The sequence below is a fragment of the Mastigoproctus giganteus genome, chromosome 10 (genome assembly GCF_048544385.1).
Source record: "Mastigoproctus giganteus isolate SK-2022 chromosome 10, ASM4854438v1, whole genome shotgun sequence".
Taxonomy (NCBI): Eukaryota; Metazoa; Arthropoda; class Arachnida; order Uropygi; family Thelyphonidae; genus Mastigoproctus; species Mastigoproctus giganteus.
In genome coordinates, this window is record NC_143584.1 from 36,314,462 (window position 1) to 36,443,525 (window position 129,064).

At 37.5% G+C, this 129,064-nt stretch overlaps 3 protein-coding genes across 4 annotated transcripts in view; 1 reads left to right on the forward strand and 2 right to left on the reverse strand.

Annotated features, from left to right (window-relative positions):
- The window catches only part of LOC150078979 (uncharacterized), a 14,187-nt gene extending 11,796 nt beyond the window's left edge, over positions 1-2,391 (forward strand). For both annotated transcript variants that reach the window (XM_090383997.1, XM_090383996.1), the window contains exon 6: positions 473-2,391. In XM_090383997.1, coding sequence (XP_090240123.1) covers positions 473-1,129 — 657 coding nt within the window. In that variant the 3' untranslated portion in view covers positions 1,130-2,391. The remainder of the gene's footprint in view (positions 1-472) is intronic.
- Positions 2,392-10,430: 8,039 nt separating this feature from the next.
- LOC150078980 (mpv17-like protein 2) lies at positions 10,431-39,025 on the reverse strand. Its single transcript, XM_090382269.1, has 4 exons — positions 38,740-39,025; positions 20,088-20,323; positions 17,583-17,711; positions 10,431-11,182 (listed from the first exon to the last, which is right to left on the reverse strand). Exons 1-4 carry the CDS (start codon positions 38,891-38,893, stop codon positions 11,054-11,056), a joined length of 648 nt encoding a protein of 215 aa, XP_090238395.1. The 5' UTR covers positions 38,894-39,025; the 3' UTR covers positions 10,431-11,053.
- A 39,593-nt stretch (positions 39,026-78,618) lies between these two features.
- On the reverse strand, positions 78,619-119,891 carry LOC150078981 (mpv17-like protein 2). Its single transcript, XM_090382750.1, has 4 exons — positions 119,429-119,891; positions 108,517-108,752; positions 87,652-87,780; positions 78,619-78,719 (listed from the first exon to the last, which is right to left on the reverse strand). The coding sequence occupies exons 1-4, from the start codon at positions 119,586-119,588 to the stop codon at positions 78,645-78,647; spliced, it is 600 nt and encodes a 199-aa protein (XP_090238876.1). The 5' UTR covers positions 119,589-119,891; the 3' UTR covers positions 78,619-78,644.
- Positions 119,892-129,064: the final 9,173 nt, after the last annotated feature.

Sequence of the window (129,064 nt, forward strand, 5' to 3'; positions counted from 1 at the left end):
ATTTAACATTAAAATTTTAGCAGAATCAGTATTAAAACGTGACATACTGTTACACTGCTTAAATTTCTATAAAACATACCAAATAACGGTTAATAATTATTAATTAATAATAAATTAATTAATAATTATTAATCGTAAATTAATTGAAGAGTAATAATTTAATAATTTCTTATTTATTGAAAATTATATGTATCTGTGCGTTCAGTTTCGTCTTAGCGGACGATTTGATCCTTTCAGTGGTCAAACACTGGCCAACCAGACTTCAGCCTATATTGATTTTTATTAATATTTTATTATCATTTAAGAATTCCTCAGACTTATTTTTTTATAAATTTTTATAATTTTTATTGGTTAATAAATATTTAATGTTGCTCCGAATTGATTTTAAGTTATCTACTTTAAATGAATTATTGTTATTTACTTTATTGTTAATGAATAATATAAACTTAAATATTTTATTTCATTTAATTAGCCAGTAGACTATGAAGGGCCTAACAATACTGCCAGATATTACCAAAGGTACTATCCTGATGGTTACGTAGCTGGTGATACATTTGTCGTCCCTCCCGAAGAATCTCAACGCCCTCGTCAAAAAGCTCCAGAACAACAATATAGGGCTCCTCCACCACAGTCCCAATACTCTGAGCCACCACAGCGTCCGGTGCAAAGACAACCAGTCCAACCGCAATACAACGAACCAGCACCACGTCCAGTTCCACGGCAACCCGTCCAGCCCCAATATACTGAACCGGCACCGCGTCCAGTATCAAGACAAGTTGCTCAGCCTGCCTCTTTTAATCCACCAGTGCAAGCCCCTGTATTTAACCAACCTGTTGTAGCAACACCAGCACCATCGAGAACTGCCAGGCCAGCCTCCAGACAAGTAAATCTCCCCTATCAAGGTGACGAACAATTACCACAGACTTACAGAACAGCTGCTGCAGCTGCAGTTGCTGGACCACAACAAACACCGCAAGTTCAACAAGTTTATCAAGGTCAGAACGTACCGCGCAGGTCCGCGGCACCTTCACGATCCTCATTCCGCTCTCCCGCAGCATCACCAGCACCAGCTGCTTATGGTGGATATGGAAATGAGGCAGCAGGTGTACAGTATGACGATGATTATTAAGTTTTCACCAATAAACGACGACGAGAATTTTATTCCCAAAGGACTGTATGTAACAACTCTTTAAAGTCACACCCGTGATCGATGATTCAAGATCACGGGTACATACAAATCTAGCACAACGTGAAGGTTAAGTTATAGTTGATCATCTGATGACTAAATCTTGAGTTTGGTTAACATAAATAGGTCGAAATTGTGTCAGATCTCAATAAAACGTTTAAAACAAAATAAGGGTTTATGGCCGTGTAAGGCTATCATAACAGAGCCAAACAGAGGAACAGTCGCTTGTAATCAAAATGGACTCATAGTACCCTCATGTAAAATTCATCCACTAAACACACCATAAGTTAAAGTTAAATATTACTTTCATAACGGCTTTTTGGACTAGCTTTTATTTATTGATTAAAGTGACTATCTCTCGCCATCAGTTCATAATACGCTCTGTCCTCTAAGGTACTGATGTGGATGAAATTAAACTGTGGATGAAATTAAACAAATATCCCAAAGGTTGTTACTGCAATAATTATTATGAAATTTTTCGCTTTCCGACTATTTTTCACTGAGAATACCATGTTATATATTCGCATCGACAAAACCCCTATTCTTTTGATAAACAACCTTAGTTATCCAAAATTAGATCGCATTAGAACTGAATTCTAATGTCAAATTATTTTCTAGTTAACTGGAGTTCATAATCTCAACAGAAGGAATTAAGAATTGCATTTTCAATGACGGTATCTGTTGCTGGTACTTGTTACTTTTAATATGGGGGACTAGCAAATTTAATATCACTAGAGTCAAATTAAAAATCGTTAAAAATCCTTATTTCACCATGTCACAAATAAACTCACTTGTCCGGAAACTCTCAAGTGATTCAATTCAGCATGTATAGGTGCAGATGTAGTTCGTAGAAGTGTTAAATGACCAAAAAGAGCAAAACTGGACTTTCTTTTTAATGTAATTTTGTGGCCATATTTTTAATTGAGCTGTATTTGAAAATGAAAATTATTTTCGTGTATTCAAATTAAATGTGCCGTGTTTGTTTTTCCCACGTAAAATATATTACTTGTCTCATGAACAATATGTAAATAAAGTAAACAGCTGAATTTCTAGCTCTAAATAAAGTTTAATGTTACATCTATTCTTTAAGGTTATGAAGTGAATAATGCTTACCACTGTATCCTTGCACCGAAAATCTGTAGTCATAAATGCTCATTGATGTAAAACACAGATTTTTATGTTCAATAAAACATTCACTGTATGAAGGTAATAGGAGAAAATTTTTAAGGGCAATTATGAACAGAATCAAAAGATAGTTTAAATCTGGAATGTGAAATCTGTAAATGTCCTGGTTAAATAATGCTAGTGGTCAAACTCAACTTCAGATACTATATAAACCACCAAAAGTTAAATTGGAATAAATTTTACCCATGGTTTTGCTGTTCCTTCAAAGAACCTTCAAGATTTCTTTCCACTGTTACAGTATGGCTCAGCGTTTTACCAACTATTTTCGCTTGGTTTGGATGGAGCTTTTAAAAAAACACAGGTAACCTGGCATTTCTATGATCCCCAATGAAAAAAATCCTACAGGTGGTTGACTACATTATGATAGCTTTCGAAGCTCAAAATATGGTTGAGCTGGAAAGGTTAGTTTTTTTAAAAAAAAGGAAGTATTTGACCAGTCAGATCGATCATACTGTTGAATGACGATTACCCAAAATATCGATTATCTGAACTGGTTAAGAAAGTGCCAAATAGTACCACTTAAAGGCCGCAATGGCTAGAAGCTAGTGAGACCAGTAACGTCTACTTTTTCTCAACGGGTATAAAAGTCTGAGTTCAATTCCTATAGCAGACTGAATTCGAGAAATACCTTCCGTCGGATAGGAGGAACTTTCATGAACTTCGCAGCAAAATCAGTCGATTTCGGGCAAGGGTTGCATGTTTTTTTTCCCCCATCCGATTTTTCATCAAATTTAAAACGACCAAATAATACAGAAATTTACAGACAAGTTACATTGACGCTCACATTCTAAACAACTCAATAGCCTTATTTTTAAGAACCCAAATTTGAAGTGTTTTATTCTTAGGAATATTTTTACTCTCTCTAAGACCAACGACATAACTGTTTCAGAAATCTGTTTGAAATTCGTGCAGAGGAGGAGAAATTTTCAACACTAAACTTGTCTTACAATAATGATTCAGTATCATGAATAAAAACACCTAGATTTAAATACTCATTCGATTCATTTCACATGACAGTTGTCTTCTTAAACGAGGAAAAGTAAAAATATATTTTAAGTGAAGTGACGTTAAGCGAGGCCTCCTTGTACAGTGCTCAGATATTTCTATTTGTAGCCAAATGAATTACATCGCCTCGCTAATTACAGTGTGTTGCATAACACGTGCTCTATAAATTTAACATCACTTAAAAACTGTTTTTTGGCGAAGAATATGGAATACAGAAATTAATAATTTGGGATATCCAAACAAAATGAAGAATCAAAATCGATTAACCGAACAAATCTATTGATGAAGTTTTCTAATTAATTAATCCCTGGTTAGTTCAACTAATCAAAGTCTCTGTATAATTTTCTTTCTCAACATACTGTGCAGTTCATCTTTCTATCTATTTATAGCTTATTAGTCCAATACCTGAGTTGTTTTAAATAAAATTTTTCATATGACAGAGTGGGGATAAAAAAGTACAATATCAATTGAGGCACGTTAAATTATTTATTATACTTATGAAAAAGAGGAGACTTGGTAGTGTCCCCTCTCCTGTTTTATGCATAAAGAGCAGTTTTTACATAGTGTGTTTGTCTTTAGATGAGTCATTTCTACATTTTACCTCATCTCTCTCTCTCTCTCTCTCTCTCTCTTTCACGATGTCTCCAGATAGCAGCTAAGTGAAGAAGAAACTGTTCCTATAAAACAGTGTTAAATCTTTACTTTGTGAATACAGGCTTGGGCAGATACAAAATGAGATGTTGAAAAGCAACCTAGATAACTGATGTTGCGGCTGGCCAGAGGCACTTCCGGCTTGTTTTAATGTACCAGACACCACACACAGAAAGTAGGTCTCTTTATTACTTTCTTTTACATTAAAATATAGCAGCGGGCTGTTTTCAGACCGGTTTAGCTCCTCTAAACACTTCAGGAAATTACCATGACATCACTTTATTTTTTTTAACCTTTTTTCTACTGTTCAACTTGCCGTAAAGAAAAAGAAACTGAATTCCTCTATCTTATGTTTATTTATTATACATTTTTACATTAACAATGTTTTAGTTTCAACTGACTTGTCAACATACTAGTAGTTAAGCCTCTAACTTATTTTTTCTCACACTAATTACATTACAGTGATTACAGTGGCTTAAATAAAAAACATTTATTTTATAATAATATTAATAAATTCAAAGTGCTTATCTCCAAAGATCGGAATTCGATTTATCGTAAATCTCCAGTTTTCGCATTTTTATGGTGAGTGCTATTTTAAAGACCATGAAAATTTTAACTTGGTAATTGCGACCAGCAGAGAAGCTCACAAAGTACTCATTTCTTCTCTCTCCACATCACCCATATCAATACTTAGTCCGCCCTCTGCATCATTTATCTGCCCTCGTGGGTAGAACAGGTGATATAATCACCGTCCTCCCCATACCGGGTGAATTTTTCATCCAGCAAACAGCAATCCACCATAGAACACATGCAATTTTCAGACATATTATATGGAATATATTTTCCCCTAAAACCAACCAGCCATCATTTATCTAACATTTATCTTTGCCCTTCTCGAAAAGAAACACACAATGGAACATAAATTTAAATTGAAAATGGATGGTTGCAGAATATATATGCGTAAATTCGTTTAGCCAAAGAGTAATCAATTGTTAGAATAAACTTCCACCTATAATATTGGTGAAGGTGGATAGTTGTAATAAATGTAAGGGATTTTTGGACAAATTATCGAAAGAAATGGAGAAATATATTTTTTTGGCTGATGCTGTATAACCTTTGCTTCCTTGCATTGCATTGCCAATACTAATACATTTCCTTCATTTTACGGTATGCCTTAAACTCAGAATGTTGTGAGCATCTTGCTTGGGCCCAAAGCTCATTTCATAAACGGTAAACGTTCCTAAGCTCCTTAAAATGGGGCCAGTTGTTAACATCAGGATTTAACCCAAATCATCATGCGTTTGGATTGGGATGAAAACGTGATATTATTAGCATAATATTAGAGAAACAGAAGTTGCAAATTATGAATTCGCGTATGTAGTCTTCAAATTTGAGTAAATGTTAGTGAGAAGCAAACCCTCCCCCCACCCTCAACTAAAATGAGGAAAAAATCTATTGGGGATTTAAGTTCATTCACAAGCTTCTTTGCGTTGAACTCACGCTACGACAACGCCCCTTCTCATCAACAAAATGTTAATCTAAGAACAACGATGCTTACTTTCAAACAGCCGATATCACCAATTATGTAGATGAAGAGTGCATGAAAGAGAGAGAAGAGTGGAGCTAGTGAATAACTTTTAATCATCTATAGATAGTAAGTACAACATATAACTGGACTCCTCTTAGACAGTGCAGCATTTGACTAATCATTAATTAGAAAATTCCATCAAAAACAGAGCTGAAAGAGAATTGGATATTCTTCATGAATGTTCTTTGATTCGCCGACCAAACTATTACAAAAATAAACTAAGATCGAAGTTAATATTAAAATTTTTAAAAAAAGATAAAAATACTGTGCAAAAATAAAAAATAATTTGCAATAAAAATATACTGGCAAAATCAGATAATACATAAATTCACAAAAAAAACACAAGATAGTGTTTTAAGTATCAAATAATTTTTGCCACAGTTTAATTGGCGAATCAAGGAACATTGGTGATGTATACTCCACACACACACAACTTCAGGTATTTCAGATATATATATATAGTTGTTTTTAAGAATTAGCGTCATATGTTTGCTTACCTTGTTACGATAAACAGGCATCAATAGCTATCATCAGCGCATGAGATTATATTAAAGAAATTTGAGAAATTCTTTGAATGAGAACAGTTTGTCACCAAAACAAGCGGTAGAACATAAACGAAACTGGATTGCACTGGATACCACACTGTCTGGCAATGCTGCCGTACTAGCCCAAGGGAAATGTAGTCCTCCCCTGGAAGTATCACATGCCACTGCGACTTAGCCTTCACAGTACCCCAACAAAGCACATTGGAAATAGATGCCAGCATGCACATTACACGCCAATGTACACAGATGGGGCCTAATGCAGACGGTCATAAAAATGTGGCTACAATTTTTTCCAACATCATCATCGCTAAGAAACTCCCAAATGAATTTAACGGCTATTCTGAGGAACTCTGTTCTATTCACACAACCCTAAACTTCGCATGCTCAATAACTGTACTACGCAGTACATACAGACTTAATTCGTACTGTTTAAGCTTTACAAAGAAAGACAAGGAATGATAACCCATTACTCAGACAGATCTGGAATATCCTGACGAAGTTAAAGAGAGAGAGAGAGAGAGAGAGAGAGTAGGGAACGAGTCTCTTTTTCTGGATCCTTCATGTCGGGATCTCTGGAAACGAGCCTGCCGACTTGGCCCCAAAAACTGCAATACATCGATCTGCTCATCAGTCTCAGATCATAAAGAAACAAAACTCTGTCAACAACAAGTTACTCCATGTAAAGAAGGGCTCTGTAAATCAAGTATCCACGAAAATAGGAACGAAGTCGTACCAGCTTGACTACGGATAGGCCACATCCACCTAATTCATCTGCCTCTGCTTACGGCCACTGAGTCACCACAGTATTCAAATTGACTGTTGCATACAAAATAAAGATCGACAGGCTATTTTTGCCTCATTTTTTACAACGCGACTCACACTCTCTCACCTCTTAGCTGATACATCAAATGTAGCCAACGTTTTTAACTTTCCGAAAGCGGATGCAACTCTATGATGCAGTGTAAAGCTCAATTGCCGGTCATACTGATGAAACTACATTATTCTTTACGACAGTTAGGCGCATTATGTCCTTGTGGACTTTGTGCCCTAAAGCCCATAAAACAAATAACGTTAATACACGATGATATAATTTCACTGCTGCTATTTTTTTTTAACTTCCACCCTCATACAAGCTTTGATTTCAATCGTGGTCATCGCAATATTCGTAATTCAAGATGCATATTTTATAAAGATGCGCTAACTATATTCAGATGCTGTAGGAAGACACATTTAAGGTCATAGCAATAGGGAAATATGGCAGGACCGATAATCGATTTACCCCTGAAGTAAAGGGTAAATGCATTCGCAGGCTTAGTGACAGGTTCATTTGTCACCAACAGTTCACCTGAAAGTTAAATGACGTCAGTTATTTAACTTGCTATTTTAACAGTTGGTAAACTTTATGCATGTGACCCTTAGTCGATTGTTTCTAAAACAGCCGACCCTCTATGACAATCTTTTATTTTTCTCTCCTTTCTTTATTAAATTTAATTCGTGATTGATTAATGTATTAAACATTTCTAACAATCATCCCTTTACATATCGTATAGTTAAATCCTTCCCCCCCTTCAGAAATTTCTACATACACCGCTGTGAATGGAAGCAATTAGGGACAGCTTGACTGCTTAATCTCATCGAAAAATATTAAGTAATCAACTGATTATTCGATAGCCCATTTAAGTTGATTCTGCCCATCACCACACAGAGGAATATGTGTACAGATTGCATCATTACTTCTAAATTACGTAATATTTATATTTCCATTATTTGCATGACATACGAGTATGTGAAAATAATTTGGTAATTTATACTACTTTTAGCAGAACGCTATCTTGTTATTAGTAAGATTTTTATAAAATTTAAATTAATCTACACTCACATTATTATTTTTGCACAAGTGCACACCAAAAGAACGCTATAAAATTACGAAACTAAATTATTTGATAATTTTAGAGATCACAGAAGCGCCACTTATGGTTTAAAAACTAATGATTATATTAGTTTCATAATATAATAAGTTGTAAATTATGTAACGCAAGAAGTAAAGAGAGAGGGAGGGAGGTCAGACAAAATTTTACGATGAATTAAAGTGGGCTAATCGAACAAATTTCTTTCAGACGATTGTTTTCTTAATAATAATGTGGTAATCCTATAGTATTACGTCCCAAATTGCTCATGGGACAGGAGAGTTGCTAGGACCACGGTCTTCCCCACATCGAGTGGAAAAGACTGGAGTTCGAGTCCCATTGATGATGTGAGGAATTATTATGGGCCTTTTTCGCAACACGACTGAGTTAGTTGATTTTAGGCGAGGGTAGTATGGTTTTCAGTCCCGAAAACTCGGGTTTTTCGTCCAGCAAACAGAAAATCGACCTCGGAACACAAGCAATTTACAAACAATATACAGACAAGGAGCAATATGGCCTTAGTCGCTGATGCTCCTAAAAGCTTATTACAACTTCCTAAATTCCAGCATTCCAAGCTCATCACAGAAGTGATGAGCTTGGAATGCTGGAATTTCAAGCTCATCACTTCTGTGACTGAAGTTCTAATTGCCCTGACCGATTCTCTGTGACAAAAATCTGATATTCGGAGCTGAGTGTTGCTTCTGAACTCACGCGGGAGAGACACAATTTTAGTTTCGCTTCTAAGTATAAACTATCTTTCTCTATTACGTGGGTCTTATACATTAATTTACAGAGATATAAGGTGGATTATGAAGGCATCTTCAGCACCGCCATAAACAAGAAATAGATTCTCTTTATCTTGTGAACTCCACTGACCTCTTTGGCAGTCCTGGAGTATAAAGAGAAAATTTATTTATTTATACATCCATGCATATGGATGTGTATGTATATATGTATTTCTTATTATTTAACTTTGTGCTGTGCGCATAGCAATAATTTTATCACTACTTTAAGTGAAGGAAATCAAAACAAAAACATTAACGAAAGTATAAAAAACTATTCTTTCGGAATTCCTGAAAATACAGCGAATCTCGTATGCCATAAGCACAGAGATTTGCTGACCATACCAGCCACCACTGATATGAGCTAAAAAATTGAACATAACACATCTTTCTTTCAAAGCTGAAATGCTATGATTTTGGCACGCTGTTCTATAGGATTACCTATAATGTGACGAAATAATTCATGATAATGGGGTTGGGGTAACAAAGCTCTAGTTACAAAGAGTTACGAAGGAGGGATGGGTGTTAAGAAGAATAAATTCAGATTAACTGATTTATAAATGACCATAACAGCGGATTCATTCGCTATGTTTTATTATTTTGGTTATGAGTGAATGCGCAATCATATCTTTTTTATATCAGATTTAGTAACATCCTCGGTTTGACAACAGGGAAACTGAAGAGTACATCCTTATAGCTTTATGATAGCCTACTTCGGAGATAACAGTACATCCAGCGATGAGTCTTTGTTTTCTTCTCATGCACTTAACACACCAGAAGCTATTTCTGTTTAGGAACAAACATCAACACTGTAATCTACTCTCATGGCACTATTTTTAGAAGATTATCGAGTTACCACAGTAGTTACACAGGTTATTTTAAAAATGCAATTTAATACTTTTTTGTAAAAATATAATATATTTAATTACATCGACCAAGATCTCATATACAAAACATCATTGTAAAAATGATCCATTTTACAAAAAAAAGGAATAAAAGTAAGGTTGATCAATTATATTTCTGATTTACAATATCAATCAAAAATATCCTCAACAAAAACAGAGCATATAATGTAAACGTGTGTATGTATATAACACACAAAATACTGTGACCAAAATAAGTCACAGAAAATAGAATTAAGTAGAACAGGTAAAAAGTATCATGCTTTAGCGAAAAGTCACCAAATACGTATTTTTAAATCCAAATATTCCCCAAAAGAATACGTGAATAAAATGTAGTTAATGATTATTATTACTTGCGATATCATTCAAAATTTCTTTAAGAATGAAAACATGGTTCGAGGACTAATATTTTTTAAACTTTTCTCAGCATCTTGGATCTCACTGGATTAATTCTGCTTTGAACATTACATGCAGTAACGCTCAACCAGAGGCGAATCTTTTTATTTTGAGAAAACTCATTAATCATTCAATTGCATAATGATTAAAGAGCAAATTTATTCTCCTCCCCAACGATCTCACAAACTCAATAATGACGTCTTTCCTAGACTTAATAATATTAAAAAAAAACAAAAAACATTTTATTGAATAATCATTTTCTTAAAAGTGGTGGCCATTTTTCTTTAAAAATGGCCACCAATCCTCTCAGATTGGATCATATCAAGCTAAATCCAGTGAATAGTCGTAATTATTTAGAAAAAATGTAGAGAAAAGCCATACACATTAAATTTACAGTGGGACTGCAGTTTTAGATTCCTTCATATAACATAATAATAAAATAGCTCACATTTGCAATATTTGGTACAATTTAACCTTATCACATTAACAACATCCATGCGGAATCTCTCAGGTTCGAAGTGTTACATCGATATTAAGAGATGCTATAAAATTTAAAGGATTATTTATTAAGAAAATAAATTTACTTCATTTATAAACATTAGTAAGACCTGTACTGAGGAATTCAGATCATTTTGACAACCCTTTTTTCGGGATCCTTCATCGTACACCCATATCATTTATACATAAGGGAAAGGGTTTAACTTCTTCACATAGTCCAAATCTTATTTACATTTCAACCCTTTTTAAATATCACCCGAATATAATTTCAGTCAGTTAGATTATATTAAATAATCTCTGTCGAGTTTCCCAAAGTGATTAAGAATAGACAGTCAGATTTGAGTGTTGTTATGATGCCTTTACCTTCTCTTTAAGAGGAGGTAAATTTAATCGCAGCATAGAGCCACGTTATTGAACTTCAGTTGAAGTTTGTATTCCACTGCCTTTAAGAACTTGACAGGTTGTCTGCTCTAAGATTCCACCCTTTTGTTGTTCTTCCCTTGTAGCACCATCTTTCAGAAGTTGTTTGTTTTCCTCCTAGTTCATAAAAATAATAACACTTTAGCATAAAGCAAGTCATATTTATTCTACAACACTTTAGGTTAAGATTATGTTAAGATTACCATAACAAGGTAACAGATTATATGTATAATTCCAAAAAAATATTCATATAAAACTATAAAGGGACGGGAGAATGGATCGGTGCATAAGCACTCCTTATATAATTTGCATTTCATCTTGGTTGGCCACAACCATGTGACTGATTTTGTGTCCGAGTTTCTGCAGCCAGTGTGAAAACGTCTAGGGTTCAAATTGCATCATGACTGGAAGAATTTTATGGGCTTTTTTTTTTTTTTTTTTTTTTCATATTCCGGCTGAATTAGTCGATTTTTTGGGGGAGCGCTGCACAGTTTTCTTCTAAGGTAACCCCTTGTTTTAAATTGAATCCAGAAAAAAGTAAGTGTATTGACGGCTCACAGGGTTAGTACTTTTGAAGAAAAAAAATCAGCTTAATACACATCTCGAATAAAAAAGTTTTTGGCTTTCCTCAAAAAATAATTCCAATTCCTTTACAACTGAATCACTGGACTCAGATGATGAATATATTCTCCTGAATGATATCCATAAAACTTCAAAGGCTTGATCTTGTATTTCTGTAAACGATACTTTTTAGCCTTTAGTGAGGCATTTGAAGACAACTGCATGCTCTGACGCTTCTTCTCTCAGACGTACTGAAACACCCATACTCATCTCCAGTGATTACAATCAGAGAAATTAGGATTGCCTTGACGAACCAGTAAAGCCTTCGCATGATGACGCTCTTCGTTGCTTCTGCTCATCCGTGAGGCTGTGCGCCACAAATTTTGCATACACCTTCCTTTTCCCTAAATCTTCAAGCAGAATTTGAGGAATCGTCTCTTTATTCATATCTAACTCATTATCCTGATAGGTATGTTGAGGGTCTGACGGATCCGGGGATTTCTCCCATCTCCGCCGTTACCGATCTCTTACCCCAATTTCCCGAAATTTTGCAACTGTATCCTCATTTCGAGAGATTGATGGACGCACACTTCTTGAGTCATCGCGAACATCCTCACGTTCGTCTTTGAACCGCTTATACCATTCAAACACACTGGTACGACTTAACGTTTCATCGTCATAAACAGTTTTTAACATTTCATATGTTTCTGCTGCAGGATTTCCTAGTTTAAAACAAAATTTGATATTCGTTCATTGCAAAATCGTGACATGAAACGTTAATACTACTACCGAAACTGGTTGTTACTTACAACCTGTCCGACTACTGTACAATGTCTGTATCACCATCTGCTGGAGGAAGTTTGAACTACAAAATACCACTTCTCTTTATTTTCAAACTCATCGGTGTGTTGGGAGGACGGTAATTATACCAACTGTGCTACCAACCTTCATTTTTATTAGGATACGTTTGTTTGTATTACTCGCAATACTAACAAATAGAGGTACTGTAATAATAATTTTCCTAATATCATATACATATACATATCGAAGGTGAGGTCGAGGATTTCCTGTGCGGACGTGCCTTTCTGCCGCTCTTGGAATAGAGAAGTTTTTTCTGATTTATTTTCTGCTTTATTAGTTTAAATTGACATATTAACTTATTTCTAGAGTAGCTTTATATTCCTATTTACGGTACTTAAAGTTAAAATAACTTAGATAGAGATTTTGTAGGTATTACTTAGTATCGGAAATGGTATCAAATCCACGTGTTTACCGTTCATAAACGGCCGCCATTGCTACGTGAAAATTAATCAGTAAAATCTATTAATCTTGTCGAACTTCATTGGCAATTAAATTGTAATTTTAACTATACATATAACCACTTAGGTTACGGAACATAAATAATTAGTAAAAATAAATAATTAATACATAACTTGATACAGAAGTTATATAAAGGGATTTCGTAGATAACACTCGTTACTGAAGCGCGATACAGCATATCCGGAATTCGATAGCATTAGCTTTGTATAGTATAGTGCATAATATAATATTGTCAATTAATCAGTACATCTATTAATCTTGTTAAACTTCATTGTCAATTAAATTGTACTTTTAACTATATATATATAACGACTTAGAGTACAAACGTAGCAAATAATTAATACATACTTGATACGGAAGTTATATAAAGGGAACTCGTAGATAACACTCGATACCGAAAAATAAATATAGCGTTATAACTGTGTTAAGATACAAGTTTAAGGTTTTAATTTTGTTCTGAAATTGTAATTTTATTGACATTTAAATCGAAATCATGACTCTGACCAGAGCAGCAAAGCAAAAGGCTCAAGCTAATGGGAGTGCTGTGACTCAGGGGAGAACTGAGGGGGGCGGTTGCCCCCTGAATCACGGCCTTTTAAGATGCACTGTTTGCTTGATGTTTGCGGAGCAATCGGGTACGGGACATGATACTGCCATGGGGGATGTCTTTGTGTGTGCACGATGCAAGGAGTGCAAGGAAATTAGGCGACAACTCGGCGTTGTTATGGGCCTATATGAGACCTTGAAGGACAGGGTGGATGCCCTCGAAGGAAATAAATTGAGGGGCCCATCAAGCTCTCAGCTGCCCACATCAACACCAGAGCTTGGACTTGGTCATCTTGCAACACAGAGGCAGCCCCCAAGGCAGAATGCACTGGTCCAACAGGAACTAGTAGTTGTTGGTGACTCAAATTGTCAGGGAAACGGGGAACATGCTTTGTAAAAAGGATAGGTGGAACAGGACCAGGGTATGTCTGCCAGGGGCAAAGGTTGATGACGTTGTAGAGCAGATATCATCTTTTAAGGGCACAAAAGGTGATATAGTTGTACACGTTGGCACTAATGATATTAAGAGTAGGAGACCAGCGGAATTACTTAACAAGTACAGGTCACTGTTGAAAAAAAGCCGTGAAGTAGGGTTGAATTTGAAAGTGTCTGCAATTCTGCCCAGACACGATAGGAGGGAGTATATGATGAGAGCCTTGTCGATCAATTCGGCCCTGGAAAGATTGTGCAAGGCTGAACGGGTAGAATTTTTTTTCAGCCTGGACTGTACTTGTTAACAGGAGAGATTGCTTCTACAGGGATGGGATACACTTAAACAGAAAGGGTGCAAGAATATTTGCTGATGCTATCGAGGCAGTGTTAGGTGGGTCGGAAAACTGCTAGCTTGGGGGGAGACAAAGACTAATGGATTAACAGTAGCCACGGGCAGAGGTGAAAGAGATTCTTGCACTGCTTCTATTGGAATGAGCAGAAGCCTGAAAAACAAGATGCAGGATATTTCAGAGACTGCTGGAAGTCATTGCGGTACAAGTAAACACATGGGTTGTGTTAGGGTAGCTAAGAATAGAAACAGGTGCATGTATACTTGCGTGTACACCAATGCTAGGAGTTTAGTAAATAAATTTGATGAATTTGAGGTATTACTCAAAACATCAAAGGCAGATATTGTTGGGATATCAGAGACGTGGTGTCACACAGATATAAGGAATGCAGAACTGGAATTTGGGGAGTACAACGTCTACAGAAAGGATAGACAGGATAGGAAGGGAGGAGGGGTTATGCTATTAGTTAAAAAACACATAAAATCCAAGGAAGTGAAGCCAGTTGACATCGCTGGACAGTGCAGTGTTGAGTCAGTTTGGTGTGACATAAGCATAGGTAAATCAAAATTGAGAGTAGGAGTGTGCTATAGGCCTAATGACTCTGATGAGTATAATAAGATACTGTACAGGGAAATAGAATGGGCCAGTAAATCAGAGAGTCTTATAATGGGGGATTTTAATTTCCCAGATATTGACTGGAATTTGTGGGTTGGTCACTCACACACTAGCAAGGCTTTTGTGGATTTATTGGATGATTGTTTTCTACACCAGCATGTTCGGGAGGCAACTAGAGGGAGTAATACTCTTGATCTGATTATCAGTAGTGATTCTTCATGCATTAGGAATCTGCAGATAAATGAACCACTGGGTGGCAGTGATCACAGTGTGCTGAAGTGGGATTTACTCAAGGAGGTAACTACCATCAGAGGTAAAGGGAAGGGTTTTTGCTTTCGTAAAGGAGACTATGCTGGTCTGAGACAGTATTTAAATTCTATACAGTGGGACCAACTGATGATGTTACCAACAGCAAATCCAAAATGGGAAGCATTCAAGGAACTAATCTTGGAAGCTACCAGGCTTTACATACCAACCAAGAAATATTGTTCAAGGTTCAGGCCTAAATGGTTGTCAGATGAACTAATGAGACATATGGCAGAGAAGAAAAATGCATGGGATACATACAAATTAATGGGTGACGTGGAAGCCTATGATAGATATAAGTTGGTCTGTAACCAAGTCACAAAGGAGATTAGGCAGGCAAAGGCAGATTATGAGAAATCCTTGGCAAAGGATGCAAAGAAAAACAGAAAAGAGTTCTTTACCTATTTAAACTCAAGAAGGAAAGGGATGAATCAGATTGGTCCACTGGATGTTGATGGTTCAACAGTTGAGGATCCAGCTCAGGTGGCTAACAATCTAAACGAGTATTTTGCATCTACATTCACACATGAGGAGTTATTCAGGAAGGGGAATGTCGTAGGTGAAGTAAACATTGGCAGTGAGCTAGATGATTTTCTAATAACTGAGAGGAAAGTGGAGGAGAAATTGTTGAGGATAAACATAAAAAAGGCACCCGGGGTGGATGGGATCTATCCAGTTATATTAAAGGAGGCAGCAAAGGAAGTAAGCAAACCCCTAGCCATAATTATGAGAGCTTCTTTGGACTCAGGGGAGGTACCCATGGACTGGAGATGTGCAAATGTAACCCCAATTCACAAAGGAGGATCAAAGGCTAACACAAGTAATTATAGACCTGTTAGTTTAACTTCGGTTCCAGGAAAATTAATGGAGGCACTGGTTAAAGAAGCACTGCAGGATCATCTGGACAAGAATTCAGTTATAGCTCAGACACAGCATGGGTTTGTTAAGGGCAGGTCTTGTCTGACCAATTTGATTGGATACTATGATGTAGTCACAAAAGAACTGGATGCAGGGAATAACTTTGATATTATATATTTGGATCTTAGAAAGGCTTTTGATACTGTTGCGCATGGAAGACTGCTGCACAAATTGGAGAAGTGTGGCATTCGAGGCAAATTGCTGCTATGGATAAAGGGATGGTTGAGTGGCAGAAGACAGAGAGTGGTAATCAATGGACACTGCTCAACGTGGACTAATGTTATTAGTGGAGTTCCTCAGGGTTCAGTGTTGGGTCCATTGTTGTTTTCTGTATTTATAAATGATATTGATGATGGTGTATCAGGCTTAATGTCCAAGTTTGCAGACGATACAAAGGTTGGCAGGGTTGTTAAGGACACTACTGATACTATGCTGCTGCAACAGGATCTGGAAACGTTGAGCAGATGGGCTGAGAGGTGGCAAATGAAGTTTAACATTGACAAATGTAAAGTACTACATATGGGAAACAGTAACCCCAGATCAACGTATCAACTCTGTGGTACTACGCTGACAGTGGTAGAGAATGAAAAGGACCTGGGGGTAATTGTGCAGGCAGATATGAAGTTCTCTGAGCAATGCAGACGAGCTGCAAGAGTAGCTCATGGTGTCTTGTCAATGATATACAGGAATTTTTCTAGCAGGGACAGGGATGTGATTATTCCCTTGTATAAGGCATTGGTCAGGCCACACCTTGAGTACTGTATACAGGTCTGGAGGCCTCATTTCAAGAAGGATGTAGAGCTGCTGGAACGAGTACAGAGAAGGGCAACAAGATTAGTGAATGGAACAAAGGGTTGCTCTTACGAAGAAAGGCTTAAGTTTTGCAAATTAAAAATTTGCAAAACTTAAGAGCCTGGAGACTAGGCATCGCCGAGGTGATCTGATAGAGGTGTACAAGGCTTTGAATGGCTTGAGCATTCTCAATGCCGATGGAATTCTTCCTCTTGCTCAGAATAATCACCTGAGAGGGCATAAATTCAAATTGAGGAAGGACGGATGTCGGATAGATGTGCGGAAATTCGCCTTTAGCCAGCGGGCAGTTGGTTTGTGGAATAGACTTCCATCGCTTGTTGTTGAAGTTGATAGCCTAAACAAATTTAAGGCTCAGCTGGACAGGTATTTCGAACGAATTGAGGGGTGAAATGGGAGTAGTGGTTGTTTTTTTTTTTTTTTTTGGCTGATGCTGAATAAGCTTGCTTTCTTGCATCATATGCCTCTACTAATGCTAATGCTATTCACTAAAGTATGAAGGAAGTCATAATTTAATTTCTTCACATGCGCTGAGGTTATCAAAATTATTCTTGTCTAAACTTATTCCAGAACAATATCAGAATTAGCAACAACGATATTTTATTTGTACTTTATGTACATAAAAGTTTAATTAACGTAATTAAAATAATGATACTCACCTTATATATGATGTAGGAAAGGAAGACATTGTAAAATAAACTGATAACACAGACATACAACACTCTGTAACGTGTTGGAAGAAAATAAAAGTTCAAGGATTGGAGAGGTGCATAAAAACCCCAGTCTACCTGAAACAAAATAACAATTAATGAGCTAATGTTAATTCTATGATATTGTGAATTATATATTTCACATCAATTTTCAACACTAATTATTTCCTTATCGTTTTTAGAAAATTTTGTATTAGGTTCCAGTTAACCAGGAAGATCAAATTCATATCTCCAGAGTAGCATTGACGATACTTAACAATACCTGGACTAACGTTATTGGTGGAGTTCCCCAGGGTTCGGTGTTGGTCCCATTTTGTCAATGATATTGATGGAGGCATATCAGGCTTAATGTCCAAGTTTGCAAATGATACAAATTTTGAGAGGGTGGTTAATGACAGTATGCTACTACAACAGGATGTAGAAAAGTCAAGCAGATGGACTGAAAAATAGCAATTGTGGTTTAACGTTCATAAATGCCAAAGTACTGTATGTGAGTAGCAATAACACCAAAGAAATGTACTGCCAACTGTGTGGAACTACACTCAGGGTAGGGGAAACTGACTGACGTAACTGTCCAGTCATATCTTACTGCACAATTGCCTGGGGGTAATTGTGCAGTCAGATATGAAGTTCTGTAAGCAATGCAGAAAGGCTGGCTCATGGGGTTTTGTGAATGATATACAGGAATTTTGCTAGCAGGGAGATGATTATCCCAATGTATAAAGCAATGGTCAGGCCCCATCCTGAGTACTGCATACAGGTCTGGAGCCCTCATTTTAGGAGGGATGTGGAGCTGCTGGAACGAGTATGGCGAAAGGGCAACGATCTTGGTTAACAGAACAAAAGGGTGCTCCCACCAAGAAAAGCTTCAGTTCTGCAAATTTCAGCATCTGGAGACTATGCACCTGCGAGGTGATCTACTTGCCACTATTAATGCTAATGCTAATTTGGCGTAAATAGAGTGGGTAAGTAATGCAGAGCTCTCTAAGCAATGCAGACAGGTTGGCTCATGAGGTTTTGTCAATGATATACTGTACAGGAATTTTGCTAGCAGGGAGATGATTATCCCAATGTATAAAGCAATGGTCAGGCCCCATCCTAAGTACTGCATACAGGTCTGGAGACCTCATTTAGGAGGGATGTGGAGTTGCTGGAACGAGTATAGCGAAGGGCAACGAGCTTGGTTAACAGAACAAAAGGGTGCTCCAAGAAAAGCTTCAGTTCTGCAAAATTCAGCATCTGGAGACTAGGCACCTGCGAGGTGATCTACTTGCCACTATTAATGCTAATGCTAGTCTGGCGTAAACAGAGTGGGTAAGTCATAACTTTTTTTTTGCCATTCCTAGTTCGTATTACGACTATACTCGCCTTACAGCTTTTGTCAATGCTCTTCTCAATGGGCAGCATTTGCAATATTCTCAGTGTGAAGTCTCTTGAACTGCTGAGAGGAAAAATAATGGAGTGGAGAGGCTCTCTAAAAATATTTCCAACTTAACAGTTTAATAAGAAGCAAGGTGTTCTTCTCTGTAATAATAATCGCAGATGACATGAATTTAAATATGAATGATAACTTATGAAAGAAAATTTTACTATTAAGTCTCCTGAACTGCTTGATGGTCCTATATTGCAAATTTTCTAAAAAATTGGTAGATGTTGTTTTCAACAATTCCTAAAAGTTGGGTCTTTGGCATTTACTCATTGGCTCATGTATTGCCGCTGCACCAGGCAATAATTCCTCTTGAACTCTAATCATAATATATATATATATATATTTTTTTTTTTTTTTTTTTTAATAAACTCATTCACTTACAACAGCTTCTAACATTATCGGAGTGAAAGTTGGTCATGGTTGCGAATGCCATCTGCTTGCGAATATCATATTTCTGCGGAATGTTTCCAGTTTCACTGTAAGCGTACCACTTATCGGGAAAAATCATTTCTACTTTTATAATATAACATTATTTCTTTTCTGCATAAACGGGCCATAAACGTCTTACAAGTATGTTGGCATCTGGACTACAAACATCCTATTGGTGTCCCAATCCGTCTAACTCCACTAGTTCTTGTGATAGTTTCCAGGAGAAAATATCCCGGAAGAAACTAATAATATTCAAATACAATACGATCAGTAATACCATGATGGCTAGTAGCAGTTACAACTATTCAAGCAGCCCATAAACAGATCAGTTAAAACTACTTTCTTAGATAGCATCTTAACAGCATAGCAACTTTAAGTAATTCAACATATTTAGCCATATATAAATGGTTCATAAAAACACATATAGCCTTATAAACATCTATAATTTCAAATTTTCTTAAAGAAAGTTTTTTTTTTTTAAATTTTGGGTTAATTTCTTAGCATATATCTTCGTCTAGATAACAACAAAATAATAAACAAACATAAAAAATCGACCATGTATTAAAAGTTAAAAATTAAAGTAAATTAATAGTTACCAGAAGCACAGCCCCGATGTTGTCTTTAAATTCCTTATAACTCTCTTTTGCCGCTTTACCTTCCAGATAACCAACAGTTACCATCACTGCTAATACCAAAGGAGGGCCTGTTGCCATTTCACAGGACAGTTTCTTTACCACAGTTAATGGCTTCCTACCTGGGAACCTGTGATCGAGCCACATGTACCAAGCATGCACAAGTGGCGCAAAAACCAGTCCCCCTGCCATCATATTTCCTAGAATTATAGTATGCAACTTGTATTATTAAATAAAGTAAATAATACAAATATAATAATAACATCAATGTAATAACAAAATACTCGTGTGCCTCTTCAAAAATTATCATCGGCTGGTGCTGGTACAAAGTATAACTATTAAATGCGGCTTAATATCGGGGAGGGGCATCAGATTACTATGAAATTCTTGATATAGAAAAGCTATTATGTGCTCACTAGAAGAGTTCATAATTTCTGGTTGACAAGTGTGGGGGGTGGAATTTTGTGGTACTTTCTTTATCTATTTATTTATAGTATTATTTCTTTTTTCTAGGTATTATATTTATTAATCCCCCTATTCACCCCTCCCACTTTAACACCTGACTTGTTTGATTCTCAGAAAATCCTAGACTCAAAGGGGGTCACAATATTATAAGTATTCCTCCTCTGGACTGGCTGATGTTCAGAATGACAGACAAACTCATATGTGTTGGATATAACAATATTTATTGGCATTTCTTACATAAAAAACTTGCAACAACATCTAACTGAGTACAATAATTAGTGGGAACTTGTTATACTGCTAGCGATTAACTGTGTTTATATCTTGTAATCAAAGTCAACCTTTTATCAAAACTACCAATTCTAATATATACATATATATCATTGTGTTTCTTCATGTTGTTCTACATAGGTTCCAGTAGGTCCAGGTATTTATTACCTCTCACAACACACAATCCGTCTCTTTACTCCTTAACAGTCCATGTAAGTCAATAAACAACTATCAGCCAATGAACAGACAAATATAATTCATTATGTGTCCCATTCCCAAAATTATTAGGAAATACATATACTCAATCAGAAACCTCTCCTTCGACCTCAGGTCAAACAGTCAACAATAATCAACCAAAATTAATTAGTTACCTTCCCGTTCAATTAATCCACAATTCCTTAATTAGTGCTAGACACTCATTTAATTGTCTACCTGTTTAATCAATTTCTACCCAAATGAGATATACTCACAATAAATCAAAATTCACAATGATTCAAAGTTCAACTTTTACTTCCACACTAGTTAGTAATCTATTACCCAATTGTTAACCATTCTTAGTTACTTATTTGATCATTTCTTTCAAATCTAATATTAAGACAGAACTTCACTTCCAACTACAGATTAACTTATACTTTAATTGCATTACTCTTATTCCCTCTACTAATTTGAATTATCTCTCTTTATGTATTACAATTGTACATACATATATATTTTTTTTTACTTTGGCATTCTCTCCTTAAATTTATAGCGTTCTTCTAGAGTCCTTTCCATTACTAAGTTAGGTTTTTTTTTTTTTTCATTTTTTTCAGTACTTATTCTAGCACTTACGCAATTGGCTGGGCATTTCTCCCTGCTCGGTCTCTCTTCCTATCTGCTCGCGGCGTGGACTGGAAGGCGAAAGGTTGCTCATCCGGGGAACACAGCAATCTATCCGCGGTTTTCCCTACCGTGGGTACTGCACTGCTGAAGTTAATACAGGATTCCATCTCCTTTCTTGGTCTGCGTTGCGTCCGTGGACTGAGATACCTTCCGGGTCGACCAGTCGCTCAACTGCTCAGTTGAGTAATTTGCCTCTAGGACTTTCTGTGGGCGTTTCTCCTTTCTTTCTCCATAGACTGCATTCTTCTTCAAGGGAACATTTCTTCCAATTCTAGAATTTCACCAAGTACTTATAACAAATTCTCCCATTACAGCTTCCATCTCTCCCAGGACTGCAGCCACCACCCAAACTTCACCACGACTCTCTCCCGAATACCCTCACAAACCTCTCTCTTGGTTCTCTTCAAAATTCTCTCCGCTTTTCCCTCTGGCCAATCGCTGACATCCACATCCCTTCCCTCGTGATTCCCATTCGTCTCCTCTCCTCTTCCGTGGGCGTGTCTTCCATCCTTTATGTGAGAACTTCCGTTTGTCCAGCAATTTCTGGAACTTTCTAGAAAGGTAAACGGAAGTTCCGGTCAGCTAAGAAGTTTCCAGATCTTCCTTGTGACCTCACACCCACACCCACTACTACGTCGCCCTACACCTGCCATTAGACGCACCATGAAATTTTTAAGAGTGCACTTCCGTACTCAGTGCCCTTTCTATTGAGTGTTTGCCCCTTTCCCTATAGGGATTAGTTTCGGTCCATTTCAATTAATGGCTCACTTAAGGAGTCTTTTTTTTCTTTCCAACAAGAGATACGTCTAAAGCTGGGGTGTCTGAAATAAACTCTCAAATTCCATATTCCCTAACACACGGTATTTGAACTGAAGGCTGACTGTTTAAACTACAATTAACTTCCTAATATAAAGAAACTTTATTAAATATTTGTAAGGATAGGTCCTTACACAAGATCTGTTAACATGTTTTATCTTTCTATGAACTAAAGTTGTTTAACTTGTGACCACAAAGAGGCTAAATGTAGTTTAAGAACTCACCTGCGAGCAAAGTAGAACTAAATGTGAAAAAAATATATATATCTATTTCTTGGAGCTATGCGAATTGCATCAAAAACAAGGAGGACCAACAGTCCTGGTCTAAGTTATATTTTATATCATGACTACTAGATGGCGTTACATATCAACATCCGGCTGCTGAAGTCAGTATGCAAATTAGTAAATAAACAAAGAAATCAATGACTATCTAGCTTTGGGATAGATGTTACCTTTCGGTAGAGAACAAACATTCTTCACAGTATATAATGCCAAGGGTTTTATGTTTATTAAGAGCTTGAGTACCGTCAGGATTTGAGAATTACTTGTAATATTTAAAACATATATTTTTATATCAATCTTAATATACATATTACAGACTGCTTATATAGCATTGCTGATATCTCCTGAGAATTATCTTCTCAATACGTATTAAAAATATAATCCATATGAACAATATTAATAGTGCTTCTTCATGAAGCCTGGTTTGGTGTTATGTGATCATTGATATCATAGCGGATTCATCATTGACAACATACACATCAAATGTTTTCATCCCATTCTATGAACCATGTTGTTCACTACATTACTGAACTTGCAACCTGTTATTTAATATATTTATTATTCCTACTTGCATCTGTTGCAATTTACACCAAACAATATTTCACGATTATTGAGATGTAACTCCACCAACCAGTTATAGTATCAAAATAAAATTACATCCATGCGAAATTAGTGGAAAATTTAGTCAAAGCAGTCCTTATGAAGAGGAGAATACGGCCTATGCAACGTACCAGGCCCCCAGATTGAGAAAGATCTCAAATCTAAACAAAGGGGACCGCTCAGTCTCAGCAAAGAAAGATGAATAACAGAATATTAATTAATGCACTCAGGCCCCGAATACAATCCCTGTTGGCAACAAATATGAGCTCACACGTTTCGTGTTTCAGGACATTTTCTTGTTTGCATTAAGGCGAATAAAATTCTTCACACAGGCCCGAGTACAAACATTTACTATACTACATATAGTAGTTAGAAAAATCACTGACCGATTTGCAGTATTCCCCCCCCCCCCAAGTCAGTGCATGCAGTTTGATGAAGATTTGTAGTGGGTATAGAATATGTATCTTTTTACAGTATTAAATATAAAAATACATTTCCCTTTCCCTTCATGTGGATAAGTGTTTTCCTTTTAAATTATATCATTCAAGTAATTGTACTTTGTGTAGTAAGTTAAAACCACTACGCTTATCTACAGTTTTACCACAACTAAAATTGAATGTATTACAACCTTAAAGAATATTAATTATACTACAAGTATAAAAAATCACCGGAACTAGATGGTTGGTTTTTTTTGAGAAAAATATTAATACTGGAACAAGAGAGTGGCTGACGGGGCACATCGCTAAATTTTTGCACCTAGGGCAAGAGCCCCATCTGCCATTGTCTTGTTCCGGTACCAAGTAAAAGTTAATATTAATTTCCACTTCTCATTCATATCAGTGTATGTCTAATGAACTGCAATTCACAGATGAAGACGTTTTATTGTTAAAACCATCACAATATTATTATTATTATTATTATTATTATGCTTTTCCAATTTTAAAAATATCCTAATATTGCAATCAAAACGGCGAAAATTGCTAAAACACAGCATTCAAATAGCAAAAGCCACTGCAATATTTATCACAAGCAGCTGCAAAAATAGTTTTTAAAAGAACAAGTGCTGCCATCTTTAGTCATAAATCGTAACCTTCTATTTACGTTTCGAAATTACTCATGCCTTGCATTTAAACAGGAAACAAATATTACCAACTACTGTATATTAATAATATAAATCGACTCTTTTTTAGTATAATTCAAAAATCTGAATTACAAAATTAAAGAAATTCAGCTGCTACCAGGAAACTTCTTGAAAATTTTTGAAATTCCGTGTAAATCGCAGAATCGACAGTTTGGGGTCAAACTTGAGAAAAAATTGTTCATTTGAGGTTAATAAACAAGGCCTTGGCGACTAGAGTATATTTCTCCTCATTAAGTGACAGTTATTATATCAAATCTATTACGTATTAGTATGACAAATACGAACTAACAATAGCTTTTTATTTAGGCGCATTTTATTTAGACTTAAACTATATTGAGCCGTATATGATATGTCTGTAAATTGCGGTTTGCTGGATGAAAAACCCGAGTTTCCAAGAGAGAAAAGGGGGGAACATGCTACCCATCCCTAAGACCTAACTCTTAGGGGAGGATAGCATGTCCCCCCCACCAAGACCTAACTCTGCCACGTTGCCAAAAAGCCCATAAAAATGTAACTGAGGGGATTCGAACTCAGGTCTTTTTTATGTAATGAGGAACGACGACATTCATATCAATTGACTCCCATCAAGGAAACAGCAGATGTATTAAACAATACAAAGTCATTTAATGGCAAGTCATAATTTAACAACATCGAAAGCAACTCAGGACAGCAACTTGAGGTCAGGTGAAGCGGAACCCCCGGCTAAATGAGCCTAGAAAGTGGTTCAAATATGAGCCAAGGATTTATATTTTTTTAAATATGTTTATTACTGTATTATTATCCAAGGTTTAGTCTTAGGCCAAGGTTGTGCTGGATAGCGCACTTTATTTTCTTAAAATTGACCAACCAACCAACCATAGTTCAGATGTACACTACATATCCAGCGGAGCAACTTGATAGTTGAGATGCTCACTAATAAATAGCAAACACTGGTATACAATAAATTAGAAGCGATCTACGTAAATCAATTTGGAACGTTACATATGCTGAGCAAAGTCGCACTGTTTCCCATAGACAAGTACTCGAGTAACTTAAGAAGTGAATTTCCAGCTCGGGATTATGATTTTCTTTGTATGTATCGTACTTGAACAAACCAGTCATATTTTGCATTAATCAAAATTAGTTTTGCGTTAATATAGAAGACTGTGGAAAAATAATGAACAAAGACCCAGATAACTGGAACGCGTCACTGAAAACATTTATTACCGCTGGTGTAAGACAAGGCCATCAATCTGCCGAAGCAAACCAATAAGGTTCTTTCTTAAATTTTTATAGAAGAAAACCTTATTAATTTTAACCTATAACAAAAAAAATGTTGACTTCTGTTTAGAAAAAAAAAATCTCTTTGGTATCTTGTACAGGGTGGAGCTTTTTTAGTTAATTATTTTTAAAAGATGAAATGTAAATTGAGAATCTTTATTTAAAGAAATAATAACATTAACAAATGCAGTTTAGTATTCGAATGTTATGTTTTAAAAATGGCATGTTCCAAATGACCTCTAGCGCAGTTTGCTGCAGTCTTCGTATAAAAGTGTGCATTACTCGCTGTAACAAATTTAAATTAATTCTTCCAATTTCTTCTGCAATTCGGTCCGTCTGCGCCGATATTACAGAAGAAAAGGCCCAGGTTCGAATCCCGTCGATGACGCGAGGAACTTTAATAAGCTTTTTTCACTCAGTGACTGAGTTAGTCAGTCTCAGGCGTAAATTTCCCCTTCAGAAACTGGGAGTTTTTCGACCAGCAAAACAGGCAAATCGACCAGTGAACACACCCAATTTACAGACACATTACATAAATAGCTATATAGAAGAAATTCTGGGTGACTCTAATAAAATAAATCGAATTGAATTGTAATCCGGTCCTTTAGTTCTTGAATCGAGCGTGGTCTTGTTTCGTAAATTTTCGCCTTTATAAATCCCCAAAGATAAAAATTGGTGGCGGTTACTTTGTCTTGAAGCGTGCAGTGTTGCGTCATCTTGTTGAAACCAGCCAACTATTTTGTCTGAACCTGCGTAGCTACTCAACCAAATATTTTTCCAATATCGTATTGTATCGATAAGCAATCACTATTACAGCCTGATTGTTCTCTTCGAAGAATTATGGCCCGATTACACCACATCAGACGGTTACCTCTTAACTATGTTAAGAGGGACCTTTGATGGAGCTCTATTGGGTTTGTTCCCAAACCAATAGCGAAAGTAGTTCTGCTTGTTAACAAATCCAGAAAAGTGAAAATGGGCCTCGTCCAACATAACCAAAACATTCAAAATATTTGCATAATTTTCCAAAATGTCCATAAATTGTCTATAGAATTGTACTCCTTCAATTTTATCTTGATTTGTTACCTTATGGGTGAGTTGAATTTTGTATGGGTGGAACTGAAGATCATTGTGCAAAATTCGTCCTAGACTTCTGTTCGACATTCCCAGAGAAATCGCTTGTCTCCTTGCTGATCGTGATGAACTTCGGGACACTGCATTTCTCACTCTCTCGACATTCTCATGCGTGCAAACTGTACGCTTAGTCCCGACACATCGATTGTTTACACTAATATAAGCGCGAAACGCTTGAACCCACCTTAATATTGTGTCCAAGAGGGAAAGGAAATTCCGTCATGTCTCGGTACATTAATCTGAAGAAAAAAAACCTTCTTTGTGTCTGCACAATAGATTTTGTTGTAAAATAAGTTTCTACTGCAAATGTGCGATGGTTCAGTAGCCAATTATCCATGATTACTGAACTGTATGAATACACAATTCTAGTTAAGTAGCTCTCATTTCCCAACTACCACAACGTTTTCTGAAAGCTGGTTTCTGGAAGTAGAGGGTTTTACCAGTGACTATCAGGAGGCAATCAAGTTTAAGACATTCTTTCCCCCGTTAAACATAAAATGCGACAGACAGAGTTACGTACCACTTTTCTGTTCTCACTTAACTATTATCTTCAGAAGAATGACTTCGGCCAGTTTGCCATGTGAAAAAGAAATGTTCTGCTATAAGCCAGGTTATTTAAATCAATTAATAGGGAAAAAAAAAAAGAATTACTCCACTTTGTTTTCAACCACCTCATTATTAAAAATAAAAATAAAAAACTGTCACAAAACAATCTCATCCACTCAATTGTATTATGTCCATGAATTGCATATGTGCTCTCTGATCAGTTTTTTGCCTGTTATGCTGAATGAAAAACCCAAGCTTCCGGTAGAAAAAAACCCTTCCCGTTCTCGCTTGAGACGACTAACTGAAAGAGTGAAGTGAAAAAAAGCCCCTAAAAATTCCATGCATCAATGACCAGGAAATCTACTACTCGCGGGGACCACCCCATTTAGCTCATTGTTGGTAATGAACCAATTCAACTCTGAAAATGAATTGACTCACTCTTTAATACTGGACATGTAAGGGATGACCAAAACGGTCACTTTTCCACCACAGTCACTTTTCCACCACAGTCACTTGTCCACCACATTTGATTTATCCACCTCAGTGAATTTTATACTGTTCAGTGAATACCTCAGATTGTAACCGGAGAAAAGGTTTCCGAAAAAAAAAAAAAAAAAAACTGTGCATATAAAAGCTGGGAAAAATAGATGAAAAAAAAAATTTTTGTGGATGGAAGTTAAAAAAAAAAGTTTCCGTTTTTTGTTTCCAACATTGGACTTCGTTTTCCTCCAGATTTCTAAACTGGTCGCTATAGGGATGGAGCGTTTGTTAATCAACAGAAATTCAATTTGTGAATATGAAGTTATTTTCACATCAAATACAAATGTTTCATCTGGACTTTTTTGAAGGACATGTAAGGTATTCCCGTCTGACTGGGAATCAAGAACATTAATTTCTTTGCGGAATTTTTTCATTGAGTTTGAATATGTAAAATATAATAAAGAGAGATAAGCAGTTCCTCAGTATAATGGCAAGCGAAGGCAGACTGAGAGAAATCTTGGGAAAAAGATGCAAAGAAAAAGAGCAAAGACATCTTTACTTGTGTAAACACTAGCAGAAAGGGCATGAATCAGATTGGTCTACTTGATAATGATGGTTAGAATTCGATGATCCTGCACAGGTTGCTGACAAACTCAATGAGTATTTCGCATCTACATTCACACATGAGGAATTCTTTGGGGAAGGGGTTGCCAGAAGTTTATTAAAGCTCTAACAGGGAGCTAAATGATTTTATAATAACTGGGAGAAAGGTGGAAAAGAAATTGTTGAAGTTATACATAAGAAAGGCACCTGGGGTGGATGGGATATATCCAGTTATATTAAAGGAGGCAGTGAAGGAAGTAAGCAAACCCTCAGCCATAATTATGAGAGCATCCTTGGATTCGGGGGGGGGGGGAATTCCCGCGTACTGGAAATGTGTGAATGTATCCCCAATTAACAAAGGGGAATCAAAGGGTGACACGGGCAATTACAGACCGGTTAATTTAACTTCTGTTACAGGAAAAGCAATAAAGTCACTGGTAAAAGAAGCAATGCAAGCTCACCTAGACACGCAATTATACTTGAAACACAGCATGGGTTTGTTAAGGGGAAATCTTGTTTGACCAATCTGATTGGTTGTTACGATGTGGTGACAAATGAACTGGATGCAAAAAAATAATTTTGATATCATATACTTGGATTTCAGGAAAGCTTTTGATACTGTTGCACATGAAAGAGTGTTGTACAAATTGGAGTAGTGTGGCATTAAGGGCAAGTTGCTGCTATGAATAAGTGGATGGTTGAGTGGGAGAAGACAGAGAGTGGTAATCAATGGATGCTGCTTTTTATGGACTAATGTTATTAGTGGAGTCCTACAGGGGTCGGTGTTGGGCCCATTGTTGGTTTCTATATTTATCAATGATAAATATAGAACTGCAGGCGGTGTCGATGACCGTCGATCAACATGGACATATGAACAAGGTGCCTACTCTGTAGACCTATCCGCAAGAACGTTTCCCTGGCGCCTCTCTTTTAGTTTATCGTTAAATGAAGATCGCCAGCCTTCTCTTGTCCCAAACAGCAAGAGCCGTCCACCTCGTAGGTTAACCAGTGGTGTAGGTTAATTCAGTCAGATTAATTCAGTCAGATCCTGTGTCACTCTTCAGAACATTCTAGCCACATCTTCACCTCGGTGGTCCACGAACTGGCAACAACGCTTGGGGTTACTGGGTTGCGGATTCTCGCCATTTTAAAGTCGCAAATCATTCCCCGGTCAAACTCCGTCAGGTTCTTCCCTTTCCCCATTGCACAGGCTTCGTACTTTAAGAACTGGCAGGCACTACCATGTCATGACATATATGTTGCTTTGGTCGGAACGTAACTCCTAGATGTTAGAGATGCGCCCACTCGTGGAGACAGGAGTGGTCATAATGTATTAGCTAATAAGCGTAGAACAGTACTAATCCCAGGAAATAAAAGATATGCACTAATGGAATTGAGGAGTTCCTTAAAATAATGAACGGTTCCGGAAGTATAGAATGGTTCATAAGAAGTGGATTATAGACTATATGTGCACTACTATTCACATCCATTTTTTCCCATCATTTTATCTTGTTTTGTGTTATTTATAGATACCCTCGCGGTAATACAGTACAGTGGTTATAATCACCGTCCTATCCACACCGGGTGTAAAAGACCACGATTCGAAACTCGTCAATGACTTTTATAGTGATTTTTCACTCCGTTGCTGAGTTAGTCAGTCTCAGGAGAGGAGAATAGCATGGTTTTTTTCACCGGAAACACGGTTTTCTCTGTGCTGGACGAAAACCCCGAGTTTCCGAAAGACATATGCTAGCCTCGCCTCCGACCGACTAACTCGGCCAAGTTGTGAAAAAAGATCCATAAAAATTCCTGGCGTCGTTGACAGAATTTGAACTCAAGTCTGTTCCACCGGGTGCGGGGAGAGAGGCTGTTTTAACAACTGTGCTACCGCGAGGACTGGAACTACAAGAACTGCTCTGGTTTCATGGGCAATGTACGGGCTGTATTAGGATTAGACATGGATAGAGGAGTTCATTCTCGAGTGGCCCTAAGATGATAGTTTTTGTTGTTGTTTTTTTTTTTTTAAGTCTTTCAATTATATTTATACTTTGTGACTGCATGATACGGAGGGATCATCTGCATATACGTCAATCGATGGAGGGGTAATTTTATTGGACTGGAAATTTTCTATAAGAGGAAAAGTTTTGTAAGAACCCTGGAAAATTACCCTAGAGGCCTCCTTCAAATAGTCCATATTTCCTAGTACAGTAGTATGAAATGCTTTCTTTACCTAGGTATACCGTACACGTTGCTTTTTGATTAAAGAATTTGTGATATTATTTTAATCTTTCGAGTGAAGATCCTAGGGATACAAACGTTTTCTGAATCCATATTGGTGGGACAGAAGTATATCTTATACTTCTATTTCACCAGTTGCTTTTAGTCTCATTACTTTTCTAGTAATCAGACTAAAAACTTTTAAAGGATTCTTAAAATCGCTTTTAAAAGCGATTTCAAGAATCTTACGTAGACAACCAGTCAAAAAGAACTGGAGCGATAATGCTTTGTGACTGACACGAGGTTGCATTAAATATTTCCCTTTTTTTTTTTTGGGAGGAAGAACTACTAGTACGACTGGAAGTCTCCATGAAGAGGGATATTGATTGCTGAGAAATGTATCCAGTGCTAAGGATATCCAGTAAGATATCCACAGCATTCGAGCAGATATGTTTAATCATTCTATAATAGATTCAGTCAGATCCTGCCGCACCTCTGGATGCATCATCAACGGAAGCAATCAATTTGGCTTTTAAAAAGAGTTGATTGAACGAGTAAGACGTATTCTTTAAAAATGTTACAATGCCGATTGATTACAGGGGCTTTTTTTTTAATTTTCTTTTTTGGACTAAGGTTTTATATTGTTGAAAATCCAGGGCACAGAAGGTAACTGGGCTCCGCGAAATATTTAACGAGACAGATTTTAATACAGGTTAAGAAAAATCATATATTCCAAACGGAACTGGGACTCTGCAAATGTGAGGGTTAATTTTTTATTTGTATATGTATATGTTGCTGTTTTTAATTGATCGATCATTATTAACGTGTTCAAAATATTAAGTTTCCATAGAAGACTCATCTGTAAAGGGTTCCGCAGCCAAAAAAAAGTTTGAAAAACCTTATTCTAGAATCTTCTTGTTACCATTCATCATCGGAAATGCATGCAAATCAGCAGGCGGATGAGTTGCTCCGAGATATACAAATGATTAAAATACGGAAGCAGTCGAACGGATAGAAAAGCGAACGTAGAGATTGTGTGGTTCAAAGCAATGCGTGTGTGATGCAGTTAACAGGCTTCTGTCTCGCAGGAACTGACTCAAGAGCGTAAGGAGATTGTGGAGAATGCCGAGACGTCACATTCGACACCGATATCAGCAACTTCGACAGAGGGCAGATTATCGGCCTTCGAGAGGCTAAATTGTTGTGTTGCGGAATGTGTAGGCTGTGACAAACCACAGTGCACAGATGTTGGCAACAGTGGCTGTGGGAAGATACGACTGCTCCTCACTACCGAATGGGTGGGTAGTGAAGCATGACGGCAAACTACAGAATGGGAGGAGGATCGTCTTTTTCCTCGACAGGTTCACGCAGCACCTATAGCCAAGCTAGCTATACGCATCTAACGAGCTGTGGCGTTGCTGGCTGTCACCCCATCACCCATCGAATCAATGCACACTAACTGGCAAAAAGGAGACCGCCGTGTATACTGACCAGTGCGATTACTCCTGACTGCCCATCATCAACAGCGTCTGGAACAGACCGCCTGTACAGAATGGCATCAAGTAGTCTTCAGCAATGAATTCCGCTTGTGCTTGGGACCCGATAATAGCCACACACATGTGGCGATGAAGTGGTAAGCGCAATGATCCTAGAGCCATTATTGAACGCCATAATGCACGCCCGCTGGTATTATGTTGCGGAAAGCGATCAGTTTTGATAGTCGTCGTTGGGGTTCGTAAATGGCAATCTGGCTGCTCGAGCCTGTGTCGCCGAGATTCTGGAACCCATCGCTCTCCAATTTCTTACTAAGGTACCTGAAGACATTTTTATTTCTCTCCATCGAGCACGTGTAGGCCATGATTGGGCGCTACCTACAGAGCCACTCGCAGCCAGCACAGACCACAGATGTTTTGCAGGACCAGGTGCAAGGGTAGGAAATACCACAGGAGGATAATCGATAATCGACACCTGTACAACTCAATGCGGAGACGCTTAGCTCAATATATCTGCAACCATGGTAGATTTACATCATATTGATCTGTCCATTGTAGGCATTATTTTGTGTCATTAAATGTGTTCACAATTTCAATGTCAGAGAGGGTATTTGTTCAAAATCTAGTCGTCAAGACCAAAAGTCAGGCAGCATCTGGGAAAGCGGGAGATGTTTTTTGAAGTAAGGTATGTTATTAAAGATTAAAATTTGTGTTAAAAGTAAACTTTACAGACACACAACTTTCGCCTAGGCCAGTCACAATGTTGGTTTAAAATGCGCAGACTTGTTTATCTAATGTCTAAAAGCTATAAACTACACATACGAGGTGTGATCAAAAACTTCGGGAACTGAACTAATATTTGAGAAATTAAGTTTATCAGTTATTCAAATAGACCAACCGTCTTAAAAGTAGTATCCTTGATACTGCACAGACAGACTCTAACGGTTCTGCAATTTCTAGAAGCCTTTCTGAGGTTTCTTTTGTCAATGCTAACAGTTCCTGTGTCGTTCTGAATAATTTTCTCAGTCATTATAAATCTGTGATATTCTAAAGATTTAGGAAGGTCACATATTTAATCTTGGGAAACAAAAAAAAATAAATAAAATTTAGAGGGCACTGAATCCGGTATGTATGGAGGATGGAGAACAATAGTGATGGAACCGCTTTCTATTATAAGAGAAACTGGTTCCATCTTTTTCTATTCAAGAATTTCTGCTTCGCAAGAAATTCTTGAACAGAAAATTTTATTCTTATAGAATAAAAATAATAAAAAATCTTATTTTAATATAAATAGAAAATTTTATTTCTTTATTCAAGAATTTCCTGCTTCGCAAGAAATTCTTGAAAAGCACTGAGTGAGCATGAGCACTGTCATGATACAAGCGCCAATTTCCTGAAGCCCACTTTTCCGTTCGTTTTTTCCAAAAAGCATCACGAAATTGCCATAGAAATGTTTTGTAGTATTCCTGGTTCGCTGTTTGACTTTGCAGGATAAATTCATAACGAACAATGCCCTGTGAGTCAGCACACACCTCTCGAATCTTCACATTTGATTGAGACTGTCTTGCTTTTTTTAGACCTTCCACTGAGAGAACTGAGCCTTTGTTTCCGGTCATAGTCATACCCACGATTCATCAGTGATGCACGAAATAACGTGTGGATCAGATGGTCAGCAACAGGTTGAAGAAGATTCTGACGTGCCCGCCGCTCTCTGTGATCATCAGTGAGGATGCAAGAGACAAACTTGACTGAAATGCACCGCATTCCTAAAACTTGTTAAAATTGACACTGCCTGAATGGAAGTGTGAATCAATTTTAGGCCATAAGAAATACCAATTTCACTAACAACTTGATGTACAGCAAAACGTCACTCACTCCCGGTCAGATCGCGAACAGAAGCGATTGAATACTGTTTTTTGAAGCTGAAGGGCAACTAGAGCAAGGATCTGAAAGTCTTCGAACGAAGACCTTCAGATCCTCGAAAGCATCCATAGCATCTTCTTCGAAAGCTATTTCTAGCATTTCGTACGCTTCTATTACACTTTTCCCTAATTAGAAACAAAATTTCACACAACAAATTCTCTGTTCAGTAAAAACCCACTCATTTTAACACATAAAACATCTTTCATTCAGGCTGGATATTTATCCAGGCTGAATGAAAGGCTGGATATTTATCCAGCCTGAATGAAATCACAGTTACTGTGGATACATAGGCGATTAATGCATTATTGTGTCTAGATGAATCACTAAACAAGTCGCAACAGGCTACGACGTCACAATTTCAAGATTAAAGTCAATCCTCGAACTTTTTAATCATATCTCGTAACGCCATGCTTGAAGGGATATATTTTTTAAACATATTCATAATGAAAATGTTAAAAAGTTAATAAAGCGAAAAATAAATACAACTCGTATCGAAACGTAGAAGGTAAACTACCATAAAGAGATAATTATCATAAAAAGAAGGAAGGAGAAATGGATTAATAACGCTCCTATTTCATAGATCTAGGCAATCGGTAATGGAAACCAGTTTTACTAAGAAAGACCAACCTAGATTGCACCACCCTGGATTACCTTGTTGCATTTTGATCGTTTGAAACAACCTTGACAGATGCAAGCGTAACCCAGAAACCACCTGCTTTTCTCTGTATTTCTTAGAATAATGAAAACGAAAAATAGACGAATAATAAATAGTTATGGCAGAAAATAGACAAAGAGCTCCAAAAATAATCAGTTTGTTTTAAATTTTAGTATCTAAGAAATTGAAAGCTTAAATACTAAATTACCAAACAAAGATTGGTACTTCGCCTCGTAATCTTAGGACAAAGTACCAATCTTTGTTTTTGGTTCAACTGAAAGAATCAGTTTTCTAAGTCACGACTGCTTACAGAAAAAAACGATTACAATGAAACACAAGACCAGTTTGAGTACTTCTCAATAATTTTCATAATCTCACCTGTCAACTTATGGGAAAACGGGTTTCCCCCTGTGTTTTACCAAGATGACCTTGTGCTTTAAATTCCCTTTGCGATGGATAAGAACACACGAATACAAGCTACTCTTGCATGAGCTTGCACTCTGCTCCAAATATTTTCCGGTCCCACCCATTTTACCACACAATTTGCTTTTTATTTTTATTACTGTGACCAAACATCGATATCGGAAAATCACTTGCACAAAAACATCTAATTCAATATCTAGATAATTTCCACAGTTTCCGAAATAAATTTTAAAAACATTTTTCGCTATTGAACAATGAAAGAAGTTTTTAAATACAACTTTTTATCCAGTTTTTCGATAACAAAAATTTATTTATTTCCCAGTGAATTTATAAAATACATAATGAACAGTGTGAACATACAGTACAAGGCCTTAGTTACACCTACCTTGGACACATGAATCTACCATGTAGTGACTGATGTTTTTTAACACGTGCTGCTCTACACAAATATATACTCTTAAAACTTTTTGTGCAGTTCCAAACATGTGTTTTACTTGAATAGGTATAGCGCTGCTTGAGAAATTAAAAAAAAAAATCTTTAAAAATAGTGCAGGTGGCGGATGGATCGGGTTAGATTGGGTTAGCCTAGCCACCGTTGTTCTTGAATGCGGAAAATCAAATTTCTATAAAAGCATCCCTGCATTACTATCCAGTACTGACCATATTTAATCGCAATTGAAAAAGGTTTCCATCTCCTTTGAAAATGCTCTTCCTGCAAGTCTTCACATGTCATGATGGGCTTCGAGGTGATTTGACCATGTTGGATTTTACTTAAATCGATGGTTCACGGAATGCGTTGTTCAAATATTCTCGAACGCGAGATCATAGTGTGATGGAAAATCATATTGCGTGGATTAAGTAGCAGACTTGAGTCTGCTGCCTAATCCACGCGTTTCTCTTCATATCCAACAGTCTGATTGCTGATATGATTCGTTCCATTCTTCTCTGTTCAGCTTCTTATCCATTCTTTTGGTGAGTGCCCAAGTTCCCCTCTAAGCCCAAGAGGACTTAGAAGGGAACAAGCATTCTGCGTGTTATGTTAATTCCAGTTGGCCTGCCTCCCTAAAATCCACTCATTCACACCATGTCGTGGCGTCACTTGGCAACATCGATCTGTAGAGTGGTTCTCTTCAAGACACTAGTCAGCGTGAAGAGGAAAAGACCCTGCACTTTATTAAATATGACAACACTATTTTTGGTGTACATTTTCTTAAATGTCAGTTACAAGTCCATTTACTTTTTTTTAAAATGTTTTAAGCGTTTTATTTTATAGAATTATTTATTTATTTAATTTTCTTCTTTCTGGTTAAATATGTATATACGTCACTGTAAAAAATATACACAAAAGAAAAATTAATGGATGTCGAAATACGTGTAAATGACTATGAGTTTGTTTGTTCTCCTCAGATTAGTCTAGAAAAATTCATAAATTGAAATAATTTCGTAAAATTGATAATTTCTTACTTATCTAAACTTTTTGTATATATAGGAAAAATAATACTGAATAGAAAAAAAAATGATTGCTTTGTATATACATGTATATAAAAACAAATACTTTTTTTTTTAAAAATGGGATGCTATAGCATTGTAACGGTTCTTTTAACAGTTAGAGTAGGTGTCTCATTTTAATACATACCACAACAGGTATTCTGTTAATACTTTAAGGGCCGGGCCTAGGCATTTTGTCACCTGTGGCGAGATATGAAGGTAGCATTCTCCATATGTATATAACGTGAGAAATTTTTATGGGATTTTTTTTCCATAATGTAGTTGAGTTAGTCGTTCTCAGGTGAGAGTTGCATTTTTTTCCCCCTCCCAGAAACTGGATTCTCATCCAGCAAGCCGACCGAATAATTCATGCAATTACAAGCCAATATACTGACGCTTCATAGCCTTAGTTTCTTAGCGCTTAACACACACACGCATATTCCTTTTAAATAGGAAATTATTCTGAATTGGAGTAGAGTAAGTAAGGGATAATATGATTCATTCGTGCATAATCTTTAACTTTAACTTCGCTGCATTGGCCTAATATTGAAATTACAAGTCGTACAACTGGTTGGCATGTCATGTAATAGCTGCTATAATAATAAACCTATGTGCGTACAATTAGCGAGTGAATGTAGAAGTCTTTATAGAATTACGTCATATTCGTAAAGCTTATTTCACATAATAAACAGGACACATTAATGTACAGAACTAAATACTAGTGCGTATCACACTGTATATGGATCACTAGGTAAGTTAAACACATACCTTATTAAAAGCTTGAGAAAAAACTAGATGAAGAGTTTCTAATTATTATCCTCCAACACTCAATTTTCTAATTTAATATTAGCATTAATATTAACATATTTTTGCAAATAGTGAATATAAAAAGAATAAAGTTATTGTCAAAAATTTGAATAATATTGTAAGTGTTAAGTGCACTTTTTTCCTCACTTCACCTACATATCCGCAGTTCGTGACTAGTTGAAAAAGGAAAATGTTTAAAATCGGTCAGCGGAACATGACATTATTACAGCTTTCGAAAATTTACAACACTGGCTTTTAAGAAAATGGCTTTCATCTCTCAGTAAGGCACTAACCAAATTACTGAGCGTATAACACTAACCAGCCCATTAAAACAAGATTTAAAAAAAAGAAAAGAAATGAAATGTAGGACAAGAGAATGTGGTGTTGAATGTTGGTAAATATTGCATAGCAATGGAACATAAGTCATGCTTTTAATATATTTCAAAATAAGGGATTGACTTAAATTATATATAAAATCAGAAGAATGTCATTTTTTGGTTAATATTTACAAGCTTCCGGTTGAGTTTCGAGGTGTGACGTCACTGCATATGTCTGACCAGCTATGGTTAATCTTAGGGTGTTTATCCCCCCCCCCACTTAACGCTGTTTTAAAATAGGGAACTCGTTTTCTGATTTTTAAAACAGTGGAAAGGGGGGGAGGGTTAAACATACTACCTAAGCCTAACCATAGCGCGTTAGGCGCTATGGTTAGGCTTAGGTAGGATGTTTACCTAATCAATCACTGCTACTCGCAACGATCAACCGGAAGGGTACCAGCTTGTGGATCTAGGTTAGTCAGTCTCGGAAAGGTTGATTTTAATCAACCTTTCCAAACCAACCAAAGTACTCTTCCATCTTCTGACAGAGAAATCCAAACTGAGTACAAAAATTCAACTGTAAAATTGATGTAAATATTACATCTATATTCACTGTTAATTAACGTAAACTCGTCAGGATTTATAACAGAAAATCCACAAATAAAAAAATAATAATAATATCTTAATAAATTGTTTTCAAAACCTAAAACTACTCTGCTACAAGTACCTACAGTCATACGCTAACATTTCAAATTGCTAAACATAATATTAGTGCTCCAGGCTTATTACAAAATATAAATAAGTGATACTTTGTTCCTTACCTGTTCTTCTCGAATCATACGGTTTATCCTTAATTAATTTTTTCTCAGCAAACTGTTGAACTACATCGCCAAGTCCAGCAAAGACGAATCCTATACAGGTATTAGTGGCAAGAAGATGACGAGAAAATAGTAGTCTTGCAGATGATAGTAACATTGGAAATAATAACACCTAAAACTTTAAGCTTCAAACACTGTTGACAGAAACTTTCTCTTCCTCCTTTCCCCGTTAACCACGACCTACACCTCTTAATCACCCCTGAGCAGTACACACTCCTTGGATAGCCATTGGACGTTGCTAAGAAATATGGACCCTGACGAAACATCAAAACGTGTTTATGTTTAGGGTAGTTACATGTGCTGCCATCTAGCGACATTAGTAAATTCTTGGAAATACAGTACTTTAACTGAAAGAAATTAGCGATCTGTATCAAACTGCAAGCGGAAGGAAAACGGTAATTTTATTAGGTTAAGGTGTTCAGATTTCTTAGAGTTGCTATTGCCATATAAAAAAAAAAAAATGTCATATGAATTTCTTCAGATTTCACAACACGCGGGTTATTTTTTCCTTCAAGTGTTGTACAAATATTCTTTCATAAAATTGTCTTTAATTAAATCAAACGGTTCTTTCTATTTGTATATATGTTCTGTACATTTATTATTATTATTATTACTTATATTATTTCTCCCTCATTGGGGGTTCCACCTCGTGACGGGTATTGCTACCAAGTACACAGGATCGTTCTTGTTATGTCTGGTGTTTCTGTTGGTCGAGCAACTCTCTGACTATCCTACAGGTGTTCAGGATTGTGACTTTTTGGAGTTCTTCAGAACTCCAAAAAGTCACAGTCGGTTCGCTGGGAGACCTATTGCTGCTAGGCTGTTATGTAGGGTCTTTGGCCACATGCTTGTGGTTGATACGATAATCGGGATGGTTGTTACTTGTTGCACATGCCACATCTCTTTGATCTCCTGCCTTAGGTTCGTGTACTTCCTGATTTTTTCCTCATAGGTTTTCTGCAGGTTGCCAGTGTTGGGTACCGCTATGTCAATCAGATAGGTAGCCTTTTTCTTCTTGTCCACAAGGGTTCGGCCTGTTGTGCGGGATTGTCCTATTCGTTATTATGGCGCGGTCCCAGTACAGGTTGCGGATTGGGGTCTCTAGTACTGCCTGGGGTTCGTACTTGTAGTACGGTACACTTTCTTCTATCAACTTGTATTTTCTTGCTAGCTTCTGTTGTATTATTCTGGCTACCTGGTCATGTCTATGAGTGTACTCAGTCTGGGTGATCTCCTTGCATCACGCGATGATGTGTTGAATCGTTCCTGAGGCCAGGTGGCATCGTCGACCTGTTTCATCGGACACACCGGGCTCCTTGGCGATGTCTTTTCTATAGTTTCTGGTGTTGATTACCTGGTCTTGGATGGCGAGCATGAATCCTTCAGTCTCTGGGAAGAGTGTCCCGCTCGTGAGCCATGCATTGGAAGCAATTTTATCTATATGATCTCGATAGAGATCATTGTAATGTCTGCCATGAAGTTTTTTCTCTGCCCATGTTTCTAGATTCGTTATTATTATTGTTAGTGCTCTTATATTATTTCTCCCTGATTGGGGGTTCCACCTCGTGACGGGTATTGCTACCAAGTACACCGGATGGTTGTTGTTATGTCTGGTTATTATTATTATTATTATTATATTTTTCCTTGATTGGGGGTCCCACCTTGTGACAGGTATCGCTACCAAGTATACAGGGTGGTTGTTGTTATGACTGGTGTTACTGTCGATCGAGGAACTCTCTGACTATCCAACAGGTGTTCAGGATTGCGACTTTCTGGAGTTCCTTGTAGGTGTTCTCTGGGAGACCTATTGCTGCCAGGATGTTATGTAGGGTCTTTGGCACCATACCGGTGGTTGACACGATTATCGGGCTGGTCGTTGCTTGTTACATATGCCACATCTCTTTAATCTCCTGTCTTAGGTTCGTGCACTTCCTGAAATTATTATTATTATTATATTTAGCCATATGGTGCAAGGAATCCTGAGGCTTTTGTTTTCTGAATTACAATGAGAGAGAGAGAGAGAGAGAGAGAGAGAGAGAGAGAGAGAGAGAGAGAGAGAGAGAGAGAGTAAAAGTAGAAGGGAATCACCAAGAAAGAGAAGAATAATGATATATCCAGGTTAGGACCCTAGGTGTGCCAAGCCCATACTCACCAGATTGTATGTATCTGCGTGCGTTCGTGTGTGTGTGAATTGAAATTAAAGGTGACTGAAAGGACACTAGTTTTTTCTTATTTTTTTTTTTTTGTTAAATGAATAAAAACATAAAGAAATTAAAAGTAAAGACAGAGAAGCATCAGTGGCTGCAAAGCATTACCAAACGTATGTTGCCAAAACATAAGTATGTAAGTTAAATTACGCATGCAAAATAATTTAATAGGTCAGCATAGTGAGAAAACTTTGCGGGATACGAATATAACAAAAACCAGTACAGATGTATAGAAAAAGAATGAAGAAATGGAGGGAAACTAAATTACAAATAAGGTTGTTGAAGAAATATCACGTACCTGATAATTTAGACTAAATTAATAAAAGGCCAAAGCGGCTAGTTGAACAGCCAGTTATAAATAAATTTAAACCGGCGCCCGTTGATAACGCCGAAACCAAATTACTTGAAATATCACTATACTCAAAGCCAACACAACACAACAACTTGTCCAATAGGAAACAAAAGTAAATTAAAACAGTCATCACAAAGTCCTACCTCGTCGGAATGCCATAAAACAAAGTGGTCGCAGAATCACTGCATTTCAAATGTTAAACAAATCAATGCATCAAAACCGCTTTTGCTGTTGTCATACAATAAGAATTTTTTAGAATTTTTAAAATTTATGGGTTCAGGAGGGTGAAAACACCTGAAACTTGAAACTTAAAGTTTCTGGTGTTTTACTGTACTGAAACAGTAACAGAAAAGTTACTGCTATAGTACAGTAAAACACCAGTCAACCTGCCTCAATGGGAAGAACCGTGTGGTGAGTGGGCAAAAGCCATTAGGAGGGCTTTCTGCGAATTTTTTGACCAGGAGAACAAAGGTATGGCTATATATATAATGTAAGTTAAATTAAAAATGCAAATTAATTTAGTAAATCCGAAGATTGGGTAAGCCATCTGAAATGGGATTACAACAAAAACTGTATATAGAAAAACAGTGAAGAGATGAGTGAATTAATCAAGAAGAAGAAGAAGGGTGTTGCATTTTCATTGCATAAGGGCAACCGTTAAATAAATCTATTGCACGCATCATTTGCGTTGCTAACAAAGTCAGTTGGTCCCAATGAAAAGAATTTAAACACTGTGTAAGACCATTGTAATCACTTTGCAAAAACGAAATCCCTTATGTTGGCAGTAGTAATATCTTTAAATAAATCCTACATCAATAACTATAGTCATTGTAGTAGTGCCTTTATAAATTTTCCTTTACTTAAAGATTTTTAATATGTGAAGAATATTTGCTGAACATGCTGGTGTAGAAAACAGTCATCCAGTAAACCACTGATGACTACTGAGTGAGGGGCCTCCGTAGCCAGGTGGGAAGGAGCAGCAGAGCGTAGCACACGCTTCTTGATTAGACTGGAGCCCGTCACCACCAAATACGGAGGATGCGGAAAGGTCAGGGAATGACCACCGCATATCCCGGAGCAATATGGCCTTAGTTGCTAATGCTCCTAAAAACCAAATACTGACTGACTGACTACTGAGTGCAAGAGCAAATCACAAGTTCCAGTAAATATCTGGAAAGTTAAAACCTACAACAATAAGGCAATCTGTTTTACTGTCACATCCAGATGTTATACTCCTGGAATTCGCAGTCTCTCAGAGTAGCAGTCACTTTACTTGTTTACAGGATCATTGTCATAAAGAAGCAAGACTTCTCATGTCAATTTCTCTCTTTCTTCGTTGCCCATCTTACAGGACGCTTCCAATGTTTTTTTTTTTTTTTTATGTAGCATGTAATCTATTAGCGCCTCCGTAGCCAGGTGGGCAGAAGCAGCAGTGCGTAGCACATGCTTCTTGATCAGGCCGGCGTTCGAACCCGTGAGCCACCAAATAGGAGGATGTGGAAAGGTCAGGGAATGACCACCGCATATCCTTGGAGCAATATGGCCTTAGTTGCTAATGCTCCTAAAAAAATAAATGTAATATATCAAATAAATTTCTTGTATTTGCTAAAAAAATGGTGGCCTTCATATTCCCGCCTGGGACATCAAGGAACCTGGAATCATTTTTGGGGAGGGCTGTGTCCTGCTTTTTTTGGGTGGTGGCGACCCATGGTGTTTACATTGCATGGAACCAAAACTTTATCCCTTGTCCCAGTGATTAATCCACGTTTCATCACAGGTTACAGTTCCTGAAAGAAATGCTTGTGGATCTGCATAACGCATTTTCATTAGACTTAGTCCTGCACTGCGTTTGAAGAGAAGTAAGTATTCTTGGCATTCAGCGATAACAGACCTTTGATATGGCTTAAGTGTTTGTTGAGGATGGATAGTACCGACTCCCTCTGAAATAGTACATTTTCTAGCGATCATAGACACATTAATAAGTCAATCCTTCTTTACCAGATATTTAAAATTTTGGAATATTTCTAGAGTTTTTACCTTCCTTGGTCGTCAAAAGCGCGAATTATTTTCTATGGATTCTCGAAATTTAGAAACACCAAAATTCTAACTGATATTCAAAAGAGGCAGCATTACCACATACAGTTTTCACGCATTCATGAGTACCTTTTGGTCCATTTCCTTCTTCTGTAAAAAAATTGACGATGGCCAGACACTTCAATTTCACGTCATCGGTATTACCTTTGCCCTCTTTAAATCTCTTCTGTTCTTCCATACTTCACTTGAGCTGGACTTGCACAAGTCCAGCTCAAGTGAAGTTGCTATACTCGTTTTTATGTACTGTATTTAGCATATTTATAGTCAAAGTTAATAATTTATTGAACACCCATTGTAATAAACAATAAAAACAAATATAAATGGAACTTATGGAACATGTAAAACTTATAAATAAACATTCTCTATTAATCTATGAATTGAGTTCGTCTGTTAACCTACGTAATTTTTAATAGTCAAGACCAGTTGCAGATACTGCCACTGGAACAAGGAAATGGCATACTTCTAAAAGAGTCTGGATGCAAATAAGAACCTCCATTCCTCTTAACCTACACGAAAAAGTTCCAGTAGCATTCATCGCCTCCCCTGAAAGCTGGCGCCCGGAATAAGTCATCTCCACGCTTCCATATTAACACGACTTACATTGGAATAAATGACAAAATCCTGAATAGTGAAATACTATATGATAAATAAACATTAAGAAATCATTTAAAAATTATGTAACATAAGAAGGGAAGGGAGAGCTGATTAAATTTATCATGTTTTACAGTGGAAGAGGGAAATTCATCGCACGAATGTTATACAGCGGGTTGTTTTCATAAGGCTGAGGTCATATTGCAAGAGATTTTAGGCGAATCCCAATCAAACCTTTTATTGCACTTTTATTCATTAAAATTTTCACAGCGAAAGTGAATTTATTCATCTGATCACCCATCACCACTAATCATTCAAACGATTTGTTTCTGATCGCGCCAACTGTGGATAGAGAAAAATTGATTAAACTTATCTGGAATGAACGAGCTTTGTAGGACAAAATAATGGCATGGGCTTCAGTTTAAAAACAAATGCCATTATCCATACTCTGAATAATTTGTCAATATCTTTTAAATTACATAAAATCACCTGAATAGGTGAATCTGCTACATATTTTAAAATCTGAGACATGTCCAGGACAGCTGTTCTGAAACTTGCTGGCTTCTCATCAGCATGCGATTTGTGTTTATTAGCAAATGTATATCGAACTGTGAATAATGTATTTTATCCACGTGAACAGCCAAGCAGTGACATTTCAACGCAGAAGTTCAAATGAAATCAAAATTCGTACTCCTTACTTGCATTCGATTTCGATCATTGACTTTCTTCTCTCACTGAAGACCCAGTTCCAAGTACTCGGCATTAAAGCTTGAGCTTATGAGCAACAACTTAGACACAAATGCCATTATCCATATGGTTCTGCCCAAGTTGCTGATATCTCTTTAAACTGTATAGTGTTGCCCCTGCAGTCCTATGGTTTTTGAAAGGTAGGAATTTAACTGCTAACTTCAATTAACCAAAGCAGTTCATATCAGAAAATTCTAGATAAATTCAGAAAAATCAGGATAAGTTCTTTGAGGATATCTAAATATAACGTCAAAGAACTTATTCTGATACATTAAGATTTCAAATATCTTTAGATATCCTCAAAGAACTATACTTATTTCAGAACCACAGTTTGTTTAAGAACTGTTAGAATTAGTTACAAACCTTTCAGAAAGAAAAGGGAATTTTTGAGTTTTGTTTAACTTTTGTATTACATTAATTTGGAGCGTGGATGTCTTGCATTGTTCTTTGAAGAGAAAGCAAAAGCATGTTTTGTATGGTAATTCTTAACGCCAAAGATCGTTAGAAATCTATAATACTCTAGTACCGCGGATGAGATGAGGGTGAAGAGAGGATCCTGCTGATATTGGACTTTAATTTCTGTAGGTTTTATTCTCAAGAAAAAGATGGAAGCAAGGAGGTTTTTTGTTGTTGTTTTATAAATTGGGGAAATCCTCTGACAAAAATAAAAAAGACATATCAATAGGCTCTTTCAATGTCATAATTAACATTAAAAGCAGGCAGGAAGTTTACTTCAGTGATTTCCTCACCTCTCTTGTTTTTCCCTTTCTTTCTTTTTACTATTTTTTAATTGACACACAATTAAGTTTACTTCGAAAACGCAAGAAACCCCAACCCATTTTCCCCCTGAACACAAGCTGTTACCCACATTTCCATTCTTGACCCAAATAGTTCGTTTTGCAATTCGCCATATTTAACGCAAGCTTTTTCTTCGCTTCGGTAGTAAGCTGTAACCCACTTTTCTCGAAATTGATATCAGGAATTAATCTTATTGTCCATCGTTCATGGCTACTACTTCTGAAGGAAAGTGGAAAGGTAAGGTGGAGGGGGAAAACTTTTATTTTCTCTAATCTATAAGCTTCGCTTTCCTTATCAGGATGTATACTTCAGATAACGTCAAACAGTGTCTGAAACAAGAAACAGATTGATATTTTCATAAACAAACTAGCCAATGGACAAGAAACCCAACTGTAGAGTCTGCCAAAATTGCCTGTAATATTTCAACCTCACAGAGTGGCAGATATGCAAGAAGCAGCAAGAGACTTGAAACTATTATTATGATTTATTAATTATACTTATAATTAACACATAAATTTGTAATTCGGCATAAGATTTTGAACTTTCAGCACTGAAACAAAGAAGGCACAAAATCTACTTCCAGTAGGGGGTTTAAAACTGTTTAACTGACCTTACAGTTTTGTTTTTGGGCAATTTGTGAAATTACTATGGAAAATAAACCACATTTGTCAATTAACCAAACTAATTGGAGTGTGTGTCGCGGTGGCTCCTAGGCATGAACCCATCTCCACCTTGTTTACCTGTGGTGGCACAGAAACTCTGTGAAACAGGCCTGAAAAAGTATAAATGTATGTGTGTTAGTATTGTGTTTATTGTGTATATTACGGCCACTCAAGCCCATGTGTATTATGTTCATAAATTGTGTGTAGGGGAGCGGGAAGAAATCTTGTTGTCCACGCCTGAGACCGATTAACTCGGCCACAGAGTGAAAAAAAAAGCCCATACAAGTTCCTCTTATCATTAACGAGGAACTGTAATGGGCTTTTAATTATAACCACTACGATTAAACCAGTTCTGAAGGTGAAAAATTTGACTGAAGGGGGTTACCTGCTAATCGAAAGAAACGGAAGGCTCACATCAATAAAACTTTACACTGGCATTATATCATCCGCCAATTTCTCGGACTTATACTACCTAAGGATTCAATTAGAATCTTTAAGATCAACACTAACGTTACACCCGATGATAGATCCGTTAAGACCTCTAATAGGTTTATACCAGCACAATTTCTTCCCGTAATTTCATTACATCGATTCCATTTTAATTGACATGGACAGATATGTGACTATTAAAAAAAATTCAAATTATTTTATGAGTACTCAGAATTTCTTCTATATAACCATTTATGTAAGATGGCTCTAAACTGCGCCTGTTCTCTGGTCGGTTTGCCTGTTTTGCTGGACGAAAAAAACCTCAGTTTCTTTGGGGGGGGGACATTGCTATCTACGCCTGAGATCGACTAACTCAGCCACGGAGAAAAAAGCCCATTAAAGTTCCTCGCGTATCACTACAAATGGGCCAAATGTGAATAATGTAGGTTTTTGTGTGTTCTGTTGTGTCAGGCCGCTTGGCTACCCAGAGGCATCAATCACCTAGAGAGATGATTCTGGGTACTCGTCCACGCCACGGAAAGGTGGGCCAGAGGACCCACTCCAGAGGAGGAGAGGAAAGAATAAGAGTTCCCGTGATGTTAAAAAAAAAAATAAATAAATAAAATAAAATAAAAATAAACCTATAATAAATAAAATAAATAAAAGATAAATATAAAAATATAATAAATAAGAAGAAAATTAAAAAGTAATAAATAAAAAAATAATTAAATAAAAAAAATCTTCTGCCAACTCCCACTTCAATACTATTTGTTAATCTCAGAATGTCAGCAAACCATCTGTCGTTTTCTTTTAAATACTTCCTTAGCAAATTCTTGCAATTTCTGAAAAGTTGCTCGGGTGGAGAGATTCTCTTCTCCCCCAGCATGGAAATTAGAAACGCAGCCCTACGTTTGCAGTCGTAAATCAACATAATACGGAGTCAACAATACATGCTTCGAGTTTTCTACAGCTCCAGATGCACATAAATCATGTATCATGTAGTTCCAGTTGGAATAATTTTCCATTGAGGGACCCATGTCCTGTTATTATATATGAAGTTTCCATTCCCATAGAAAACCCATGTTCTTGGCGACTTATTTAGTAGATATGTAACTTGTGGTATTAAAACTTATTGTTACGACTTCCACTGAGGAACTATCCCATCTGGTCTGCCATATATTAATCAGTTCATTCCAATTTTTTCTTCTCTATCTTTGGATTGGCTTCTAAATCGAGCTGTATATTTAGATATATAGTGGTACCTCCCTTTTAATTCTGTAGCATAATCCTCCGAAAATAACATATAAATCCAGTGGCATCATTCCACCTAATAATTGCAATGCTGCAGTTGATAGTTCTACACGCACGATTGTCAACAACTAATATTGAACTTTGTATCGTTTGTAACTCGTTTGCATATCTTACTATTCTAACTCTATAAAACCAGGTGCTGCTGTATATGTAACAATAGGTAAAAACACTGCTTTGTAATATAAAAGTAGCGTTTTTCTATAAAGACCCCAGCCTGCTCTTGAATTCTAATACCTGAGAACTTTTTAATTTTTCTGTGCAAGATATATCAAATGAGGATGAAAGCTTAACTTATTGTCCATCCGAATTCCAAGATATTTATTTTCTTTTACTAATGGTAGCTGTATTTGATCAATTTTAATTTGTGGTGGTCTTCTGTGATCTAGTTGAGTTTTAAAAAAACATCATTTTTGTTTTTCTAGGATTTATTATTAATTTGTTATTAATAGACGACTGGTAGAGATCATTAAGGATGTAGTTAGCAGTTTGCACTATGTGTGCCCTTGATCTACCGCGAACGATGTGAGGTCATCTGCGAAAGCTATACTTCTACAACAGTCAAAATCTCTTTCAAGCCATTCATTTAGTATTATGTTCCATAGTAACGGGCCCAATACCAAACCCTGAGGGCACTAGTACCATACAACTCCTTCCTTGGTTCGTCCCAGGAGTGACACAACCACCAGCACAGCTCAGATGTTGCCATTAGGCCTTCATAGCCACGCTCCCTTGCATGGTCCTTTGTCTCCACTCACCGGGCAGGAGGGGGAGGTGACTCCTGGTCCCCCTCGCCGCCCCTCTTTTCCCTCTGGTGGGCATGGGCCTGCTCCACTGATTTGGGGGTCATCTTCTCTATGACCCCTTACCTCTGTCTTTTCTCCCCAACCTCCAGTCTCCCCACCCCTCTCTCTAACTTACAACTATTAGTGTCCGAATCATCCCTAAATTGCTTGAGCCCTACACCCAAAAACTTAATAACATCAAATCGCATAACTAGTATTCCTTTTGACCGACCCCTATCTATAAATTTTTTTTTTAGGTCCTAGCCATTGAAATCTCAGGGAATTAGGTGGCAGGACCTACCAGAGTAAATAATTATAATACTGGTGTACCTGGTCTGCCTCCATGGGGCGTAATGTGGACAACGTTGGGTCCCATTAGGGGCCCAGCGGCTAAATGAGCAGAGGAACAACGGTACACGATACTACACATGTACAAAATCCATGCACTTTTAAACCTCTGGCATTGCCAGTGACAGTGTTCTGTTTCACACCCACAATGTATAATATGCGGAGATGGCGGAAACCCCTGGTGCCGTTTGACACTAAACACACTCTCCCCGAGGGCACCCGCGCATAACCTGTCTTTTTAGACTATGATGTTGTAACTTCACTATTATGTACCTGTCCGAGAAATAGTTCCTGATTGATATAATTGATAAGGGCAATCCAGTTTCCTTAGGCGGTCAAGGACTCCCTCCCACCAGAGGAATCAAAGGCCCCCTCAAAATCCACATATATTGCCAATTCATACTTGGCTCTAGAACTCTGAATACGTGAGACAAAATCAGCAAGACCATCCTCACATGATCTACCTGCAGTAAACCCATATTGTTTATCAGAAATCTTGTTTTATCTACTAATATTTGTATTGTTCGTAGGACCATTAAACGCTCTAATATTTTTTCCAGATAAGCCAGAAATGCTATTGGTCGGTATGACTTTGGATGCTGAGCCGGTTTGTTAGGTTTTCTAACCAGTTTTATCAAGGTTATTTTCCATTCTTTGGGAATATACCATCGCACAAACACTTATTATATAATGCTAATATAATCTGTGGAAAGAATTCAACGAACTTTAATGTAAAAATATTTTCAATTGTGTCTATTCCAGGACACTACACATGTACAAAACATGTGTAGTGTCCTGGACTAGAAACAAGTTCTGTAGAACTTGTTTCAATTCATCTATAGTAAAGGGTTCACATTGATTTTCGGTAGTATAATCAATGTTTGCTTCCCGTATGACATTGCAAATCATCTGCCAAATCTGTAGGAAACACCCTTTTTATTATCGCATCAACAGTATCTGTCCATGCTAAGGTTTCTTCTGTCGTATTAACAACTGAGCCAAATAGCTCAGCTGTATACAGTTTTTCTCTTGAAATTTTATATAATATCCCCCCCCCAGGGATAAGTGTTACTCGTCATTACAAATTGCTTTCACATGTCACGCTTCCTGTTTTGAATTCCTTTGGCATATCTATTTTTAATAGTCAATTATTAATGTTAAATGTTAAGCATGTGCTGTGAAAGATAGAGGGGAAAATTGTGTCATGATTTCTCTTTTTTTGAGATCACTTGTATCAAAGCAATATTAATTGATCAATACTGGATTAACTGACCATTCTGAACTACATAGACCTTAATGATAAATAACATATAGCTCCATAATTCGATTTGAATTCTATTGTCTGATGAATTCCACACCGCGGAAGTATTTGCCAAACATTTGTCAAGGATTGAGACTATTGATACGGAGCCTTTGGTTTCATTTCCTGGTTGAGATCTGTTGATCGATGAGGATGACCAAAACTCAGCATTGAAGAACATGAAAAATGACAATACAAAAGACCCAGATGACTCACTAACCGTATTTTGGAAAAAGTCTGTCATTACTCTTAATGCTATCATGCTTTATATTTGCAACTCATCTCTGAGACTGGCCATTTAACCAAAGCATTTCAATCAGGTTAACATACTTCTAGTATTCAGTATGAATCATTCAATTTGTTACCTGGTTACGAAATCTACAGTTGCTTATTGTAACATCGATGTTTGATTGTCCTGTGAGTTGTACAAATACTAGGTCTGTCGACTATAAATAAATTATGACCATCTATAAATTCTTGTAGCATTATCCCCCTAGAATCAGTCGTTGTACTATACCGGTAATTTGATTTTGCATTTACGTCTGAAGATATGATAACTTTACTACTTCCAAGGTTTCCAGGCTACATTTTAAAGATCGGTTACTCCTTTATCATAAGCTCCATCTAGTTCAATCCCGGATTCCGACTTGTTTAAAATCGCAGATGATAAAAAGTATAGACTGGATCTGCACGCGGTCTTCACAAGTACCAGTTGTGATGCAATAAATTAGTCACTCAGATCGTTACGGCTGGGCAAAAAACCCATATAAAACCGAACTCAAGAAAACTATCTTTTGTTATCGCAATTTGTATTATTTTAGTTATTTTTTGTATTAGTTTTTTTTTAAAAAAAAAGCTCGGGTTTTTCGTCTAGCAAACAGCAAATCAAGAACACACGCAATCAGACATATTACAAATACTGCGCAATATGGCCTAAGTTGCTGATGCAAATAAAAAAAAAAAAAACCTACAACTAACCGACCATCAATACCCACACCATGAGAAAAACCCTACAATGAATACACGAGACCTTCGCAGAAGTCGCTGATCTCAGACAGCAATCTGAGATCAGCGACTTCTCAGACAGCAATCAGAGTACAATACAAATGAAGTCGAATTATTATTCGAGATAAGGATAATGCCTCTAAGCTTCCATGGCATCTTCTACAAAAAGTGACTATATGAAGTGGTGCACCATCAGCAAATGAAGCAAAGACAGACTACTTATTTGGCTACGCTCATTCTTACCTACAGAGTAGAATATTTTGATGTTTTCTTTTCTTTTTCTGGTTATCTATAGTCTTATATCATTTATTTTCCCGAAAATTTCGTATGAAGGAAATTTCTAACGTCCCGTATTTATATCACCCAAGGTCTTAAAATGGGAAAAACCGGACTGAATCAACACCGGACCGAATTTTCCTTTTTACTGTATTAACTTGATACTATAAGCATGAAACCACAAAAATTTTTAAATCTATTTTCGATTACTATTATAATTTAATGTGAAATAATCAATACAGGCGTATTGATTATTTCACATTAACAATTATTAAAGAGCGTTAAGAATATTAGCGATGAAATACTCTTAATGCATGTTATAACCATCTACTTCGGGAAATGCAGGAAAACCAGTCATTTATATACCAATCGACATTCAAGACTATGAAACAGCTGATCATTCAGCTGTTACAGCTGCTGTTGCAAGAAAATAATTATGACCTCCTTTTAAACTGTCCGGTAACCTACCTCAAATCACTGTGCAAAATATTTGATTAAAAAATAAAATCCTTAAATTAAAATGCAGAACAGGTACGTACATAAACAGTAAATTCCATGAAACTATTACTTTACTTTCTCCTGTGTTATGCAATGTTTTGAAACAGATTTTCCCCACCTATTGCAGTATTACCAATTCATTGCAAATCCGATTTCAAAAAAGTCTTTTTATTTGATGCCAATCACTTTTATTATTATTATTATTATTTTTTTTTTTTTTTGTTCTCAGTAAAAGTATTTTAATAATAACCTAGGGGGTTGCGTTCGCTCCATTTGATAAAATGAAATACAAAAGCTTTCGACACTCTGTGTCTCTTCCCCAGCTATAAATACATAAATACGTAACATATGGAAACCAAGGATGGTACCGCATGGTCATGCTAGATAAACAAAGCGAGTGCACGAGGTGTATCTAGCATAACCACGTTTAAACAATAAAACGAGCTTCTGTTACGTATTTTAATATTTGTTACGTATTATCTCGCAACCCACATTCCTTTTCTCCCATTGGTTGAATAAATATCACTAGGAGGAAAATTATTTTAATGTATGGAAAGATAACAATCTAGTAGAAAGATGTCAGTGTATTTCTACATGCAGTGTGCGAATGACCATATTTTTGATATTTGAAACAGCGCAAGGGATTTGGGATATACCGTATTTCCCCATGTATAAGACGCACTTTTTTTCGAAAAATTTGGGGTATAACAACTGGGTGCGTCTTATACAGTGGTTGTAGATTTTTTTTTTTCATGCATTTCCCGCTTTTTCGCGCTTGTTGTCTTTGCACTCATTGTTTCGCACTTGTTACCGGTATATTAAGTTACGTTTTGCCACGTTCTGCCCAGAAATGGCCCAGAAAAGATTTTCGTACAGTGCTGAATTCAAGTTAAAAATGATCCAGTTTGCAAAAGTGAATGGAAATCGTGCTGCTGCTGAACGTAAGTTTGGTCCTCCTCCAACTGAGAAAACAATCCAAGTCTGGCTACGGGAAGAAGAAACCCTACTGAAAACGCCAGCAGAAGAAGGCCATTAGAGGCAAGTCAGAAAAATGGCCTAATTTAGAGAGTGAATTAGTATTAGTATTAGTATTAGTATTAGTAACGGCCGCATGGTGCAAGAAAGCCTATGGCTTATGCTGCACCAGCCAAAAAAATAAATAAATAAAATAAAAAATAAAAAAAAATAAATCCGAACAAAACAATGATAAAAACAAAAAAATAAAAATAAATAACTAAATAATAATAATTAATAAAATAAAAAATAAATAAAAAGGAAATTAAACCTATCATCCTATGTGCTTCCCTTACCCGAAAGTACTATCCAGATGACCTTTGAATTTCCCCAAACTGTCGGCCTCTACCACCCATGAAGGCAACTTATTCCAGTAATTTATAACTCGCTGGCTAAAATAGAACTTCCTGCAATCCAATCTAAACATTTCCCCCCGTAACTTGAATTTATGTCCCCTAGTTCTAGCATCATTTATAATCTTGAAAATTTCGTCCTCATTCATTTTACTGATGCCTCTCAGAGCCTTAAACACCTCAATCAAATCTCCTCTAAGGTGTCTAGTTTCCAAACTCTGCAACCCACATATTCGAAGTCTTTCTTCATAAGGACGCCCTTTTGCCGATCTCACCAGGCGAGTTACCCTTCTTTGCACCCTTTCAAGAAGCTCGAAGTCTTTCTTCAGGTGCGGTCTCCATACTTGAACACAGTATTCCAAGTGTGGTCTAACATAAGCCTTATATAATGGGATTATCACGTCCCTATCTCTACTTGCAAAAGTTCGATAGATCATTGATAGGACACCATGGGCCTTCCTTGCAACCTGTTTACAATGCTCAGAGAATTTCATGTCTGACCGTATCGTAACACCCAAGTCCCTTTCCTCCAGTACTGGCTTTAGTTGAACTCCACCAAGTGAATAAGTTTTTTTGGGATTACTGTTTCCCAGGTGTAATACCTTACACTTTGTTGGATTAAAGCACAGCTGCCATTTTTCTGACCATTCCTGAAGTCTATCTAGGTCTCTCTGAAGAAGCTCAGCTTGACAGTGATCATTAACTACTCTCCAAATTTTAACATCATCTGCAAATTTAGACATCACGCCCTCTATCCCTTCATCAATGTCGTTTATGAAAATTAAAAACAACAGTGGTCCTAATACTGATCCTTGGGGAACCCCACTTCTTACATCAACCCAATCTGAGGAATAGCCATTTATCACAACCCTCTGCCTCCTGCCCTGAAGCCATCCTTCTATCCATCTAAGGATTTTCCCAGTGATTCCAACCTGTTCCAGCTTATAAAGCAACCGCTCATGTGGGACTGAGTCAAAAGCTTTGCTGAAATCTAAATAAACAATGTCGAAATTATTCCCTAAATCCAGCTCGTGAGTGACCCTTTCGAAATAGCGAACCAGATTTGTTAAACATGATTTTCCCTTTACGAAACCATGCTGAGTATCCTTGAGAATTTCAATTCGATCCAAATGATCCTGAATTCCACCCTTGATCATTGCCTCCATGATTTTCCCTACTACTGAAGTCAGACTGACAGGTCGATAATTTCCAACTTCACTTTTAGAGCCACCCTTATGTATGGGAGATACATTTGCACTTTTCCAATCCAAGGGAATCTCCCCAGAGTCTAATGATGCTCGCATAATTAGCCTCAATGGTTCAATGCACTCACTTGCCGCCTCTCTTAAGATTATAGGGTATATTCCATCAACTCCAGGAGCCTTACTGCTCTGTAGGCTCGAAAGTTTTTTCATTAAATAATCTTGCGAAATTTCAATATCATTAATTACATATTTTTTAACTTCGCTCCCACAATTTCCCTTTGCCACAAAAGGCTTTTCATTTGTAAATATCGATGCAAAATAACTGTTGAGTTCATCTGCAACGGCAGCTGGTGTATTTATTACTATCCCCTTTCCCTTACATAAAGGTCCGATCTGGTTTGTCCTGCTCTTCTTGGCATTTATATATGTGAAGAATTCTTTATCCCCCCTCTTTGCTCTGTTTGCTAGTGATTTCTCATAAACTGCCTTTGCCTGTCGAACCTTTTCTGTGGCTCTATTACACATCACCTTGTAGCTGTTATAGGCTTCAGTACTTTTTATTGTTCTGTAACCTTTCCATGCCACCTTTTTCTGCTCAAGTAATGCGGCAACTTCACTAGTCATCCAACTTGGAACCCTCCTCGTGGAGTATTTTTTTAATGGTATATACGCATTCAAGGCATCTGTGATTAATGTTTTAAAAGCGTACCACAGTTCAATCGTATTCATTCTCTGCGCGATATCTACCCAGTTAATAGAGGCCATGTAGTACCTTAAGGCATCGTAATTTCCTTTTCTGAAATTAAAACCCATTCCTTTGCCTTTTACTTCTGCTACCTCTCTCGTCATCATCCACCGTAGAACTCCGTGATCACTTCCTGCTACTGGTTCCTCTACTGTCAGCCCTGTTATGTCATCTGATTCATGTGTGATGATGAGGTCTAGGATATTCTTTTCTCTAGTATTTTCCCTGACATGTTGATACAAATAACAGTCATCTAGTTGATTTAAAAATTTTGTTCCCCATGTCGAGTTTCCTTCCCATTTACTCCAATCAATTAGAGGCAGATTGAAATCACCCATAATAAGGCATTGACGCTTACTTGCCCATTCCATTTGGGCAGATAATTGAAGATATAGACTGAGGAGCAAAGGTCAATTGGAATTCCTGTGTCCACAAAGATGGTTCAGCATGAGGCAAGAAGAATTGCTGATGAAAAAGAAGTTACTGATTTCAAAGGAGGACACAATTGGTGTTTCAGGTTCATGAAACGGAATGGACTAAGCATGCGTACACGCACCAGACTTGCCCAAAAGATGCCTGAAAGCTATGAGCAGAAGATCCTTGGATTTCATCGTTTTGTCATTCAATGTCGGAAGACACATCAGTTTGAGTTAGGACAGATTGCAAATATGGACAAAGTTCCCCCCTTCAATTTGATGTCCCAAGTAACAGAACTGTTGATAAGAAGGGGGTGAAAACTGTAACTATGAAGACAAGTGGGCATGAAAAGAGCCATTATACAGTTGTTCTAGTTTGTTGTGCCGACGGAACCAAGCTGCCTCCTATGCTGATTTTCAAACACCAAACAATGCCAAAAGAAGACATTCCTCGAGGAGTGATTGTCCACGTTCATGACAAGGGTTGGATGGATCAGGATGGGATGAAGATCTGGTTTGAGAAAGTTTGAAGCAGGAGAACAGGTGGGCTCTTACGCAAACCTGCCCTATTGGTGCTTGATCAGTTCAGGGCACACATAACAAAAAATACAAAGAAGATTGCTGCAGAGCAAAAAACAAAACTTGCCGTCATACCTTGACATTCCAGCTCCAACCACTTGATGTCAGCATTAACAAACCCTTCAAAGCTGACATGAGAGACGAATGGAACCGAGGACGGTTCTGAGGGCGAGAACTGAGGACGAGGCAATATATGAAGACAGTGATTCGTCATCAGGCACAGATCAGGACAAGCTAATGGATGGGAGTTTTGACAGTGATGAGGAGTTGTATGAATTTTATGATGAATAAAACTTGAGTTCAACAACTTTATGTAATACATTTTTTTTTTCAAATTTCGGGCCCCAAAATTAAGGTGCGTCTTATACATGGGGAAATATGGTATGCTTTTACTTGGCAGTTCAAATATCCTGCTTTTACAGTAGATGGGATTTTTGGTGTTTTAAATGTCAGAATTAAGGTTTTCTAAGGTATTATATTTCCATCACTCCGAATAGAAATTCGTCACTTCTTGATTTTCGAGTTGGTTGCTGACTTCCTCTTCAGTAACGTGTAAAAGATCTCACTCGGAGTTTAGGGTGTTATGGGAGGTGACCACTATTGGTATACCTCCAAAGTTCGATATATTCAGTAACTTTTCTGAATGTATCGTATTGGATGTTTCAACTAATAAATCCCCAGATCGGAGTCGCTTGACCGTTTTTGGTGTTCCGCATAGTCCTTCAAAGAATTTTTGGATAAAAAATGGGGATTTCCTTCCTAATGTCTCTTCTCCAGTGGAGTGAATGATTAGGAATAAGGGCATTGGTGTTGGTTTTGAGCTATCTGTCCTTTGCCTGTTGGCAGTATTTTCAGGACCTTCAGCAGTTCGATTTAGTGGGATCTTCTCTGAAGTCCCTTAGGAAGTAGTGACTTTACTACTCGTGTTTTGCTCTTTTTAGCCCTGGGAGTGTATGTTCCAACTCCCAGATTTCCGGCCCCGCCACGAGGAGGCAAGAGCGGTGTCACCAAGTGACCAAGCGGCATTATAAATTAGTAGGGTTGGTGGTTAGTTTGAGAATAAGAAGAAAAAAAAGGAAGGTGACTTTCCTTTCTCATAGTTTGCTAGGTCCTTTTAGCAATACAGGAATACCTCACATAGCGCGGTTTCGAACAGTGCGGGTTTCGCTATAACGCGGTTTACAAATTGAAAAAAAATTAACGGCGTTATGCCACAATACAGTTGATATGTATGTACAGTATCTATTTATTAAGTACAGAAAATAAAGATATAAATGTAATAAATTAAATGTAATAAATGTAATATAATGGAGAAGCGCACTATAGAATCACTTGGATCACTTGGAAAACCTACACGTGCTGTGCTGTGTCTATAAAAATGATGTGCTGCCCTCATTGTAAGAAAATCATTACTGGTTAGTGACTGAAAACTAACATACAACAAACACTGTTGAACATCTCTGCTGTAGAAGTTAGAATAAAATTCTATTCAGGTGTCAATACAAAACACGTTTTTGTGTCGCGCACGATGGATAAAAGGACAAACGCCACAGCGAAATGGAACCGCCTATACGATTCAACTGTATTCTTAGAACGCGGAAAGATGCCTGGGCATATTCAAAGTGTCTCCCGGAAAGGTTAAAATCCACCTGTCTAGTGCCTCGCGTTTCCAATACAGATCTTCCTGAGGTACTGGCATAGTAGTTAATGACAGCAATGACCAGCATAATAGTTAATGACTAGCTCTACTTGCAACAATGCTACTGCAAGAAGAGTTAGTCATTACCAGCAGATCCTTTAACTCCTGCAAGATACGGATATACTGTGCAGATTAAGCATCATTAAATGACGATTAACATGTAGGAGGCGTCACTTAATCGTCATTAAATGACGATTAAAGTGCAAGTGGGACGATGTACTGTACATATTAGATGACGATTGATGCCCAATTTTATATATAGATATATGTCCAATTAGATGACGCCTCCTTCTAATCGTTAATCGTCATCTAATGAGTGTCATCTGCATAGTACCACGTCATCTAATAAGTGAAGCCTTCTTCTACATATTAATCGCCATCTAACAAGTGGAGGCTTCACTTGTTAAATGACGAGGTACTGTGCAGATGACACTCATTAGATGATGATTAACACATAGAAGGAGGCGTCACTTATTATTTGATGAGATACTATGCAGATGACACTCATTAGATGACGATTAATAATTAGGAGACGTCACTTATTAGATGACGAGGTACTATGCAGATGAAACTAATTAGATGACGATTAACAATTAGAAGGAGGTGTCACTTCTTAGATGATGAGATACTATTGTATCTCATCATCTGAGATGATGAGATACATTTAGATGATGAGATACTATTGTATCTCATCATCTAAGAAGTATCTCATCATCATCTTAGTAGTATCAATAGTATCTCATCATCTAAGAAGTTGGGTTGACAGTCTGCGAAAACTGCTGATGCTCCTACATGGTTCTCTGATTTTGATCAGACTGTATATATTGGTACGTGGTTGGAATATTGAGTTCTATTAAAGTTGATGTCTGACAGTATTTTTATTCCAGATTTGTGTGAAAAGTTCAAAAGCTGTTTACCCATGATGGTATTACGTGCTCTTCATAGTTTAAACATTATAAGAAACCTTGCCAAGCCACAGCCAGGAGGCCAGGCAAGGTTATGGAGTAATATAAAAACATGTACAGTATAACAAAAGGATAACCTAACATGAAGTTAACTTAAAAACGTGGCATTAAACCATGCTATAGATATATCCAGATATATAGCTATGAATACTGTATATACATAGTTCTGAGACAGACAGTATTTTTATTTTTATTTTTATTAATAACAAGATACACAACAGGTAACCATTAACTGTGCATCTGAATCAGAACAATGAACACAATAACAATAATAAGAGATCCAACAGGAAGATAAACATTGATATAGATTCAAACATTAAATTCATATGTACAAAAGAGGATTGCATTAAATTAAGTTGCCGGTAAAACAAGTAAAAATTAATCACTTAGAGAACAGAAAAATAATAAAACAAATAATAATAATAAACTAGAATAATTAGATCAGAGCTAGTCACATTGCAATTTAAGAGAAGAGGCAAACTTGTGGATGGAGTTCATCAGTGGTTGGGAGTTGTCAAAGAAGTCAATGAGAGAGTCATTCATTTGCTGATTCTGTTTAGTGGACTTACTTCATAAAGTCCATGATGGCAGAGTCAAGGCGAAACAGTGTAAGGATCCTGACTTGTCTACAAGGAGCATTGAAGTTGGTTTTACTAAGGATATCAGATGCTTCCTAAGTTCCAGTGATTACTTTGGCTAGAAGGGTGATGTCACCAATAACTATTCTAGTGCACAGAGGCCTCAGATGAAATTAATCACACAGCAGTTCATAATACACTGAGTGATAGAATAGAGATAACAGAGAAAATTTTTTTGGACAGCTTCAATTTTGTTAGTTAAAGTCTTTGTGTGAGGATCTGATGGGTGAACTGAATTCAAGGATTGGCAGAATAATAGTTTTATAAAGGATAACCACATATCTGTAGTTTTTAAACTTTTAAGTGTTCCGTTTGATGAATCCCAGTGTTTTGAATGCTTTGCTGGTGATTTTAAGGACATGGTCATCGAATTTAGCACTGCTGGAGAAGAGAATCCCCAAGTCGTTAACTTAGTCACACCTTTCGATGATCACGGTGTACTCCGTATTTATTAGTTGTGGAGATCTGCCGGATGAGAAAGAGATTACAATCTTCTTACTCTTCTCATTCAGGTTCGGTCGTGATGTCAATTTCAGTGGTGATGTCATCCGGTGATCTGTGTCTAAGTCAGTAGGAGTATAAATAGGAATGCAGCTGTGGCTGTCCTATACTGGATCTTCTCAGATTTGGTGGTGGTGTAGTCTCATTTGCTGGTAGGCCTCTGCATTGATTCCAAAAATATAGGTGGTTGTCTTCTCTTTGTTTAGATGATGATCCAGATAGTGACAATGACCATGGTAGGGTCTTCCGTCGTGCGAATAAATCCTGTGCATAGCGCGTAAAGGCGACATAGTCTTCTCTTTCGAGGATGTGCTGTTCTTGGTTTTTAGGAAGGTAATGTATCCTAGTCAGGAGGAGGCATGTCGTCTTCATATACAGTATTTCGCACTTGTACATCAGGTGGTCCCAAATTTCGAGGGAACCACAGAGGCATTGTGGGTTTTCGATGATCCCGAGTGCAGTCAGCTTTCCTCTGATAAATCCATGGTCAGTTAACAAAAAAGTGAAGAATAGGCCAGGGGAGAAGCATGTGGTAGATTTCGAGTATACTGTTGCTATTGTCAGAATGAATTTTCTGGTGACTTCTCCTTTTGTAAACTGTGTCCACCTAGACTGCCAGACCTGCTGAAAGTATGCAGTGAGGTGCTTCTTCTCGGCCTTCATGTTATTTGGGGGGTCGGTGGTAAAATCCAGACAGATGGCTTTACCTTTGGAAAACATAAAGAAAACTACATTTGACTATTTCTAGATCTGGAGGTAGCACGCCGGCCAATACTTGCCAGGCAAGCCAGGGTGGTGAGCAGGATGACATGCTGAATCGAGTCAAGCTTCCTATTGTTAACTGTTGTGGTGGCCTTTGAGAGCCAGATACCAGATGCATAGGTGATTATGGGGGTGAACATAGCCTTATAGAAGAGGGCGAGTGCGCATCACTTCAATACGATCCTGATGTGCGATCCTTGCCATAAATGCAGTATATTTTCAAATCTTGGTATGTAGATATTTCAGGTGTGGTTCAAAAGATAGATTCCTATCCAAGATATCTCATCTAGGTTATTAACCGAATAGTTCTCCCTTGGATTTTGCTTTGTAGTGGCCGCACTACATTCAGAGAACCTTTAAGTAGGATGGAATTTGTTTTTACTGGTGAGATTTCCAGGTGGTTGTGCCAGGCCGTCCTACAATGTGGCAAGTTCTCTAATTGCTGCAGCTTCCAGTTGGGATCTAGTATCTGCAGCAAGGGTAAAGACTGTCGTCTGCATATGCTTGAGACTGGAAATTCTGCAAGTCTATGTACAGGAATTCATCAAGAATGATGTTCCATAGTAGGGGGCCCTGGGTGCATCCTCTGTAGATTTGGCATGTAACTTTGCTATACAGTGTCCTGATGGTTATGCTCCGCTGTGATAGATAATTTTTTATGCATTGGTACAGGTTGCTAGGGAGATCTGCTGCGGAGTCTGCCAAGGATGCTTGGCCACCAGAGTGCATCAAAAGCCTCAGCAAAATCCAGAGATGGCTAAGAAATATTTTCTGTCGGTTCTCTTTGCACCCTCAATCATGTTCTCCAGGGCATTAACAATGGAACGACCCTTTCTGAATCCATATTGATTTTTTAGCATTAGCATTAGCATTAGTAGAGGCATTTGATGCAAGAAAGCAAGCTTATGCAGCATCAGCCAAAAAAAAAAAAAAAAAACACCCCACTTCCACTTCACCCCTCTGTTCGTTCAAAATACCTGTCCAGCTGAGCCTTAAACTTATTTAGGCTATCAACTTCCACGACAAGGGATGGAAATCTGTTCCACCAACCAACCACCCGCTGGCTAAAGGCAAATTTCCGCACGTCTATCCTACATCTGTCTTTCCTCAATTTGAATTTATGCCCTCTCAGGTGATTTTTCTGAGCTAGAGGAAGAATCCCATCAGCATTGAGCATTCTTAAACCATTCAAGGCTTTATACACCTCTATCAGATCACCTCGCTGGTGCCTAGTCTCCAGACACTGTAATTTGCAAAACTTAAGCCTTTCTTCGTAAGAGCACCCCTTTGTTCCATTCACTAATCTTGTTGCCCTTCTCTGTACTCGTTCCAGCAGCTCTACATCCTTCTTGAAATGAGGCCTCCAGACCTGTATACAGTACTCTAGGTGTGGCCTGACCATCGCCTTATACAATGGAATAATCACCTCCTTATCCCTGCTGGAAAAATTCCTGTATATCATTGACAATACTCCATGAGCTACTCTTGCAGCCCGTCTGCACTGCTCAGAGAACTTCATATCTGCCTGCACAACCACCCCCAAGTCCCTTTCATTCTCTACCACTGTCAGTGTTGTACCACAGAATTGATACGTTGCTCTGGGGTTGCTGTTTCCCATGTGTAGTACTTTACATTTGTCAATGTTAAACTTCATTTGCCACCTCTCAGCCCATCTGCTCAACCTTTCCAGATCCTGTTGCAGCAGCATAGTGTCAGTAGTGTCCTTGACAACCCTGCCAACCATTGTATCGTCTGCAAACTTGGACATTAAGCCCGATATACCATCATCAATATCATTTATAAATACAGAAAACAATAATGGACCCAACACTGAGCCCTGAGGGACTCCACTAATAACATCAGTCCACGATGAGCAGTGTCCATTGATTACCACTCTCTGTCTTCTCCCCCTCAACCACCCCTTTATCCATAGCAGCAATTTGCCTCCAATGTCACACTGCTCCAATTTGTGTAGCAGTCTTCCATGTGCAACAGTATCAAAAGCCTTTCTAAGATCCAAGTATATAATATCAAAGTTATTCCCTGCATCCAGTTCTTTTGTGACTGCATCATAGTATCCAATCAAGTTGGTCAGGCAAGACTTCCCCTTAACAAAACCATGCTGTGTCTGAGCTATAACTGAAGTCTTGTCTAAATGATCCTGCAGTGCTTCTTTAACCAGTGCCTCCATTAATTTTCCTGGAACAGAAGTTAAGCTCACAGGTCTATAATTACTTGTGTCAGCCTTTGATCCTCCTTTGTGAATTGGGGTCACATTTGCACATTTCCAGTCTATGGGTACCTCCCCTGAGTCCAAGGAAGCTCTCATAATTATGGCTAAGGGTTTGCTTACTTCCTTTGCTGCCTCCTTTAATATAACTGGATAGATCCCATCCACCCCGGGTGCCTTTCTTGTGTTTATCTTCAACAGTTTCTCCTCCACTTTACTCCCAGTTATTTCAAGATTCTGTAGCTTACTGCTAGAGTTGAATACACCTCTGGCATTCCCCTCGCTGAATACCTCCTCATGTGTGAATGTCGATGCAAAATATTCATTTAGTTTGTTAGCTACCTGAGCAGGATCATCAACACTTGACCCATCAATATCAAGTGGACCAATCTGATTCATCCCCTTCCTTCTAGAGTTTACATAAGTAAAGAACTCTTTGCTGTTTTTCTTTGCATCCCTTGCCAAGGATTTCTCGTAATCTGCCTTCGCCTGCCTAACCTCCTTTGTAACTTGGTTGCATATCAACTTGTATCTATCATAGGCTTCTGTGTCATGTGTTAATTTGTATGTATCCCATGCATTTTTCTTCTCTGCCATATGCCTCATTAGTTCATCTGACATCCATTTTGGCCTAAACCTTGAACAATATTTCTTAGTTGGTATGTAAAGCCTAGTAGCTTCCAAGATAAGTTCTTTGAATGCTTCCCATTTTGAATTTGCTGTTGGTAACATCATCAGTTGGTCCCACTGTATAGAATTTAAATACTGTCTCAGTCCATCGTAGTTGCCTATACGAAAACAAAAACCCTTCCCTTTACCCCTAATGGTAGTTACCTCTTTGAGTAAATCCCACTTCAGCACACTGTGATCACTGCCACCTAGTGGTTCATTTATCTGCAGATTCTTAATGCATGAAGAATCACTGCTGATAATCAAATCAAGAGTATTACTCCCTCTAGTTGCCTCCCGAACATGCTGATGTAGAAAACAATCATCCAATAAATCCACAAAAGCCCTGCTAGTGTGTGAGTAACCAGCCCCCAAATTCCAGTCAATATCTGGGAAATTAAAATCTCCCATTATAAGACACTCTGATTTACTGGCCCACTCTATTTCCCTGTACAGTTCCTTATTATACTCATCAGAGTCATTAGGCCTATAGCACACTCCTACTCTCAATTTTGATCTCCCAATGTTTACGTCACACCAAACTGACTCCACACTGCACTGTCCGGCGATGTCGACTGGCTTCACTTCCTTGGTTTTTATGTGTTTCTTAACTAATAGCATAACCCCTTCCCCCTTCCTATCCTGTATATCCTTTCTGTAGATGTTGTACTCCCCAAATTGCAGTTCTGCATCCCTTATATCTGTGTGACACCACGTCTCTGATATCCCAACAATATCTGCCTTCGATGTTTTGAGCAATACCTCAAATTCATCAAATTTATTTACTAAACTCCTAGCATTGGTGTACACGCAAGTATACCTGCACCTGTTTCTATTCATAGCTACCCTAACACAACCCATGTGTTTACTTGTACCGCAATGGCTCCCAGCAGTCTCTGAAATACCATGCATCTTGTTTTTCAGGCTTCTGCTCATTCTAATAGAAGCAGTGCAAGAATCTCTTTCACCTCTGCCAGTGGCTACTGTCAATCTATTGGTCTTTGTCTCCCCCCAAGCTAGCAGTTTTCCGACCCACCTAACACTGCCTCGATAGCATCAGCAAATATTCTTGCACCCTTTCTATTTAAGTGTATCCCATCCCTGTAGAAGCAATCTCTCCTGTTGGGAACAGTAAGTTTATATTCTTCGTTTTAGATGCTCAAACAAATTGCTTATTACTGGCAGGAGAGCAATGGGTCTATAGGAACCTGGGTGGTCATGTGGTTTGCTAGAATATTTCAAAATTAGCCTGATGTTCGTCATTTTACAGTCTGTTGGGAACCATCCACGCTGAAGACAACAGTTAAAGAGAAGCTCTGGATTGTACTCCGCCACCTTTTTCATAATTTCCTGTTCTAGTAAGTCTAGTCCCGGTGATTTTCTATCTCTCAGTCTTGATGCTGCGATACTGAGTTCTCCGGCTGTGAATGGAGGCTCCTGCTGTTGCGTGGTGTAACTTTTGTCTTCGCACAGTTGTATTTGCTGCAGAGTAGATGGGGCTGCTGGCTGTTTTACTTTTGGCAACTCTGATCCCAGGGATCAGAGTTGCCAAAAGTAAAAACAAGGTCTTCCAATGATTTTTGCTTCCATTTCCTAATTAATGCAGTGTAGATATTCCGAACTTCTCTGTACTGCTGCCTGAGGGCTTCTACCTCAGCTACTGGTCATGATCTGAGAATTCGCTGGAAAGTTTTTCGTTTGCAACGTACTTCATATCTTAAGGCTTCTAGCTCAGGGCCCCACCAAGGGACTGCACCCAGTTTGGGGTTCTTCCTTTTGATGGAGATGTTGCAGGCCAATGTGATCATGATTGTGACAGCACGTTAGTGTTGGTCTGGATTTAGTGCTTGGAAATTACTTACTTGAAGCCTGTGAGAGGAGTCGGCAAGCACCTGCTTGAAGAGGTCCACTTTGGCGAGAATGTATCTATACATTTTTCTGTCTGATTATTGGTGAGTGGGCAATGGACAGTTTCAGCTTGAACGTAATGGCCCGATGTTGGCCATGAGTCATGTACCGTCCAGTTCTAGAGATATAGTAGTAGTAGTAGTGGCATGTGATGCAAGAAAGCAAATGTATGAGCTTATGCAGCATCAGCCAAAAAAAAAAAAAAAAAAATCACACCATTCCCTCCAAATGCCTGTCCAGTTCCTCCTTAAATTTATTCAACCTATCAACTTCCACAACGACAGATGGAAGTTTGTTCTAGCAATTAACCACCCGCTGGCTAAAGGCAAATTTTCGCACATCTATTCTACATCTGTCCTTTCTTAATTTGAATTTATGCCCCCTTAGGTTCATAATCTGAACAAGTGGAAGAATCCCATCAGAATTCAGCGTGCTGAACCCATTCAAGGCCTTAAACACCTCAATCAGATCACCGCGCAGGTGCCTAGTCTCCAGCCACTGCAATTTGCAGAACTTAAGCCTCTCTTGATAAGAGGATCCCTTCATTCCCCTCACCAATCTTGTTGCCCTTCTCTGTACACGCTCAAGTAAATCTACATCCTTCCTAAAATGAGGCCTCCAGACCTGTATACAATACTCAAAGCGTGGCCTGACCATTGCCTTATACAGAGGGACAATCACCTCCTTTTCCCTACTAGCAAAATTCCTATATATCATTGACAAAACCCCATGACCTGCCCTGGCAGCCTGTCTGCATTGCTCAGAAAACTTCATATCTGACTGCACAATTACTCCCAGGTCTTTTTCATTTTCTACCACCTTAAGTGTAGTACCACACAGTTGGTACGTTTCTCTGGGGTTACTTCTACCCATTTGCAGTACTTTGCATTTGTCAAGGTTAAACTTCAGTTGCCACTTCTTAGCCCATCTGCCCAAATTATCTAGATCCTGTTGCAGTAGCACACTGCCATTACTGTCATTAACAACCCTGCTAACCTTTGTATCATCTGCAAACTTCGACACTAAGCCTGATATACCTTCATCAATATCATTGATAAATATACAAAACAACAGTCGACCCAACACCGAACCCTGTGGGACTCCACTAATAACATTAGTCTAAGAAGAGCAGCACCCATTGATTACAACCCTCTGTCTTCTCCCACTCAACCATCCTTTTATCCATTGTAGCAACTTACCCTTAATACCATTCTGCTCCAATTTGTACAATAGTCTTCCATGCGCAAGTGTCAAAAGCTTTCCTGAAATCCAAATATATGATATCAAAATTATTTTTTGCATCCAGTTCCTTTGTAACCACATCATAATATCCTATCAAATTTGTCAGACAAGACTTTCCCTTAACAAACCCATGCTGTGTCTGAATTATTGCTGCAGTCTTGTCTAGATGATCCTGCAATGCATCTTTAACCAGCGACTCCATTATTTTACCCGAAACAGAAGTTAAACTAACTGGTCTGTAATTACTCGTGTCATCCTTCGATCCCCCTTTGTGAATTGGGGATACATTTGCACATTTCCAGTCCGTGGGAACCTCCCCTGAGTCCAAGGATGCTCTCATAATTATGGCTAAGGGTTTGCTTAGTTGCTTTGCCGCCTCCTTTAATATAACTGGATAGATCCCATCCACCCCAGGTGCTTTTCTTACGTTTAACTTCAACAGTTTCTCTTCCACTTTGCTCTCAGTTATTACAAAATCATTAAGTATCCTGCTACAATTTGATAACCTTCTGCCATTTTCAAACCTTAATAATTCCTCACGTGTGAATGTAGATGCAAAATACTCATTCAGTTTGTTTGCTATCTGAGCAGGATCATCAACAGTCTAACCATCCATGTCAAGTGGACCAATCAGATTCATCTCCTTCCTTTTAGAGTTTATATAAGTAAAGAAATCCTTGCTGTTTTTCTTAGCATCTTTTGCCAAGGATTTCTCGTAATCTGCCTTCGCCTGCCGAACCTCCTTTGTGACCTGATTACAGATTAACTTATATCTGCAATAGGCTTCTGAGTCGCTTGATAATTTATATGCGTCCCATGCATTTTTCTCCTCAGTTACGAGTCTCATTAGTTCATTTGACAACCATTTAGGCCTAAACCTTGAACAATATTTCTTAATAGGTATGAAACTTTTAGTAGCTTCCACAATTAATTCCTTGAATGCTTCCCACTTAGAATTTACTGTTGGTACATCGTCAGTTGATCCCACTGTACAGAATTTAAAAACTGTCGGAGACCACTGTACTCGCCTTTACGGAAGCAAAAACCCTTTCCTTTACCCCTGATGGTAATTAAATCTTTAAGTAAATCCCACGTCAGTACACTGTGATCACTGCCACCTAGTGGTTCTTTTATCCGCAAATTCCTAATACATGAATGATCATTGCTGATAACCAGATCAAGAGTATTATTTTCTCTGGTTGTCTCTCGAACATGCTGCTTGATATCGTGCCAGTGATCTGGTTGCAAGGGTTATATCGATTGTGGCCTCCCAAAGAGTACTGGAAAAGGTTGCTGGGTTGATTTATGATGGTGAGGGTGGAATTTGCAAGGAATTCCTCCAGTCGCTGACCATTCCCACATCAGTCTTCAGTCTCACTGTGCCACAGCTGGGAGCAGCAATTAACATCAGCGCTGCCAATTTTTGCATTGGGCAGTTTTGCAAGGACTGTCTGCATGTATCTCGTTGCAGGTAGGCTGTTTTCCCTGGCCTACAGTAAAGCGAGATGACAAAATTATCCTAGAGGTGTAATAAGGTGCACACATGCAGCCCCGGCCAAGCAAACGTGTACGATTTTTGTGACGGCAATATTAGGATTTCGGACCGCTACAGCAACTCATGGGTGTCCCCATCCACTTGGGCAATCTTGTAATTTAGGGGATATCCCCTGACCTCCTTTTTTATGCATGTAAAACTCTTGTATTAGGATAACGTCTATGTTCTGTCAGCATTTTTCCTTATTTGGTCTACTACTGTTCGAGCCCACTGCACGTTAATTTGAAAATATTTAATCTCCTTAGTATTATTAAATGTTTCTTAATCACAAGTTTTAGGAACTTCCTTATGTGCTGTGGTATAATGACTAATGTATTAAGATAGCGTAGCTTAATTTTCAGCACTCGCCTCTTGAATGCATTGTGATTACAGAAGACACATGGTTAATTAAATCCTTAATTTCATTAAGGATTTAAAATGATTATACCATAAAAATATGCATGAAAAGGAGGGAATGTACATTCCATTTCACAGTTGTCAATTAAAATCATTAAGATGGGAATGCTTCTGAATGGATTAATATTAATAAACAAACTAATAGTTGTGCACAAGCAACTTTCAGTTTACGTCTTCAGAATTGTGTGAAGAGAAAACGCAAATGGTTTAATAAGAGGAAAAGTCGATTCCCGAAATGCAATTCAGTGCACGTCGAAAAGTTATGCGTGTTAAAATTCCAAATAGCGGAAAGGTTGATTGGGAGTTTTGTGACACTCAAAATTAATGCATTTCCGTATGTGTGTGCGCATATTAATTTTCATATGCGCGTGTGCTATGCACTTTTGTATATGCCTATGCATATACAAAATATCCAGGGGCAACAGGGAAAGGTAATGTGTGCATGTGCACTGGGAGAAGGCTTTATTCATTTCTATGTTCTTCTCTATCACACAGTTGATGAAGGGAAGAGCAATTGAGTATACTGAGTTATGCAAAGCCATTAGAAAGAGACTCAGAGAGGACATAAGAAAATTTAACACAAGAAAAGTAGAACAAGCATTAAGGGAAAACAAACGATTTAAATCAGCAGCCATAAGCAGTAACACAGAAAGACAAATGATACTGAAACTGAAGAATAGCGATGGTGTACTTATAAACAGCAGAGAGGGCATAATTCAAATAGCAGAAGACTACTATAGAGAATTATACAAGGAGCGAGGGAATGATGCCAGCAGCGAGGAAGATGGATTGCAAAGTAGCAACACATACGACATACCCGATATTCTTCCTGATGAGGTAGAACATGCATTGAAGAAAATGAAGAAACAGAAAGCCCCAGAGGAAGATGAAGTTACTGTAGAGTTGTTAAAATTGGGAGGAAGAGACATAACACAAAAACTGGCAAGGCTCTTCACAAAGTGCATTCGAAAAGGTGTGCCGCCTAAGCAGTGGAATAATGCAACCATAGTTTTGCTGCATAAGAAAGGAGATAAATCAGAAATTGGAAATTATAGACCAATTAGCTTGTTATCCCACATCTACAAGTTGTTCGCAAGGGTCATTACTAACAGATTAGAACGAATACTTCATGAGAATCAACCGAAAGAGCAAGCTGGCTTTAGGACAGGATTCTCAACTATGGATCACCTTCACGTAATATCACAGCTAATGGAGAAAGCAAATGAATATAAAACACCATTATGCCTGGCATTTGTGGATTATGAAAAGACATTTGACTCCATACAGCATAAGGCAATGTTTCGGGAACTAGAAAGACAAAGCATAGATACCCCACATATCATGATTTTGAAGAAAATATATGAGAGTGCTACCTCCTTTATTAGACTAGACAAAGACAAAGACAGTAGGAAATTTAAAATCGAGAAAGGAGTTCGACAAGGAGACACAATATCTCCGAAACTGTTTACTGCTGCCCTTGAGGAAGCTTTCAGAAGATTAGACTGGTCGCAGAAAGGAGTCAATGTGAACGGAGAGTACCTAAACCATTTACGATTTGCAGCTGACATTGTGGTTATAAGCCAGGATTCCAAAGAATTAGAGGAAAATCTTAATCAGTTATGCAGAGTTAGTAAGGATTTAGGACTAAAGATGAATACGGCTAAAACAAAAGTAATGATGAACAAGTATGCCACACAAATGGAAATAATGATGGAAATTTGTACTGAAATTGAAATTTTATTGAAATTAAATCGAAACCATGACTCTGACCAGAGCAGCAAAGCAAAAGGCTCAAGCTAATGGGAGTGCTGTGGCTCAGGGGAGAACTGAGGGGGGCAGTTGCCCTCTGAATCACAGCCTATTAAAATGCACTACTTTCTTGATGTTTGTAGACAGTCAGTCAGGTACAGGACATGATACTGCCATGGGGGATGTCTTTGTGTGTGCGCGATGCAAGGAGTGTAAGAAAATCAGGCGACAACTCAGATCGTTATGGGCCTATATGAGAGCTTGAAGGACAGGGTGGATGCCCTCGAATGATTAAAAGTGAGGGCCCATCAAGCTCTCAGCTGCCCACACCAATGCCAGAGCTTGCACTTGGTCATCGCGCAACACAGCGGCAGCCCCCAAGGCAGAATGCGCTGGTCCCAAAGGAACTAGTAGTTGTTGGTGACTCTATTGTCAAGGAAACGGGAAACATGCTTTGTAAAAAGGATAGGTGGAACAGGACTAGGGTATGTCTGCCAGGGGCAACGGTTGATGACGTTGTAGAGCGAATATCATATTTTAAGGGCACAAAAGGTGATATACTTGTACACCTTGGCACTAATGATATTAAGAGTAGGAGACCGGCGGAATTACTTAACAAGTACAGGTCACTGTTGAAAAAAAGCCGTGAATTAGGGTTGAAGTTGAAAGTGTCTGCAATTCTGCCCAGACACGATAGGAGTGAGTATATGATGAGAGCCCTGTCGATCAATTAGGCCCTGGAAGGATTGTGCAAGGCCCAAGGGGTAGAATTTTTTTCAGCCTGGTCTGTACTTGTTAACAAGAGAGACTGCTTCTACAGGGATGGGATACACTTAAATAGAAAGGGTGCAAGAATGTTTGCTGATGCTATCGAGGCAGTGTTAGGTGGGTCAGAAAACTGCTAGATTGGGGGGATACAAGGAATAATAGATTAACAGTAGCCACTGGCAGAGGTGAAAGTCATTCTTGCACTGCTACTATTGGAATGAGCCGCAGCCTGGAAAATAAGATGCAGGATATTTCAGAGACTGCTGGGGATCATTGGGGTACAAATAAACACATAGGTTGTGTTAGGGTAGCTAAGAAAAAGAACAGGTGCATGTATACTTGCGTGTACACCAATGCTAGGAGTTTAGTAAATAAATTTGATGAATTTGAGATATTGCTCAAAACATCAAAGGCAGATATTGTGGGGATTTCAGAGACGTGGTGTCTCTGAAATCCCCACAATCCCCACACAGATATAAGGAATGCAGAACTGGAATTTGGGGAGTACAATGTCTACAGAAAGGATAGACAGGATAGGAAGGGAGGAGGGGTTATGCTATTAGTTAAGAAATACATAAAATCCAAAGAAGTGAAGCCAGTCGACATTGCTGGACAGTGCAGTGTCGAGTCAGTTTGGTGTGACATAAGCATTGGGAGATCAAAATCGAGAGTAGGAGTGTGCTATAGGCCCTAATGACTCTGATGAGTATAATAAGAAACTGTAAGGGGAAATAGAGTGGGCCAGTAAATCAGAGAGTCTTATAATGGGGGATTTTAATTTCCCAGATATTGACTGGAATTTGGGGACTGGTCACTCACACACTAGCAAGGATTTTGTGGATTTATTGGATGAGCATGTTCGGGAGGCAACTAGAGGGACTAATACTCTTGATTTGATTATCAGTAGTGATTCTTCATGCATTAAGAATCTGCAGGTAAATGAACCACTAGGTGGCAGTGAGCACAGTGTGCTGAAATGGGATTTACTCAAAGAGGTAACTACCATTAGGGGTAAAGGGAAGGGTTATTGCTTTCGTAAAGGCGACTACGATGGACTGAGACAGTATTTAATTCTATACAGTGGGACCAACTGATGATGTTACCAACAGCAAATTCAAAATGGGAAGCATTCAAAGAACTTATCTTGGAAGCTACTAGGCTTTACATACCAACTAAGAAATATAGTTCAAGGTTTAGGCCTAAGTGGATGTCAGATGAACTAATGAGCAGAGAAGAAAAATGCATGACAGAGAAGAAAAATGCAGGCAGAGAAGAAAAATGCATGTGATACATACAAATTAACACGTGACACAGATGCCTATGATAGATAAAAGTTGATATGCAACCAATAAGGAGGTTAGGCAGATTAACGAGAAATCTTTGGCAAGGGATGCAAAGAAAAACAGCAAAGAGTTCTCTACTTATGTAAACTCTAGAAGGAAGGGGATGAATCAGATTGGTCCACTTGATATCGATGGGTCAACTGTTGATGATCCTGCTCAAGTAGCTAACAAACTGAATGAATATTTTGCATCGACATTCACACATGAGTTATTCAGCGAGTGGAATGCCAGAGGTGTATTCAACTCTGGCAGTAAGCTAGAGAATCTTGTAATAACTGAGAGTAAAGTGGAGAAATTGTTGAAGATATTCAACAATACAAGAAAGGCACCTGGGGTGGATGGGATCTCAATTACATTAAAGCAACAAAGGAAGTAAGCAAACCCTTAGCCATAATTATGAGAGCTTCCTTGGACTCAGGGGAAGTACCCATGGACTGGAGATGTGCAAATGTGAGCCCAATTCACAAAGGAGGATCAATGGCTAACACAAGTAATAATAGACCTGTGAGTTTAACTTCTGTTCCTGGAAAATTAATGGAGGCACTGGTTAAAGAAGCACTGCAGGATCATCTAGACAAGACTTCAGTTATAGCTCAGACACAGCATGGTTTTGTTAAGGGGAAGTCTTGCCTGACCAATTTGATTGGATACTATGATGCAGTCACAAAAGAACTGGATGCAGGGAATAACTTTGATATTATATACTTGGATCTTAGAAAGGCTTTTGATACTGTTGCACATGGAAGACTGCTGCACAAATTGGAGCAGTGTGGCATTGGAGGCAAATTGCTGCTATGGATAAAGGGGTGGTTGAGGGGGAGAAGACAGAGAGTGGTAATCAATGGACACTGCTCATCGTGGACTAATGTTATTAGTGGAGTCCCTCAGGGTTCAGTATTGGGTCCATTATTGTTTTCTGTATTTATAAATGATATTGATGATGGTATATCAAGCTTAATGTCCAAGTTTGCAGACGATACGAAGGTTGGCAGGGTTGTCAAGGACACTACTGACACTATGCTACTGCAACAGGATCTGGAAGGGTTGAGCAGATGGGCTGAGAGGTGGCAAATGAAGTTTAACATTGACAAATGTCAAGTACTGCATATGGGAAACAGCAACCCCAGAGCAACGTATCAACTCTGTGGTACTACACTGACAGTGGTAGAGAATGAAAGGGACCTGGGGGTGGTTGTGCAGGCAGATATGAAGTTTTCTGAGCAGTGCAGACGGGCTGCAACAGTAGCTCATGGTGTATTGTCAATGATATATAGGAATTTTTCTAGCAGGGATAAGGAGGTGATTATTCCCTTGTATAAGGCAATGGTCAGACCACACCTAGAGTACTGTATACAGGTCTGGAGGCCTCATTTCAAGAAGGATGTAGAGATGCTGGAACGAGTACAGAGAAGGGCAACAAGATTAGTGCTCTTACGAAGAAAGGCTTACATTTTGCAAATTACAGTGTCTGGAGACTAGGCACCGGCGAGGTGATCTGATAGAGGTGTATAAAGCCTTGAATGGTTTGAGCATGCTCAATGCTGATGGGATTCTTCCTCTTGTTAAGAATAATCACCTGAGAGGGCATAAATTCAAATTGAGGAAAGACAGATGTAGGATAGACGTGAGAAAATTTGCCTTTAGCCAGCGGGTGGTTGGTTGCTGGAATAGACTTCCATCCCTTGTCGTGGAAGTTGATAGCCTAAATAAGTTTAAGGCTCAGCTGGACAGGTATTTCAAACGAACAGAGGGGTGAAGTGGAAGTGGTTATTTTTTATTTTTATTAAATTTTTTTTTTTTGGCTGATGCTGCATAAACTTGCTTTCTTGCATCAAATGCCTCTACTAATGCTAATAGGAGCAGTAATTGAAAAAGGTGGAGTCATATACTTATCTGGGACAAGTTATTAGCTGTAATAATGATAAATGTCTGGAAGTCAAGAGAAGAATAAATTTTGGATAGATAGCATTCAGGAAATATAGTCACATACTGAAGAGCAATATCCCAGTTTGTCTGAAGCGTAAAATAATGAACCAATGTATACTCCCCACCATGACTTATGGAAGTGAAACTTGGGCACTCACAAAAGAATGGAAGAGAAGCTGAGGACTACACAGCGAAGAATGGAACGAATTATATTGGGAATCAGACTGTTAGATAAGAAGAGAAACACATGGATTAGGCAGCAAACTCAAGTAAAGGACATTCTTATCAAAACTAAAGAACAGAAATGGACTTGGACAGGACACAGCTTGAAGACATGACAGATGGACTAAAAAAAATAACAGAATGGTACCCAAGAGGAGCTAGAAGAAATCCTGGAAGACAAAGGCGGAGATGGATAGATGAAATTCATAAGTTTGTGGGTGGTAAATGGATGGCCAGTGCTCAAAACAGAAGGAACTGGAACGTTGCTGGAGAAGCCTTCATCCTGCAGTGGATTGAAAATGGATGATGATGCATATTAATTTTCGTATGCGTGTGTGCTATGCATTTTTGTATATGCGTATGCATATTAATTTTCGTATGCGGTGTCCATATGCATTTTCGTAGGAAGGGGTAGTCAAAATCCTCAGCAACCCAAGACTTCAGGTCACTGGGGTAGTGGCCGAAACTCCAAGGAAAACGGCCCATTGCTAATCTTCTTTGATGTCGACAAAGACCTGCCCCCAGATGAACTTAGGAGTTATACTATAGAAACTTACAGGACCTTCCAGATGTGGCAATGGATCAACTAATAACCCCGAAATATAAAACAAGATCTAGAAATGGAAATGCCATCAACTGCGTGGTTGAGGTTGCTCCATCAGTATAGCAAAAAATCATTAACTAAAACAGTTACATTCAATGGGGAAGTCACTGTTTTAACGAGTATCTGGCTTCCCCAAATGTTTTAAGTGCTGCCGCTTCTGCCACACCACACACGTGCACCCAAACTGAGCCAACCTGCAAGCATTGTTCCGAAAAAGGGCACAAATACAACACATGCCCTAATAAATTCACCAAGTCCGTCTGTACAAACTGCAAGGCACAGAAAATGCAACATGACCACCCAATTTGCTATCTACCTAAAATACGAGAGCATACACCAGGCCCGAACCGATTATGGGTACCCCACATAAATGCTATAATACTTTGTCGACATCAAAAATGATTATCACCGGGCCGTTTTTCTTGGGTTTCGGCCACTAGCCCCAGCGACTGAATTCTTGGGTTACTGAGGATTTTGTTACCCCTTCCAACGAAAATGCACATGCACTTTCGTAGGAAGTACATATGCATTTTCGTATGCACGTGTGCATACAAAAATGCATATATGCACGCACTTCCAAAAATGGATAGGGCACACGCATACAAAAATGCATAGTGCACACACATACGAAAATGCAAATGCGCATGTGCCTACGAAAATTAATATGCATACACACATACAAAAATGCATAGCGCACGCACATACATAAATTAATATGCGCACAAGCATACGAAAATGCATTAACTTTGAGTGTCATAAAACGCCCAATCAACCTCTTCCCCTATTTGGAATTTAACACGCATAAAGTTTCTACATGCACTGAATTGCATTTCGGGAATAAGACTTCTTAAACTATTCATGTTTTCTCTTCACACAATGCTGAAGACATAAATTGAAAGTTGCTCATGCACAACTATTAGCTTGTTTATTAATATTAATCCATTCAGAAGTATTCCCAACTTAAATGATTTTAATTAACAACCGTGAAATAGAACGTACATTCCCTCCTTCTCAAACATATTTTAATGGTTTATTTTAAATCCTTAATGAAATTGCAATCACGTTTATAGCTATGATTATTTACAAATAAGGTTCTTATTCACATTAACTTCAATAATCACATCACATCCAAGCGGATCATTCAAGAGGTGAGTGCTGAAAATTAAGCTACGCTATCTTAATACATTAGTTATTATACCACAGCACATAAGGAAGTTCCTAAAACTTGATTACGAAACATTTAATTAATGATAAAATTTTTTTGATAATTAGTGAAATTTAAAATGCTGTTTTAATTCACTTTCTGCACAGGTCATAGGTTTTATCCCGCTGTGAATCAATTGTAAGCACCCCATTCAAGAATTAGGAGGGAGTGATTTTCTTTTACCCTGACAAATAATCTGTTTTGCAGAAGTGCATTATCCACATTTTATCGCAAAATTTCCCCGTTTGGTCACAGTACCTGAATATTGGAATGACACTGACCTTTTGGACAGTTTTTCAAAAAAAAAAAAAAAAAGAATAGAAAAGAAAAGAAAAAAATTAAAAACTAGCGATAATGACGAGAGAAGAAAAATGAGGACAGTGAAGGTATTAAACCTTTAAACATGAAATGTTGGCATTTGGTGAAAAAGAAGTTAGAAAATTGTCAATTAGGCTTCAATTAAATGAAAGACATACAATTCGTGCATTTCAGGAATACCTAATTGATAAGATGGTTTCGGAAGAATTGAAGAGCATTTAATGAATCCTCTGAGTACAATACCAAATTTCATCAAGTGAATATGAACAAGGATTTTCACAAATGAATCTGATCATCAGCCCAACCAGAGCTTCGTTGATGACAAAAACAATTTCTTCACTACTATTTCTTAAAATTGTAAGCCCACTAGTGACACACTTCGATCCAGCAAATATGTCGATTCATGGCTGCTTCGGAAACATCATTCAGCAACAGACACAAACAGAAGAAAAGAAGTCGGCATAGTGTGTTTGATGAGAACTCAATAAAAAGTTGGAATATTCTGCAAAAACTTTATTCTGAAATTATTTTACTAATTTTTACTTATTTTTTATATACTCGAATAATAAATTTATGCTTAATAAACTGTGTGTTAATATACCTAATTTGTTCTTATTCCAAAAACATTACTACTAAAGTAACAATATCAGGAAAATATTATTTAGGGTACTCTACTTTTCGTGTCCTTTTAATTTTAAATTTTTCCTGATAGCAAAGGATGAGTACAGGCACCTAGTTTTTTTTACAAAAAAAGCACTGTGTGTATATATATAGTGAAATTTGTTTTTTCACATAAATACGGGATACATTGTGCTTCAAAATATGTCATTCGCTATTTAATGGACTTTTGGTTTCATACAGACACTACTTTATGGCCATTCAGCAATATGGACCACCCCGCTCCCCAATTAGCGAGTTAAATTGAGGATATACTGTATTCATACAACCATTCATTGCATAAAAAATTAATTAAAAATAAGACTATTTATTATCATTACAGGAAGAAGAATATTAGTTACACTTAAACATCAGACTTTCAATATATGTTATTAATGTTAATTATTACTTTATGCGAATTACCAAAACTGTGGACAATCACAAAACTGTTGTCTGGACTTGACTCATTCTCTAATTTTTTCTTACTGACAACCTGTAGCAAAAGAACCAGCACTTTACTAGAGGGATTCAAATGTTTTCTTTTAATTTTTCTTTTCAGATTTACCTAAAGAATTTGTGGTTCAAAAGGAAGTAAATCTGGTTAAAGATATACAGCAAAAGCCATTACTAATTTGCTTAGTAATTGGTAAACACAAAAAAAGCAGAATGAAAAAAATGTTTATTGAATCACACAGAATGCATAATTACTTATTTACACAAGAGCATATTAAAAAAATGAATTTCATTAATCATGTACAGAATTTCCTAAAAATTCCAGAATTATGATCTTTCAGTGGAATTATCAACTGCACTTTCTGGCAATTTCATTTTCTCCATATGTTTCACATTTGTTTCCTAAACAGAGAGAAGAAAGAGGAAAATGCTAATTAACATGATGTAACAGTATAAATCAATTCAATTTACATTAACTCCCCTATACATGGAGTTAATGTAAATTAAATTGTTACTTCAAATAATAAATTTTACATTACTTTTCAAACCATATGCTAACCTACTTCAAATGTTTCTGAGTGCACTGCCTCAGAAACATTTGAAGTAGAGCTCTATATAACCCTAAGCAAAGGAGCAATTATATAGAAGTCCCTTGAATAAAATGCTTCTTTTAAATACAAAAAAGAACACAGCACAATTATGCCAAATCTTACTGATTCTCAAGAAAATCAATCACACAAGATAACAAATAAATTGAGATTAGAAGAATTAAAAGCAACAGACTTAATTCTTAAGCCATTATCCAATGTCAAGCTTATTTTTATGGTTAACGCAACTTTATAAACTATAAATACATGATCATATCAACAGATTTAATTAACCTTCTGATATGTAGAGGTAACAATTCAGACTATCATTTCCAATGCATATCCCATATTAGGAAAAATACATTTCAGAATGGATTCATTAGAAAGAATATTTCTAATATTCTTTCTAATGAATATTAGAAATATTCATTAGAAAGAATATTAGACATATTCTTTCTAATGAATATTTCATTAGTGACAGTTACGTGGCATTAACAAATGATAGTTATCACGTTCCCATAATCGTCTAAATTTTTTAATCCTTTACCCCATCCCATTAACCATCACTTCTTCCTTACCACCAACCTTTGGGAGAGAAAAAAAAAAATGTGACCATTTCAAAGGAAACCTCACCAAGTTAAAGCAGATCCTGAACTTTCCTACACCTCCTTTGCATGGAAAGGAAGGACATCTGCTACACATTGATATGCTCATGTCACAGGAACATGAGACAGCTGTATTGAAATATTAAAGTCAGAATAAAAAAGAGCATGCTAGGTGATATGTTATCGGATGTGATACATCATTCTATATCACAAAAACAGAGCTCTATCTTTAAAAAAAGGGGGTCAAGGTGTGGAGACCAACACAGAGGAGAGAATAAATTAAAGCAATCGCATTCTTTAGTCAACATCAAAAATGTAAGCAAAGGAAAGGTAACCAATTCTAATCCCCCCCCCACCTTTTTAAATTTTATTAGAAGGGGGTTTGTCTTATTCACTTTCTTCTACTTCTCTTTGCACCATGTCAGTATAAGTACAGGAACTCCCTGGCTTACGTAATACTCGACTTACAGAAATTCGACTTTACTTAAGTTTTTGCCAACTGGTGCAAACTTAAAAAAAATCGTGGAAATGTATTTTGCATCCCATAGGAATACATGAAGGTATTTTGAAAATATCATACCGTGAACCCAATAACATTGCTTTTTTTTTTTGGTAATTCATTCCAAGACCTCGGAAGTTCAATTTTCACTATATAACTAAGCTTAAAATGTCATTTTTATAATGGAAATTGCACTACACTTTCGTCCTTATCATATGTTCTGTTATAAAAAATCAATTCTAAATGGCTTTGTGATAGTTTTCTAAAACGCATTTCTGGAGGTAACTAGCATATAACAATAAAAACAATTTACACTTTCCAGTTTATTGGTATTTTCTGTTAGCACAATCTATAAATGGATAGTAAACTATCTAGCAACCTCAGACCAGAGCAGCAAAGCAAAAGGCTCAAGCTAATAGGAGTGCTGTGGCTCAGAGGAGATCTGAGGAGGGCAGTTGTCCGCTGAATCACAGCCTTTTAAAATACACTGCTTGCATAATGTTTGTGGAGCAATCGGGTACGGGACATGATATTGCCATGGGGGATGTCTTTGTGTGTGCGCGCAATGCAAGGAGTGTAACGAAATCAGGCGACAACTCAGCGTTGTTATGGGCCTATATGAGAGCTTGAAGGACAGAGTGGATGCCCTCGAAGGATCTAAATTGAAGGGCACATCAAGCTCTCAGCTGCCCACATCAACGTCAGAGCTTGCACTTGGTCATCACACAACACAGTGGCAAACCCCAAGGCAGAATGCGCTGGTCCCACAGGAACTAGTAGTTGTTGGTGACTCTATTGTCAGGGAAACGGGGAACATGCTTTGTAAAAAGGATAGGTGGAACAGGACCAGGTTATGTCTGCCAGGGGCAAAGGTTGATGACGTTGTAGAGTAGATATCATCTTTTAAGGGCACAAAAGGTGATATAGTTGTACACGTTGGCACTAATGATATTAAGAGTAGGAGACCGGCGGAATTACCTAACAAGTACAAGTCACTGTTGAAAAAAAGCCGTGAATTAGGGTTGAATTTGAAAGTGTCTGCAATTCTGCCCAGATACGATAGGAGGGAGTATATGATGAGAGCCTTGTCAATCAATTCGGCCCTGGAAAGATTGTGCAAGGCTCAAGGGGTAGAATTTTTTTCAGCCTGGTCTGTACTTGATAACAGGAGAGACTGCTTATACAGGGATGGGATACACTTAAATAGAAAGGGTGCAAGAATATTTGCTGATGCTATCGAGGCAGTGTTAGGTAGGTCGGAAAACTGCTAGCTTGCGGGGATACAAGGACTAATAGATTAACAGTAGCCACTGGCAGAGGTGAAAGTGATTCTTGCACTGCTTCTATTGGAATGAGCAGAAGCCTGGAAAACAAGATGCAGGATATTTCAGAGACTGCTGGGAGTCATTGCAGTACAAGTAAACACATGGGTTGTGTTAGGGTAGCTAAGAATAGGAACAGGTGCATGTATGCTTGCATGTACACCAATGCTAGGAGTTTGGTAAATAAATTTGATGAATTTGAGGTATTGCTCAAAGCATCAAAGGCAGATATTGTTGGGAAATCAGAGTGTGGTGTCACACAGATATAAGGAATACAGAACTGGAATTTAGGGAGTACAACATCTACAGAAAGGATAGACAGGATAGGAAGGGAGGAGGGGGTTATGCTATTAGTTAAGAAACACAAAATCCAAGAAAGTGAAGCCAGTCGACATCGGCTGGACAGTGCAGTATCCAGTCAGTTTGGTGTGACATAAGCATTGGGAGATCAAAATTGAGAGTAGGAGTGTGCTATAAGCCTAATGACTCTGATGAGTATAATAAGAAACTGTACATGGAAATAGAGTAGGCCAGTAAATCAGAGAGTCTTATAATGGGCGATTTTAATTTCCAAGATATTGACTGGAATTTGTGGGTTGGTCACTCACACACTAGCAAGGCTTTTGTGGATTTATTGGATGATTGATTTCTACATCAGCATATTCGGGAGGCAACTAGAGGGAGTAATACTCTTGATTTGATTATCAGTAGTGATTCATTAAGAATCTGCAGATAAAGGAACCACTAGGTGGCAGTGATCACAGTGTGCTGAAGTGGGATTTACTCAACGAGGTAACTACCATCAGGAGTAAAGGGAAGGGTTATTGCTATCATAAAGGTGACTACGATGGTCTGAGACAGTATTTAAATTCTATACAGTGGGACCAACTGATGATGTTACCAGCAGCAAATTCAAAATGGGAAGCATTCAAAGAACTTATCTTGGAAGCTACTAGGCTTTATATACCAACTAAGAAATACTGTTCAAGTTTTAGGCCTAACTGGATGTCAGATGAACTAATGAGACACATGGCAGAGAAGAAAAATGCATGGGATACATATAAATTAACACATGACACAGAAGCCCATGATAGATATAAGCTGGTCTGTAACCAAGTCATAAAGGAGGTTAGGAAGGCAAAGGCAGATTATGAGAAATCTTTGGCAAATGATGCAAAGAAAAACAGCAAAGAGTTCTTTACTTATCTAAACTCTAGAAGGAAAGGGATGAATCAGATTGGTCCACTTGATATTGATGGTTCAACTGTTGATGATCCTGCTCAGGTAGCTAAGAAACTAAATCAATATTTTGCATCGACATTCACACATGAGGAGTTATTCAGCGAGGGGAATGCCAGAGGTGTATTCAACTCTGGCATTAAGCTAGATAATCTTGTAATAACTGACAGTAAAGTGGAGGAGAAATTGTTGAAGATAAACACATGAAAGGCACCTGGGGTTGATGGGATCTATCCAGTTATATTAAAAGAAGCAGCAAAGGAAGTAAGCAAACCCTTAGCCATAATTATGAGAGCTTCCTTGGACTCAGGGCAGGTACCCATAGACTGGAAATGTGCAAATGTGATCCCAATTCACAAAGGAAGATCAAAGGCTAACACAAATAATAATAGACCTGTGAGTTCAACTTCTGTTCCAGGAAAATTAATGAAGGCACTGGTTAAAGAAGCACTGCAGGATCATCTAGACAAGACTTCAGATATAGCTCGCACACAGCATGGTTTTGTTAAGGTGAAGTCTTGCCTGATAAATTTGATTGGATACTATGATGCAGTTCACAAAAGAGCTGGATGCAGGGAATAACTTTGATATTATATACTTGGATCTTAGAAAGGCTTTTGATACTGTTGCAGATGGAAGACTGCTGCACAAATTGGAGCAGTGTGGCATTGGAGGAAAATTGCTGCTATGGATAAAGGGGGAGAAGACAGAGTGGTAATCAATGGACACTGCTCATCGTGGACTAATGTTATTAGTGGAGTCCCTCGGGGTTCAGTGTTGGGTCCATTATTGTTTTTTGTATTTATAAATAATGTTAATGATGGTATATCAAGCTTAATGTCCAAGTTTGCAGACGATACAAAGGTTGGCAGGGTTGTTAAGGACACTACTGACACTATGCTGCTGCAACAGGATCTGGAAAGGTTGAGCAGATGGGCTTGAAAGGTGGCAAATGAAGTTTAACATTGACAAATGTAAAGTACTACATATGGGAAACAGCAACCCCAAAGCAACGTATCAACTCTGTGGTACTACACTGACAGTGGTAGAGAATGAAAAGGACCTGGGGGTAATTGTGCAGGCAGATATGAAGTTCTCTGACAAGTGAATATATGGGCTGCAAGAGTAGCTCATGGTGTCTTGTCAATGATATACAGGAATTTTTCTAGCAGGGATAAGATGGTGATTATTCCCTTGTATAAGGGCAATGGTCAGGCCGCACCTTGAGTACTGTATACAGGTCTGTAGGCCTAATTTCAAGAAGGATGTAGAGCTGCTGAAACGTGTACAGAGAAGGGCAACAAGATTAGTGAATGGAACAAAGGGTTGCTCTTATGAAGAAAGGCTTAAGTTTTTGTAAATTACAGTGTCTGGAGACTAGGCACTAGCGAGGTGATCTGATAGAGGTGTATAAAGCCTTGATGATAGAGGTGTATAAAGCCTTGAATGGTCTGAGCATGCTCAATGCTGATGGGATTCTTTCTCTTGCTCAGAATAATCACCTGAGAGGGCATAAATTCAAATTGAGGAAAGACAGATGTGTGGAAATTTGCCTTTAGCCAGCGGGTAGTTGGTTGGTAGAACAGACTTCCATCCCTTGTTGTGGAAGTTGATAGCCTAAATAAATTTAAGGCTCAGCTGGACAGGTATTTCGAACGAATGGAGGGGTGAAGTGGAAGTTTTTTTTTTTTTTTTTTTTTTTTTTGGCTGATGCTGCATAAGCTTGCTTTCTTGCATCATATGCCTCTGCTAATGCTAATCTTATTGCATTTGCAATAATACCGATAACTGGAATTCTGTGGGTTTTTGTGTTAGGTATTATGGTGAAATGAGTTCCCTTCACTGAAATCTTCAATCATATAAAAAACAAATAAATTTTCAGAATCTTCTCGTCATTCCTATTTACTTATTACAGTTGCAAAGGGAAAGGGACCAACAGAAAGTGTAAGTGCTGGCAGTGCTAGGAAATGAAACAAAATTGATTTAGAAATCAATTTAGAAAGTATGAAGCAGGACAAAGTTTGTCCACTATTGCACGGAATTAGGTCTCGCTGCTTTAACAGTGAATACTATTTTAAGGGACAGTGCACGTATAAAAGAACATGTTAAAGGATCAATGCATTTAAGATCAACGGTGATCACAAAACAGCGTTCAGGTGCTATAGCGATGGAAAAGCTATTAATAATATGGATCGAAAATCAGATTCAGAAGCAAGTGCCCCTAAGTCCAATGGCCATTCAAGTAAAAAGCAAGAAGTATTTATGAAGATATTAGGGATAGGTACGGCGAACCCCAAACCAAGTTCGTGGCAAGCAATGGGTGGTTTAATAAGTGCAAGCACTATGCTGGTTTCCAAAATAGTAAAGTAGGCGATGAAGTCGCCAATGCTGATCCTGAAGCCACAGAGAAATTTTGTGATGAGCTGGGGAAAAAACCTAAATCTCCACAGCCCTCAACTTCCGCAGCAGCGTGCTTATCAGCTGGAGAGTTAATTCTGGCAAGATGCTCAAAAGGTAAAACTTGCTGATGTTATGCCTGTCTCCTCTGTCTTTTGTAATTTTAAAATTTTTGTAATTTTTCCTGGGCATGAGACAAAAAAAAATTGCATAAATAATTCTATTTACATATTTGTCAAACATTTCTTTTTTGTTTCAATCAAATTCAGCGTGCATAGCTGTGAGTGCTGCATAAGCATTTAGAGAAATTCCAGCTTACATAGTAGTCCGTAGAATGCAGCCCTTACGTAAGTCGGGAGTGGCTGTATTAGTCATACAGTGTAAGAAAGCCCAAAGCTTTTGCAACTTGCCAAAATAAAAAAAAAAAAAAAAAAAAAATGAGAAAATACAAATTATGCACTTCCCTCCTCACGTAGAACTATCCAGTTGACTTTTAAATTTCTTCAAACTGTCAGCCTCAGCTACCTGTGAAGGCAACTTGTTCCAGTAATCAACAACTCACTGGCTAAAAGAAAACTTCCTACAATCTAGGAAGTTTGTAGGAAGTTTCTAAACCATTACACCTGTAACTTGAGCTTATGGCATCTTGTTCTGAAATTCTTTATAATAGTGAAAATTCCACCTTCATTCATTTGACTAGCCACTTGAAGAACCTTATAAATCTCAATTAGACCCCATCTAAGGTGCCTGGTTGCAAGTTCTGTATCCCACATAAAGCCTTTCCTTGTAAGGTCACCCTTTTGCTGATCTCACCAAGCAAGTACCTGCGCCTTTGGACCCTTTCAAGAAGCTCCATGTCTTCTTTCAAATGAGGTCTCTGCACGTGAACATAGTTCACATGAAGAGACCTCATCTGAAAAGATGCTGAACTGATTATTCCAAATGCGATCTTATAATTTCTTATACAGTGGGATTATGACCTCCCTACCTCTACAGGATACTGTTTGATAAATCATCAACAGGACAACATGGGCTCCCCTAGTCACCTGTTTATGCTGCTCAAAGAAGACTTCAATTTATTGGAAAACTGAGGTTTAGATAAAGGACAAGATTTTAATGTGCAGTGTGGAATAAAGGATTTCATCATCCATACAAGAATAATTTCACTGACACAATCTGAGCAAAAGTTGAGATCAGATTTGAAACAGTAATGTGACCGAGGAAAAAAATAAAATAAATCTCACAAATCATCCCATTTTGCATTCTTATGATGCCAAACAACACAAGGTTGAGAATGACCGCAAGAGAAAGGCTCAATTGGAGAAGAGACCATCACCAAGTTGTGATTTGAGGTATGTAGAGGATCAGTGGCCTTAACTGTGTACTTAGAAGGGTTGTTTGTGAGAAAAAGATCAAGTGTGTTGACTGCGTGGTTAGGATTGCCTGGTATTCTGGTAGGCAGACAATGTGCAAGGTCGTTAGTAATTGCAAAAGCCTCAGCATCTCGACCAGCTGAGTCAGTGTGACTAGAGAATGGAAGACAGCTAGAGTTGTAAACATTAAAATCACCAAGGAAAATTAAAAACTTTCTAGATGAACTACTTGTTAAGAAATTTGGAATCAGTAGTATAATACATTTGATCCCATTTGGTATTACAAAAAAAATAATAATAAATAAAATAATAATAATAAAATAACAGGTAACAAAACAGTTACCTGCTATTTAATAAGTATGCTCATAACTCCTTTTCCATGCCATAACCAAGTGCAAATAATGTGCTAGAAGAAAATTCAGCATACTATAGAGGCAGCATAAACTAAAAATACAATTTATTGTAACAGCAGAAAGTATCATATCTGGCAGATGCCAAACACTAACTATGTTACTTTGCTGGCCAACATAGAGCCATTTTGCAGTATACAAAAAAAAAAAAAAAAAAAAGTTCATAAAAAATGTCATTCTAGAAATAATAGCACTGATGAAAACATTTAATATACAATCAATAAAAATGAAAGAATAAATATAATAAATTTGCAAATATTAATGATTATAATGACTAAATGAATTTTAAAATGCATGTCAAATGCTGTAGGACACACAGGAAGCAATACAAATAAAAAGGATTTAAATAGCAGAAGCAGCATTTGCACTGTTCAAAGATCAACAAAAAATGGGAAGGATTTGTATTAAAAGTCTGGGCAAAAACAAGCAGGCATTCAACATCCAAAATAAACTCTACAAATATCATTGAACTTAGAATATCCAAACAAAAAAATACTACTCATAAATTCATATTGCAACAAAGAAGAATATCCTCCAAATTTCGTAGTAAAAACCACGAAGAAATGCCTTTTTTAAGTGACTGGAAAATTTTTTTTCAATTCAATAACAAAAGTTTAATAGATATTGATAAAAAAATTTATTGTTTTTTTACAAAATCATTTGTATGACAAACACATGCAAAACATTAGATTTGTGTGACCTCTTTCTCAAAAATGAAGGTTAATGAGATAGTCTTGACACAAACACTGAGCACAAGATTAAGCAAATTACCCCTCTTCCTCCACCACAGAAAAAAAAAAAAAAACTGAAGAAAATTCAATTTAGAACATTCTTCCAATCCATTATACATGGCTTAAGTTCAAATATAAAAATATATACTGTGCAAATATTTCTATACTTACTTTATGAAGAATGTATGAAAGGAAGACATCATATATTAAAGTTAAAGTGCAGACATAAAGTACCCTGTAATTTGGTGGAAGGAAGTAAAAATTCAGATACTGAAGGGGTATGTAGCAGAACCAATCAACCTGAAATTAAGAAAATTAATGTTTTAAAAATACAAGACTTCAAAAACTTACATTTTTATATTTAAGTTTAAAATTCTTCTTTTAGGTTTACAGTACTGATATATTAATCAGTAAACAGTAAGGGGCTTAGAGAGGAACAGGCATTGTGTGTTATCAGACACTCAGTCTCAAACACTGATAGATTCAATATCTTTCTATTTCAGAAGATTTAGGAGAAGTCCGGTTGGCCTGCCTCCCTAAAATCCACTCATGCACACCTTCTTGATGGTAAGCTCTGTTACATCACTTATGTGGCAAAGAATGTGTAGAGTGGTTCTCTTCAAGACGCCTGGTCAGCGTGAAGAGAAAACGACCAAACATAAATTTTAAATTTATATTTTAAATTTTAAATGACAGCACAACGAAACAAATGGCCCTCAGTCCCCAGTGGCTCTCACTCCCCCTCTTACAGCAGCGAGAGGATCAGAGTGGAAGCAGAGGGTGCTAAGAATCTCTGGGTATGATCAGGCTGCCATGCACGGAAACTGAACTTGGCCTATTACAATGCAAGAATCGCTCATCGGTGAAGATAGGATACTACAGCTGGAAAAGGAATTAGAAAATGTAAATTGGAATATCATCGGTTTAGCTGAAACAAGAAAAAGAAATGAATCACTTATAAGTTTATCAAGTGGAAATTGCTGTACACTAATGGAAACAATGAAAGGAGTGAAGGTGGAGTTGGCTTTCTGGTCCATAAAGATATAAAAAACAACATTTTGGAATTCAAAAGTACATCACCAAAGGTGTCAAGAATGATACTCAAGATTTCTAAGAGGTAAAAGCTACAGGTTATAATGATTTATGCACCAACATCAAGCCATGATGATGAAGAGGTTGAAGAAATGTACACCGAAATTATGAGTCTTCTAAATGAGCAGAAAACCCACTACACTATCATTATGGGGGACTTCAATGGTAAGGTTGGAAAGAGACAAAACAGCACAGAAAGGGGAACTATAGGAAATTTTGGAATTGGTGAAAGAAATGAAAGAGGTGAAAGGCTTGTGGAATTTGCAGAATCTAGAGGAATGTCAGTAATGAACACTTTTTTCAAGGAAAGGGTGAACAGAAAGTGGACATGGAAGAGCCCAAATGGATTAACAACTAATGAAATCAACTTCATCCTCACTAACAGAAGATATATCGTGAATGATGTTACTGTCCTGAACAAGGTAAATCTTGGAAGTGATCACAGAATGGTAAGATGCACACTTGATATAAATGTAAGAAAAGAAAGGAAAAAACTGACTCGAGTAAATAATACAAAGGTCTTTGAGATAACAGAAGAGGAGAAAAAGCAGTATGTACTGGAACTTAAGAGCAAGTTTGAGCTTCTGCAGACTGTTCAGGACCAAGATATCGACGAGGAATATTACCACTTTCTGAAAGTGATAAAGCCCAAGAAACCTACAGGTAAAAAGAAATCCAAAGAAAAAATCAGTCAAGAAACACTTGTCATGATGAATCGAAGACGACAAATGAAGAGCAAGAAAAACACTGACAGGGAGAAAATTGAGTATACTGAGTTATGCAAAGCCATTAGAAAGAGACTCAGAGAGAACATAAGAAAATTTAACACAAGAAAGTAGAACAAGCATTAAGGGAAAACAAAGGATTTAAATTAACAGTCATGAGCAGTAATACAGAAAGACAAATGATACTGAAACTGAAGAATAGTGATGGTGTACTTATGAATAGCAGAAAAGGCATAATTCAAATAGCAGAAGACTACTATAAAGAGTTATACAAGGAGCAAGGGAATGATGCCAGCAGTGGGGAAGATGGATCGCAAATTAGTAATGCATACAACATACCTGATATCCTTCGTGATGAGGTAGAACATGCGTTGAAGAAAATGAAGAATCAGAAAGCTCCAGGGAAAATGAAGTTACTGTAGAGTTGTTAAAATTGGGAGGAAGAGAAATGACACAAAAACTGGCAAGACTCTTCACAAATTGGAAATTACAGACCAATTAGCTTGCTATCCCACATCTACAAGTTGTTCACAAGAGTCATTACTAACAGATTAGAAAGAATACTTGATGAGAATCAACCGAAAGAGCAAGCTGGCTTTAGGACAGGATTCTCAACTATGAATGTCACAGCTAATGGAGAAGGCAAATGAATATAAAATACCATTATGCCTGGCATTTGTGGATTATGAAAAAGGTATTTGACTTCATACAACATAAGGCAATGTTTCGGGCACTGGAAAGACAAGGCATATTATGATTTCGAAGAAAATATATGAGAATGCTACCTCCTTTATTAGACTAAACAAAGACAGTAATAAATTTAAAATTGAGAAAGGAGTTCAACAAGGAGACACAATATCTCTGAAGTTGTTTACTGCTGCCCTTGAGGAAGCTTTCAGAAGATTAGACTGGTCGTAGAAAGGAGTCGATGTGAATGGAGAGTACCTAAACCATTTACAATTTGCAGACGACATTGTGGTCATAAGCCACGATTCCAAAGAATTAGAGGAAAATCTTAATCAGTTATGCAGAGTTAGTAAGGATTTTGGACTAAAGATGAATATGGCTAAAACAAAAGTAATGATGGACAAGTATGCCACAGAAAAGGATATAATGATTGAAGGAACAGTAATTGAAAAGGTGGAGTCATATACTTATCTGGGTCAAGTCATTAGCTGTAATAATTATAAATGGATGGAAGTCAATAGAAGAATAAATTTTGGATGGATAGCATTCAGGAAATATAGTCACATACCGAGGAGCAATATCCGAATTTGTCTGAAACGTAAAATAATGAACCAATGTATACTCCCCACCATGACTTATGGAAGTGAAACTTGGGCACTCACTAAAAGGGAAGAGAAGCTGAGAACTACACAGCGAAGAATGGAATGAAATATATTGGGAATCAGACTGTTAGATAAGAAGAGAAACACATGGATTAGGCAGCTGATCCATGTGTTTTCACCAAAAATCATTATACCATATTTCTTCGATTCTAAGATGCACTTTTTTCCCCTCTATAAATGTCTAAAAACAGGGTGTGCCTTGGAATCAATGGCGTCTTACAATCGCAGTTTTTTTTCAAATTTTCCTGCGCTTTGCACAGCACCACACATTTTGCTTTTACATGGAAACCCCGCCTCCAAGTTTGACCGTTATCGCATTCTCCAATTCCATTGGAGAATAAAGTGGCGTGGGTGATTTCACATGCTTTCGAAATGTGAAGACACCGTTATTTCATTATAGTGGAGCTCACTCAGCGAAAACTAGTAAGTTTTGTTTTTTATTTCTTCGAAAGTATGTAAGAAGTGGAGTTACTGTATTTCGTTAATTTTGATCGCTTATTTCACATTAAAATGTGAAAGAGATTGCACTACGAAGCCCCATGGAAATGAAAATGTGAGATTGCACTACTAAGTAAAGGACACTCTTATCAAAACTAAAGAACTAAAATGGTCTTGAGCAGGACACATAGCTCGAAGACACGATGACAGATGGACTAAGAAAATAACAGAATGGTACCCAAGAGGAGCTAGAAGAAAACCTGGAAGACAACAACGGAGATGGACAGATGAAATTCATGAGTTTGTGGGTAGTAAATGGATGGCCATTGCACAAAACAGAAGGAACTGGAAAGTTGCTGGAGAGGCCTTCATCCTGCAGTGGATTGAAAATGGCTGATGATGATATATTAATCTACATAAAAAGAAAGTTGGAGGCAAAAACAGGGATATCAAAGAAAAAAGATAAGCAAGTGTATATATACCAAAAAACTACTGTGAATAAAAAAAAAATGTAATAAAGTTTACAGCTGAAAATGTGACAGCAAGACACGTGAAAAAGCACAAGAATTAAGGCAAAAGAATGATTAATGAAGAAACATATTCATTCCAAAACATGTTAAGTAAAAAACACAAATTAATTGACTTTTTATGTAGTCTAGGAAATGAATGGCTAATTCAATCCAGTCAGTAAAACATTCCATATCCTAAAGATTTCTGCAGGCCACAGACAAAATTTTTCACCAAAAATCATTATACCGTATTTCTTCAATTCTAAGATGCACTTTTTTCCCCTCTATAAATGTCTAAAAACAGGGTGTGCCTTGGAATCAATGGCGTCTTACAATCGCAGTTTTTTTTCAAATTTTCCTGCGCTTTGCACAGCACCACACATTTTGCTTTTACATGGAAACCCCGCCTCCAAGTTTGACCGTTATCGCATTCTCCAATTCCATTGGAGAATAAAGTGGCGTGGGTGATTTCACATGCTTTCGAAATGTGAAGACACCGTTATTTCATTATAGTGGAGCTCACTCAGCGAAAACTAGTAAGTTTTGTTTTTTATTTCTTCGAAAGTATGTAAGAAGTGGAGTTACTGTATTTCGTTAATTTTTATCGCTTATTGCACATTAAAATGTGAAAGAGATTGCACTACGAAGCCCCATGGAAATGAAAATGTGAGATTGCACTACTAAGCCGCATTGAAATGAAAAGTTATTGTATGCAAAAGAACATGGAAATAGAGCTGCGGATCGACATTTTGACATTAGTGAAGTAAATGTCCGTCGTTGGAGAAATGATGGCAATTCCATATTTTCGTGCAAAGCAACAACCAAGTGCTTTTCAGGGCCTAAGAAAGGAAGATTTCCACTAGTCGATGAAGCTGTGATACGTTTTGTAACAGAGACACGCACAAAAGGATTACCCATCACTTGACAAGCCATGCAATTGAAAGCCGGAGAAATTGCCAAGTCCCTTGGAATAGAGAAAATAATTTTTAAAGGCAGTCGCGGCTAGTGCAACAGACTCATGCGTCATAGTGGATTATCGTTAAGGCACCAAACTATCTGTCAAAAAATTCCAGCAGACTTTCAACAGAAGCTGATTAAACTTTCAGCGACAGGTGATGAAATTAAGGAAAAAAAGAAACGAGTTTAGTCAAGTTGGAAATGCTGATGAAACCCTGGTCTTCTTCGAAATTACACCGTCAATGCTAAAGGTGCTAAAGAAATCAAGATTACAAGCACAGACTATGAAAACTATCACTGTGATGCTATGCATCACCGCTGATGGTCGAAAGTTGCCACCATATTTAATTTTAAGAAAAACAATACCGAAGAATGAAATTTTCCTCAAAGATGTTATTGTGCGTGCACAAAAAAAATTGATGGATGTCGGCAGAGCTTATGGAAGACTGGCTAAATGTTGTGTGGAATAGCTATCCTAGAAGTCTTCGTAACCCACCTAGCATGCTAGTACTTGATGCATTTTGTGGACATCTGTCCGAAGGGTCAAAAATAAAATCGTGCAAAAACATGGTGACTTGGTTGTGATTCCTGGTGGCATGACTAGTCAACTACAGCCACTTGACATTTCAGTCAACAAACCATTTAAGGATTACTTGAGAAAGGAATATGAATCCTAGCCGTTGACCGACAACCTTCCGCTGACACCTTCCAGAAAAATTAAGACAGCACCTGCATCAAAATTGGCAGAATGGGTATCAACAGCTTGGAAGCTGATCCCAGAAAGAATAGTCAAGCACTCGTTTAAAAAATGTTGCATCACGAACACTCTCGATGGCTCAGAAGATGATATATTATGGAACAATGAAGATAACAACAGCTCAGAAGAATCTGACCCTGAATGTGATGTAGACTGATACTGATTCAGATGCAGATATCGACGGCTCAGAAGATTCAGAAGGAAGTGATGAATAACATATCTACTGATAAATACCGGTACTATTGTTGTTAGTAAATTGAATTCTATTATAATAAAAATATTTGTTAGATTTATTTTAGTGTTTTATTTTATTTTATTTTTTTTTCTTAGAGTCAAAGCTTTTTTTTCTGAAATTAAGGTGCATCTTACAATCGATGGCATCTTAGAATTGAAGAAATATGGTATATCAATTTTGGAATTTTTCAGTTATTAAATTTAAGTTATATATATTAAAAACTTGTACAATAGCACAGCCAGAATTTCTGAATCAGAAATGTTGGGAAGGGAGGTTTTGGAATTTTTTTCCATAAATGAACTATTTGAGCAATTTCAAATGTTCACTTATGAGCATAAGAGTAGAGTAGAAATTTACAATTTGATAATCATCCCAAAATCCAAATTTCTTTCAAATGCAGTCTGTGTAGGTTTAAATTAATTAATGTATCCACTGCCCTAATTTTCTGGGTTTTTATTTAATTTATTTTATTATTTATTTATTTATTTATTTATTATTATTATTTTTTTTTTAAATCTAACAATGTTCAAGATGCCTTTAACAAATTATGTACTCTTACTAAGCACATTAGTACCACTACTCATATGGGATGGGGGAATGCCAGGTACTATTAGATATACAGGCAACGCCTCATATAACATGGTACTTCTAATATAACATGGTACAACACAGTTTGGCTCTAACACGATTGATAAATTGCGGAAATCTTCGCACAACACGGTACTTATATAACATGGTTTCGATCTAACACGGTTTGAGAATTTTGGTAAACCTGGCATAACAGGGTATTTTTCAGCTTTTTGGGGGTAAAACCCTGCTATTATGTTGGATGTAATTTTTCAACATTTCCACTCTTTTTGAATCCCCACTATTGACTCGTTAGTCAAAAAACAAAAAAAAAAATTGAGAAATCCCAGTATTTTATTTTGTTGGAAAATCTCTGTGTTACATTCTGTGGTAGTGAACTTGTGGAAAAATCTAGATTTCAAAGTTTTATTGCTATTGGATAGCACACCAGGCAATCCAAAAGATTTAAGTCATGCAAACATTGAAGTTATTTATTGGCAAAATACACAGAGTAACATGGCCTTAGTCGCCGATGCTCCTAGAAAAATAAAAAAAATTACTGAAGACATTCAAGAATTACTGGTAGAAAAAGAGGCTAGTGAAGCGGATTTGGTGATAATGGCATTGGAGGTAAAACCAAATCAATTCAGAGAATGGTAGTGCAGATGAGAATTCTAAACTTCCAAATTTTCCACTAAATTTTTTGCCAAGCAATTAGAATCTTATTTTTTGAATGCAGATTCTTGAATGATAGGATCCCAAATTTCAAAAGGGAGCTCCAAAAATGCCTAGTTCCATACAATGAAATTCACAGATTTATCAAGCAACAGCAAACAAACCCAGATTACTGATTTTTTTAAAGAGCAGAAGATACACAAAATCTAGAATGTTGTATTTTTGTTAACGCAATAGTGCATTTTTGTTAGCTTTTGGAACGTAACCCCCCCCCTTTTTGTACTTTTTCTTAGTCCCATATAACATGATTTCACACAACACGACATTTTATAGGAACTAACTACCGTGTTATACGAGGGTTACCCGAATATCATAATAAAAGTTCATGCAACATATATGGAACCAAAGTGCAAAATCAAAGTCCTGATCATAAAAAATATATAAATGGAGACTAATTGCCACAACTTTATTACACTAAAATTGAATAGCTATCAGCAAACTAGTTGTCTTTCCAATACAAAAAGGTTGAATATTGCTTAACTGCTGTTGCTACTTAAATGCTATTCTATGTTCATGGGATGATTTGCATGTTGTATAAGCTGGAAAAGCCAAAATCACTCACAAGGAACCTTGTCCCCTACCACCTGAGCTTAGATAACTACAACCCCAATTGAAGAGGCCCTTAAGGATTCCCAGTCTCTAATAGGATTTAAACTTAGAATTCTTCAAATGAGTGATTAGTGACAAACCCACCACTCTCACTGAGGATACTGATTCAAGTGAAAATGTATTACAAAGTTCAATACAATAACTGTATGATTTTACACAATGGAAAAATGTTTAAGAAAATATCAACATTAGAAAATAATCATGAGTGTGTATACAGGCAACCCCCGTACAACACAGTACTTCAACACGGTTTCGCTCTAACATGGTTAGAGAATTGCAGCAAACCTCACATAACACAGTATTTTTGAGCTTTTGTGCAGGGGAAACCATGCTATTATGTTGGATGTGATTTTTCAACATTTCCATTCTTTTTTGTGAATCCCTGCTGTTGGCTCACTAGTCATTATGAAAGAAAAAAAAACAATTATTGGGAAATTCCCATGTTAGGTTCTGTGCTATTGAACTTGTGCTTGCTTGAGACCATAAAAAATTGTGACTTTGAATCGTGCAGTTCATTGCTTTTAAGGTTTTTGTAAGGTTATTTTGGTTTTTATTTGATCATTTATAAATTTTTCTGGGTATGTATTACTAAACACTGTTCTTAAGAACCATATTGGAATAATTTCTTTGTTGTGAATTAAATTCAGTCCTAAATTATGCCTAAGGAAAGTAAAAAGCACCACTCAAAAGAAACTATTTCTCTAGAATCAAAGATACTAATTTTGGATCATCTTAAAAAAGGGGGAAGGTATCATATGAAGCAGATTTGGTGGAAATGGCATTGCAGGTAAACCAAATCAATTCAGAAGATGACAGCGCAGATGAAAATTCTGAAGTTCCAAATTTTACACTAAAAAGTATATGGGAAGACAACTTAGCCAAGCAATTAGAATCTTATTTTTTAAATGCAGATCCTATGACTGAAAGGAGCACAGGGTTCAAAAGGGAGCTTCCAAAATGCTTAGCTCCATACCAAGAAATTTACAAAAATCTATCATGCAAAAACAAACAAAGCCAGATTACTGATTTTCTAAAGAGAGCAGAAGATACACGAAATCTAGAGGCTGCAAAAAGAAGTTCAGAAGATAAAGATATTCTGCAACAGAGAAAACATTCTCGTTTGTGTTTAGCAGTGATGAAGAGGAAGAAAATTAAATGAACGTACATTATCTGACATATTATGTAACACAGTTTGTTCAGTTATTACTATTTTTAGTAAAAATTAAGTTTCCAATAGTTATAAAAAAATAGCGTATTTTTGTTAGCTTTCGGAATGTAACCTCCCTTTCCATACTGGTTCTTAGTCCCATATAACACAGTTTCACACTACACAAGATTTTATAGGAACCTAACTACCGTGTTATAAGAGGTTTACCTGTATATATATATATATATTGCAGAATTCTGCATAGCATTGAAGTTAAAGTATTTGTTCAAGTCACAATTATTTATTTGTAATGTAAAAACATATCTGAATATGGAAAAGTTACTACTATGGCTAAAGGAATGGTTAAGTGGTAAGGGACAGAATATAGTTATAAGCTGCCATTTTCTTTCGTGGATTAATGTTATGAGTGGGTCCCACAAGGTTCAATACTGGGCCCCTTGTTGTTTCTAATATTTATTAATGATATTGTCATTAGCAGAGGCATTTGATGCAAGAAAGTAAGCTTATACAGCATCAGCATGCCTTAAATACCTGCCTATTGATGCAAGTATTTAAGTTGAATGTCTAAGTCTGGCAATCAGTATATGCCATTCAGCAAGACCTAGATCTGGGTATCTGCAGATTGAGCTGATTAAGGTAGTAAAGGCTTTAATCCTTTTGTGGGCACTTTGGTGTAAACTCTAATTAGAACTCTTCTCCCCCCCACGGTACCTACTAGATGAACCATCGGCAGAAAAGCCCAGATGGTTCATCTAGTTACTAACACGTTTGCTGCCACCTAAATGTGAGAGAACCCATTCAAAGTGTTCTTTGAATGGATTCGCAAAAAAAAATGAATATTCTGAAAACTCCAACATTCTGCAAATTCATACATAATAGCTGAAAATTAAAAGTTTGGAATTCATTGCTAAAACCAAAAACTTATTTTTTCATTGAGATGTAAATCAGAACAAATATTAAAATTTTACAAAAATTTTATTCATTGCATAAACCAACATCAACACAATCCAAAAACAAATTAAATTGTGTGCCATGTCTATAAACAAAAGCTAAGCATTACTACAAAGTGTTCAGTCAGTGTGCCACTATTGAGCAGTTGTTAATTTCAAGTGCCTTTATGTTTAAGGCACTCAAAATACTTAAGAATAACTGCAAACAAGAGTGTTACGGCACACTGTGTGCATTTTGAACATAGTTGTGCATTGCAGCACATCACTCCTAGTGCCATTTTATTAAAATGGCTGCAAACATAATAATAGTGGTATTCAGTATATAATTCAGAAAGACCTAGATCTGGGTATCTGCAGATTGAGCTGATTAAGGTAGTTTATAAAGGCTTTAATCCTTTTCTGGAGACTTTGGAGTAAACTTTATAATTAGAACTCTACCCCACCACACAAGGTGCCTACTAGATGAACCATACGGGCAGAAAAAAATGGCAGCTGAGGTATAACAATGGAAGATGCAAGAGTAACAAGGATAATCCTAGAGTAACATAACACTTTGGTAGCACTGAACCCAAGGTAGCTAATTAACAAAGTGGACTTGGGAGCAACTATACAATCTGATATAAAGTTCCCTGAACAGTGTAAACAGACTGCTAGGAGAGCCTACAAGATTATGCCAATGATAAATAAGAACTCTGACAGTACAAACAAAGAAGTTACTATTCTAATTATACAAAACAATGGTTGGACCACATCTTGAATATTACAATAAAGACTTGTAAATCCCATTTTTAGAAAGATGCAAATCTGTTGGAAAGGGTTATAGAGAAAGAGCAGAAAGGGATATTCTTATCAAGAGAGAATGAGTTCTGTAGGTTACAGTATTTGGAAACCAGGCATCCACAGATTAACTTGATTAAGATAGTGGAGGCTAATAAGCCTTCTGTGGGCACTCTGGTGTAAACTTTATAATTACATTATGAAGTTTACACCAAAGATACCAACTTACCAAGTTGCAGGTCATATATTTGAAGCCTCTCCTTACATTGCAGGATCCAGACAAGACTGCAGTAATAGTTCAAACACAGCATGGGTTTGTTAAGGGGAAGTCTTGTCTGATGAATTTGATTGGATACTACGATGTGGTCACAAAGAAACTTGATGCATAAAATAATTTTGATATCATATACTTGGATTTCAGGAAAGCTTTTGATACTTTTGCACATGGAACACTGCTGTACAAATTGGAGCATATGGCATTAAGGGCAAGTTTCTACGATGAATAAAGGATGGTTGAGTGGGAGAAGACAGAGAGATAATAAATGGATACCGCTCTTCGTGGACTAATGTTATTAGTGGAATCCCCCAGGGTTCGGTGCTGTTCATCACTTGGGTACCTATCCCCCCACCGAAGAAGGATCAAATAGCCCTGAAATGGTGACATCTGGGTGGTGATATCCACTGAGAATAAGTAACAATAGTCTTCTCCTTTAGGTGAAGCATTACTTATTCGAAGTAGTGCAATGTCATGGCAACTCGTCGTGAAGGTATTCACAATATGAGATATGACTTAAACAATGCCACTTTTGCAAATAATTTGCTAATTTAGAATTGGCTGTGTACTAATATGATGCATTTGCACTAACTTGTACATAGTCTAACTCTTTCGCAACCTGAGGCATAAGCCCTTAATGCATTATAGTCTTAATTCATCTTATATACCATCAGGCATCTCTCATATTGTAGAGTTATACTTCATAACTGTTTTGCCATCATTACATCACTTGGGTACCTACCTACTCACCCACCGAAAAAGGGCCAAACAGCCCTAAAGCAGTGCCATCTGGGTGGTGGTATCCACTGAGAATAAGTAACAATAGTCTTCTCCTTTAGGTGAAGCGTTACTTATTCGAAGTAGTGCAATGTCATGGCAACTCGTCATGAAGGTATTCACAATATGAGATATGACTTAAACGATGCCGCTTTTGCAAATAATTTGCTAATTTAGAATTGGCTGTGTACTAATATGGAAGTTGATAGCTTAAATAAATTTAAGGCTGAACTAGAGAACCATTTTAGTGACTCGATGGGTGAAATGGGAAGGGGTTTTTTTTATTATTTATTTATTTTTTTGGCTGATGCTGTACAAGCTTGCTTTCTTGCATCATTTTTGGTATTTTTTTTAGCATTAGAATTAGTAGAGGCATATGATGCAAGAAAGCAAGCTTATACAGCATCAGCCAAAAAAAAAAAAAAAAACCCTTCCCATTTTGCCACCATTCGCTCCAAATGTTTGTCTACTTCTTCCTTGAATTTATTTAAGCTATCAACTTCCACAATGACAGATGGAAGTTTGTTCCGGTAATCAACTATCCACTGGCTAAAGGTCAATTTACACACATTTATTCGACAACTGTCTTTCCTCGATTTCAGTTTAACCTCCCCACCCCCTCAGGTTTGTAATCTGAGCAAGAGGAAGAATCCCACCAGCAATGAGCCTGCTCAATCCATTCAAGGCCTTATACAGCTCAATTAGATCACCTCGTAGGTATATTTCCTAACATAACCTTTAAGGTTAGGTTATGTTAGCATTAGCATTAGGCTCAAGGGGTAGAATTTTTTTCAGCCTGGACTGTACTTGTTAACAGGAGAGATTGCTTCTACAGGGATGGGATACACTTAAATAGAAAGGGTGCAAGAATATTTGCTGATGCTATCGAGGCAGTGTTAGGTGGGTGGGAAAACTGCTGGCTTGGGGGGAGACAAAGACCAATAGTTTGACAGTAGCCACTGGCAGAGGTGAAAGAGATTCTTGCACTGCTTCTATTAGAATGAGCAGAAGCCTGAAAAACAAGATACATGGTATTTCAGAGACTGCTGGGAGCCATTGCGGTACAAGTAAACACATGGGTTGTGTTAGGGTAGCTAAGAATAGAAACAGGTGCAGGTATACTTGCGTGTACACCAATGCTAGGAGTTTAGTAAATAAATTTGATGAATTTGAGGTATTGCTCAAAACATCGAAGGCAGATATTGTTGGGATATCAGAGACGTGGTGTCACACAGATATAAGGGATGCAGAACTGCAATTTGGGGAGTACAACATCTACAGAAAGGATAGACAGGATAGGAAGGGGGGAGGGGTTATGCTATTAGTTAAGAAACACATAAAAACCAAGGAAGTGAAGCCAGTCGACATCGCTGGACAGTGCAGTGTTGAGTCAGTTTGGTGTGACATAAACATTGGGATATCAAAATTGAGAGTAGGAGTGTGCTATAGGCCTAATGACTCTGATGAGCATAATAAGGAACTGTACAGGGAAATAGAGTGGGCCAGTAAATCAGAGAGTCATATAATGGGAGATTTTAATTTCCCAGATATTGACTGGAATTTGGGGGCTGGTTACTCACACACTAGCAGGGCTTTTGTGGATTTATTGGATGATTGTTTTCTACATCAGCATGTTCAGGAGGCAACTAGAGGGAGTTAATACTCTTGATTTGATTATCAGCAGTGATTCTTCATGCATTAAGAATCTGCAGATAAATGAACCACTAGGTGGCAGTGATCACAGTGTGCTGAAGTGGGTTTTACTCAAAGAGGTAACTACCATTAGGGGTAAAGGGAAGGGTTATTGCTTCCGTAAAGGCGACTACGATGGACTGAGACAGTATTTAAATTCTATACAGTGGGACCAACTGATGATGTTACCAACAGCAAATTCAAAATGGGAAGCATTCAAAGAACTTATCTTGGAAGCTACTAGGCTTTACATACCAACTAAGAAATATTGTTCAAGGTTTAGGCCAAAATGGATGTCAGATGAACTAATGAGGCATATGGCAGAAAAGAAAAATGCATGGGATACATACAAATTAACGCATGACACAGAAGCCTATGATAGATACAAGTTGATATGCAACCAAGTTACAAAGGAGGTTAGGGGCAGGCGAAGGCAGATTATGAGAAATCCTTGGCAAGGGATGCAAAGAAAAACAGCAAAGAGTTCTTTACTTATGTAAACTCTAGAAAGAAGGGGATGAATCAGATTGGTCCACTTGATATTGATGGGTCAAGTGTTGATGATCCTGCTCAGGTAGCTAACAAACTAAATGAATATTTTGCATAGACATTCACACATGAGGAGTTATTCAGCGAGGGGAATGCCAGAGGTGTATTCAACTCTAGCAGTAAGCTACAGAATCTTGAAATAACTGGGAGTAAAGTGGAGGAGAAACTGTTGAAGATAAACACAAGAAAGGCACCCGGGGTGGATGGGATCTATCCAGTTATATTAAAGGAGGCAGCAAAGGAAGTAAGCAAACCCTTAGCCATAATTATGAGAGCTTCCTTGGACTCAGGGGAGGTACCCATAGACTGGAAATGTGCAAATGTGACCCCAATTCACAAAGGAGGATCAAAGGCTGACACAAGTAATTATAGACCTGTGAGCTTAACTTCTGTTCCAGGAAAATTAATGGAGGCACTGGTTAAAGAAGCACTGCAGGATCATTTAGACAAGACTTCAGTTATAGCTCAGACACAGCATGGTTTTGTTAAGGGGAAGTCTTGCATGACCAACTTGATTGGATACTATGATGCAGTCACAAAAGAACTGGATGCAGGGAATAACTTTGATATTATATACTTGGATCTTAGAAAGGCTTTTGATACTGTTGCACATGGAAGACTGCTACACAAATTGGAGCAGTGTGACATTGGAGGCAAATTGCTGCTATGGATAAAGGGGTGGTTGAGGGGGAGAAGACAGAGAGTGGTAATCAATGGACACTGCTCATCGTGGACTGATGTTATTAGTGGAGTCCCTCAGGGCTCAGTGTTGGGTCCATTATTGTTTTCTGTATTTATAAATGATATTGATGATGGTATATCGGGCTTAATGTCCAAGTTTGCAGACGATACAAAGGTTGGCAGGGTTGTCAAGGACACTACTGACACTATGCTGCTGCAACAGGATCTGGAAAGGTTGAGCAGATGGGCTGAGAGGTGGCAAATGAAGTTTAACATTGACAAATGTAAAGTACTACACATGGGAAACAGCAACCCCAGAGCAACGTATCAACTCTGTGGTACTACACTGACAGTGGTAGAGAATGAAAGGGACTTGGGGGTGGTTGTGCAGGCAGATATGAAGTTCTCTGAGCAGTGCAGACGGGCTGCAAGAGTAGCTCATGGAGTATTGTCAATGATATACAGGAATTTTTCCAGCAGGGATAAGGAGGTGATTATTCCATTGTATAAGGCGATGGTCAGGCCACACCTAGAGTACTGTATACAGGTCTGGAGGCCTCATTTCAAGAAGGATGTAGAGCTGCTGGAACGAGTACAGAGAAGGGCTAGTGAATGGAACAAAGGGGTGCTCTTACGAAGAAAGGCTTAAGTTTTGCAAATTACAGTGTCTGGAGACTAGGCACCAGCGAGGTGATCTGATAGAGGTGTATAAAGCCTTGAATGGTTTAAGCATGCTCAATGCTGATGGGATTCTTCCTCTAGCTCAGAAAAATCACCTGAGAGGGCATAAATTCAAATTGAGGAAAGACAGATGTAGGATAGACGTGCGGAAATTTGTCTTTAGCCAGCGGGTGGTTGGTTGGTGGAACAGACTTCCATCCCTTGTGGTGGAGGTTGATAGCCTAAATAAGTTTAAGGCTCAGCTGGACAGGTATTTTGAACGAACAGAGGGGTGAAGTGGAAGTGGGTTTTTTTTTTTTTTTTTTTTGGCTGATGCTGCATAAGCTTGCTTTCTTGCATCAAATGCCTCTACTAATGCTAATGTTAATTACAAGACACTCTATAAGCAATATGACGAGAAGAACATCCTTCCTCACGTAAAGCAACAATAGCACTCTTTCTTCATGGCATCAACTGCATGTAACTCGCCAACCTGACACAAGCAAGGAATGACTGCAACTCTTGCAGAGCATGCTTATATAGCTGAAAGTAACATCATATGCATCAACTAATGCTAATATAGCTGCTCTTTATGCAATCTTACCTGCTGTGTTGATTTAGACCTTTTCAAGAATCTCAATGCCTATTTTTATGTGTGGTCTCCAAACAGGGATGATACAAATAATTATAACCTCCCTATCTATATAAGCAAATGACTGATAAATCATCAACAGGTTCTGTGTCCTCCTTGCTGCCTGTCGGTACTTTACAGAGAATTTCGTGTTTGCTTCTACTGAAATCCTCTCTCAAAAATCTTTCTTCCTCTACTATTTTTTTTTTTTTTTTTAACTAAACTCTCCCAGTGTAGAGGCTGTTTTGAGTTTTTTTATTTCCAAAATGTAAAAATGTTAGATAAGTGGCAACTATGTTTTACATAGTTGCCACTTATCTAACCATCCATGAAGGCTATATGTCATCCTGAAGCAGTATTGCTTGATGCTGGTCATTAGCCACTCCCCTAATTTTCATATCTGCAAATTTTGACATCATGCTCTGTATCCCTTCATCATTTAAAAAAAATCAGAAACAGGAGCAGTACAAGAACTAATTCCTGACTCTACTTCTAACTATAGTCCATTCTGAGTTGTAAACATTAATTACAACCCCTTGCATCCTGTTATTATCCATTCCATAATACAACTAAGGATTTTACCTGTAATCCCAATATGTTCCAGCTCATACAGCAAATCTCTCATGTGGGACCTCAAGTAAAATGCTTTGCTGAAGTCCAAATTAATAATTTCAAAGTTATTTCCTGTGGATGCAGGACAAGAAGTGACATCATCTCAGTTCATTTTTAGTGGCCAAAAAAGGTAATAATCACAACGAACTGAGATGCGTTAATATGGAGAATGGGGTAATGCCTCAAACTTTATCTCCTATATCTGATTCACTTTAGTGGGTGGTGTGAAGAGAGGTGTTAACATGCTACAGGAATATACCTGAGGACAGCAAACCATATTTCTATTTGAAAGAAATCCCAATGTTTCTCTCAAGTTCCTCACTTTAGTTGGTTCACATGAATATCACAGTATTTGTCATTCTTCACTGTTTCTCCTCTTTCCACATAATGCTTCAGAATTGCTCCTTTATGATTCTAGAATACTATGAATTGAGAAACAATTTCTTAATTTCCTAATTAATGCCTGGGTATGTATTTTCTTCAGTCAAAGTGAACCTGTATGGTACCACTCTGAACTTGCACATTTGTTTTCTGATATATAATAGTGCACCCAAGATTTAGATCCTATCACTAAGTATTCCAAGAAGGCATCTCCTGCCCACTCATACCAATGAAGAGTATAGAATGCACATTAAGTTATCATTACTTCAGTTCTAATGTTAAACACCAAGGACTCCAATAAGTACATACTTTTTAAAAATGCAAATCACTCCTCACTAACAATAGTATGCACTGAATCAACACTAATCTTGCATGCTATATAATTTCTTTAATAGTAACGTAGCTGTTTCTTTCCTCACTGCCACTGATTTTGGTGTCATGACATGATATGCTTGTCTGAAAATCCTCACTTTCAATACCATTCTTAAAACTTGCTGTTGACTCATGCATGTTTCACTGCACTGAGCCAGTGTTCTGTGATAAATTTCAGCATGCTTTATTGCTTCCGCATTCAAAAATCTAATGAAGATCATATCAAACTTGCATGACAGCAAGTGTGTTGTCATCTTAAAAATTGACACTATTTCCAAATAATGCCAGCACATGTCATGATCAGTGTTATCAACAGACTCAAATCAATAATTTGACATGAGATTTTCATCAATTTTTGCATAATATGCATTTTACATTGATTTTGTGGTTTTCATTGGAATGACCTCTGCAGTTTCAAAACCTTTCTTAATCATTTCTGCAATTTTATTTGCCACTGATATCAGAATGACCAGTCTGTAGTCATCCACTTCATTCTCTGACCCACCTTTATGGAATAACAATACATTGCTATTTCTCCGATCCAAAGGAATCAAGCATGAATCTAAGTCCACGTAATTAACCTTAATGGTATAACATATTCCCTCGCTACTTCCTTTAAATAATAACTGGGTATGTGCAATCTACCCCACCATCCTTACTTGCTTTCAAGCTCAAATTTCTCATAATAAACCTTTGAAAATTATAAAAATCAATGGTATAAAATGAAAATGATAAAAATGATTTTGTAGTGCTTGAATTAATTGACACAGTTTCTCCTTGTAACGACTGATTGCAACGACTTTCTTTTGTAATGACTGATTGCAAAGTACCCATTCTTATAAACACTACATTCAATTCATCAAGTATATCAGTTGGATTGTCGATGGCTTTTCCACTTTCATCAGGGCAGTTCAAATCTGATTTACATTTTTCCTCTTTGTATTTAATATTTGTAATCAGAGGCAGATTTACCCTGAAGTTAAAGCTTCAGGGCTCTCACTTCCACAGACCCCTTCCAAGGCCCTGGGAGGGGGCCCTAGAAATATGTTCACATGGTCATACGTTTTTGTAAAATTTGCAAAAGTAAGATATTTTAACCACAATCAGTTAAGATCACTGCCTTTTTACACTCTTACTTCCCCTCCGTCACACTTCTTTGACTTTATTCAACAAAATGAAACAAATTCTGGACAATTATAACCTGCCATTGAACAACATTCTCGGTCAGTCGCATGACAACACTGCCGTTATGAAAGGCGAGGAGAAAGGACTGCAAGCATTCTTTAAAAACATTAATAAGTATGCATAATATGTGCCATGCGCAGCTCATTCCCTTAATCTTTTTGGAGAAAAAGCTGCCTTCACAGAACCTGAAGTTGTTTACTACTTCAATATTTTGAAACAGTTATGTTTGGAGTATTTAAATACTCCATCTACGAGTATTTAAATACTCGTAGATGGAGTATTTAAACACACATGCCAACTTGGATTTTTCTTTAAAGAAAAATTGCAAAGTTGAATGATGCCTTGCAACTTTGGTACAATGACATTTTAAAGACTCTTAAATACATTTTCGAAGACTCTGAAGAGAAACCCCAATACAAACGAGATGCAAAAAGTTGGTAAAGCTCAGATACGCCATTTTAACTGCAATTTGGAAAGATATTTTGAAACATTTCAATAAAACAAGTGAGAAATTACAGACTCCTGATTTGGACATATATAAAGACTACCTTCTTTTGTCATGTTTAAATTTATTTATTAAACAACTGAGAGAAAATATTCAGATAAAAAATTAATGGAATAGAAAAAAAAGCAATAAAGATGAGCAATGAAATCAATAGAAATTATTCTGACATTGAGAAAGCAAATTGTAACAAAAAAATTTCAGATCATACCAAAAGTAGTAATCCATTAAGAGGAAGAGATAAATTTCAAATAGAAGTAATGAATAGGCCCTTGGATTGTTTGATAATCCAATTAATGAAGAAGAGTGAATCATATGAACACAATGGAAAAAGATTTAAATTTCTCACTGATTTGACACGAAATACCGACATCGACGAAAGTTTTTTTTTTTTTTTTTTTTTGGTAGTTGTTGGCGCATAGGCTTCTGTGGCCATAATGCACCTCCCAAGGTTTTTGCAGTACTTTGATCCAAGCCCGAGGCGGGAATCGAACCCGCGACCTTTGGGTTGCCAGGCAGGCACTTTACCCACCCGGCTAGCCCGGTCGGCCTCGACGAAAGTAACATAAAACTTATAATAGCCACTACAATGAGAATGATGACAACAAACTGGTTAATAAGTGTTGTCAATTCAAAGAGTATTTAAAATTAGTCATGGCACAAGAAAACTTGAAATGCCCTGAAATCTTACAGCTCATATATGAAAGAAATTTGATAGAGGTTGCCCAAATTTGACAACAACCTAAAAATTTACATGACATTACCAATAACGAGTTGTGAGGCTGGAAGAAACTTTTCTAAACTATCAATAATAAAAAATAAATTTCAATCTACCATGCTAGAGGAAAGACTGAATTATCTTTCTATTCTTTCTATAGAAAATATTACAAAATTGTTCCCATATGAAGAGGCCATCAAAGAGTATGCAGCCAAAAAATGTAGGAAAAAAAGTATTATAGAGATGAATGTTAGGCAGTTAATAAAAATATTGTTATTTTGTGATGTTTGTGGTATTTTTCACTTTTTGAAATTTGTAATTTGTTGTGATTTCTTTTCTCATTCTAAATAAATATTCCCTTTCGTACCTAATTTAGTATTTGTAATTTTGTATTCTTTTTCTTAAAGAGTGCCCCAAAAATTGTATAAGCTTCGGGCTCCACAAAACCTGGATCTGCCCCTGTTTGTAATACATGCAAAAGTTCTTATCCTCTTCCTCTGTTCTTTAATCCAGTGATTTTGTATATGCTCTAAGCATTGTTATATAATTGTCCCATGCTATTTTTTTTGCTTCAGAATCCTCAGAATCCTCTTTAGGCTATATTTTCTTAATAGTATATATGTATTCATCTTCTGTTGTAGCAGCTTTATATTAGACTGTTATAGACCCATTTCCTGAAATTAAAATCTCCGTCAACTTTAACAACTGAAATCTCTTTTGTCATCAAAGCACTTTAAGCTCACTCCCTGCTATGAACTCTTTGATACTATCACAATCTCTTGTCCAAAATATTCTTGCCTTCCCTAACATGCAGACAGCAATCATCTAGCTAATTTTAGAATTTTTACCCCCCCCCCACAGTGAGTTTCTCTCCACTCTAATCAACAAAGGACATTGAAATTTCCCATAACAAGGCACTCATCATATACAGACCAGAATACAGCGTTGTGCTGTATTCTGGTCTGTATACAGCGTTGTATGCTGGTTTACAGTATTTTCTCTTCTTTTACTTATATTTATTTTTATTAATAAAATTCTTATAACTTCCATAATAAACATTTGTGAGCATACAAATGTTTAACCTATACAATAATTAAATACTAACTAATATTGCAACTGTTAAATATAACTTACCATGCAAACTGTTAAAATATTTTCTTTAAAATCATTAAAATTCTCTTTTAGTGATCGACCTTGCATACTTCCAACACCAAGAAACATTGAAAGAACAAAAACAGGTCCTGCTGCTGCTTCTGCCATCAGCTTCTTCCCAATTGTTATATGCCTTCTACCCGGAAACTTTGTATCCAGAAATTTATACCAATAGTGAAAGGCTGGCCCAAATGCCAAACCTGCCACAGCCATGCTTCCTATAGAAAAATATGAAATATATATATGAAAAGTGACAGGAATTCTCAATGCAGGGCAATGTATAATTTGTACAATGTGTACAAACTATACACTGCACCATTGAAATTAGATATGATTTTAGAATAATTTTCTGTGAAAAAAAAAAAAATCTTCTAATTTCAATGAAATAATATATACAATTCTAAAAATAAGTTATTAAAACCAAAGCTAAATAGCAAAAACAAAATTATTATCTGTAAAGTACTGAGATATTTTTACATCTTTTATGCAATTTATTTACTATTAAGATATTTTGGTAAGATTATGAGAGTTTGAACCATGCTGCCAATGTCTATAAATCAAAATTTGAAATATCACGGGCAAATAACTTGCAAATATATCAAAATATCACCACAGTCAACCTGCATAATATTCTTTGTTTATATAAATTTACTTTAATAAAGTCATTATTGAATTACTACAATAAAAATGAATGAAAGTATCAAACTAAAAGAAGTATACACTGGTGTTCAAAGAAAGTGTATCACCTAGGAATTTCACATTTCTAACCCTTTTTTGTAATGGTATGTTACATTAATCACTAGCTTCAAAAATAGAAACAAAAAAAGATATTTATTAATAGTTAAGGCAAAGCTAAGTAATATTTGATAGATGCTCTCAAAATATTCAAAAACGAGCATTTACAACCTTTATACAGTTTTGGTAAACACTGCAATTATGGCTGAAATGTTATCAGAAGCCCTCAACTTGCTTCAGTTTATCATTTTAAATGGAAAACAAAATGAAAAGTTCACCAGGTGCAAACTAATATTTAGCTGAACCGCCTCTGGCCCTGATGACAGCAGCACACAGTCAAGGCATTGACAAGATCAATTTCTGAAGATAATCATCTGATAGTTTGTGGTTCCAAACACGAATTATGGCTTCCTGAAGTTCACGAAGTCTTTGGTTTCTTTCTGGCAACTGCAGATTCCACACAATGCCAATAGTTCTCTATAGGATTCAGATCCAGCCTGTTTCCTGGCCAGCTAAGAGTTGTAATGGACCATTCTTACAACCATTTTTTCACCTGTAACAAATGTAAACACATTACTGTCGAATCTCTAATGCAGAAATGAAGCTAAACTACAGAAGTGCCTATGTACACTTTTTGCCCGATGACAAAGAGCAGTCGTCCTGAAAGATGCAGTTACTTGGTAGGTTGAAATGGTCTCTAATTTGCCTTCCGATATAGTCAGGTATCCATTGGCATTTACTTTACAGAACCTTTTATAAACTGCATATGTCCCTCCACGATACGAAATGCACCCCCATATCATTTGGCTGGTAGGGAATTTCACTGTAGACACCATACAGTCTGGATGGTATTCTTCACCAGGTCTACGGCGAATCATTTGTCTCCCATCAGAGCCATGCAGGTTGAATTTCTTTTCATTTGAGAAAATAACCGACTTCCACTGCTCGGGGATCCATTTGACATGCTCCTTACACCAAATTAATCAGGACATTTTTCATTTTTGTGTGAGGAGGGGCGTCTTAGGACAACGGGCTACAAGTCCATTTTTAAAGAGACGTCTTCTTACTGTTACTGCACTTGCTACCACTCCTGTATGTTCTTCTCATTCTCTTTTCAGCTTAGTTGAAGAAGCTTTACGGTTTTTAAGGCATAAGTGCTTCAAAACGTAGTCCTGTTTTGGCATAGAGATTCCTTTGCATCCAGTTCCTTTTTTCCTATCAGCCAAACCAATATTCTTGAGTTTGGAAAGAAATCTACTCACTGTTGACTGATTACAAGACACTCTATAAGCAATATGAAGAGAAGAACATCCTTCCTCACGTAAAGCAACAATAGCACTCTTTCTTCATGGCATCAACTGCATGTAACTCGCCAACCTGACACAAGCAAGGAATGACTGCAACTCTTGCAGAGCATGCTTATATAGCTGAAAGTAACATCTGATGCAATATTACATCATCACATATACATGTCAATCTTATCTGATGCAATCTGTAACAAATATTGCCATATACTTACGTTATTCGGACAACAATCAACAATTTTAAGGGGATGCACTTTCTTTGAACACCAGTGTACATATTAAACTATAACCACAATTCTATTCTAAAACAATCAGTAATGCAGACTGATGACAAAAATTAGATTGAAAGAATAAATTTCACATTGATACCAATGTGAAATTTAATATTCTCTAATAGAATTAGATTATATACTGCTATCCAAATGTGATACTACATTTAGCATTAGCATTAGTAGAGGCATTTGATGCAAGAAAGCAAGCTTATGCAGCATCAGCCAAAAAAAAAAAAAAAAACACTTCCACTTCACCCCTCTGTTCATTCAAAATACCTGTCCAGCTGAGCCTTAAACTTATTTAGGCTATCAACTTCCACGACAAGGGATGGAAATCTGTTCCACCAACCAACCACCCGCTGGCTAAAGGCAAATTTCCGCACGTCTATCCTACATCTGTCTTTCCTCAATTTAAATTTATGCCCTCTCAGGTGATTATTCTGAGCAAGAGGAAGAATCCCATCAGCATTGAGCATGCTCAAACCATTCAAGGCTTTATACACCTCTATCAGATCACCTCGCTGGTGCCTAGTCTCCAGACACTGTAATTTGCAAAACTTAAGCCTTTCTTCGTAAGAGCACCCCTTTGTTCCATTCACTACTCTTGTTGCCCTTCTCTGTACTCGTTCCAGCAGCTCTACATCCTTCTTGAAATGAGGCCTCCAGACCTGTATACAGTACTCTAGGTGTGCCCTGACCATTGCCTTATACAAGGGAATAATCACCTCCTTATCCCTGCTAGAAAAATTCCTATATATCATTGACAATACACCATAAGCTACTCTTGCAGCCGGTCTGCACTGCTCAGAGAACTTCATATCTGCCTACACAACCACCCCCATTTAGGTAGCAGTAATCCCAGAATAACGTACCAATTAGGTGGTACCACACAATAAGTAATAGAGAATGAGAAAGATCTTGGTGATTGCACAGTCTGACATGGTTTTCTGAGCAGTGCAGACAAGTTGCTAGACATCATGCAGTTCTATCAATAATATACAAGAATTTTACCAGTGGGGTCAAATGTGAGATTATCCCAGGTTTGAAAACCTCATTTTAGGAAGGATGCGCATCTGCTGGAAAGACGGCAAAGAAGAGCAACAAGAATTACTAGGAGTACTGTTACCAAGAAAGATTTCTGTTCTGTAAACTGCAACATCTGAAAACCTGCAAGATGTGACTAAAGACTCAATCTATTTAACATTTAAATGGATTGAGTGAACTAAATGCTAATGAGGGTCCTTAATTTTTCTCAAATGACACACACACACATTTAAACTGTAAAATTATGGGTACAGGATAGATATGCAAAATTTTGCTTTCATTTTTTTCCGCATTTCAGTGATGCTTTCTTGTGTTATTTTGCAGTTAATAAATACCATTTTGGTTTCCTTTGCATCCCACCACAGATATCCTCGTGCAATGATTAAAGTTTAAACAGAATATAAAATGAAGCCAAATGTCTATCCCTCAAGAAGTTTCAATCTCATTACAGCAAAGAGAACATTTTTAAATAAAGATTTGGATCTTTATCCATACCTTAATAATTAAACATTTATATACTATTAACAAACAAGAAATACTAACAGACATAAATATAAAAAATGTCATAAGGTTAAGTATAGAAATATATTCATCTTGAGAAATATAATTTATAATACATACAAAATATTAGCATTAGCATAGGCATACGATGCAAGAAAGCAAGCTTATGCAGCATTAGCAAAAAAAAAAAAAAAAAAAACCCTTTCCATTTCATCCCTCCATTTGTTCCAAATGCCTATCCAGCTCAGCCTTAAATTTATTTAGGCTATCAACTTCCACAACAAAAGATGGAAGCCTGTTCCACCAATCAACTACCCGCTGGGTAAGGGCAAATTTCCGCACTTGTATTCTACAACTGTCTTTCCTCAATCTGAATCGGTGCTGCCTCAGATTCTTAATCTGAGCAAGAGGAAGAATCCTATCAGCATTCAACTTGCTCAAGCCATTCAAGGCCTTATACACCTCAAACAGATTGCCTCACAGGTGACTACTCTCCAGGTGCTGCAATTTGCAGAACTTAAGCCTTTCTTGGTAAGAGCACCCCTTTGTTCCCCTCACCAATCTTCTTGCCCTTCTTTGTACTCGTTCTAGCAACTCTACATCCTTCCTAAAATGAGGCTTTCAAACCTGCACACAGTACTCTAGGTGTGGCTTGACCATTTCCTTGTATAATGGAATAATCACCTCCGTGTCCCTGCTAGCAAAATTCCTATACATCATTGACAAGACACCATGACTTGCCCTGGCAGCCCATCTGCACTGCTCAGCAAACTTCATATTCGACTGCACAATTACCCCCAGGTCCTTTTCACTTTCCTGAGTGTAGTACCACACAGTTGGTATATTTCTCTTCAGTTATTGCTATCCATATGCAGTACTTTACATTTGTCAATGACTTTACACTGTTGCCACTTCTCAGCCCATTTGCCCAACTTATCTAGATCCAGTTGGAGTAGCTTACTGTCGTTACCAACCCTGCCAACCTTTGTATCATCTGCAAACTTGGACATTAAACAACAATGGGCCCAACACAGAACCCTGGGGAACTCCACTAATAACATTTGTCCACGAAGAGCAGTGTCCATTGATTACCACTCTCTGTCGTCTCCCACTCAACCATCCCTTTATCCATTGTAGCAACTTACCCTTAATACCATTCTGCTCCAATTTGTACAATAGTCTTCCATGCGCAAAAGTGTCAAAAGCTTTCCTGAAATCCAAGTATATGATATCAAAATTATTTTTAGCATTCAGTTCCTTTGTGACCACATCATAGTATCCAATCAAATTGGTCAGACAAGACCTTCCTTTAACAAACCCATGCTGTCTTAACTATTACTGCAGTCTTGTCTAGATGATGCTGCAATGCTTCTTTAACCATTATTTTCTCCCGAACACAAGTTAAACTAACAGGTCTATAGTTACTTGTGTCACCTTTTGAATTCCCCTTTGTACAATTGGTGATACAATTGTACACCTCCAGTCCATAGGGACTGCCACTGAGTCCAAGGAAGCTCTCGTAATTATGGCTAAGGGTTTGCTTACTTTAATATAACTGGATAGATCCCATCTACCCTAGGTGCCTTTTTTATGTTTAACTTCAACAATTTCTCCTTCACTTTGCTCTCAGTTATTACAAAATCACTTAGTTCCCTGTTAGTGTTTGATAAACTTCTGGCACTCCCCTCATATGTGAATGTAGATGCAAAATACTCATTCAGTTTATCAGCTACTTGAGCATGATCATCAATAGTCAACCCATCTATGTTAAGTGGTCCAATCTGATTCATCCCTTTGCTTCTGGAGGTTACACAAGTACATAAGTAAAGAACTCTTTGCTGTTTTTCTTTGTATCCTTTGCCAAGGATTTCTCGTAATCTGCCTTCGCCTGCCTAACCTCCTTTGTGACTTGATTACAGACTAGTTTATATCTGCCATAAGCTTATGTGTCACCTGATACTTTATATGCAACCCATACATTTTTCTTCTCTGCCACGAGCCTCAGTTCATCTGACATCCATTTAGGCCTAAACTTTGGACAGTATTTCTTAGTTGGAATGAAAAGCCTAGTAGCCTCCAAAATTAAGTCCCTGAAGGCTTCCCATTTAGAATTCAATGTTGGTAGCATCATCAGTTGATCCCACTGTACAGAATTTAAGAACTGTCTGAGACCCCTGTAGTCACCTTTACGAAAGCAATAGCTCTTTCCTTTAGCCTTGATGGTAGTTACGTCTTTAAGTAATTCCCGCATCAGTACATTGTGATCACTGTCACCCAGTGGTTCCTTTGTCTGCAAATTCTTAATGCATGAATAATTACCGCTGATAATCAGATCAAGAGTATTACCCTCTCTGGTTGCCTCTCGAACATGTTGCTGTAGAAAACAGTCATCCAATAAATCCACAAAAGTCTTGCTCGTGAACCCACAAGTTCCAGTCGATATCTGGAAAGTTAAAATCCCCCATTATAAGACATTCTGATTTACTGGCCCACTCTATTTCTCCGCACAATTGCTCATTATACTCATCAGATTCATTAGGCCTATAACACACACCTACTCTCATTTTTCCTTTCCCAGTGCTTATGTCACACCAAACAGACTCAACATTGTACTGTCCACCAACATCAATTGGACTTCCTTAGATTTTACGTGTTTCTTAACTAACAGCATAACCCTTCTCCCTTCCTGTCTTGGCTATCCTTTCTGTACACATTGTACTCCCCAAATTCCAATTCTTCACTACTTATGTCTGTGTGATACCACATCTCTGATATCCCAACAATATCTGCCTTTGATGTCTTGACTAGCACTTCAAGCTCATCAAATTTATTAACTATACTCCTAGCATTGGTGTACATGCACTTGTTTTTACTCTTAGTTACCCTAACAAAGCCCATGTATTTATTTGTTCTACTATGACTCCCAGCAGAACTGGAAATCTCCAGGCTGCTGCTCATTCTAATAGAACCAATTATATGAGGTATGTCATGAAAACAAGAATTACTAAAATACTTATATGAATGAGAGAATACACTACATGTGTTTTAAATCATTTTGGTTTACTGTCGTTTTCTCATAGATATTTACTATATGGATATAGTAAATATCTATAGACATTTACTCTCATAGATATTTACTGGATGTCAGATGAACTAATGAGGCATATGGCAGAGAAGAAAAATGCATGGGATACTTACAAATTAACACATGACACAGAAGCCTATGATAGATACAAGTTGATATGCAACCAAGTTACAAAGGAGGTTAGGCAGGCGAAGGCAGATTACGAGAAATCCTTGGCAAGGGATGCAAAGAAAAACAGCAAAGAGTTCTTTACTTATGTAAACTCTAGAAGGAAGGGGATGAATCAGATTGGTCCACTTGATATTGATGGGTCAAGTGTTGATGATCCTGCTCAGGTAGCTAACAAACTAAATGAATATTTTGCATCGACATTCACACATGAGGAGTTATTCAGCAAAGGGAATGCCAGAGGTGTATTCAACTCTAGCAGTAAGCTACAGAATCTTGAAATAACTGGGAGTAAAGTGGAGGAGAAACTGTTGAAGATAAACACAAGAAAGGCACCCAGGGTGGATGGGATCTATCCAGTTATATTAAAGGAGGCAGCAAAGGAAGTAAGCAAACCCTTAGCCATAATTATGAGAGCTTCCTTGGACTCAGGGAAGGTACCCATAGACTGGAAATGTGCAAATGTGACCCCAATTCACAAAGGAGGATCAAAGGCTGACACAAGTAATTATAGACCTGTGAGCTTAACTTCTGTTCCAGGAAAATTAATGGAGGCACTGGTTAAAGAAGCACTGCAGGATCATTTAGACAAGACTTCAGTTATAGCTCAGACACAGCATGGTTTTGTTAAGGGGAAGTCTTGCCTGACCAACTTGATTGGATACTATGATGCAGTCACAAAAGAACTGGATGCAGGGAATAACTTTGATATTATATACTTGGATCTTAGAAAGGCTTTTGATACTGTTGCACATGGAAGACTGCTACACAAATTGGAGCAGTGTGACATTGGAGGCAAATTGCTGCTATGGATAAAGGGGTGGTTGAGGGGGAGAAGACAGAGAGTGGTAATCAATGGACACTGCTCATCGTGGACTAATGTTATTAGTGGGGTCCCTCAGGGTTCAGTGTTGGGTCCATTGTTGTTTTCTGTATTTATAAATGATATTGATGATGGTATATCAAGCTTAATGTCCAAGTTTGCAGATGATACAAAGGTTGGCAGGGTTGTCAAGGACACTACTGACACTATGCTGCTGCAACAGGATCTGGAAAGGTTGAGCAGATGGGCTGAGAGGTGGCAAATGAAGTTTAACATTGACAAATGTAAAGTACTACACATGGGAAACAGCAACCCCAGAGCAACGTATCAACTCTGTGGTACTACACTGACAGTGGTAGAGAATGAAAGGGACTTGGGGGTGATTGTGCAGGCAGATATGAAGTTCTCTGAGCAGTGCAGACGGGCTGCAAGGGTAGCTCATGGAGTATTGTCAATGATATACAGGAATTTTTCCAGCAGGGATAAGGAGGTGATTATTCCATTGTATAAGGCAATGGTCAGGCCACACCTAGAGTACTGTATACAGGTCTGGAGGCCTCATTTCAAGAAGGATGTAGAGCTGCTGGAACGAGTACAGAGAAGGGCAACAAGATTAGTGAATGGAACAAAGGGGTGCTCTTACGAAGAAAGGCTTAAGTTTTGCAAATTACAGTGTCTGGAGACTAGGCACCAGCGAGGTGGTCTGATAGAGGTGTATAAAGCCTTGAATGGTTTAAGCATGCTCAATGCTGATGGGATTCTTCCTCTAGCTCAGAATAATCACCTGAGAGGGCATAAATTCAAATTGAGGAAAGACAGATGTAGGATAGACGTGCGGAAATTTGCCTTTAGCCAGCGGGTGGTTGGTAGGTGGAACAGACTTCCATCCCTTGTCGTGGAAGTTGATAGCCTAAATAAGTTTAAGGCTCAGCTGGACAGGTATTTCGAACGAACAGAGGGGTGAAGAGGAAGTGGTTATTTTTATTTATTTATGTTACTTTTTTTTTTTTTTTTTTTTGGCTGATGCTGCATAAGCTTGCTTTCTTGCATCAAATGCCTCTACTAATGCTAATGCTAATGCTAATACTGAACTGTAAAATTGGCTTTTTTTTATTTTTCTGCCAGATCAGACCAAAAGTTGGGATAACAACACAACTTTCAGCCTATTGCAACAAAATATGGAACGTATAGATGAATTTCACTTTTTTATTCTTAACTGAACAACTTAACTTCTTTGGTGTTTCAGTGAGGATTGCGACCAGTAATTAATAGTAAATTAATAATCACTGCCAGAAGCTTACTGGCTTCTCATCCACCAGATGTGCTTTATAGAAGTTTTCCTTTTTTGAGTGATACATACAATTTAAAAAGATATTATCCACTCAGGCAGAACATGAATAATGATATGTCTCCAAAGTTAAACATAAGCCCAAACCTAAGGTTGAAACCTCAGCCCTCAGTCTTCAGCAGGAGCAGAAAGATCCCCATGATTGAAATTAAACAAAGTGATGTATACAAATTTTATGTGATTTCAGCTATAGCTCTGAAATATAACCCTAGCTGCAAACAGGTTACACAGTTCTACAGATTAAAGGTATACATAATAGTCATATGTTTAAGTGTAAATTCTACTCTCATACAACACATGGCTGTTCATCACTAATAAGAGTGATTTACCAGTTGATAAAAACCCAATAAGCTCCAAAACAGCTGTTTTTGATAATGGATTTGTCCTTTCAGGAAATGATGTTAGCAACTTAGACAAAACTGTGGATAACAGTATTTAAATCCAAGTCAAACATTAACCCAAGCCTACAGTTATTAGCATATGATGCAAGAAAGCAAGCTTATACAGCATCAGCAAAAAAAAAAAAACAACAACCTCCCCATTTCACCTATCCATTCACTCTAAAAGTTTGTCCAGTTCTTCCTTGAATCTAATTTAAGCTATCTTAAATTTAAGCTATCTAATTTAAACAAACTTCCACAATGACTGATGGAAGTTTGTTTTCAGCAATCAACCACTTGCTGGCTAAAGGCAAATTTTCTGCACATCTATTCTACACCTGTCTTTCCTCAACTTGAATTTTTGCCCCTCAAGTGCATAATTTGAGCAAAAGGAAAAGTTCCATCAGCATTGGGCATGCTCAAGCCATTCACCCCCCTTATACACCTCAATCAGATCACCTTGCAGAAGCCTAGTCTCCAGACACTGCAATTTGCAGAACTTAAGCCTTTCTTGGTAAGAGCACCCTTTTGTTCCCCCTCACCAATCTCGCTACCCTTCTCTGTACTTATTCCAGCAGTTCTATGTCCTTCCTAAAATAAAGCCTCCAGACCTGTATGCAATTACCATACCACCACAGGTCAGGAGGGGGGGGGGGGCATGGGCCCGACAACTGATTTGGTATGATTATTAAAAACCAAATGGGGCTGCTTGACAATCTGGTGGTAGTCGTAAGGGGGGGAGGAGCAGAATTCATAGTTTTTCCACTGGTAAAATACTCAGTCATTGGTCTTCAGTAGATGCAAAAAGCTCCCTACGAACAAGATCAAATGCAGTAAAGCATACAAATTTAATTACCCTCCCGTCAGTGTAAGTTACTAATAAGGCTAATCTAACCAATGTATATAAATAAATATACATAAAATGTTAAGATTTAATAAATATATATATATATAATATACATAAATATGCATTAGTTGGGTTAAGGTTGCGTTAGACTGCAAGTTTAAATATACTGGAGGATAATAAAGAAATACCTCCAAGGTATATTTATTACCGCATATACGAAAATACACTTCTACTTTGACTCAATGTCATTACTCTCATAAAGTGGATGATAACAATATGAATTGATAGCATTAAATATATGAATTTCACATAATAGTTTCACGGTTTCTCGAGTATTGCAGAGTTCGAATGCTAAACTACAATTTTAACCGAATATTTTACTCTTACCTGTTCTACTCCAACTGAATGGTTTCTCATATATCACTAATTTTTCTACATTTTGCTGAATAGTATCTCCAAAAGCAGAAAAGACAATACCCATACAAGTATTTGTAATCAGTAAATGACGCGAAAATGCTTTTTGTGCTAATTTACTAACAACAGACATGTAGAAGCGAGAAAATATAAAAGTGCGATAAACGAAAACACCAGTTCTTTCTCACATGGTCAATTCAAGACATGGCGTTGTTTAAAACAGCGTGAGAAGTTGATAATGATGCAATAACGATTTATGATTCATAAGCTGAACCTTAATTGCCATTTTATGGCAACGAAATAAACCTATCATTACAACTGCAGGAAAATTGCAACACCTCGAAACATGACAGAACAGTTCCACGCAAACACATGGATAACCAACCCACTGTCATAAAAACACATCAAGGTATTTAGCCACTTCGCAGTGTTATCAAATTTCCCATCTCTAAACTTATTAGCAATAAATTGGACAATGCAAAACACCAGGAAAAAAATAATAAAATAAAATTAAATAAATAATTAAAAGATAAAAAAATAAACAAATAAAAATAAATAGCAAAAATGTTTAAAGGAAACTGCTATTATAAAATTATAGTCTGCAACAATTTAAAAAAATACTGTTTTTTTTTACTTTTTTGATGCAAGTCACACCCTGCCCTCGTGGGTTGGAAGAATCGCCGTCCTCTCCACACTGGGTGGAAAAAGACCTCAGTTCGAATCCCGTCGATGACGGGAAGAACTTTTATGGGTCTTTTTCACACCGTGGCTGAGTCAGTCGGTCTCAGGCGAGGGTAACGTGGCATTTTCTCCCGGAAACTCGGGTTTTTCGTCCAGCAAAACAGAAAATCGACCTCAGAACACATGCAATTTGCAGACAGCATATACGAAGCAATATAGCTTTAGTCGCTAATGCTCCTAAAACTAAACTACTAAAACAACATCAATTTGCTCTCTCAATGTCACACTCAAATGGCTAGTGTATTTGACACACATTTGTCACTTGCTTAACTTCCATGTTGTATGGACTTCATGTTCGTGGTTTAATACAGAAGGGCTCCAGACGACTGATGCATTTTACAAACATTTGTTACTTGTTATTTCAATGGTTTACATTTGAATGGGCTGAAGCAGGGCCATGCCAAGCCAATTTAGTACTGAGGCAAGAATAAAAAATTGCGCCCTACTGTTAATCATGGCAACATTGGTAATTATTTAATCTTTCTTTTGGCGCCCCTTTCAGCTTTTAATCTGATGGAAGAGCCTCGTTTGTCTCACCCTTGGCACGGCTCTGGGCTGAAGCACCAACATTCGTTCTGGGCAGCAAAAGCGAAACTATAAAATTCTGCTTCCCCCCCCCCCCAGCAAGCGAGGGTACAAGTGGCCCAACGTGATCTTTAACAAATCGCACCAAATCAGGAGTAAAGACTCACTGACTTCTTTCCTCCACCAGTGGCAGATCAGGCATTATGGTAGTTTCCTCATTGCTCAGTGCCTACTGAAAGTTGGTAATCGAGCACAGCAATGTGAATGTTTGTGTTCGGATGATTCAAATATGAATGAGCATTTTTTTATCAGTTCAGAGGAGACAGAATATCACCCAATTGCATGTATCCTACAGTCAGTTTGCCTGATTATACTCCAAGAAAAACCTGAACTACCGGATGAAAAAACAGTGCTCTTCCCCACTCTGAGACCGAATAATTCAGACGCAGTGTGAAAAACGCATATAAAAATTTCTCCTGTGTCGATAGGGTTCAAATTCATCATTTTCCTTCCAATACAGAACGACAGCAAACAATGGTAAGCATATCCTCAAAAGTAGCAAAGTCGTTAGGGTTAATGATGAAGCTCTTTGAGATGTGTGTGTGTGTGTGTGTGTGTGTGTGTGTGTGTGTGTGTGTGTGTGTGTGTGTGTGTGTGTGTGTGTGTGTGTGTGTGTGTGTGTGTGTGTGTGTGTGTGTGTGTGTGCGTGCGTGCGTGCGTGCGTGCGTGCGTGCGTGTGTGTGTGTGTGTGTGTGTGTGTGTTAAGCGCCAAATCAACTAAGGCCTTAATACATTATGTCTGTAAATTTAGTGTATTCTGTGGTCCATTTGTATGTTTACTGTACGTTTTTCGCATACCCCCAAGGACTCTGGGGGTATGCGAAGCCCATGCTCACCAGATGTGAGCCTCTGGGGTTATACAACCCCAGGGGCTCACATCTGGTGAGTATGGGCTTGGCACACCCAGGGTCCTGTGCCAGATATCATCATTCTTCTTATTCATAGTGATTTCCTTCTACTTCTCTCTCTTTCTTAGGGTAAGTTAGAATTTTTTTTTTTTTTTGTCTGGTGCAGCAAAAGCCTCAGGCTTCCTTGAAACATTTGGCTAATGATAATAACAATATATATTCCTGTATACGATGTCAAATTGTTTTTTTTTTTTGTTTTTGTTGGTTTTTTTTTTAATACAGTTCCTTTGTGGTTACGACTATGTCATAATAACTAATCAGATTGGTTAAAGAATATCTTCCCTTAACGAAATATTCCGTTATCTTCCAAGATCTTCCGTGTGTAAGAAAAAAAAAACTATAACTGCATTTCCTTCAAGATGATCCTGCATTACTTCTTTAACCAGTTATTACTTTAATTTTTTTTCCTGGAACCAAAGTCAAGCTTAGCAGATCTGTAATTACTCACTTCTCCCTTTGATCCCCTTTATAAATAGACATATTTTATTTGTAAAAGTGTTCCGCGGCCAAAAAAAAAAAAATTGAATCGCCCTTCAAAAAAATTTTGAAAATCTTGGTTAATAAAGTTTGGCATCATTACTGTGTGGCGCTGTTAGGATACCAAACTGTAAAGTGCTGCCATCTAGGATCAATTATGGATAATTCAATGGAATCAAAAGAAAACGTAGGTGCATACAGCTTTCATGCGAGAAGGTAAGGTTGAAATTTTGTCAGATTGCATTTTGTAATTTCATTAGTACTAGTGGATATCAAAGAGGAGCATGGATAATGGTCATTTCTTGAAAGTCGGCTGTTCTTGGGAAGAAGAGGATATTAAAATACCGCAATGTCTAGTTATGTAATGCAATGCTTTGGCCAAAGCTTCGCATCTGCGCGCTGCATTTGATGCAGTTGACTTGTCACAGCATTAAAATCCATGTGCTTTCAAGTGCCTTCGGTCGAAATATGCATAAGGTTCAGTTTTTGGAATTTATTATTTTTTACTATTTATTGTTCTTAGGTAGGTTGTAGCACGAACTTAAATATAAATTATGCTAGTAGGTTTCAATAGTATATAATTTTATAACTTTATAGTAAATTTATTTAAGGCATAATAACTTATTCCTTAAAATAAATACTTAACCTCGGAAACAGATTATTGCAGAACTGTTTGTTTCAGTAAGTTAATAAACGAGGGCTTGAAATGGGAAATTTTACGAAACGTTCTCGGTAATTAAATACCTTATTCTTAATAATTAAGAATGGAAGTGACATTACTGATGGTATTAAGTATGACGAACCGGACCAGCGTTCCGGTGTTCCTCCCCGGGTATATTCCTAGCTCTAAAGTAATTTGCTTATTACAAATGAATATAGTAATAGTAATAGAAATGGAGGCATGTGATGCAAGAAAGCAAGAGTATCAGCTGATGTAGCATCAGCCGAAAAAAAAAAAAAAAAAAAAAAAAATTTCACATCCGTTCCTTCTAAAAGTTTGTCCAGTTCCTCGAATTTATTTAAGCTATCAACTTCTACAACGACAGATGGAGGTTTGTTCCAGCAATTAACCACCCGCTGGCTAAAGGCAAATTTCTGCACATCTATTCAACAACTTGTCTTTCCTCAATTTGAATTTATGACCCATCAGGTTCGTAATCTGAGCAAGCGGGAAAATCCCATCAGAATTCAGCGTACTCAACCCATTCAAGGCCTTATACACCTCAATCAGCTCATCTCGCTGGTGCCTAGTCTCCAGCCGCTGCAATTTGCAGAACTTAAGCCTTTCAATGTGCAACAGTATCAGGAGAGCATTTGATACTGTTGCTCATGAAAGACTGCTATACAAATTGGAGCGGTATAGCATTAAGGGCAAGTTACTGCAATGGACAAAGGGATGGTTGAGAGGGAGACGGCAGAGAGTGGTAATAAATGGACAACTGCTCTACGTGGACTAAAGTTATTAGCGGAGAGCCCCAGGGTTCGGTGCTGGGCCCATTGTTGTTTTGTGTATTTATCAATGATATCGATGAAGGTATATCAGGCTTAATGTCCAAGTTTACAGATGATACAAAGATTGACAGGGTTAATGACAGTAAAGACAGTATGCTACTGCAACAGGGTCTAGAAATGTTAGGCAGATGGGCTGAGAAGTGGCAACAAGTTTATTATTGACAAATGCGAAGTACTCCATATGGGTAGCAGTAACACAAGAGAAACGTACCAACTGTGTGATACTACGCTCAGGGAGGTGGAGAATGAAAAAAGACCTGGGGGTAATTGTACAGTCAGATATGAAGTTCTCCGAGCAGTGCAGACGGGTGCCACAGCAGGTCATGGAGTTTTGTCAATGATATATAGGAACTTTGCTAGCAGAGACAAGGAGATTATTATCCCTTTGTATAAGGCAATAGTGAGGCCACACCTCCTGAGTACTGTATACAGGTCTGGAGGCCTCACTTAAGGAAGGATGTAGAGTTGCTAGAACGAACGAGTAGAGAGAAGGGCAACAAGATTGGTGAGAGAAACAAAGGGGTGCACTTACAAAGAAAGTGCTCAAGTTCTGCAAGTTACAGCATCTGGCGACTAGGCACCTGCGAGGTGATCTGATCGTGGTGTACAAGGCCTTGAATGGTTTGAGCAGGCTCAATGCTGACGGAACACTTCCGCTTGCTCAGATTAAGAACTTGAGGGGGGCATAGATTCAAATTGAGGAAAGTCAGTTGTAGAATAGATGTGCAGAAGTTTGCCTTTAGCCAGCGGGTAGTTGATTACTTAAATAAATTTAAGGCTGAACTAGACAAACATTTGGAGTGACTGGATGGGTGAAATGGGAAGTTTTTTCTTTTTGGCTGATGCTTTATAAGCTTGCTTTCTTGCATCATATGCCTCAACTAATGCTAATGCTTTCTTGGTAAGAGGACCCCTTTGTTCCCCTCACCAATCTTGTTGCCCTTCTCTGTACACGCTCAAGAATCTCTACATCCTTCCTAAAATGAATCCTACAGACCTGTATGCAGTACTCAAGGTGTGGCCTGACCATTAACTTATACAAAAGGATAAGCACCTCCTTTTCCCTACTAGCAAAATTCCTGTATATCATTGACAATACCCCATGACCTGCTCTGGCAGTCTGTCTGCATTGCTCAGAAAACTTCATATCTGACTGCACAATTACTCCCAGGTCTTTATCATTTTCTACCACTCTAAATGTAGTACCACACATTTGGTACTTAATTATTCAATACATATAGATAATTATGCATTGATAAGCAAAAAGTGCGAAAGTGTGCCTGAAGTGAACCAAAACTAAAAAGTTTTAAGTAGTTTAACGAATATGCTTTAAAAAAAAATAATAATAACCGCGTATGTACCCTGTACGCACACGAAAGATGTGAAAACATCTTTGACGAAAATCAGAACCGTTTTAAAATCGAACGGATCAAATTGTACTAATGATCATAAAACGATGTTATATGCTCACGCCCTTACTCTACCGAATCAAAGTTAGTGACTGAGTTCGTGTCATTTATGAAGTAGTTTGCTTGAGCATAAACTCACCCCGGCTACTTCTTAAATTACGTCTCGCATATTTCCGAAATTTCAAAAAATTGGTTAATTGACTAAAAGAAAGTTGCGGTAAGTTTTGTGAAGAGAATAAATATTGACAAGACAAAATTATGACGGTGAGAAGAGAAAGGTGTGAATTACGTGTTTAAACAGGAGAGCGAGAGAGAGAGAGAGAATAGAGTAGGTGAGAAAGTATAGGTATTTTGGAATCATAATGATAGAAGAAGCAAAGAGCACTAGAGAAATAAATATGAAAGGAATACCAAATGGGTAAAAAAAAGTTTTGAGCAAAGAAGATCATGTGGGAAATTAAGAATTTTAGTTTAAGGAAAAGATTATGAAGCAGAGACATGGACATTGAGAACGGAAGATTTTAGAAAATTGTGAAGTATGAAATGTGGATACTGAGGAAGATAGAAAAGATAAGATGGATCGATAAAGTGAGAACTTTTCGAGAAAGAGAAAGATGGGTGAGAGGAAATATTCAAGATGAGGGACTAATGGAAGATGTGATTAGAGGGAAAAGTAAAGGGGAAGAGGCCCAGCGAGTGATTGACGGAAACTGTGATAGATGAATTGAGAGTGGGGACAGTAGATATGCGAAGATGAAGAAGTGGGCTGAGGATTGGGAAAAGGACGTAATTGAGCGTATACTGGATCTACTCTTGGCAGAACACTGGATAATGATAATAATAACAATAATAATAAACAACCATGACAAAATGCAGGACCACCATCAAGTTCGAGAATATCACGATCAAACTGATCCCCATCAGAAGAGGAATCTTCCAGGGAGATGCCCTGAGCCCACTATAGTTCAGTCTAGCACTCAACCCACTGTCTATCATGCTTGATTTTTTTAAAATTATTTAAACAGAATTTAGTGCCATAGGTTTCAGTTTTACATGTAGTTGTGTGCGATATAAATTTTTCGGTAAGATAGCACTATCTGCACGTTTGTGAAACCAAAGTAGAATTCGTTTATTGGATTCTTTATTATATTATTTTCTTCTGTAAAACTATCCTTTAAAAATTATATTTTTATTATAATTTTAAATTTTAATTAGTATTAAGCAATTTTAAATTTTGTCAATTTTAAAATGGAACCCACTTGTATCTTTCACGTGACATAGCCAGGTTCAATCAACTCCCTCTAAATAGTGCAGTTTTATATACAGTAGAACCCGGATCAGAAATTCCCGCATAACAAGTTTTCCTCTGTACTAGGTTTGGTTTCTTAAGTCCAATTTCACCTCTACATATTGTAATGTATTATTTTCCCGCATAAGAAGTTTCCCGGGTAAAACGTTTTCCCGCATAAAAAGTTCTTGATAAAGAATACACAGTGTATTATTATAATAACGTTTTCCCATTTAATACGTTTTTTAAATATCGAAATTATTTATTTTTATTATTAAAAAGTATTAAACAATATAAATATTTGGTAATCAAACAAGTTAGTGCCAAGCATTATTTTAGTTCGTGGAAAACCATTGAAGTAGGTGAAATGGCATCATATTTGATAAATCTCATATTGTGAATGCCTTCACAATGAGTTACCCTGATATTGCACTACCTCCAATAAGCAACGCTTCGCCAATGGAGAAGACAAATTTTACTTATTCTCGGCCAATACCACTACCCAGGGATTATGGGGTGATGGTATACGCCGAGAATCCATTGGCGAGATGTTGCCTATTCGAGAATCCACTGTCGAAGTGTTGCTTATTCGATATAGTTCAATATCAGTGCAACTCGTTGTGAAGGCACTCACAATATTAGATATAACAGAAGCATGCCATTTTATCTACTTCGGTGGTTTACTACGAATTAAACTGATGCTTGGCACTAACTTATTCGATTAGTGAATTTACTGTAGTCTGAGGCTTTCAGCGCTAAAACATCTTTAATAGAAACATTTTGATATAATGGAAGTGACATATTGAAATTGTTTTCATTGATATCCATAATTGGATACGTAGACAGCGTTAAGTTCCGGATACGTAGACAGCGTTAAGGGGTTGTGAACAGTTCTGAATTACTTAGTAGATTATTGCTCTGTCTTACTGTAATTGTGACCTTTTAAAGTGAAGTATGTTGAAACTGCAAAGGAGCTTATTCTTCCAACTTAGTAATGAATTTAATGAACAGAATGTTAAGCAATTAGAAATCCCCAGTTTAAAAATGTTTCCCATAGGCAGAGAGTAAAATATTTATAAATTCTGAAATAGTACTTAAAAATCATCTTTAACTTATGTATGTGTATCTTTTCATTTTTATTCCTGCGCTTAAGATTTTATACCCTTAGGTCATTTTCCCTTCCCGAAGAAGTTTTCCCGCGTAAGAAGTTCTAAACCTTACTTCCAGTCCCTTGAAAAACTTCTTATCCGGGTTCTACTGGGTATATATGTATACCGGTGGTTATAAAATAAGTTTCTCTATTCAGCGGACCCTAGTGTCAAAATGGTTAGAGTTAGCGCTGTGAAATTCGGTGGGTATGTCACTTATGGTATGGGGAAGCGCTGTAGAAGAAAAAAATTAGTTCAAATTTTCGCCACCACAGGAAAAACGGCGCTGCACATATGCAAAAGTTGTCATTTACTTCAAGACACGCTGCTTACGCAAATGACATCCTGTTAGATAAAAGCAGAAAAGCCAACGCCACCGTCAATAACCATTATGGCTCTTACAAAAAAGGAACATGCTCTTTTAGTAAAACTGTTCTGCCCTAATGCAGCACTGTGTGAATATCGAAAACTTAAAGGTTTGCGTAAAGGACCTTTGACGTCAGTGGGGCTTCGAAACTAATAAAGAAATTTGAAGCGACTGGGGAGTTAGGTGTAATTCCAGGCAGGGGATGACCACGTATTGGAATGGAAGTATTGGATGAAGTGCCGGTTGCAATGGTCAGAATTCGAAACGTTACCAGTCAGTAGTACCTGCCAGAGGTGTGTCAAGAGACTTGAACCTTCCTTGGTCTACTGTATGTAAAGGGCTTCGAATAATTTTACGCTGGTTCCCATACAAGGTTCACGTAGTGCAAGTACTAAAGTCTTGTAATCAGCAACAACGAATAGACTTTACTCTCCTATTTCTGGCTAGTATGGAACTTGACGACACATGGGCTCGAATGAACTTGTGGTCTGATGAGGCACATTTCACTCTTCATGGGGCTGTAAATGCAAAAACCTTCCGAATATGGGGACTTCTCGTTCATCTGCTGTGCATGAAAGACCACTACAAAGCCGACACGTTACAGTATAGTGGGGATTCATAGCAGAGTTTATAATCGGACCATTTTTCTTTGAAGAGTCTACACTTCATGGTCCCTTAAGGTGTACGGTAACTAGCGTACGGCACTGCACTCTTCTAAGAGATCACATTATTCCCGCTCTGCAAGAAAGGCAATGCTGGAGACCGTAGTGTTCATATAAGATGGTGACCCTCCCCACGTTGGTCGACAAGTAAAGGAACTACTCCGTTCGTCATTCGGAAATTATCACAATATTTCTAGAGACTTTTCGCAGTTCTGGTCAGCCTGATCATCAGCTCTCTCAATCCTTGTGATATTTCAAGTGAAGGAAAGCACATAGAACAATATCTGTAGATTTCTAAGTTTTGATGTTAAAATCTAATCCTAAGTTAAGTATTCCATCTCATGTTTACCGTGCCAATTTCTCCCGTGGTGGTGGAAATTTGAATTAATTTTCTTCTACAAATCGCTTTCCCACAGGGTCCTGAGCTGGATATCATCACTCTTCTCTTTCTTGGTGATTCCCTCCTACTTTTCTCCTCTCTCTCTCTCTCTCTCTCTCTCTCTCTCTCTCTC

What these genes read in the sequence shown, in the direction of transcription:
- LOC150078980 (XM_090382269.1), bottom strand. Translation starts at nt 38,893, where the DNA reads ATGTTACTATCATCTGCAAGACTACTATTTTCTCGTCATCTTCTTGCC. An exon ending in ACATCGGGGCTGTGCTTCTG is followed by an intron (nt 17,712 to 20,087) that starts GTAACTATTAAT and finishes ATTTTGTTTCAG; the next exon opens with GTAGACTGGGGTTTTTATGC. An exon ending in TTTCCTACATCATATATAAG is followed by an intron (nt 11,183 to 17,582) that starts GTGAGTATCATT and finishes TTTATGAACTAG; the next exon opens with GAGGAAAACAAACAACTTCT.
- LOC150078981 (XM_090382750.1), bottom strand. Translation starts at nt 119,588, where the DNA reads ATGTCTGTTGTTAGTAAATTAGCACAAAAAGCATTTTCGCGTCATTTA. An exon ending in ATATTTTAACAGTTTGCATG is followed by an intron (nt 87,781 to 108,516) that starts GTAAGTTATATT and finishes TCTTAATTTCAG; the next exon opens with GTTGATTGGTTCTGCTACAT. An exon ending in TTTCATACATTCTTCATAAA is followed by an intron (nt 78,720 to 87,651) that starts GTAAGTATAGAA and finishes CTCTCTGTTTAG; the next exon opens with GAAACAAATGTGAAACATAT.